Source organism: Aquarana catesbeiana, linkage group LG07, assembly GCF_042186555.1.
Source record: "Aquarana catesbeiana isolate 2022-GZ linkage group LG07, ASM4218655v1, whole genome shotgun sequence".
In the NCBI taxonomy this organism is placed as follows: Eukaryota; Metazoa; Chordata; class Amphibia; order Anura; family Ranidae; genus Aquarana; species Aquarana catesbeiana.
In genome coordinates, this window is record NC_133330.1 from 77,625,970 (window position 1) to 77,770,148 (window position 144,179).

Below are 144,179 nucleotides of genomic sequence, written 5' to 3' on the forward strand. Positions count from 1 at the left end.
GGAGAGAAAAGATGAATGCAGTGCACTTCGAAAGAGCAGGGGAAAGAGAGGGAGGTGTGGGAAGAACCTGGAAGGTGCATTGTGGGGAGAGGAGAAGTCCAACGCCACCTCCTTTTCGTCCACTTGGTCTGGTGGAGTGAGTCCAGAGGAGGCCACTATGGGACAGGGCAGCTGGAAAGGTAGTGTCAAATTCCTGGAGCTAGGTTTCGGTAATGGCAAATAGATAAAGGGATTTGGAGAGGAAAAGGTCATTGACAGAAGCTAGTTTGTTGAAGATTCTTATAACTCAACAACCTTCATACACAGTGAATTTCAATCACTGGGCCCTTATGTTGTCATATATAAAGTGTATCTACAGCCAAAACATTTTATTTTGGTTTTGAATACGAGGTGCAACTAAAAATTTTGGGGAATGGTCCGATATCTCAACGGCAACAAGGACCAGGTGCTGGCGCATGCACATGGCTATCCAGAGACATGTTGAGAAGCACCACCTAGTGTGAAGTACATGTGACTGTCAGGGTATACCCACTGCAAACAGTCTAACGTAGTCAGTGTGAGAGGTAGGGTCACAGTGCAATGGAGTGACGAGTGAACATCAAATTTTTCTACAAATTGTGGAAAATGGCGACAGAGACGCATAAAATGTTGGTGCAAGTGTACGGGATGGAAGCCGTGAGCAGAAAATGTGTTTACGACTGATTCAAATGCTTTCACGTGGGAAAGGAAATGATTCAGGATGAGCCATGTTCAGGTTGGCCGTTAACAAGCAGAACCCCAGACATAATCGAATGAGTGCAACAAATGCTGGCACAAGATTGTGATTCTATGATAGAGCGAGCAGGGGCTTGTTACATTGGTGGCAGCGGTGGGATTTGGTTTCCAGTTACTGGGACACTCCAAATAACCACAGGCAATGATCAGCTATGCAACCTGCAGGAGAGCCATGCTGAAAGACCTACTTGAGAGCCAAGGAGGGACCACTGGGACAAAGAACAAGGCCACTCTGATCAGTGAGCTAGCCGAGATGGATCAGAGGGATGGCAATGCTGGACCCCGGCCAGTTGAAGACTTGTTTTAGCAACAAGTTAAAGAGCGGTTGGCATTATATGGTGCCAACCCATCAGAGATCGTCGTACAGAATGCCATTAGAGACATCCAGCTGCAGATGAGCAACAAGAGAGAGAACTAAAGCGGCAACATGAGTGGAGAATGGCAGAAATACAGGAGCAGCACCTAGAGATACAGCGCCTTTCCGTAAGTTTCCCTTTTTCAGGCATTCAAACAATTTAAGGAAGGACTTGACAACCCTGTGTCCTGGGATTCTCCCTTCGACGTTAGGCAAGAGACTCAGAGTGACCCTACTTTTTTTTTTTTTTTTTTTTTAACAGTAAAGGTTTTTATTTATTTAGAGAATCCGGAGATACAAATAATCAATGACAGAACAATCAATACAGTACTTGCACATTAGAGCATATGACAATAGAATGAAGCTAACATAATTTAAATGAACTCAAGTTTTATACAGGTAGAGATGCAGCCATCATTGTTGTATTATACCCATTACTTTTTGATAAAGCAGAATTAGACATTAAAGATTAAAGAAGAAGGGGGAGTGCAGACATTACCGCCAAGAATTTATTCTAATTCAGTCCTACGTGTCATAACCCGGGAATATGGAAGGAAGGAAAATCCGCAGGGGGGGAGGGGGGGAAAGGAAGGGAGGAGAGGGAGGAATAAGGGGGGGGGAGAGGAGGGGGAGGGGGGGGAAGAAGGGGGGAAAGAGAGGAAGGGGGGAGGAGAGGGGGGTGGGCGGGGAGAAGACTGTCCAGCACTCCCAGTTCTCCAGTGAATAACAAACATACTATATTTACTGTTATATAGTGTAGGAAGTCTCATTTTCAAGCATCAGACCACTGTGACCATATTTTCCCATATTTTTCCGGGTAATTCCTGCTTTCGTATGTAATCTTATATAATGGCAGGACTCTATTAACTGTGCTTCACCATGAGGCAACTGTGGGGAGCTCTGTACCCCTCCATCTCAAGAGGATTTCTCTCCTGGCATAAAAGAGGGCGAAGGTCAGGCATAATTTAGTGTATCTGTCTCCCTCCACATCACCAAGATAACTAAGCAAAAAAATGAGGGGGTCAAGTGATAGAGTGGTCCCACACACTTTTGTTAACACCTCCGCCACCCCCCGCCAGTATGAATTAATCCTATTACAAGACCAAACCATGTGGAAGAAAGAACCCTGTTCAGTGGAGCATCTCGTGCACAATGGGCTAAGAGAGGGGTAGATGTTGGCCAGCCTTTGTGGGGTATAATATGCCCTATGTAAAAATTTTAATTGTATAAAGCGGTCTCTGGAAGCTATCATGGAAGGAATAAATGTAGAAACGCAGTCTTCCCATATTTCTTCGTCTAGGTTGGGGATGTCTTCCCTCCACTTGGCCATCATGTGTATGGTTTTGGTGTCGTGTGCCACTGTGAGGTACATGTGAGGGCGTGTCGGAGCTGCCAGTATCGGAATTGAAAGGAGTTGGGGAGGTTATATGATTGTCTCAGCTCTGAAAATGTTAGGATTTTGCCGTTAGGCATTACGTGTTTGAGGGTAATAATTCCCTTTTTTGCCCACGCCGCTGGATCAGGGATTGTATTCAAGTGGGGTAGAAGGGGATTGCCCCAGAGAGGCGTATGGGGGGATACCTCTGAGGGATCAGCATACACTGCCCGGGCACTCTGCCACACCTGTATAGTGGTCTTCATAGGCACCGTGACAAGCGGGTGTGCCCTGGATCCTCTGAAAACTAGATTAGACAGGGCTGCGTACGAACCAAGGATTGTTGCATCAAGAGTGACCGCAGGGTTCTGCCTGGGTTGAGAGAACCACCAGTGGACTGTGACCAAAACCGCCGCCCAATAATAAATAAGAAAATTTGGTAGGGCCAGGCCGCCTCCAGAGAGGGGGAGGTAGAGGGTTCGTCTAGCCACCCGAGGGGGTCGACCCGCCCAAACAAACGCAGTCACAATGCTATCTAGTTTACGAAAAAAGGCTCCGGGTATATGGACGGGAGTGTGACGAAAAAAGTATAACAGCTTAGGAAGGTACACCATTTTAATCAGGTTACCTCTGCCTACCGGTGTGAAGGGGAGTTTACGCCAAGTGGTACACTGTTTAGTGAGTTTATCCAGCACCGGAAGGACGTTCCGGTCTAGGTAGCCAGCCATAGTGGGGCCCACCCTTATTCCCAAATATGTGAACTCCTCGACCCAACGAAGAGGAGTAGAGGTGTCAATGCGAGGTAATGAGGGGTGAAGTGGGAATAAAATCGACTTGTTCCAGTTGATACGGACTCCTGAATAACAGCTGAACGTATCAAACTGAGTCAAGGCGGCCCTCAGAGACCCGGAGGCGTCCCCTAGATAAAGGAGGGAGTCATCGGCGTAAAGGGACAATTTCTCTTCTAATGGGCCCACCCTTATACCTTTAATATTTTGGTCCCTTCTGATATGAGCAGCCAACGGCTCCAGGGCCAAGGCAAATAATGCCAGGGACAGGGGACATCCCTGTCGGGTCCCCCTCTCCAGGGAGAAGGATTCCAACAGGGATCCTCCAGTGCGTATGCGGGCTTTAGGGTGTGCATACAACATCGTTAGCCATAAAAGGAAACCAGGGCCGAACCCAAATCTGGAGAGGACCCTCCACAGGTAGCCCCACTCGACCGAGTCAAAGGCCTTCTCTGCGTCGAGTGAGGCCACCACACCAGGGCCCTCGAGGCCAGCTAGTGCTATATGTGTATGCAACCTGCGAATGTTTATGTCTGTACCGCGTCTGGGCATAAATCCCGTTTGGTCCGGGTGGACCAGGGCTGTGATGACTTTATTCAGACGGTTGGCGAGGATCTTTGCGAGGACTTTTGCATCTACGTTTAGGAGGGAAATAGGGAGGTAGGACGAGCACAAGGTCTGGTCCTTCCCCGGCTTGGGAATGAGTACTATAACCGCCTCACTCATCGAGGCCGGAAGGACCCCAGTTTTTGAAGCTGAACTCAACACCGATAGTAGTCTAGGAGCAAGTTTGTCAATATAAGTTTTGTAAAACTCCACTGGGAATCCATCCGGGCCCGGAGTTTTACCTGTCTGCATCATCTTAAGGGCCTTTTGCATTTCTTCCAACTGAATTGGGGCATCTAGTAGACTGGCAGAGGCTGGCATGAGGACTGGGATATCAATCTCATCTAGATATTCAGTAAGGTCTTGTTGTTCATATGTGACTCGAGTACTGTAAAGATGTTGGTAGTAGGTGGCAAAACAGCGATTAATATCCTGAGGGGAAGAGTAAAGGGTCCCGTCCTGGTCATGAATCTGTGCTATTGCCGTCACACCTGATTGCTCTCTAGAGAGCCAGGCCAAAAGACGGCCTGTCCTCTCCCCCTGCTCAAATATGCGCTGAGATTGGTGTAGCAGTTTCTTTTGTGTCAGGGAGGTGCGTAATAGAAGAGTCCGTTGGGTAAGGGCTTGGAGAGTTGCATAATCTTGGGGGTCACGGGATCTAACGTATAGGGCTTCTTGTCTAACCACCTCAGTCTCCAACCCAGTGAGTTCTGCTCTACGTTGCTTCCTCACTTTAGCAATAATTGATTGGTATTGACCTCTTGATGAGGCCTTAAAAGCTTCCCACACATTATTGTTAGAAGCAGTTCCCGGGTTAACCGTCTCATGGAACTGAGAATCGACATCCGCGTCGGATATCCAGAATCTGGACAGCCTCCAGAGTCTGTCTGATGGAGTCGTCGTCAGCTCCAGGGACAACAGCAGTGGGGCGTGATCTGAAATCCCCCTAGGTAGGATATTGATGCCCCGGACTCTGGGGAGGACAGGGGCCGCTACATAGGCCAAATCTATACGTGAAAAGGTTCTGTAAGTGGCCAAGTGACAGGTAAAGGCTTTAGTTTGGGGATTCCTCCATCTCCACACATCCACAAGACCGTACGTGTCTGCCCACCCCGCCAATCCTTGACGGGTTGTGCCTCCCACCGTGCTTCTGTCCAAGTCAGAGTCCGGGACTAGGTTAAAATCTCCCATCAATACTACATTATCTGGGGGAAACTGGGCCAGCCTAGCCGAGATCAGGTTAAGGAGTTTGAAAGAAGCAGGGGGGGGGGCCAAGTACAGGCCCACTAGGACCCATGGTAAATCATAAATCAAGGCATGTATTAGCACAAATCTCCCATCAGGATCGAGAATTAAATCAAGGAGTTTAAAAGGGAGGGTCTTCGGGACTAAATTACTAACCCCTCTGGCAAAGTTAGAATAGGTAGAATGGTAGTGATGGCCTACCCATGGTTTCTTGAGACTAAGGGTTTTGCTACCAATCAAATGCGTCTCCTGTAACACACAAACATGGGGATTATGTCTTTTTATAAATTGAAAAACTAAGGATCGTTTAACTGGTGAGTTCAAACCTCGTGTGTTCCAGGAGAGGATATTAAGATTAGCCATATACACATCTCAGTAATAGCGAAATAGAATAAACGTTACAAAAGAGTCTTGTTTCACTACAGACAATCAGCAGAAATGCCAGGAGTGAAGCAGAGTCTGACATCAGTGCAAATACATATAGCAAAGAGAGTACTGTCAAATAGCATATAACAAAAACCTGGGAGCCAGGAACACGGCTCATAACCCCCAAACTCCCCCCCACCCCACCCGACCTCCAACATGAGGGCAGGTTTGTTTCCTAAAACTTGCGTCAGCCTTGGGACTGATCATGAAGGCAACGAACAAGAGGCAGCTAACCTCAGTGGAGCAGATAAATCAAAAGTATCTGTAAGTTCCGGTGAAGAAAAATCAGTGTGGATCACCCAGTGCCCCGGGGGCACAGTACTTGAAATAACTGAATGTTGTATCCCTTAGCCGGGAACGGGGCAAAGATAGAGGGATTACTAGATGGGGGGATTACTAGAGGGGGGGGAGGCGAGGGGGGAGAGAAATCTGATCCCCAGCAGGTAACAGGGAGTGCAAGGCCCACGTTCCACATGTATGATAGCATAAAAGCATCTGTAGAAGTCACCATCCTGTCTCCAGCGGTAAACAATGTTAAGTAAGGGGTTTAGTCAGCAAGGTGGTTCAGGGACCCAGACCAAATAACTCTTCCAGCCCCACCGTGCAATGTAGGAGCAAACATTAGAATTGCAAGTGTACATAATGGTAGTATAGGATTGGTCCATAGCTATAAGGTAATCAAGGTTACAGATTGGTAAAGCTGTTCCAGATAGTGTTAATGCAAAAGGGGACCGCCAAGGAAGACATGGGGCCAAACCTCCCCTCCACAGTGAAAATCCCTCATGTAATCTCCATAGGTATACTCACAAAACCCCGGGCTTGAATCACTTGCGAATAGTGTCAGCCCATGCGGCCGCTTCTCAGGGAGATGTGAAGAAGTGCACTTTCTCTCCGTCCTGCACCCGCAGCCTAGCAGGGAATAACATGCTATATTTAACCCCTTTTTCTCTCAGCATGGCACGGACATGGTCAAAGGACTTGCGTTGTCTCTGTGTCTCCACAGAGTAGTCAGGAAAGATGAGCAGTTTTGCATTTTCATATTTTAGTTCACCTTGCAGGTGAGCGGAACAGAGGACTGTGTCTCTGTCCCTGTAGTGAAGGAGCTTAAAAATAAAGGTGCGCGGCGGAGCCCCCTGTGGGCCTCTGTTAGCAGGCATACGATGGGCACGATCAATGGAGAAATGCGGGGAGAACCTCGCTCTCGGGAGCAGAGTTGGCAGCAACTGTTCCATAAAAGTAACCGGATCGGTCCCTTCTGCGCCTTCCGGGAGACTGAGAACACGGAGGTTATTCCGTCTGTTTCGGTTCTTGGCGTCCTCAGCCCTGGACTCGAGGGCCCTCACCTTGGATTTCAGGATCTGTATGTCCTCGTGGTGTTCTCTCTGCATGTCCTCCGCGCTGGAGATCCGCCGTTCCATCTCCCCCACACGCTCTCTGAAGCCGTCCATGTTGCGGTGGATGAGGGCAGTCTCCTCCTGGACATGGTCAATCTTCATGGTGAGGGTAGACTGACAGATAGAGATAGCCTGCATCAGAGCGTCGAACGCCTGGGAACCAGCCTGGATTACGCCATCCAGCGGAGCAGAAGTCTGCGTCTCCATGTGGCAGGCCTTGGGGGGAGGGGACCCAGGTTTTGGCGGTGTGCAAAGAGGCGCTGAATTCCGGGTCTTCTGTGTCCCTTTTTTATTCCTGCGCATTCCCTGAGTCCCAGGGAGACAATCTACGAGTGTAGCTAGGAATATCTTGCAGATTCCACACCAGGATAAGAGTAGGATGAAAGACTGGAGTGGGAGCTCTAGACGTCCGCTCCCAGCGCCATCTTGGACACACCCCCCAGAGTGACCCTACTTTAGCTGGTTATCGGGACAGGGCAGGCAAGGATCCAGGGGGGTTTGGGGAAGACAGAATAGAGTGGAAGGGGGGTTTCTTTATCATTACACTGAGGGGGTGGGAAGCGACAGGGTCCCCACAACAGCTAGTCATACCTCAGAAATATAGACGGGAGCTATTGCGGTTGGCTCACCCAAAAGCCTCTCTGCAACCCCTGCCGATCATTAGAGAACCCTTTAGCTGGATAGCGGTAGATATTATAGGCCCACTGGCCCGCCCAGTACCACTGGGAAGAAGTATATTCTTACGGTGGTGGATTATGCCACCCGCTACCCGGAGGCCATTCCCTTATCCAATATCCAGGCTGATATACAGTAACCAATGCCTTACTGCAGGTATTCACTAGGGTAGGGTTTCCCTAGGAGATATTGTATGATCAGGGTACCCAGTTCACAGCTGAGCTGACGCAGCAGCTCTGGTGTCTCTGTGGGATTAAACCCCTCCAGAGCGCCCCTACCAACCTCAGAATAACGGGCTGTGTGAGAGATTTAATGGGACCCTGAAGCAGCTGCTTCGGGCCTTTATGGAGAGTAGGAAGGATTGGGAGAAATATCTTCCACATCTACTGTTCGCCTACAGAGAGATACCCCAAGAGTCCGCAGGGTTTTCTCCATTTGAGCTGTTATATGGATGAAGGGTTAGGGGACCCTTAGACTTAGTAAGGGCCCAGTGGGAGGGGGTAGCCTCCCCATCCTTAGTTATGTCTTGGAACTCAGGGAGCGACTGCGGAAACTTACCATTTTGCCAGACAAATGTAATATTGGGATGTCTGAGGTGCAATATCTGGGACATAGAGTGGGATGTGGGAAGCAGAGGCCGGAACCTGCAAAAATCGAGGCCGTCCTAAACTGGCCAGTTCCCAGAACTAAGACCCAGGTACTTGCATTTTTAGGAACAGCGGGGTACTAAAGGAAGTTTGTACCCCACTATGACAGACCTGATCAAAAAGACCCTCCCTAGACAGGTCCTGTGGTCCCCGGAGTGCGAGACAGCGTTTCATTAAAAGCCACCCTAAGGCAAGCTCCCATACTGGCGGCACGCGATCCTAACAAACGCTTTGTCGTCCATACTGACGCCTCCATGTTCGGACTGGGAGCCCTACTAGGTCAAGTTGGGGACGATGGGAAAATGCATCTGGTGGCGTATGCCGTGAAGTTGGATATGCTGCAGTGGAAAAAGAGTGTTTGGCCTTAGTCTGGGCTTTAAAGAAATTTCAGCCCTACGCGTACGCTATTTTACTGTCATGATGGACCACAATCCCTTGATATGGCTAAACCGGGTGGCAGGAGACAACGGCCGATTACTAACGTGGAGCCTGGCTTTGCAACTGTACAATTTCACCATACACTATCGGCCAGGGCCTCAAAACAGGAATGCGGATGGGTTATTCCATCAGATGGACCTGGAACCTTAAGACTACTTTTCCAACATCCTCGAGTTGACTCGTTTGGAATCCCACTGTGGCTGTTGGACTGTTTCCCAGGGGGGGAGTATTGTCATGGTCCTTGGAACACTGAAGTATTTTTCCTTGATTCTATTACACAGTGGTGGGTCCTGTCCTATGCGCCCTGTCTTATGTTTGGATCACCCTGTGTTTGTTTCATTGTTCACCATTTGTCTTAAGGCTAACCCCCTCCAGACAGCTCTGTGGTTTGGAAGGAATTAATTGTTCCGTGTTTGACTGTTTGTTTATGTACTTTAATTACTTCCTGGGACTTCTCTGTCATTACACATATGAGCCCTCCCATTCAAGCTATCGGACCAATCCCTGCTGACCCTGTTTCAAGTCCTCATTTGCATGGCCAAGAGGACCTAAGTGAGGACTAGAGTGTACTTTACAATTGACCAATAGGAAAGTGGTTATTTGGGCGGGGTGTTCAAACTGCGGTGTAAAAAAGTGTGTTGTGTGCATCCAATAAAAGGGAGATTCCTGTTTGAACTTACAAACAGCCTGCCTGGTGTTTGTTCTGAGCTATGACAACTGGATTTGAACGCCACCGAAAATATCAGATGTTGCGATCTGCAATCTGATCCAATAGCTGTAGGGGAAGGGGAGTGTCGGGAGAGTGAAATAGAGCGAGCAGGGGCTCATTACAGGTCACGTTTGCTTGCGTATCAATAGTGGTCTATTAAACCCCTGAAGAAGCCCTAGGCAGCAAAACATGTTGGAAATATGGACTATAAAATGTAAATACACCACTGACCATGTAACAGACATGTGTTGGATTTTAATCTGTTTGATTTTAATCATGTAGAAATAAAGAACGACGTTTTAAATTATGAATGGTCTGTCTACTACCTTTTTGGCACCAATGTTTTCTGCTGTGTGAATTCTATCCAAAACTAGTTTTTGGCTGGCGTTTGCCTTTAATAATAAATCTTCTTAGTCAAGGTTGAGTTTTAACCCAAAACAAGTATTTTACTCGCAGGAGGATTTTTTTTTTTATAATCCAAGACAATTTACAAGTCAAGGATGGGAGTTATCTCTTTGACACAAAAAAGGCTTATTCAATAAAGCAGCTTAACTAACACTGTGAACCTGCAAAGTGCAGCAATCCAAAGAAACCAATTAGAAATAATTTCTTATCTGATCTGACTAAGTAAACTGCAAAGTGCACTTTGCACATTGTAACTGCTATTGGCACTGTTCTACTGTAAAAGATTGAAAAGGTTTATTTTCTTTCTAGACCACCAAAGAAAGGAAGGTGGCTTAGGGTTCCACTGTTTAAGTTCTGCACTAAGACTATAAAGATGAAAGAACCTGGACCTGGAGAAAAAGTAATTTCAAGTTGGCAGTGCTCATTATAATGACTTGAATTAATACTTTACAATTGTATTACATAATAATAGGAATAGATGAAGATATCACTTTCTGTCTATAAAAGCAAAAAAATATCATAGCAGGGATAGTACATCTAGCAGTACAGCAGTGTGTCTGTATAAAAACTCAGTTAGTATAAAAGGTCTCTTCTTTAGCTGATAATTATGTATAATTCCAACGGGCCATTTCCAGTGTCTGCACTGGGTCTCTTTGTTGCCATAGTCCACAGTAGGGATGAGCTGAACACCCCCCAGTTCGGTTCGCACCAGAACCTGCGAACGGACCGAAAATTCGCACGAACGTTAGAACCCCATTGACGTCTATGGGACTCGAACGTTCAAAATCAAAAGTGCTCATTTTAAAGGCTTATTTTCATGGTATTGTCCTAAAAAGGAATTGGGGACCCAGGTCCTGCCCCAGGGGACATGTATCAATGCAAAAAAAAGTGATTTTAATGATGCTTAAATGCTTAATGAGCAGTGATTTTAATGATGCTTAAAGTAAAAAAAAGTGAAATATTCCTTTAAATATCGTACCTGGGGGGGGTGTCTATAGTATGCCTGTAAAGTGGCGCGTGTTTCCCGTGCTTAGAACAGTCCCTGCACAAAATGTCTTTTTTAAAGGAAAAAAGTCATTTAAAACTGCTTGCGGCTTTAATGTAATGTCGGGTCCTGGCAATATGGATGAAAATCAGTGAGACAAACGGCATGGGTACCCCCCAGTCCATTACCAGGCCCTTTGGGTTTTGTATGGATATTAAGGGGAACCCCACACCCAAATTAAAAAAAGGAAAGGTGTGGGGCCCCCAGGCCCTATATACTCTGAACAGCAGTATACAGGCGGTGCAAACAAGACAGGGACTGTAGGTTTGTTGTTAAGTAGAATCTGTTTGTAATTTTGAACGGGTACATTTTAAACGTGTTTAGCTCCAGCCAAAAAATCTTTTTTAAGCTTTTTGGAAAACATCACCCCTGTGACATTTGTTTTGCTGTCTGTGCTCCTCTTCAGAAGATTGAACCTCACTTTTTGTCCCAATGCCAAATGTTTTTTGAAAATTTGGGTTTTTTTGTGAAACAAGGATTGGTGATAAAGCATCAGTGGAAAGGAGAAATGATTTTCCCATATTAACTCTTACAGGAGAGAATTTTCCTTCCTAGGGGTAGATTTCATCTCACTTCCTGTTGTCTCCTTCCGTTTGCAAGTAGGAGTCGTTTGTAAGTTGGATGTTTGAAAGTAGGGGCCTGCCCTATATACTCAGCAGAAATTTGGGCCTTAGGTGTTGTTGTGGCCACAACACTGTAAGCCCTCACAGGGCCCTGCTGTGAAATATTAGATCAAGAATTGTAATTACATGCCCCTGTTGAACAGGGGCAGAAAAATTGGGCCTTAGGCACTGGTGCTGGCGCCACAACACTGCAACCCCCTCACAGATACTCTAGTTGGAACGCAGGAACGAGCCCTGCTCAAAAATTGTAATTACACTCCCCTGTTAAACAGTGGCTGAAAAATTATGCCTTAGGCACTGGTGCTTGTGCCACAACACTGCAACCCCTCACAGATATTCTAGTTGGAACGCAGGAACGAGCCCTGCTGCAAAGTATTGCATCGAAAATTGTAATTACACGCCCCTGTTACACAGGGGCTGAAAAATTGGGCCTTAGGCACTGGTGCCACAACACTGCAACCCCTCACAGAAACTCTAGTTGGAATGCAGGAACGAGCCCTGCTGCAAAGTATTGCATCAAAAATTGTAATTACACGCCCCTGTTAAACAGGGGCTGAAAAATTGGGCCTTAGGCACTGGTGGCAGCGCCCAGAACCAAAAATGTTCTTACAAGCTATCAGCGTGATCATTGAGGAGGAAGAGGATAATTACTCAGGATAGTCACTCAGCATCAGCATAGGCAGTCTTCGAAGAGATCTGAGATTTCAAAAAAAATTATTCGGTTACATCAGCATCAGGTGCTTGGTAGCTGGTGGTGATCCAAGACCGATTCATCTTTATGAAGGTCAGTCGATCAACCGAGTCGGTGGACAGACGCATCCTGTGATCGGTTACAAAGCCTCCAGCAGCACTGAATGTGCATTCCGAAAGAACGCTGGATGCAGGACAGGCCAGCAGCTCAATTGCATACTGTGCAAGCTCTGGCCAGTGATCCATCCTCAAGACCCAGTAACCCAGAGGATTTTCGGTGGGAAAGGTGTCCAAAGCAGATCTTGCCCCTAGGTATTCCTGCACCATGTAAAACAGATGCTGGCGATGGTTCCTGGAACCGATCATACCTTGGGGCTGCGGACTAGAAAATTGTCTGAACGCATCGGTCAGGCGGCCACCTTTTCCACCGCTCCTTCTTTGACTGACCAAAGCCTCAGCAACACGTTGTCCAGAAACAGGAGTTTGTAACCTCCCAGTCTCTGGGAACGAGTTGCACAGACCTTTCTGCAAGGCCTCCTGAAGATGTTTCATCCTCTGCTCCCTCTGAGACGGCAAGATAAGGTCCGCAACCTTACCCTTGTAACGTGGATCAAGGAGGGTTGCCAGCCAGTATTGGTCCTTCTCCTTGATACCACGAATACGAGGATCCTTACGCAGGCTTTGCAGGCTCAGGGAGACCATGCAGCATAGGTTTGCTGAGGCATTCGGTCCGGAGTTCGAGTCTGAACCGACTCTTCCTGCCTCTGTTCTGGCTCAAGTGCCCTGTCCATTATTCCACGCAGCGTGTGCTCCAACAGGTGGACAAGGGGGACAGTGTCACTGATGCATGCACTGTCACTGCTCACCATCCTCGTGACCTCCTCAAATGGTGACAGGACAGTGCATGCATCCCTGATCATGGCACTGGGGAAAAAAAAACAAGCTCCCCTGACCCTGTCCTGGTGCCATAGTCGAAGAGGTACTCATTGATGGCCCTCTGCTGCGTGTGCAGCCGCTGCAGCATGGCCAACATTGAGTTCCACCTGGTGGGCATGTCACAGATTAGGCAGTTCTTGGGCAGGTTAAACTCCTTTTGGAGGTCTGCCAGCCAAGCACTGGCATTATATGACCGGTGGAAATGCACGCAGACTGCCCAAGAACCGCTGCACCACGAAGTTAAGGACGTGAGCCAAACAGGGCACATGGGTCATTTGTCCCTGTTGGAGGGCAGAGGGGAGTTTGGTGCCATTGTCGCAAACCACCATTCCTGCCTTAAGATGGTGTGGCGTCAACCACCTCTGAACCTGCCCCTGCAGAGCTGACAGAACCTCTGCCCCAGTGTGGCTCCTGTCCCCCAAGCACACCAGCTCAAGTACCGCATGGCATCTTTTGGCCTGCGTACTTGCGTAGCCCCTTGAACGCCTATGGAGCACCGCTGGTTCCTAGGACAAATCACAGGAAGAGGCTATAGAGGAAGAAGAAGAGGAGGGAGTTGAGGAGAGAGGTGTGTCACAATCATTAGTAGTGGCATTTTGGAGGCGTGGTGGCGCAACAACCTCCAACACTACTGCACCTTGTCCTGCATCCTTCCCAGCTGCCAGCAGAGTCACCCAATGCGCGGTGAAACTTAGGTAACGTCCCTGTCCATGCCTGCTGGACCATGAGTCAGCAGTAATATGCACCTTACCACTGACTGCCCTGTTCAGCGTGGCCAAGACATTGCCTTCCACATGCCGGTAGAGAGCCGGAATCGCCTTCCGTGAGAAAAAGTGGTGTTTGGGTACCTGCCACTGAGGAACTGCACATTCCACAAACTCACGGAAGGGGGCAGAGTCTACCAACTGAAAAGGCAGCAGTTGAAGTGCTAGCAATTTTGCCAAGCTATCATTCAACCGCTGGGCATGTGGATGGCTGGGAGCGAACTTCTTTCGGCGGTGCAGCAGCTGGGGCAAGGAAATTTGCCTGGTACAATCTGACGTTGGTGTACTGAAAGCAGATTGCCCACAAGTACTTGGCTGTGACACACCAAATTCTACACCTTCATTCCTCTCAGTGCAGGTCTCAGAGAGGACTGAAGGTATAGTAGGGTTGGAGATCTCAGCTGATGAGGAGCAAGGAGAGGTCCTCTTTGTTCTTTGGTGTGGGTCTTTTAGATACGCTTGCTAACGAACTGTATGGCAGGTCAACATATGTCTGGTCAAGCATGTGGTGCCCAAGTGGGAGATGTTGTGGCCACGCGAGATACGCTTGAGACATATGTTGCAAATAGCAGCGGTGCGATCTGATGCACTCGTCTCAAAAAGGCCCACACCAAAGAACTTTTGGAATAACGCGCAGAGACTGCAGCGCCCTGCACATGCGGAGCTTTGGGGTGTGATGCAGTCAGTGTGCTGCCCTTAGGCTGGCCCCTGGAGGGCATCCTGCCTCGTTGGTGATGTGTCTCCTCCTCCTCCTCTCTCCTATCAGGCACCCACGTTGAGTCAGTGACCTCATCATCCCCTCCCTCCTCATCACTGGAGCAAACCTGGCAGTATGCTGCAGCAGGGGGAGCATGACTGCCAGATTGCTGTCCTTTTTGGGCACCCCCTCTGTCCGTGCTCATGTTACTGCCTTCATCTAGCTCAGTATCATCATCAGGGCCTTCCAAACGCTGGGCATCCTCCTGGAGCATGTACCCAACACTGTGGTCAAAGAGTTCGAGGGACTCCTCAGGAGGACATGGTGGGGCTAGGGAAAGAGTCACTGATGACATTGAGCCGAGGGAAGAGGCCGCTGCTTTGCCAAAGTACCCTGAGCATGGGTGAGAGAGGATGAGGAGGATGAGGACGGCTTGGTCATCCACTCGACCAAGTCTTCTGCATGTTGCGGCTCAACACGGCCAGCTGCCAAAAAAAAGGCCAAGCGTATCCCACGGCCACGTGCTGATGAGGATGCACCGCCTCCACGACCAGCACTGTTGCCTCTAGACACAGAGCCTGCTTGCCCTCTTTTATTGGCTTGTGACTGTCTGCCTCTCCTTGTTGGCCTTCCAGGCATACTAATGGCCTGTAGTTACACTAAGCTTGGATATATATATATATATATATATATATATATATATATATATATATATATATATATATATATACTGATACTGCAGCTAGCAAAATCAACTGCCTGCCTGTAGTATGAGAACACCACCAACCTTATACAGGTAGCTTTAGCTGAACACTGTGCAGAGCTCGCCAAAAAATAACTTGTAGCTTATTTAGCTGCCTGCGGTAGTGATAGGATCAGGAAAACACCACCAACCTTCTACAGGTAGCTTTAGGTGAACACTGTACAGAGCTCGCACTACACTAACTTGTACCTTATTTAGCTGCCTGCAGTAGTAATAGGATCAGGAAAACACCACCAACCTTCTACAGGTAGCTTTAGGTGAACACTGTGCAGAGGTCACCAAAAAATAACTTGTAGATTATTTAGCTGCCGGCGGTAGTGATAGGATCAGGAAAACACCACCAACCTTCTACAGGTAGCTTTAGGTGAACACTGTGCAGAGCTAGCACTACACTAACTTGTAGCTTATTTAGCTGCCTGCGGTAGTAATAGGATCAGGAAAACACCACCAACCTTCTACAGGTAGCTTTAGGTGAACACTGTGCAGAGCTCGCACTACACTAACCTGTAGCTTATTTAGCTGCCTGCGGTAGTGATAGGATCAGGAAAACACCACCAACCTTCTACAGGTAGCTTTAGGTGAACACTGTGCAGAGCTCGCCAAAAAATAACTTGTAGCTTATTTAGCTGCCTGCGGTAGTGATAGGATCTGGAAAACACCACCAACCTTCTACAGGTAGCTTTAGCTGAACACTGTGCAGAGCTCGCAAAAAAATAACTTGTAGGTTTAGCTGAACACTATGAGGAGGACGCACTACACTAACTTGAAGCTTTAGCTGAACACTGTGCAGAGGTCGCACTACTCTAACTTGTAGTTTTCGCTGAACACTGTGAGGAGGACACACTACACCACCTTGTAGCTTTAGCTGAACACTGTGAGGATGCACTACCCTAACTTGTAGCTTTAGCTGAACACTGTGCAGAGATCACACTAAACTAACTTGTAGCTGTAGCTGAACACTTTGAGGAGGACGCACTACACTAACTTGTAGCTTTAGCTGAACACTGTGAGGAGGACACACTACACTAACTTGTAGTTTTAGCTGAACACTGTGAGGACGACGCACTACACTAACTTGTAGCTTTAGCTGAACACTGTGCAGAGGTCGCACTACGCTAACTTGTAATTTTTGCTGAACACTGTGAGGAGGACACACTAAACCAACTTGTAGCTTTAGCTGAACACTGTGAGGAGGACGCACTACACTAACTTGTAGCTTTAGAGGAGGACGCACTACACTACTTGTAGCTTTAGCTGAACACTGTGCAGAGGTTGCACTACACTAACTTGTAGTTTTCGCTGAACACTGTGAGGAGGACACACTACACCAACTTGTAGCTTTAGCTGAACACTGTGAGGACGACGCACTACCCTAACTTGTAGCTTTAGCTGAACACTGTGCAGAGGTCACACTAAACTAACTTGTAGCTTTAGCTAAACACTGTGAGGAGGACGAACTACACTAACTTGTAGCTTTAGCTGAACACTGTTCAAAGGTCTCACTACACTAACTTGTAATTTTAGCTGAACACTGTGAGGAGAACGCACTACACTAACTTGTAGCTTTAGCTGAACACTGTGCAGAGGTTGCACTACACTAACTTGTAGTTTTAGCTGAACACTGTGAGCAGGACGCACTACACTAACTTGTAGTTTTAGCTGAACACGGTGCAGAGGTCTCACTTCACTAACTTGTAGTTTTAGCTGAACACTGTGAGGAGGACGCACTACACTATCTTGTAGCTTTAGCTGAACACTGTGCAGAGGTCTCACTACACTAACTTGTAGCTTTAGCTGAACACTGTGCAGAGGTCTCACTACACTAACTTGTAGCTTTAGCAGAACACTGTGCAGAGGTCACACTAAACTAACTTGTAGCTTTAGCTGAACACTGTGCAGAGGTCTAACTACACTAACTTGTAGCTTTAGCTAAACACTGTGCAGAGGTCTCACTACACTAACTTGTAGTTTTAGCTGAACACTGTGAGGAGGACGCACTACACTAACTTGTAGCTTTAGCTGAACACTGTGCAGAGGTCGCACTACACTAACATGTAGTTTTAGCTGAACACTGTGAGCAGGATGCACTACACTAACTTGAAGCTTTAGCTGAACACTGTGCAGAGGTCTCACTACACTAACTTGTAGTTTTAGCTGAACACTGTGAGCAGGACGCACTACACTAACTTGTAGCTTTAGCTGAACACCGTGCAGAGGTCTAACTACACTAACTTGTAATTTTAGCTGAACACTGTGAGGAGGACGCACTACACTAACTTGTAGCTTTAGCTGAACACTGTGCAGAAGTCACACTACACTAACTTGTAGTTTTAGCTGAACACAGTGAGGAGGATGCACTACCCTAACTTGTAACTTTAGCTGAACACTGTGCAGAGGTCACACTAAACTAACTTGTAGCTTTAGCTGAACACTGTGAGGAGGACGCACTACCCTAACTTGGAGCTTTAGCTGAACACTGTGCACTACACTAACTTGTAGTTTTAGCTGAACACTGTGCAGAGGTTGCACTAAACTAACTTGTAGTTTTTGCTGAACACTGTAAGGAGGACACACTACACCAACTTGTAGCTTTAGCTGAACACTGTGAGGAGGACTACCCTAACTTGTAGCTTTAGCTAAACAATGTGCAGAGGTTTCACTACACTAACTTGTAGCTTTAGCTGAACACTGTGCAGAGGTCTCACTACACTAACTTGTAGTTTTTGCTGAACACTGCAAGGAGGACACACTACACCAACTTATAGCTTTAGCTGAACACTGAGGAGGACGCACTACTCTAACTTGTAGCTTTAGCTGAACACTATGCAGAGGTCACATGAAACTAACTTGTAGCTTTAGCTGAACACTGTGAGGAGGATGCACTACACTAACTTGTAGCTTTAGCTGAACACTGTGCAGAGGTCTCACTACACTAACTTGTAGTTTTAGCTGAACACTGTGAGAAGGACGCACTACACTAACTTGTAGCTTTAGCGGAACACTGTGCAGAGATCGCACTACACTAACTTGTAGTTTTAGCTGAACTCTGTGAGGAGGACACACTACACAAACTTGTGGCTTTAGCTGAACACTGTGAGGAGGACGCACTAGACTAACTTGTAGCTTTAGAGGAGGATGCACTACACTAACTTGTAGCTTTAGCTGAACACTGTGCAGAGGTCGCACTACACTAACTTGTAGTTTTCGCTAAACACTGTGAGGAGGATGCACTACACTAACTTGTACAGTAGCTTTAACTGAACACTGTGCAGAGGTCGCACTACACTAACTTGTAGTTTTAGCTGAACACTGTGAGGAGGACGCACTACCCTAACTTGTAGCTTTAGCTGAACACTGTGCACTACACTAACTTGTAGCTTTAGCTGAACACTGTGCAGAGGTCGCACTACACTAACTTGTAGCTTTAGTTGAACACCGTGCAGAGGTCGCACTACACTAACTTGTAGCTTTAGCTGAACACTGTGCAGAGGTCTCACTACACTAACTTGTAGTTTTATCTGAACACTGTGAGGAGGACGCACTACACTAACTTGTAGCTTTAGCTGAACACTGTGCAGAGGTCGCACTACACTAACTTGTAGTTTTCGCTGAACACTGTGAGGAGGACACACTACACCAACTTGTAGCTTTAGCTGAACACTGTGAGGAGGACGCACAACCCTAACTTGTAGCTTTAGCTGAACACTGTGCAGAGGTCACACTAAACTAACTTGTAGCTTTAGCTGAACACTGTGAGGAGGATGCACTACACTAACTTGTAGCTTTAGCTGAACACTGTGCAAAGGTCTCACTACACTAACTTGTAGTTTTAGCTGAACACTGAGAGGAGGACGCACTACACTAACTTGTAGCTTTAGCTGAACACTGTGCAGAGGTCGCACTACACTAACTTGTAGTTTTAACTGAACACTGAGAGGAGGACACACTACACTAACTTGTATCTTTAGCTGAACACTGTGCAGAGGTCTCACTACACTAACTTGTAGCTTTAGCTGAACACTGGGAGCATGACGCACGACACTAACTTGTAGCTTTAGCTGAACACTGTGCAGAGGTCTCACTACACTAACTTGTAGTTTTAGCTGAACACTGTGAGGAGGACGCACTACACTAACTTGTAGCTTTAGCTGAACACTGTGCAGAGGTCTCACTACACTAACTTGTAGTTTTAGCTGTACAATGTGAGGAGGACGCAGTACACTAACTTGTAGTTTTAGCTGAACACTGTGCACAGGTAGCACTACACTAACTTGTAGTTTTTGCTGAACACTGTGAGGAGGACACACTACACCAACTTGTAGCTTTAGCTGAACACTGTGAGGAGGACGCACTACCCTAACTTGTAGTTTTAGCTGAACACTGTGTAGAGGTCACACTAAACTAACTTGTAGCTTTAGCTGAACACTGTGAGGAGGACGCACTACACTAACTTGTAGATTTAGCTGAACACTGTGCAGAGGTCTCACTACACTTACTTGTAGTTTTAGCTGAACACTGTGAGGAGGACGCACTACCCTAACTTGTAGCTTTAGCTGAACACTGTGCAGAGGTCACACTAAACTAACTTGTAGCTTGAGCTGAACACTGTGAGGAGGACGCACTACCCTAACTTCTAGCTTTAGCTGAACACTGTGCACTACACTAAGTTGTAGCTTTAGCTGAACACTGTGAGGAGGACGCACTACACTAACTTGTAGCTTTAGAGGAGGACGCACTACACTAACTTGTAGCTTTAGCTGAACACTGTGCAGAGGTCGCACTACACTAACTTGTAGTTTTCGCTCAACACTGTGAGGAGGACACACTACACCAACTTGTAGCTTTAGCTGAACACTGTGAGGACGACGCACTACCCTAACTTGTAGCTTTAGCTGAACACTGTGCAGAGGTTGCACTACACTAACTTGTAGTTTTAGCTGAACACTGTGAGGAGGACGCACTACCCTAACTTGTAGCTTTAGCTGAACACTGTGCAGAGGTCACACTAAACTAACTTGTAGCTTGAGCTGAACACTGTGAGGAGGACGCACTACCCTAACTTCTAGCTTTAGCTGAACACTGTGAACTACACTAAGTTGTAGCTTTAGCTGAACACAGTGAGAAGGACACACTACACTAACTTGTAGCTTTAGAGGAGGACGCATTACACTAACTTGTAGCTTTAGCTGAACACTGTGCAGAGGTCACAGTAAACTAACTTGTAGCTTTAGCTGAACACTGTGAGGAGGACGAACTACACTAACTTGTAGCTTTAGCTGAACACTGTGCAAAGGTCTCACTGCACTAACTTGTAGCTTTAACTGAACATTGTGCAGAGGTCGTACTACACTAACTTGTAGTTTTAGCTGAACACTGTGCAGAGGTCTCACTTCACTAACTTGTAGTTTTAGCTGAACACTGTGAGGAGGACGCACTAAACTATCTTGTAGCTTTAGCTGAACACTGTGCAGAGGTCTCACTACACTAACTTGTAGCTTTAGCTGAACACTGTGCAGAGGTCTCACTACACTAACTTGTGGCTTTAGCAGAACACTGTGCAGAGGTCTCACTACACTAACTTGTAGTTTTAGCTGAACACTGTGAGCAGAACACACTACACTAACTTGTAGCTTTAGCTGAACACTGTGCAGAGGTCTCACTACACTAACTTGTAGTTTTAGCTGAACACTGTGAGGAGGACGCACTACACTAACTTGTAGCTTTAGATGAACACTGTGCAGAGGTCGCACTAAACTTGTAGTTTTAGCTGAACACTGTGAGGAGGACGCACTACCCTAACTTGTAGCTTTAGCTGAACACACTAAACTAATTTGTAGCTTTAGCTGAACACTGTGGGGAGGACGCACTACCCTAACTTCTAGCTTTAGCTGAACACTGTGCACTACACTAACTTTTAGCTTTAGCTGAACACTGTGAGGATGACGCACTACACTAACTTGTAGCTTTAGAGGAGGACGCAATACACTAACTTGTAGCTTTAGCTGAACACTGTGCAGAGGTCGCACTACACTAACTTGTAGTTTTCGCTGAACACTGTGAGGAGGACGCACTACACTAACTTGTAGCTTTAGATGAACACTGTGCAGAGGTCGCACCACACTAACTTGTAGTTTTAGCTGAACACTGTGAGGAGGACGCACTACCCTAACTTGTAGCTTTAGCTGAACACACTAAAGTAACTTGTAGCTTTAGCTGAACACTGTGCACTACACTAACTTGTAGCTTTAGCTGAACACTGTGTAGAGGTCGCACTACACTAACTTGAAGTTTTTGCTGAACACTGCGAGGAGGACACACTACACCAACTTGTAGCTTTAGCTGAACACTGCGAGGAGGACACACTACACCAACTTGTAGCTTTAGCTGAACACTGTGCACTACACTAACTTGTAGCTTTAGCTGAACACTGTGAGGAGGACTACCCTAACTTGTAGATTTAGCTGAACACTGTGCAGAGGTTTCACTACACTAACTTGTAGCTTTAGCTGAACACTGTGCAGAGGTCTCACTACACTAACTTGTAGTTTTTGCTGAACACTGCAAGGAGGACACACTACACCAACTTATAGCTTTAGCTGAACACTGAGGAGGACGTACTACTCTAACTTGTAGCTTTAGCTGAACACTATGCAGAGGTCACATGAAACTAACTTGTAGCTTTAGCTGAACACTGTGAGGAGGATGCACTACACTAACTTGTAGCTTTAGCTGAACACTGTGCAGAGGTCTCACTACACTAACTTGTAGTTTTAGCTGAACACTGTGAGAAGGACGCACTACACTAACTTGTAGCTTTAGCGGAACACTGTGCAGAGATCGCACTACACTAACTTGTAGTTTTAGCTGAACTCTGTGAGGAGGACACACTACACCAACTTGTGGCTTTAGCTGAACACTGTGAGGAGGACGCACTAGACTAACTTGTAGCTTTAGAGGAGGATGCACTACACTAACTTGTAGCTTTAGCTGAACACTGTGCAGAGGTCGCACTACACTAACTTGTAGTTTTCGCTAAACACTGTGAGGAGGACACACTACACCAACTTGTAGCTTTAGCTGAAGACTGTGAGGAGGACGCACTACCCTAACTTGTAGCTTTAGCTGAACACTGTGCAAAGGTCTCACTACACTAACTTGTAGTTTTAGCTGAACACTGTGAGCAGGACGCACTACACTAACTTGTAGCTTTAGCTGAACACTGTGCAGAGGTCTCCCTACACTAACTTGTAGTTTTAGCTAAACACTGTGAGGAGGATGCACTACACTAACTTGTACAGTAGCTTTAACTGAACACTGTGCAGAGGTCGCACTACACTAACTTGTAGTTTTAGCTGAACACTGTGAGGAGGACGCACTACCCTAACTTGTAGCTTTAGCTGAACACTGTGCACTACACTAACTTGTAGCTTTAGCTGAACACTGTGCAGAGGTCACACTAAACTAACTTGTAGCTTTAGCTGAACACTACACTAACTTGTAGCTTTAGCTGAACACTGTGCAGAGGTCTCACTACACTAACTTGTAGCTTTAGCTGAATACTGTGTAGAGGTCGCACTACACTAACTTGTAGCTTTAGCTGAATACTGTGTAGAGGTCGCACTACACTAACTTGTAGTTTTAGCTGAACACTGTCAGCAGGACGCACTACACTAACTTCTAGCTTTAGCTGAACACTGTGCACTACACTAACTTGTAGCTTTAGCTGAACATTGTGAGGATGACGCACAACACTAACTTGTAGCTTTAGAGGAGGTCGCACTACACTAACTTTTAGTTTTAGCTGAACACTGTGAGGAGGACACACTACACTAACTTGTAGCTTTAACCGAACACTGTGCAGAGGTCGCACTACACTAACTTGTAGTTTTTGATGAACACTGCGAGGAGGAAAAACTACACCAACTTGTAGCTTTAGCTGAACACTGTGAGGAGGACGCACTACCCTAACTTGTAGCTTTGGCTGAACACTGTGCAGCGGTCACACTAAACTAACTTGTAGCTTTAGCTGAACACTGTGAGAACGACGCACTACACTAACTTGTAGCTTAAGCTGAACACTGTGCAGAGGTCTCACTACACTAACTTGTAGCTTTAGCTGAACACTGTGAGGAGGATGCACTACCCTAACTTCTAGCTTTAGCTGAACACTGTGCACTACACTAACTTGTAGCTTTAGCTGAACACTGTGCAGAGGTCGCACTACACTAACTTGAAGTTTTTGCTGAACACTGCGAGGAGGACACACTACACCAACTTGTAGCTTTAGCTGAACACTGCGAGGAGGACACACTACACCAACTTGTAGCTTTAGCTGAACACTGTGAGGAGGACGCACTACCCTAACTTGTAGCTTTGGCTGAACACTGTGCAGAGGTCACACTAAACTAACTTGTAGCTTTAGCTGAACACTGTGAGGAGGACACACTACACTAACTTGTAGCTTTAGCTGAACACTGTGCAGAGGTCTCACTACACTAACTTGTAGCTTTAGCTGAATACTGTGCAGAGGTCGCACTACACTAACTTGTAGTTTTAGCTAAACACTGTGAGCAGGACGCACTACACTAACTTGTAGCTTTAGCTGAACACTGTGCAGAGGTCTCACTACACTAACTTGTAGCTTTAGCTGAACACTGTGAGGAGGACGCACTACACTAACTTGTAGCTTTAGCTGAACATTGTGCAGAGGTCGCACTACACTAACTTGCAGTTTTCGCTTAACACTGTGAGGAGGACACACTACACCAACTTGTAGCTTTAGCTGAACACTGTGAGGAGGACGCACAACCCTAACTTGTAGCTTTAGCTGAATACTGTGCAGAGGTCGCACTACACTAACTTGTAGTTTTAGCTGAACACTGTAAGCAGGACGCACTACACTAACTTGTAGCTTTAGCTTAACACTGTGCAGAGGTCTCACTACACTAACTTGTAGCTTTAGTTGAACACTGTGCAGAGGTCGCACTACACTAACTTGTAGTTTTAGCTGAACACTATGAGCAGGACGCACTACACTAACTTTTAGCTTTAGCTGAACACTGTGCAGAGGTCTCACTACACTAACTTGTAGTTTTAGCTGAACACTGTGAGGAGGACGCACTACACTAACTTGTAGCTTTAGCTGAACATTGTGCACAGGTCGCACTACACTAACTTGTGGTTTTCGCTGAACACTGTGAGGAGGACACACTACACCAACTTGTAGCTTTAGCTGAACACTGTGAAGAGGACGCACAACCCTAACTTGTAGCTTTAGCTGAACACTGTGCAGATGTCACACTAAACTAACTTGTAGCTTTAGCTGAAGACTGTGAGGAGGACGCACTACACTAACTTGTAGCTTTAGCTGAACACTGTGCAAAGGTCTCACTACACTAACTTGTAGTTTTAGCTGAACACTGAGAGGAGGACGCACTACACTAACTTGTAGCTTTAGCTGAACACTGCGCAGAGGTCACACTACACTAACTTGTAGTTTTAACTGAACACTGAGAGGAGGACGCACTACACTAACTTGTATCTTTAGCTGAACACTGTGCAGAGGTCTCACTACACTAACTTGTAGCTTTAGCGGAACGCTGTGAGCGGGACGCACTACACTAACTTGTAGCTTTAGCTGAACACTGTGCAGAGGTCTCACTACACTAACTTGTAGTTTTAGCTGAACACTGTGAGCAGGACGCACTACACTAACTTGTAGCTTTAGCTGAACACTGTGAGGAGGACGCACTACCCTAACTTGGAGCTTTAGCTGAACACTGTGCACTACACTAACTTGTAGTTTTAGCTGAACACTGTGCAGAGGTTGCACTAAACTAACTTGTAGTTTTTGCTGAACACTGTAAGGAGGACACACTACACCAACTTGTAGCTTTAGCTGAACACTGTGAGGAGGACTACCCTAACTTGTAGCTTTAGCTGAACACTGTGCAGAGGTTTCACTACACTAACTTGTAGCTTTAGCTGAACACTGTGCAGAGGTCTCACTACACTAAATTGTAGTTTTTGCTGAACACTGCAAGGAGGACACAGTACACCAACTTATAGCTTTAGCTGAACACTGAGGAGGACGCACTACTCTAACTTGTAGCTTTAGCTGAACACTATGCAGAGGTCACATGAAACTAACTTGTAGCTTTAGCTGAACACTGTGAGGAGGATGCACTACACTAACTTGTAGCTTTAGCTGAACACTGTGCAGAGGTCTCACTACACTGTAGTTTTAGCTGAACACTGTGAGGAGGACGCAGTACACTAACTTGTAGTTTTAGCTGAACACTGTGCAGAGGTCGCACTACACTAACTTGTAGTTTTTGCTGAACACTGTGAGGAGGACACACTACACTAACTTGTAGCTTTAGCTGAACACTGTGAGGAGGACGCAGTACCCTAACTTGTAGTTTTAGCTGAACACTGTGCAGAGGTCACACTAAACTAACTTGTAGCTTTAGCTGAACACTGTGAGGAGGACGCACTACACTAACTTGTAGCTTTAGCTGAACACTGTGCAGAGGTCTCACTACACTAACTTGTAGTTTTAGCTGAACACTGTGAGGAGGACGCACTACACTAACTTGTAGCTTTAGCTGAACACTGTGCAGAGGTTGCACTACACTAACTTGTAGTTTTAGCTGAGCACTGTGAGGAGGACGCATTATCCTAACTTGTAGCTTTAGCTGAACACTGTGCAGAGGTCACACTAAACTAACCTGTAGCTTTAGCTGAACACTGTGAGGAGGACGCACTACACTAACTTGTAGCTTTAGCTGAACACTGTGCAGAGGTCACACTAAACTAACTTGTAGCTTTAGCTGAACACTGTGAGGAGGACGCACTACCCTAACTTCTAGCTTTAGCTGAACACTGTGCACTACACTAACTTGTAGCTTTAGCTGAACACTGTGAGGAGGATGCACTACACTAACTTGTAGCTTTAGCTGAACACTGTGCAAAGGTCTCACTACACTAAATTGTAGTTTAAGCTGAACACTGTGAGGAGGACGCACTACACTAACTTGTAGCTTTAGCTGAACACTGTGCAGAGGTCGCACTACACTAACTTGTAGTTTAAGCTGAACACTGTGAGGAGGACGCACTACACTAACTTGTAGCTTTAGCTGAACACTGTGCAGAGGTCGCACTTCACTAACTTGTAGTTTTAGCTGAACACTGTGAGCAGGTCGCACTACACTAACTTGTAGTTTTTGCTGAACACTGTGAGGAGGACACACTACACCAAATTGTAGCTTTAGCTGAACACTGTGAGGAGGACGCACTACCCTAACTTGTAGTTTTAGCTGAACACTGTGCAAAGGTCACACTAAACTAACTTGTAGCTTTAGCTGAACACTGTGAGGAGGACGCACTACACTAACTTGTAGCTTTAGCTGAACACTGTGCAGAGGTCTCACTACACTAACTTGTAGTTTTAGCTGAACACTGTGAGGAGGACGCACTACACTAACTTGTAGCTTTAGCTGAACACTGTGCAGAGGTCTCACTACACTTACTTGTAGTTTTAGCTGAACACTGTGAGAAGGACGCACTACCCTAACTTGTAGCTTTAGCTGAACACTGTGCAGAGGTCACACTAAACTAACTTGTAGTTTGAGCTGAACACTGTGAGGAGGACGCACTACCCTAACTTCTAGCTTTAGCTGAACACTGTGCACTACACTAAGTTGTAGCTTTAGCTGAACACTGTGAGGAGGACGCACTACACTAACTTGTAGCTTTAGAGGAAGACGCACTACACTAACTTGTAGCTTTAGCTGAACACTGTGCAGAGGTCGCACTACACTAACTTGTAGTTTTCGCTCAACACTGTGAGGAGGACACACTACACCAACTTGTAGCTTTAGCTGAACACTGTGAGGATGACGCACTACACTAACTTGTAGCTTTAGAGGAGGTCGCACTACACTAACTTTTAGTTTTAGCTGAACACTGTGAGGAGGACACACAACACTAACTTGTAGCTTTAACCAAACACTGTGCAGAGGTCGCACTACACTAACTTGTAGTTTTAGCTGAACACTATGAGGAGGACGCACTACCATAACTTGTAGGTTTAGCTGAACACTGTGCAGAGGTCACACTAAACTAACTTGTAGCTTTAGCTGAACACTGTGAGGAGGACGCACTACCCTAACTTGTAGCTTTAGCTGAACACTGTACACTACACTAACTTGTAGCTTTAGCTGAACACTGTGCAGAGGTCGCACTACACTAACTTGTAGTTTTTGATGAACACTGCGAGGAGGACAAACTCCACCAACTTATAGCTTTAGCTGAACACTGTGAGGAGGACGCACTACCCTAACTTGTAGCTTTGGCTGAACACTGTGCAGAGGTCACACTAAACTAACTTGTAGCCTTAGCTGAACACTGTGAGGACGACGCACTACACTAACTTGTAGCTTAAGCTGAACACTGTGCAGAGGTCTCACTACACTAACTTGTAGCTTTAGCTGAACTCTGTGAGGAGGACGCACTACCCTAACTTCTAGCTTTAGCTGAACACTGTGCACTACACTAACTTGTAGCTTTAGCTGAACACTGTGCAGAGGTCGCACTACACTAACTTGAAGTTTTTGCTGAACACTGTGAGGAGGACACACTACACCAACTTGTAGCTTTAGCTGAACACTGCGAGGAGGACACACTACACCAACTTGTAGCTTTAGCTGAACACTGTGAGGAGGACGCACTACCCTAACTTGTAGCTTTGGCTGAACACTGTGCAGAGGTCACACTAAACTAACTTGTAGCTTTAGCTGAACACTGCGAGGAGGACGCACTACACTAATTTGTAGCTTTAGCTGAACACTGTGCAGAGGTCTCAATACACTAACTTGTAGCTTTAGCTGAATACTGTGTAGAGGTCGCACTACACTAACTTGTAGTTTTAGCTGAACACTGTCAGCAGGACGCACTACACTAACTTGTAGCTTTAGCTGAACACTGTGCAGAGGTCTCACTACACTAACTTGTAGCTTTAGTTGAACACTGTGAGGAGGACGCAATACCCTAACTTGTAGCTTTGGCTGAACACTGTGCAGAGGTCACACTAAACTAACTTGTAGCTTTAGCTGAACACTGTGAGGAGGACGCACTACACTAACTTGTAGCTTTAGCTGAACACTGTGCAGAGGTCTCACTACACTAACTTGTAGCTTTAGCTGAATACTGTGCAGAGGTCGCACTACACTAACTTGTAGTTTTAGCTGAACACTGTGAGCAGGACGCACTACACTAACTTGTAGCTTTAGCTGAACACTGTGCAGAGGTCTCACTACACTAACTTGTAGCTTTAGCTGAACACTGTGAGGAGGACGCACTACACTAACTTGTAGCTTTAGCTGAACATTGTGCAGAGGTCGCACTACACTAACTTGTAATTTTCGCTGAACACTGTGAGGAGGACACACTACACCAACTTGTAGCTTTAGCTGAACACTGTGAGGAGGACGCACAACCCTAACTTGTAGCTTTAGCTGAATACTGTGCAGAGGTTGCACTACACTAACTTGTAGTTTTAGCTGAACACTGTGAGCAGGACGCACTACACTAACTTGTAGCTTTAACTTAACACTGTGCAGAGGTCTCACTACACTAACTTGTAGCTTTAGCTGAACACTGTGCAGAGGTCACACTAAACTAACTTGTATCTTTAGCTGAACACTGTGAGGAGGACGCACTACACTAACTTGTAGCTTTAGCTGAACACTGTGCAAAGGTCTCACTACACTAACTTGTAGTTTTAGCTGAACACTGTGAGGAGGACGCACTACACTAACTTGTAGCTTTAGCTGAACACTGCGCAGAGGTCACACTACACTAACTTGTAGTTTTAACTGAACACTGAGAGGAGGACGCACTACACTAACTTGTATCTTTAGCTGAACACTGTGCAGAGGTCTCACTACACTAACTTGTAGCTTTAGCTGAACGCTGTGAGCGGGACGCACTACACTAACTTGTAGCTTTAGCTGAACACTTTGCAGAGGTCTCACTACACTAACTTGTAGTTTTAGCTGAACACTGTGAGCAGGACGCACTACACTAACTTGTAGCTTTAGCTGAACACTGTGCAGAGGTCTCACTACACTAACTTGTAGTTTTAGCTGAACACTGTGAGGAGGACGCAGTACACTAACTTGTAGTTTTAGCTGAACACTGTGCAGAGGTCGCACTACACTAACTTGTAGCTTTAGCTGAACACTGTGAGGACGCAGTACCCTAACTTGTAGTTTTAGCTGAACACTGTGCAGAGGTCACACTAAACTAACTTGTAGCTTTAGCTGAACACTGTGAGGAGGACGCACTACACTAACTTGTAGCTTTAGCTGAACACTGTGCAGAGGTCTCACTACACTAACTTGTAGTTTTAGCTGAACATTGTGAGCAGAACACACTACACTAACTTGTAGCTTTAGCTGAACACTGTGCATAGGTCTCACTACACTAACTTGTAGTTTTAGCTGAACACTGTGAGGAGGACGCACTACACTAACTTGTAGCTTTAGCTGAACACTGTGCAGAGGTCGCACTACACTAACTTGTAGTTTTAGCTTAGCACTGTGAGGAGGACGCATTATCCTAACTTGTAGCTTTAGCTGAACACTGTGCAGAGGTCACACTAAACTAACTTGTAGCTTTAGCTGAACACTGTGAGGAGGACGCACTACACTAACTTGTAGCTTTAGCTGAACACTGTGCAGAGGTCACACTAAACTAACTTGTAGCTTTAGCTGAACACTGTGAGGAGGACGCACTACCCTAACTTCTAGCTTTAGCTGAACACTGTGCACTACACTAACTTGTAGCTTTAGCTGAACACTGTGAGGAGGATGCACTACACTAACTTGTAGCTTTAGCTGAACACTGTGCAAAGGTCTCACTACACTAAATTGTAGTTTAAGCTGAACACTGTGAGGAGGACGCACTACACTAACTTGTAGCTTTAGCTGAACACTGTGCAGAGGTCGCACTACACTAACTTGTAGTTTAAGCTGAACACTGTGAGCAGGAAGCACTACACTAACTTGTAGCTTTAGCTGAACACTGTGCAGAGGTCTCACTACACTAACTTGTAGCTTTAGCTGAATACTGTGCAGAGGTCGCACTACACTAACTTGTAGTTTTAGCTGAACACTGTGAGCAGGACGCACTACACTAACTTGTAGCTTTAGCTGAACACTGTGCAGAGGTCTCACTACACTAACTTGTAGCTTTAGCTGAACACTGTGAGGAGGACGCACTACACTAACTTGTAGCTTTAGCTGAACATTGTGCAGAGGTCGCACTACACTAACTTGTAATTTTCGCTGAACACTGTGAGGAGGACACACTACACCAACTTGTAGCTTTAGCTGAACACTGTGAGGAGGACGCACAACCCTAACTTGTAGCTTTAGCTGAATACTGTGCAGAGGTTGCACTACACTAACTTGTAGTTTTAGCTGAACACTGTGAGCAGGACGCACTACACTAACTTGTAGCTTTAACTTAACACTGTGCAGAGGTCTCACTACACTAACTTGTAGCTTTAGCTGAACACTGTGCAGAGGTCACACTAAACTAACTTGTATCTTTAGCTGAACACTGTGAGGAGGACGCACTACACTAACTTGTAGCTTTAGCTGAACACTGCGCAGAGGTCACACTACACTAACTTGTAGTTTTAACTGAACACTGAGAGGAGGACGCACTACACTAACTTGTATCTTTAGCTGAACACTGTGCAGAGGTCTCACTACACTAACTTGTAGCTTTAGCTGAACGCTGTGAGCGGGACGCACTACACTAACTTGTAGCTTTAGCTGAACACTTTGCAGAGGTCTCACTACACTAACTTGTAGTTTTAGCTGAACACTGTGAGCAGGACGCACTACACTAACTTGTAGCTTTAGCTGAACACTGTGCAGAGGTCTCACTACACTAACTTGTAGTTTTAGCTGAACACTGTGAGGAGGACGCAGTACACTAACTTGTAGTTTTAGCTGAACACTGTGCAGAGGTCGCACTACACTAACTTGTAGCTTTAGCTGAACACTGTGAGGACGCAGTACCCTAACTTGTAGTTTTAGCTGAACACTGTGCAGAGGTCACACTAAACTAACTTGTAGCTTTAGCTGAACACTGTGAGGAGGACGCACTACACTAACTTGTAGCTTTAGCTGAACACTGTGCAGAGGTCTCACTACACTAACTTGTAGTTTTAGCTGAACATTGTGAGCAGAACACACTACACTAACTTGTAGCTTTAGCTGAACACTGTGCATAGGTCTCACTACACTAACTTGTAGTTTTAGCTGAACACTGTGAGGAGGACGCACTACACTAACTTGTAGCTTTAGCTGAACACTGTGCAGAGGTCGCACTACACTAACTTGTAGTTTTAGCTGAGCACTGTGAGGAGGACGCATTATCCTAACTTGTAGCTTTAGCTGAACACTGTGCAGAGGTCACACTAAACTAACTTGTAGCTTTAGCTGAACACTGTGAGGAGGACGCACTACACTAACTTGTAGCTTTAGCTGAACACTGTGCAGAGGTCACACTAAACTAACTTGTAGCTTTAGCTGAACACTGTGAGGAGGACGCACTACCCTAACTTCTAGCTTTAGCTGAACACTGTGCACTACACTAACTTGTAGCTTTAGCTGAACACTGTGAGGAGGATGCACTACACTAACTTGTAGCTTTAGCTGAACACTGTGCAAAGGTCTCACTACACTAAATTGTAGTTTAAGCTGAACACTGTGAGGAGGACGCACTACACTAACTTGTAGCTTTAGCTGAACACTGTGCAGAGGTCGCACTACACTAACTTGTAGTTTAAGCTGAACACTGTGAGCAGGAAGCACTACACTAACTTGTAGCTTTAGCTGAACACTGTGCAGAGGTCTCACTACACTAACTTGTAGCTTTAGCTGAATACTGTGCAGAGGTCGCACTACACTAACTTGTAGTTTTAGCTGAACACTGTGAGCAGGACGCACTACACTAACTTGTAGCTTTAGCTGAACACTGTGCAGAGGTCTCACTACACTAACTTGTAGCTTTAGCTGAACACTGTGAGGAGGACGCACTACACTAACTTGTAGCTTTAGCTGAACATTGTGCAGAGGTCGCACTACACTAACTTGTAATTTTCGCTGAACACTGTGAGGAGGACACACTACACCAACTTGTAGCTTTAGCTGAACACTGTGAGGAGGACGCACAACCCTAACTTGTAGCTTTAGCTGAATACTGTGCAGAGGTTGCACTACACTAACTTGTAGTTTTAGCTGAACACTGTGAGCAGGACGCACTACACTAACTTGTAGCTTTAACTTAACACTGTGCAGAGGTCTCACTACACTAACTTGTAGCTTTAGCTGAACACTGTGCAGAGGTCACACTAAACTAACTTGTATCTTTAGCTGAACACTGTGAGGAGGACGCACTACACTAACTTGTAGCTTTAGCTGAACACTGTGCAAAGGTCTCACTACACTAACTTGTAGTTTTAGCTGAACACTGTGAGGAGGACGCACTACACTAACTTGTAGCTTTAGCTGAACACTGCGCAGAGGTCACACTACACTAACTTGTAGTTTTAACTGAACACTGAGAGGAGGACGCACTACACTAACTTGTATCTTTAGCTGAACACTGTGCAGAGGTCTCACTACACTAACTTGTAGCTTTAGCTGAACGCTGTGAGCGGGACGCACTACACTAACTTGTAGCTTTAGCTGAACACTTTGCAGAGGTCTCACTACACTAACTTGTAGTTTTAGCTGAACACTGTGAGCAGGACGCACTACACTAACTTGTAGCTTTAGCTGAACACTGTGCAGAGGTCTCACTACACTAACTTGTAGTTTTAGCTGAACACTGTGAGGAGGACGCAGTACACTAACTTGTAGTTTTAGCTGAACACTGTGCAGAGGTCGCACTACACTAACTTGTAGCTTTAGCTGAACACTGTGAGGACGCAGTACCCTAACTTGTAGTTTTAGCTGAACACTGTGCAGAGGTCACACTAAACTAACTTGTAGCTTTAGCTGAACACTGTGAGGAGGACGCACTACACTAACTTGTAGCTTTAGCTGAACACTGTGCAGAGGTCTCACTACACTAACTTGTAGTTTTAGCTGAACATTGTGAGCAGAACACACTACACTAACTTGTAGCTTTAGCTGAACACTGTGCATAGGTCTCACTACACTAACTTGTAGTTTTAGCTGAACACTGTGAGGAGGACGCACTACACTAACTTGTAGCTTTAGCTGAACACTGTGCAGAGGTCGCACTACACTAACTTGTAGTTTTAGCTGAGCACTGTGAGGAGGACGCATTATCCTAACTTGTAGCTTTAGCTGAACACTGTGCAGAGGTCACACTAAACTAACTTGTAGCTATAGCTGAACACTGTGAGGAGGACGCACTACACTAACTTGTAGCTTTAGCTGAACACTGTGCAGAGGTCACACTAAACTAACTTGTAGCTTTAGCTGAACACTGTGAGGAGGACGCACTACCCTAACTTCTAGCTTTAGCTGAACACTGTGCACTACACTAACTTGTAGCTTTAGCTGAACACTGTGAGGAGGATGCACTACACTAACTTGTAGCTTTAGCTGAACACTGTGCAAAGGTCTCACTACACTAAATTGTAGTTTAAGCTGAACACTGTGAGGAGGACGCACTACACTAACTTGTAGCTTTAGCTGAACACTGTGCAGAGGTCGCACTACACTAACTTGTAGTTTAAGCTGAACACTGTGAGCAGGAAGCACTACACTAACTTGTAGCTTTAGCTGAACACTGTGCAGAGGTCTCACTACACTAACTTGTAGCTTTAGCTGAATACTGTGCAGAGGTCGCACTACACTAACTTGTAGTTTTAGCTGAACACTGTGAGCAGGACGCACTACACTAACTTGTAGCTTTAGCTGAACACTGTGCAGAGGTCTCACTACACTAACTTGTAGCTTTAGCTGAACACTGTGAGGAGGACGCACTACACTAACTTGTAGCTTTAGCTGAACATTGTGCAGAGGTCGCACTACACTAACTTGTAATTTTCGCTGAACACTGTGAGGAGGACACACTACACCAACTTGTAGCTTTAGCTGAACACTGTGAGGAGGACGCACAACCCTAACTTGTAGCTTTAGCTGAATACTGTGCAGAGGTTGCACTACACTAACTTGTAGTTTTAGCTGAACACTGTGAGCAGGACGCACTACACTAACTTGTAGCTTTAACTTAACACTGTGCAGAGGTCTCACTACACTAACTTGTAGCTTTAGCTGAACACTGTGCAGAGGTCACACTAAACTAACTTGTATCTTTAGCTGAACACTGTGAGGAGGACGCACTACACTAACTTGTAGCTTTAGCTGAACACTGTGCAAAGGTCTCACTACACTAACTTGTAGTTTTAGCTGAACACTGTGAGGAGGACGCACTACACTAACTTGTAGCTTTAGCTGAACACTGCGCAGAGGTCACACTACACTAACTTGTAGTTTTAACTGAACACTGAGAGGAGGACGCACTACACTAACTTGTATCTTTAGCTGAACACTGTGCAGAGGTCTCACTACACTAACTTGTAGCTTTAGCTGAACGCTGTGAGCGGGACGCACTACACTAACTTGTAGCTTTAGCTGAACACTTTGCAGAGGTCTCACTACACTAACTTGTAGTTTTAGCTGAACACTGTGAGCAGGACGCACTACACTAACTTGTAGCTTTAGCTGAACACTGTGCAGAGGTCTCACTACACTAACTTGTAGTTTTAGCTGAACACTGTGAGGAGGACGCAGTACACTAACTTGTAGTTTTAGCTGAACACTGTGCAGAGGTCGCACTACACTAACTTGTAGCTTTAGCTGAACACTGTGAGGACGCAGTACCCTAACTTGTAGTTTTAGCTGAACACTGTGCAGAGGTCACACTAAACTAACTTGTAGCTTTAGCTGAACACTGTGAGGAGGACGCACTACACTAACTTGTAGCTTTAGCTGAACACTGTGCAGAGGTCTCACTACACTAACTTGTAGTTTTAGCTGAACATTGTGAGCAGAACACACTACACTAACTTGTAGCTTTAGCTGAACATTGTGCATAGGTCTCACTACACTAACTTGTAGTTTTAGCTGAACACTGTGAGGAGGACGCACTACACTAACTTGTAGCTTTAGCTGAACACTGTGCAGAGGTCGCACTACACTAACTTGTAGTTTTAGCTGAGCACTGTGAGGAGGACGCATTATCCTAACTTGTAGCTTTAGCTGAACACTGTGCAGAGGTCACACTAAACTAACTTGTAGCTTTAGCTGAACACTGTGAGGAGGACGCACTACACTAACTTGTAGCTTTAGCTGAACACTGTGCAGAGGTCACACTAAACTAACTTGTAGCTTTAGCTGAACACTGTGAGGAGGACGCACTACCCTAACTTCTAGCTTTAGCTGAACACTGTGCACTACACTAACTTGTAGCTTTAGCTGAACACTGTGAGGAGGATGCACTACACTAACTTGTAGCTTTAGCTGAACACTGTGCAAAGGTCTCACTACACTAAATTGTAGTTTAAGCTGAACACTGTGAGGAGGACGCACTACACTAACTTGTAGCTTTAGCTGAACACTGTGCAGAGGTCGCACTACACTAACTTGTAGTTTAAGCTGAACACTGTGAGCAGGAAGCACTACACTAACTTGTAGCTTTAGCTAAACACTGTGCAGAGGTCTCACTACACTAACATGTAGTTTTAGCTGAACACTGTGAAAAGGACGCACTACCCTAACTTGTTGCTTTAGCTGAACACTGTGCAGAGGTCACACTAAACTAACTTGTAGCTTTAGCTGAACACTGTGAGGAGGACGCACTACCCTACCTTGTAGCTTTAGAGGAGGACGCACTACACTAACTTGTGGTTTTCACTGAACACTGTGAGGAGGACACACTCCACCAACTTGTAGCTTTAGCTGAACACTGTGAGGAGGACGCACTACCCTAACTTGTAGCTTTAGCTGAACACTGTGCAGAGGTCACACTAAACTAACTTGTACCTTTAGCTGAACAGTGTGAGGAGGATGCACTACCCTAACTTGAAGCTTTAGCTGAACACTGTGCACTACACTAACTTGTAGTTTTTGCCGAACACTGTGAGGAGGACACACTACACCAACTTGTAGCTTTAGCTGAAGACTGTGCAGAGGTCTCACTACACTAACTTGTAGCTTTAGCTAAACACTGTGCACTACACTAACTTGTAGCTCTAGCTGAACACTGTGAGGAGGATGCACTACACTAACTTGTAGCTTTAGCTGAACACTGTGCAAAGGTCTCACTACACTAACTTGTAGTTTTAGCTGAACACTGTGAGGAGGACGCACTACGCTAACTTGTAGCTTTAGCTGAACACTGTGCAGAGGTCGCACTACACTAACTTGTAGTTTTAGCTGAACACTGTGAGCAGGACGCACTACACTAACTTGTAGCTTTAGCTGAACACTGTGCAGAGGTCTCACTACACTAACTTGTAGCTTTAGCTGAACACTGTGCAGAGGTCGCACTACACTAACTTGTAGTTTTAGCTGAACACTGTCAGCAGGACGCACTACACTAACTTGTAGCTTTAGCTGAACACTGTGCAGAGGTCTCACTACACTAACTTGTAGGTTGCACTACACTAACTTGTAGCTTTAGCTGAACACTATGCAGAGGTCTCCCTACACCAACTTGTAGTTTTAGCTGAACACTGTGAGGAGGACGCACTACACTAACTTGTAGCTTTAGCTGAACACTGTGCAGAGGTTGCACTACACTAACTTGTAGTTTTTGCTGAACACTGTGAGGAGGACACACTACACCAACTCGTAGCTTTAGCTGAACACTGTGCAGAGGTCACACTAAACTAACTTGTAGCTTTAGCTGAACACTGTGAGAAGGACGCACTCCCCTAACTTCTAGATTTAGCTGAACACTGTGCAGAGGTCTCACTAAACTAACTTGTAGTTTTAGCTGAACACTGTGAGGAGGACGCACTGCACTAACTTGTAGCTTTAGCTGAACACTGTGCAGAGGTCGCACTACACTAACTTGTAGTTTTTGCTGAACACTGTGAGGAGGACGCACTACCCTAACTTGTAGCTTTAGCTGAACACTGTGCAGAGGTCACACTAAACTAACTTGTAGCTTTAGCTGAACACTGTGAGGAGGATGCACTACCCTAACTTGAAGCTTTAGCTGAACACTGTGCACTACACTAACTTGTAATTTTAGCTGAACACTGTGAGGAGGACGCACTACACTAACTTGTAGCTTTAGCTGAACACTGTGAGGAGGACGCACTACCCTAACTTCTAGATTTAGCTGAACACTGTGCAGAGGTCTCACTAAACTAACTTGTAGTTTTAGCTGAACACTGTGAGGAGGATGCACTACACTAACTTGTAGCTTTAGCTGAACACTGTGCAGAGGTCACACTACACTAACTTGTAGTTTTAGCTGAACACTGTGAGGAGGACGCACTACCCTAACTTGTAGCTTTAGCTGAACACTGTGCAGAGGTCACACTAAACTAACTTGTAGCTTTAGCTGAACAATGTGAGGAGGATGCACTACCCTAACTTGAAGCTTTAGCTGAACACTGTGCACTACACTAACTTGTAGTTTTAGCTGAACACTGTGAGGAGGATGCACTACACTAACTTGTAGCATTAGCTGAACACTGTGCAGAGGTCTCACTACACTAACTTGTAGCTTTAGCTGAACACTGTGCAGAGGTCGCACTACACTAACTTGTAGTTTTAGCTGAACACTGTGAGCAGGACGCACTAAACTAACTTGTAGCTTTAGCTGAACACTGTGCAGAGGTCTCACTACACTAACTTGTAGCTTTAGCTGAACCCTGTGAGGAGGACGCACTACACTGACTTGTAGCTTTAGCTGAACACTGTGCAGAGGTCACACTAAGCTAACTTGTAGCTTTGGCTGAAAACTGTGAGGAGGATGCACTACCCTAACTTGTAGCTTTAGCTGAACACTGTGCAGAGGTCGCACTACACTAACTTGAAGTTTTAGCTGAACACTGTGAGGAGGACGTGCTACCCTAACTTGTAGCTTTAGCTGAACACTGTGCAGAGGTCACACTAAACTAACTTGTAGCTTTGGCTGAACACTGTGAGGAGGATGCACTACCCTAACTCGTAGCTTTAGCTGAACACTGTGCACTACACTAACTTGTAGTTTTAGCTGAGCACTGTGAGGAGGACGCATTATCCTAACTTGTAGCTTTAGCTGAACACTGTGCAGAGGTCACACTAAACTAACTTGTAGCTTTAGCTGAACACTGTGAGGAGGACGCACTACACTAACTTGTAGCTTTAGCTGAACACTGTGCAGAGGTCGCACTACACTAACTTGTAGTTTTAGCTGAACACTGTGAGCAGGACGCACTACACTAACTTGTAGCTTTAGCTGAACACTGTGCAGAGGTCTCACTACACTATCTTGTAGCTTTAGCTGAACACTGTGCAGAGGTCGCACTACACTAACTTGTAGTTTTAGCTGAACACTGTGAGCAGGATGCACTACACTAACTTGTAGCTTTAGCTGAACACTGTGCAGAGGTCTCACTACACTAACTTGTAGGATGCACTACACTAATTTGTAGCTTTAGCTGAACACTGTGCAGAGGTCTCACTACACTAACTTGTAGTTTTAGCTGAACACTGTGAGGAGGACGCACTACACTAACTTGTAGCTTTAGCTGAACACTGTGCAGAGGTTGCACTACACTAACTTGTAGTTTTTGCTGAACACTGTGAGGAGGACACACTACACCAACTCGTAGCTTTAGCTGAACACTGTGAGGAGGACGCACTACCCTAACTTGTAGCTTTAGCTGAACACTGTGCAGAGGTCACACTAAACTAACTTGTAGCTTTAGCTGAACACTGTGAGGAGGACGCACTACACTAACTTGTAGCTTTAGCTGAACACTGTGCAGAGGTCTCACTACACTAACTTGTAATTTTAGCTGAACATTGTGAAGAGGACGCACTACACTATCTTGTAGTTTTAGCTGAACACTGTGAGCAGGATGCACTACACTAACTTGTAGCTTTAGCTGAACACTGTGCAGAGGTCTCACTACACTAACTTGTAGCTTTCGCTGAACACTGTGCAGAGGTCGCACTACACTAACTTGTAGTTTTAGCTGAACACTGTGAGCAGGACGCACTACACTAACTTGTAGCTTTAGCTGAACACTGTGCAGAGGTCTCACTACACTAACTTGTAGTTTTAGCTGAACACTGTGCAGAGGTCACACTACACTAACTTGTAGTTTTTGCTGAAAACTGTGAGGAGGACACACTACACCAACTTGTAGCTTTAGCTGAACACTGTGCAGAGGTCTCACTACACTAACTTGTAGTTTTAGCTGAACACTGTGAGGAGGACAGACTACACTAACTTGTAGCTTTAGCTGAACACTGTGCAGAGGTCGCACTACACTAACTTGTAGTTTTAGCTGAACATTGTGAGGAGGACGCACTACCCTAACTTGTAGCTTTAGCTGAACATTGTGCAGAGGTCACACTAAACTAACTTGTAGCTTTGGCTGAACACTGTGAGGAGGATGCACTACCCTAACTTGTAGCTTTAGCTGAACACTGTACATTACACTAACTTGTAGTTTTAGCTGAACACTGTGCAGAGGTCGCACTACACTAAGACAACACTCTAAGCACGCCGGAACACACTACACAGGGCCCCCGTGCAGGCGGCCTTATATAGTGTGGGGCGTGTTCTAAACCCCCTGAGCCATAATTGGCCAAAGCCACCTTGGCTTTGGCCAATTACAGCTCTCTCTACCGACGGCGCTGTGATTGGCCAAGCATGCGGGTCATAGTGCATGCTTGGCCAATCATCAGCCAGCAATGCACTGCGATACCGCAGTGAATTATGGGCCGTGACGCGCCACGTGAATTTGGCGTGAACGGCCTATATCGTTCGCAATTCGACGAACGATCGAACAGCTGATGTTCGAATCGAACATGGGTTTGATTCGAACACGAAGCTCATCTCTAGTCCACAGCTGTATCACAATATAATTATCAGTCATGAACCTTGCACATAGCAACCTTAAAAGTGAATTTTCGCAGTACTTAATGTATAACATTTTTTCAAGGAATAAAATAGGAATTCCGAGTTTCCATTACACAGGAGGCTACAGGAGTTTAAAGGAAAAAAATGGCTTAGTCACATTAAATTCTCCCTGGATAGAGACTTTCTACCTTTCCTTGACCCAATTTATTTAATCAATTTCTTGAAATTAATGGAGCATAATACATTTCCAGAGTAGGAAAAGATTTAATGGTAACCTTGTGCTTTGTTAGATTCATTTAGATTCTCTATTCTATATTGGTAACTATATATATATATAGAGAGAGAGAGAGCGAGAGAAAGAGAGAGAGAGAGAGAGAGAGAGAGAGAGAGAGAAAGAGAGACAGGATAGAAAAATAGAGACTACTATAAAAGAATATGGTATAAAATAAAAATATATTTAAAAAATGTAATTTAATCATTTCACTACATTTTTAAAGTGTCACTCAGTTGCGGACTTTGTAGATAACATCAGTAATATAGACTACTTTTTCTTAATTAATTGAAATGCCAGAGAGTGAAAATGATATATCTTTAAAGGTTTCATTTTCCAGTTCACTTAGCAGCAGATGAGCTCTGTGTGAACCAATTAGAGGCAGGGTATTATGTTTGATGTCAACAAAGTACTGCCTTATAAATCAGTCTGTGAATGAAGAAAACATGTCAAATCCTCATCGTCTTGATGAACAATTGCTTTCTCTACGCAATTCAGTGTTTCTACCTCTAGGACACAAATTGTAAACAGCAGGATGCATCCAAACAGACTGTTCAATACAATGCTACCCCTGCAATAACCTGAAAATTACATTTTTAGATCTTTCATTACACATAGATGGAAAGGTGCATGGAACCTATTATTTATCTGCTTGGGAAGTGTTTTTTTATTGCTGCCTCTAAATTTATAAGACAATAAATGCATTCACTAACATTTATAAAATGACCTGTGCTTGCCCTATGTAGTTGGTAATATCAATGTAATTATTAGGCTTTGTTCAAATACCATTGTACATAAAGATGCTAATTAGTGTCACTGAATCCATGAACTGGTGAGCAGAGTTGCCCAGTAGAGCAGAACTTAAAAGAGACCGAAACCCTGAGAAACAGCAATTCTATTAAATGCTGATCTCCAAGTATATGTAATGTTACAGTACTGTGCCAACATTTTAAGCAGGTGTAAAGATTGGCTGTAATATAAGAATGCTTTCAACAATATATATTTTGTTTGTTTATTTTTTATCAATTTACAAAATGCAAAGTGAGCAAACAGAAGAAAAATCTAAATCAAATCAATATTTGCTGTGACCACCCTTGGGCTTCAAACCTTCCTTTGGAAGGAACTCGGCAGGTAGGTTGTTCCAAACATCTTGGATAACTATCCACAGATCTTCTGTGGATGTGGATAGATGGTTTGGCCCCCACAGAGCCCTGATTTCAACATTGAGTCTCTCTGGGATTACATTAAGAGACAGAAGGAGTTGAGGCAGCCTACATCCACAAAAGATCTGTGGTTAGTTTTCCAAGATGTGTGGAACAACCCACTTGTCAAGTTCCTTCAAATACTGTGTGCAAGTATACCTAGAAGAATTGATGCTGTTTTGAAGGAAAAGGGTAGTCACACCAAATATTGATTTATTTGGATAACTCTTCTGTTCATTTACTTTCCATTTTGCTAGTTGATAAAAATAAACTATTAACACTTCTTTTTCTGAAAGCATTCTTAATTTACATTATTTTTTCACACCTGCCTAAAACCTTTGCACACTACTGTATATTTAATATACTGTATATATATATATATATATATATATATGTATAGTATCTCGCAAAAGTGACAACACTGAAGAAATTGCACTTTGCTACAATGTAAAGTAGTGAGTGTACAGCTTGTGTAGCAGTGTAAATTTGCTGCCCCCTCAAAATAACTTAACACACAGCTATTAATGTCTAAACCGCTGGCAACAAAAGTGAGTGCACCCCTAAGTGAAAATGTCTAAATTGGGCCCAATTAGCCATTTTCCTTACCCGGTGTCATGTGACTCATTAGTGTAAGGTCTCTGGTGTGAATGGGGAACAGGTGTTATAAATTTGGTGTTATCGCTCTCACTCTCTTTTACTTGTCTCTGGAAGTTCAACATGGCACTTCATGGCAAAGAACTCTCTGAGGATCTGAAAAAAATCATGTCTCCAGACCTAAACCCTATTGAGCATCTGTGGGGAATCCTCAAATGAAAGGGGGAAAAGTGCAAGGTCTCTAACATCCACTAGCTCCGTGATGTCGTCATAGAGGAGTGGAAGAGGACTCCAGTGGCATCCTGTGAAGCTTTGGTGAACTCCATGCCCAAGAAGGTTAAGGCAGTGCTGGAAAATAATGGTGGCCACACAAAATATTTAAACACAAAGAGAGCAGCGCCATCTAAGTGCAGCAATAGGTAAATATTTATTCCAAAACATGCAAATGGAAACCCAGAAGATCAAAGAGATGTCAGCGCATGCCTGATGAAGGAGCACGCATGCTCCGAACGCATGCTCCTCCCCACTCTCTTACTGTATATATATATATATATATATATATATATATATATATATATATATATATATATATATAGAGAGAGAGAGAGAGAGAGAGAGAGAGAGAGAAAGAGAGAGAGAGAGAGAGAGAGAGAGAGAGAGAGATTTTTTAATACAATTATATATTCCTTAAAACTGTACAGTACACTCAAGCCGAGTAAGGGAAGGACTAATTGGAGCTTAGTACAGGAACATTTTTGCAGGAGGAGGGAGCAGAGTGATGGTCTCTTTAATGTGCTGTTTTTTTGTATAAGTTTTTATTGAGAAAAAGTGGCATTCGTACAATCTCATAGAGGCAACAGCAGCCAAGTATAAATCAACAATTGTGGCTGCAATTGCAAGCGATTTAGCTTAGAATTTGAGGTCAATGTTAATGAGGGAAATTGGGTGGTAGCTAGAGCATTGGTGGATAGGGTCCTTCTGATCTTTAGGAATTAGAGTGATATGTGCTTCTTAAGATTGACACGGGACGGGGAATGAGTCCGAAATAAAAATAATTAGAATTAAATGTAGATTTCAAAACAGAGGCTAGACTATCTCGAAATTGCTTATAAAAGGCTTTGGAGAATCCATCGGGCCCCAGGATTTTTCTTAAGGGGATTGATTTGATTGTCAGAAGAATTTATTTAGTGGTGAAAGGTTCATTTAAGGTTTCCACCATTGTCTGATCGATAGACGGTAAGGCCATTTGGGAAATGTATTGAGACAATTGAGTAAGGCCGAAGGAATTTGAGGGGGCGGCAAGTGGATTTGGAATGTTGTACAGAGTTGGGTGGCAAGGAGATTTGAAATGTTGAACAGATTTTAATAGTAGTCATGGAACGCCACAGCATTCACATCCGAGGAGGTTACCATACCCCGCTTAGGGAAACGTACACTATATTACCAAAAGTATTGGGCCACCTGCCTTTACACACACATGAACTTAAATGGCATCCCAGTCTTAGTTCGTAGGTTTCAATATTGAGTTGGCCCACCCTTTGCAGCTATAACAGCTTCAACTCTTCTAGGAAGGCTGTCCACAAGGTTTAGGAGTGTGTCTATGGAAATGTTTGATCATTCTTCCCGAAGCGCATTTGTGGGGTCAGACACTCTAATTCATTTTCATTCGTCCTCTTAAGGCATCAGCATACCAAGACATTTTAGACAATTTCATGCTCCCAACTTTGTGGGAACAATTTGGGGATGGTCCCTTCCTGACTGAACATAACTGCGCACCAGTGCACAAAACAAGGTCCATAAAGACATGGATGAGCAAGTTTGGGGTGGAGAAACTTGACTGCCCTGCACAGAGTCCTGACCTCAACCTGATAGAACACCTTTGGAATGAATTAGAATGGAGACTGCTGCCATGGTTATGCAGTAATCTTTCTCTGTCAGCTTACCTTCTCCTCATGTGTTCAGACTAAGAGGCCAGCCACTCACACTTGGTTGGTTTGATAACCTCTCCTCTAAGCATGGCCCCACCCCAGGCCCTATCAGGGAACCCTATATTAACCTGTGCACTGCAAGCCAGCAGTGCTGATCAACCATTGTGTGTTAGCTTTCATGTGTACTTGCTGTGTTTCCTACGTCTGATTCCAGTTACCGACTTTGGCCTGTTCTCGACTTTTCCTGTCTGCTTGTGACCCTGACCCTTGGTGTGTTATGTTTATCCTTGTCTGCTAGTCCCAATGACATTTGGCTTAACCCTTACTTTCCTTGTTGTTCCAGCCTGCTGTCTCCTTCCTCTTCTCCTGTAGTCTACTGTCAGCGTGAGCTGTGAGACCCTGGGGGCCGCGACCTGGAGCCAGACTGCAGCTCAGTCCATCCTCACCACTAGAGGCTCTGGTGAACACCTGCTGGCTCTTAGACTCTGCGCCCTGGGGAATCTATGCTCTAGCTCCCAGTGGGATCTGTATTAGTGATCCAGTAGACCTGCTTCCTGAACCTCCCAGGCTTCAATCCGCAGCAGTCAGTCCTGGAGTCCACTACCTAGCGGTGCACTTCCGACTCCTACAGAGTGCATCTGTCACCTGGTCTCAGGTGACCTGACAACTGCGAGCCAGGCCTTCTCCTCCACATCAGTGCCTGACCTCACAAATGCACTTCTGGAAGAAAGGTCAAACATTCCCATAGACACACTCCTAAACCTTGTGGATAGCCTACCCAGAAGAGTTGAAGCTGTTATAGCTGCAAAGGGTGGGCCAACTCTATATTGAACCCTACAGACTAAGACTGGAATGCCATTAAAGTTCATGTGCGTGTAAAGACAGGTGTCCCAATACTTTTGGTAATATAGTGTACCTTAGGGATGTACGTCTGCCCTAGTTTCATAGGAATTGATCCAGCAAGAGGTTTGCTGACTTTGTTACCAAACTCATACATGGTCCAAGGAATGCACTCTTTATGGCGGTAATAGGAATGGTCGAACAGTTGTCGAAGGTCTTTAAAGTTTGTTTCTAGTTGCTGGAAGGTGTTTGCATCTTGTGCATGTATATGTTGATTTTCCAGTGTGTGGATTTTTTGCAATAATTTTGTGATGTCAGCAGAACATGCTTTTATCAGTAGGGGCACTACGGGGTTATTAGGGGCACCCTCGGCTATAAGGGTGCCCCTAATACCGCACTTCAAGTCCTCCCATTTGATGGGTTCTGCAGTCGTATTGGAGGCATGGTCCGTAAGATATTGAAATACAATTTACATAACTGCCACTGCTGGAGCGTCTTTAAGTAAAGCTTCATTAAACCTCCAGGGTGCAAACGGCTTAGAAGATTGTGGCATAGTACGCAAAAAAAAAAGATTGGAAAATGGTCCGACCAGATTGATTACCAATGGACACACAAGGCTGCCAATTCAGCAGAAAAAGGGAGACTTAAAAAAGATCTGTCTATAGATAGAGTGAGTAAGGGAGTCACATCTATAGTCCTGTTCGGTGGGATGTAACACCCGAACGTCTACTAGTTGATAGTCACGTAAATTACGTTTAAACCTGGTAAGCTGAGCGAGGCAGAGATGGGGGAGAGCGATGTGATGTCCATAGACTGGTTAAGCATAACATTCAAATCCCCCCTGAAGACCACTCTACCCTTGCAAAGAGGGCCAAGCTATCTCAAGAGAGTTAATAGCATGGGAATCTGACTCTGGTTGGGTACATAAGCTTTAATCAATGGTTTGTTGTAGATTTTACACTGGAGGATCAAAAATCTTCCTCCTGGATTCATTACCTCTCGAACGTATCAAGACTGGGAGCGAGGAGTGGAATCCTATAGCTACTCCCTTGGATTTGCCAGTAGGGGTATTACACAGGTGCCATTTTACGTAGTGATGAGTAGGCATGGCTGTAGCGGAAGCCACCTTAAAGTGCATTTCCTGTAGAAAGAGGACATGCACACGTTGTTTATGTATACTATATAAGACTTGTGAATGTTTTTGTGGGATATTAAGGCCTCTAACATTGAGGGAGCCAAACGTGACCGTGATCATGGTGGTTGAAGGAGAAATGTTAAAAGCAGCCTCAGGTGGAGCCCCCTCCGCCAGACAGAGAAAAGGGTGTAAGCATGAGAAACAAAAGAGACAAAAGAAGAGAGACTGCTAAGAGAGGAATAGAAAAAGGATATGAAACAAGGCACCCGCACTGGGCAGTAAATTTAGATTGCTGAGGAGGGAAAAGGGTAAGGGAGGGATAAACAGGGTGTGGAAGGGGGGGCAGAAAAGAGAGGGAGTAAAAGGTTTAGTGTATAGTCACTAGCACATGTGCCATCTAGGTATACCCTAGGCAGGTACCTATGGGCGGAAGAGGCCTGCCACGGTTCTTGAGCCCACACCTACTCGCCATGAAAAAACATGAGATACAGAGGCCTCTTTGTGAAGCAAATTAAGACCATGTAAATTATTGGAAAGAGATATACATATAACAATGGAAAATAGGTTACATTTAGAGTAATTCAATTAAGCATAAGTGAGAACAGCAGTCATAAACCTCAGAGATAGCGATTATGGGAATGACATGTGACCATGCCAAACAGGGACAAGGCTGCTCACCCCAGGGGCCGGGACCCCAATCAAGGCACGCCAGACCCAGGCACAGGTCCAGGCCCGCTCCTGTCCACCCAAATGGTGGGAGCGGTACACTAGACAAAAAAGTAAACATGTAACAAAAGAACAGGATGTCTCAACCCATGTTGTACGTGCAGAACAGACGGTATTAAGTATACTGTGTGGGAGGCTAGTAACTATCCAAAACGTGAAGAGTCTCCGTAGGGGAGGTGGGGGGGCCCAGAGTTAGGATATGTGAAATGCTCAAGGTCGGCACCCTCAGAGCAAAGCACAAAAGGGAAGATCCCAAGGACAAGGTAAATCACCCAATGTGAAACAATCTTACTTCCCCCTGTGGAGGTCCCCAAGATACCCAAAGTTGAGCAACTCCAATAGCCAAGGCTCCAGGAAGCTTAACTACCAAAATGCCAGGGATAACATGAGCTATGTGACTGATTTGCCTGTCTCCAGGAACTGGTCCCCAGAAGAAGGGAACCCCACCCCCAAAGCAATGGCGGACCCCCAACTACTGGGCAAAGAAGAGAAAAGAATGGGACTCATGACAATTATACCATACACATATGATCTCAAATGTGAACGAAAGGGGATAGCCATTAGTAAAGATAGACAAAACCATTGAGGGGGTCTCAGGACAGTCATCCTCCTAATACCTAGAGCCCAGGAATCCACAACCCACTTCAGGTAGGCTAAAAAAGTACAGCCCCAAAACATAGAGGACGAAAGGGATCACAGCTCCATTCCAATGTCTCTCCAAAGACAATCAGAAAACCTCTTTGAGTCAAGAGGAGGTGACTACATGGAGACGGAGACCTGCAACTGAAGGTGAACGTTACATATACATTCATTGTGAGCACCGGGTCCGGGGCCGAGCACCCCAGGAGGGATGGTCGACCCCAGGGATGGATGGGAGCCCCACATCAGTAACTTTCAAGTGTTTATAAACCTAAAATTAAAAAAAAAAAAGAGAGAAATCCTGTTCCCTTACAGGGATTCTAACCTGCCCCTCTATAAACTGAAAAGAGCCTGGCTGATCCTGCCTGTTTCTGCCCTCCCCCTGTAAACTGACTACGATTTATCATGACTGCTGAGCTTTGACACCGTAGTCAGTTTACGTGCCTCCGTCAGCTTTCTTGTCCTCCTCTCCTCCTCCTCTCCCCCTTCCCTCCCTGCCTGCCTGTCAGCTCTGTGTCTGTGTGAGCTCTGGTTGCATATGGTATCATACTTTGTATACATTTTTTTAGGTAATCATTTTCACTTTCACTGTATATCCCTTTAGTAAATCAACCACCATGTGTGTGTAATAAGGGATATGAAGTACATAATTGTTTCAAAGTTAGCTATAACATGCAACCACTTGATAGCTTTATCTCAACCTTTATTAAATATAATTTTTTGTTTGATGGTTTTAATAGTAGGTGACTTCTTTCAGATTTATCACTTAATTGTATTTAGCTTTCTAGATTTAAAGAAGAGGTGCCACAAGACTGTATACTCAAACAGCACAAAAAAAATCTTCAGCTTCCTTAAAATTACATACCGTCACACATGGTAATTTAGCCTATTAATCTGTCTTTAGAACATCTCCCCATGCCTAACAATCAGGCTAATAGCCAAGCCCGTGAGAGCAGCAGCTGGAGTACATCTCAAGCCTAGAAGCAGCTGGGTTCTAAAACACAAACACCAAAAAAAAATGCTTATTTCAAACTAATCTTTTTTCCTGTGTAGAACACTTTTGAACTGAGGACTCCAAAGCAATTACAGTATTTTCTGATAATGTTCTTTTCCAGTAGGTGTCTGACAAAACTCAATTTTTTCATTTATGTCATCTGTGGCAGGCTGAGGTTTCAGGAAACACTGTGTTCTCCTTGTTGCTCTGATCTCTATGAATAAATAACATGATTCTAATACTCTTGTAGGATACAATTGAACAAGGTTGGATCATGGCTGCATAGTCTATACAGGTGCTTTTACTTCCATGTCATATTTTAATTCTGCAGATTTGGTTATTTATAAATGAAGAATTGGTGGTAGTATTTATGCATAAAAGGTAGTTCACCTATACAGCTAAATAATAAAACATAGCAATCGCTTTACCTGTTTAATGCAATATTTATAATCTTGTGATCTTCTGATCTGCTTCACCCTTAGCTGCATAATATATTAAAGTTGACAACACTTTTTATAGTCTGCAGAGAAGGCACCTCCACTATAAGACCGATTTCATCTTTCAGCTATAGTGTAAGAGTTTTGTAGAAAGACAAATTTCAGGTATGTACACCACATCCACACAAGTAATGGTTTCATTACTTTTACAGGAATACAGACAGTAAAGAAGCTTAATATTATTCTTATATATTCACCCCAATAGTTTTTTCCGAGTCTGCTTTTTCTTGTTGGATTCACTGTTTAGAAGAAAAAGTGCAGCAGTATACAGTAGTTTTAGTCTAATATAATATATAAAGACAAAAATGAATGCAGTTCTGTATACTTTAATGTACAAATATTGTTATGGATGGTTCCGATTTTTTTGTTCAGCCAGCATGTCGAGTAAAAAAAAATAAACAGATTCCTCCACTCACACAAGCAAGGTGGATTGAGGAATCCCCCCTTCCCTGCTGGGACATTGTATTCTAAAAGTGAGACACTCCACTGTCAAAATTATTATTATTATTAACCACTTGCCTACTGGGCACTTAAACCTCTTTCCTGCCCAGGCCAATTTTCAGCTTTCAGCGCTCTCACACTTTAAATGACAATTGCGCGGTCATGCAACAGTGTACCCAAATGAAATTTTTTCATTTTTTCACACAAATAAAGCTTTCTTTTGGTAGTATTTAATCACTGCTGTGTTTTTTATTTTTTGCTAAAACAAATGAAAAAAAGCCAGCAAAGTTTAAAAAAAAAAAACTGTTGTTTGTTATAAAGCTTTGAAAACAGGTAATTTTTCTCCTTCATTGATGTGCACTGATGAGACTGCACTGATGTGCACTGATGAGGTTGCACTGATGGGCACTGATAGGCGGCACTGATAGGCTGCACTGATAAGCACTGATAGGTGGCACTGATGGGTGGCACTGATGGGCTCTGATGTGATGGGCAGCACTGAAGGGCACTGATAGGTGGCACTGATAGGTGGCAATGATAAGCAGCACTGATGGGAATTGGTAGGCACTGGTAGGTGACACTGATAGGCAGCACTGATCGGTGGCACTGATGAGGCACTGATCTGCATTGATTGGCAGCACTGTTGGGCATTGAAGGGTGGCACTGGTGGGCAAAGGTAGGTGGCACTGTGGGCACTGGTAGGTGGCACTGTGGGCACTGGTAGGTTGCACTGGTGGCTACTGATAGGTGGCACTGGTGGGCCTTGATTAGGCAGCCATGGCTCTCTATGTGAGGGTCCAATGTCTCTCTGACAGAAGCCGGTGATCGGCTTTTTTTTTTCCTCGCGCTGCCAGCGTGAGGGAAAAAAAATACAGATTCCTGATCTTCTGTATACATCACATGATCAGCTGTCATTTGCTGACAGCTGAGCACGTGGAAAGGGGCCAGGATCGGCCCCTTACTCCAATCTGTGATCAGCCGAGTGTCATAGACTCGATGACCACAGAGCGCGCCGTGCGTGACACGCAGGGACGTGCAGGCAGCTCATGCACGGGAGGACGTCCATGGATGCTCTCCCAGCAATTAAGGCCCATGCTGTAGCCATCTTTCGGCTATAGTGTGGGCAGCAAGTAGTTAATATTATTATACAGAATTTATATAGTGCCAACAGTTTGCGCAGTGCTTTACAACATGAGGGCAGACAGTACACTTACAATGCAATTCAATACAGGAGGAATCAGAGGGCCCTGCTCGTTAGAACTTACAATCTAGGAGGGAGGGCCAAACGATACAAAAGGTAAAGTTGTGGGAAATGAGCTGATGGAGAAAATCAAAGTACAGTTGTTGTGCGGGTAGGATAAGCTTCTTTGAAGAGGAGGATTTTCAGGGATCTTCTAAAAGCAAACATAGTAGGAGATAATTGGACAGATTGGGGTAGAGAGTTTAATATAATGGGAGAGGCTCTGAAAAAGTCCTGGAGGCAAGCATGGGAGGAGGTGACAAGGGAGCTTGAGAGCAGGACGTCTTGGGAGAAACATAGAGAATGATTAGGTTGGAATTTTGAGACTAGGCTAGTGATGTAGGTGGGGGCCAAGTTGTGGGTGGCTTTGTAAGTTGTTGTTGGAGGAGGGTATTCCGGGATCATCTAAAAGCAAACAGAGTAGGACATAATCGGACAGATTGGGGTAGGGAGTTCCATAGAATAGGAAAGACTCTGGAAAAGTCCTGGAGGTGAGCATGGGAAGAGGTGACGAGGGAGCTAGAGAGCAGGAGGTCTTGGGAGGAACAAAGAGAAGTTGTTTTTAGAATTTAAAATTTAATTTGTTGAATGAGCAGAAGCCAGTGGAGGGATTGGCAGAGAGGAGTAGCAGACACGGATCAGTTGGTAAGGTGGATGAGCCTGGCAGTAGCACTCATGATGGACTGAAGGGGGGATAGCATATGTAGAGGAAAGCCAATGAGAAGGGAGTTGCAGTAGTCAAGGCGAGAGATGACCAGGGAGTGAATTAGGAGCTTTGTAATGTCATTGGTTAGAAATGAGTTTTATATTGGAGATGTTGCGGAGGTTGAGGCAATAAGATTTGGATAGTGATTGGATGTGGGGCCTAAAGAATAGATCAGAGTCCAGGATTACACCTAGAACCTTGGCAATGGGCTAATACTTGTGCCATCAATCCTGACTGAGAGATCAGGGGCAGAGGCATGTGGGGGAGGAAATATTATGAGCTCAGTTTTGGATAGATTGAGTTTCAGGAAGTGGTGTGACATCCAGACTGATGTGTCTGTTAGTAAATCAGTGATACATGAGGAGACTGAAGGAGTGAACTGAGGGGAAGAGAGTTAAATTTGGGTGTTGTTGGCATAGATATGATAATCAAAGCCATGAGAGGCTATCAGCTGACCCAGAGAGGAGGTGTAGATCGAGAATAGGAGAGGTCTAAGAACAGAACCTTGGGGGACCCCAAAAGAGAAAGGAAGAAGAGAGGAAGAAGTAAAATTGTAAGTAATGCTAAAGGTGTGGTTGGATAAGTAGGAAGAAAACCCAGTGAAGAGTACAGTCACGGAAACCAAAGGCGTGGAGTTTTTTGAGGAGGAGGGGGTGGTTAACCATATCAAAGGCATCAGAAAGGTCCAGGAGTAGGCGTACAGAACAGTGTCCATTAGTTTTGGCTGTTAGTAGATCGTTTGTTAGTTTTAGGAGGGCAGTTTCTGTGGAGTGTTGAGGGTGAAATCCAGACATAAGGGGACCAAGAAGGGTATTCTCTGCGAGGTGGTCGCTCAGTTGGTTGTAAACCAGACGTTCAAGGAGTTTGGATAAAAAGGAAAGCAAAGAGATGGGGCGCAGGTTGTTAGGATTGGAGTCCAGTGAGGGATTTTTAAGTATGGGGGTGACTAGTACATGTTTTAGAGAGTTGGGGAAGATGCCAGAAGAGAGGGAGAGATTGAAGATGTGAGTTAGAGAGTGTAGAATAGAGCCAGAGGGTAAACATAGCATTTGTGAGAGAACAGGGTCCAGGGGACAGGTGGTTAGCTGGACGTTAGCAAGAAGTTTTGCAACCTTGTCTATAGTGGTGGGGTTAAATGAGGGCAGTAAGGATTGTACCTGTGCACATGGAGTGTTAAGTGGAGAGGGTATCTGTACAGGGAAGATCTCCTTACGAATCTTATCAATCTTATGTTTGAAGTGTCTGGCGATCTCCTGGGCAGTGAGTGAGTTAGATGGGTGGAGGCAGTGGAGGGTGAAGAAGAGAGTTGACTGGAATGGGATGATAAGTTGTTAATGAGAGTGATAAAATAGGTCTGCTTGGCAGTGAGGAGGCAGGAATTGTATTTTTAGAGGGCACATTTTTATTGGTTGAAATCTTTCTGAGACTTAGTCTTATGCCACAGGTGCTAAAGAGCTATGTTTTTTCAGACTTCAGGTGTCATCTGTTTGCCAAGGTTGTAGGGGTCAGGGCCAGATTCCGTGTGTAGTGAGGGGGCCAGTGTGTTCAGGGATGATGACAGTGAAGCTTTGTAGATGGAAGTAGCTAAGTTGGGGCAGGACAGGGGTGAGATTCTGTCGTAGAGGTGGTCAGTAACAGAGTAGAGAAGAGAAGGGTTGAGATGGTGAAGGTTTCTACAGGTAGCTGTTAGGTGATTGGAGAGAGAGGAGGTGGAGGAGAGGGAGGGAGTGAAACTAATAAGGTAGTGATCAGAGAGAAGGAAAGGATTGTTGGAGAGGTTGCACGGAGTGCATAGCTGGTAGAAAACAAGGTCAAGGGTAATGCCTTCAGAATGAGTAGAAGCACAGTTTCACATTGCTTCAGGTCAAAGGAGGAGATTAAACTGAGATGTTTGGAAGCAGCAGGAGTGTGGTAATATTAACAGTTATGTTGAAGCCCCCAAGAATGATTGTGGGGATTTCAGAAGAGATAAAGTAAAGTAGCCAGGCAGAGAAGTTATCAAGAAAGGTTGATACTGGTCCATGGGGCTGGTAGATCACAGCTAGCCTTGGAGAAACTGGAGTGAAAAGACAAATGCAGTGTGCCTCAAATGAGGAGAGTGACAGAGAGGGAGGTGGGGGATGTACCTGAAAGGTGCTATGTGGGGATAGAAGGATTTCCACTCCCCCTTTGCATCCACTGGGTCTGGGGGAGTGAGTCCAGAGAAGACCACCATGGGAAAGGGCAGCAGAAGACACAGTGTCAGATTCATGAAATCAGGTTTTAGTAATGGCGAGTGGATTAAATGAGTTAGCGATAAAGAGGTCTTTAGTAAGAGGTGAGTTTGTTACAGACAGAGCGGGCATTCCAAAGGGCACAAGAGAAGGAGAATCTGGTTTCGGGAAAAAGAGGAATGGGAACTAAATTGTGTGGATTGCAGCTGCTGCCAGAGGGTGCCGGGTAATGGGCGCATTGGGTACAGTTAAATGATGGAGGCCCACGGTTTGGGGATATATATCCAGAGGTTAGGAGAAGCAGTAGGGTGAGGGAGGTAATATGGGAGTGCTATTTATATGAAGGGACATGTCCTAGTGTCCTGGAGATTTTATTGGTATGTTGATTTAGAATTAGCAGGAGTTGGTGAGTGCAGTAATGAGGAGAGGACAAAAAGGGAGGGGGATATATATAAGCTGTGGGGTGGAGAAGAGGGGTGAAGGAAAGAGAGTTTAAGGAGGGAGGACACAACTGTCAGAAGGAGTGGTAGATAGCGCATGTTACAGAGTGGATGGAGAGCTGAAGGAGTAAACAATGTCACCGGTGGTCTGTGTGTTTTTTTTTTTTAAAGTATTTTTCTGTGTACCTGCGCTTTGTGAATTCGCTTCGTACAGAGTATGAAGTGCTCCCAGCTGCAGTAGCAGGAACATACTTGTGGAGGTACAGAGACAAAACCTTCAGAAGAGACATTCAGATGATGCAGAGTCAGAAGAGCTTCTACTTATAGAAATATCCCCACTTATAGAAAGAGCCCCAGCAACAAATGTGCCTTCCCCCATAAAAATGCTTCAGTTTTATACTGTTAGGGGTGGGGTGGTTGCTTTCCAATTAACTTATCAGGAGTTAATAAAGGATGGCTGGCTAAACAGAGCATGATTTTCGCTTGAGAAACAGACTAACAAGAGGGCACTAAAGATACAAACAGGCCGTCATTTTAGGTAAAACAAAAGGGGGAAGATAAAGTATTGCAATGTGGACAGCTCTACAGATGGTTAAGAAAAATTAACATACCAGAGTTATACACAAACGTAAGCAAAGCAGTTTTCAATATTGCAGTTATGGGTTGAGTTGCAGTAGCAGGAACATAACAGAGTTATACACAAACATAAGCAAAGCAGTTTTCAATATTGCAGTTATGGGTGGAGTTGTAGTAGCAGGAACATACCAAAGTTATACACAAACATAAGCAAAGCAGTTTTCAATATTGCAGTTTTGGGTGGAGTTGCAGAAGCAGGGACATACCTGTAGAGGGACAGAGAAGAAACCTTTAGAAGAGACATTCAGATGATGCAGAATCGGAAGTGCTCCCACTTATAGAAATGTCCCCACTTCTAGAAAGAGTCCCAGCAGCAAATGTGCCCCCTACAAACGTGCCCATACACTGACAAATGTTTTCCAGCTTGTCCATTTGACAGAAAAGGATCTAATTACCAGCTTCTGTTGAACACGGATGGCCATACTGTACATGGATTGAAATTCAGCTGGTTCCCACTGAACCCACACAATTTTGATCCGTCTATGAACAGTTTAAGCGTAGTCAAAATAAAAAAGACAAAAATCAGCACAAGGGACATGACCTACTACAATGCCTTTACAAAAAAGGCAGAGTGATAACTAGTAAAGAAAGTGAAGCTTGATTCCCGACTTTATTAATATTGGGGCAATTAATTAGAATGAGAATTGTCACTAGCTGATACTGAAGAAGTTTTAGTAACCAATAAAGCTGAGCCGATTTCTCAGGAAAATAATTGTAGTTTGGTTAAACTTTTTGAAAATTCACAAACCTCCAAAATTTGGAATTTCTGAACTAAAAGTCCCATCGAGGTCAATGGAAATCCATACCATGCTACAAAAAGTCTTGCAGACTTTTGCTGCAAAATTGTGCAGAGTGTTTAGGAAACTCCTGGAACTCCTGTCTGATGAGATGAGGTAGGCAAAAAATTGAGAAATTGGTACATAGCCTAAGGAAGTTACAAAAACCAGCAGCAATTCCTATCAGCTCTGATATCCCTTACATATTAACTTTTCTTTATAAAAAAAATTGGATTTCTAAGGGCTTCAGGGGAGGTGGCAGTTTTGATATGCTCGGGCAGCAGCAGTCAGAATATGGCTAGAAGCAGTGAGGATGTAAAGAAAAACCAGAGCCGTTTATTCTAAAAATTCTCCCAGGGATACTAAGATATTGCTCAGACATTGGGCATGGCAGATGTCAGAAATCTTAGGATGTCAAGGTTTGTCACCATATGCCAGGCTCATCCTGTTTGAGCCTTGCATATGGTGACAAACTCTCTCTAAATTGCCCTCCCCATTCAACGATAATGAAGAGTAAAGAAGAGAGGAGGAAGCTTCCTTTCATATCAGAGGGTAAAAAACCTTTGTCAACATATCTGATTGGTCCTTTGGAGGTCACGTGGATCCTGGTAATCTTTTTGGAAACCAAACAATCAAATAAAACAATGAAATTCCAGTTCAGCTAGGGACCTTTGAGTTAAGGAAATATTGTCTAAATTTATAACACATATAAGAGGATCAACTCCAGTCTGGTTCTGCAGGTCCCAGATTTGGTCTGTACTGTGACTTTCCAGTGGAAAATCAGGAACATCCCATCACACATCCACTCTCCTTTTTTTAAATTGGAGGTCTTTAAATTTTAAGGGCTAGTCTACCTAATGCCGCATACACACGATCGGACATTCCGACAAAAATCCTGGGATTTATTTCCAACGGATGTTGGCTCAAATTTGTCTTGCATACACACGGTTGTACAAATGTTGTGGGAAATTCCGATGGTCAAGAACGCGCTGACATACAGCACGTACGACGGCACTATAAAGAGGAAGTTCAACAGCCAGTGCGCCACCCTTTGGGCTCCTTCTGCTAATCTCGTGTTTATCTCATGTTAGTAGAAGTTTGGTGAGAGACAATTCGTGCTTTTCAGCCTCGTGCTTTTCAGATCGTTACTGCTCTTCAGTTTCTGCTTGTGGGTTCGTATCTGGTTTTCAGTGCGTGTAGTCAGTTCGCATCTAGTTTTCAGTGCGTATTTTTATAGTACGTATTTGATTCTCAGTGCGTTCTTCTCCGCTCGTTTCTGATTTTCAGCTCGCTCTTCTCAGGCCTTTCTGATTTTCAGTGCGTTCTGTTAGTTTGTTCTGACCAGCCGACCGTTTTGAAGCCATGTTGCAGGTACGTTCTCATCGTAGAGTTCGTACTGTGCAGGGGCTTGGTGTTGGGGTTCTTACTTTGACCCAAGCCCAGTCCATGAACAGGACGGGGAGGAGTTCATGGATGAAGAATTGGTTGCTCCAGCGTGACTAATTCTCTCACATGCCTTTGTAGCGGGAGATCCGTGAGAATAATCCTAATGATTTCAGGAATTATCTCTGGATGACGGACCACGTTTTTCACTGTTTGTTGGCTTTGCTGTCCCCTTATATTACGAAACAGGACACCTGCATGCGGCAAGCCATCACTCCCGAACAGAGGCTAGTCACCAAGTTGCGGTACTTGGCGATGGGGAGAAGTCTGCAGGACATCAAGTTCTCGACTGGCATCTCCCCCCAGGCTCTGGGGATCATTATTCCAGAGACCTGTTCTGCCATCATACAGGTCCTGCAGAAGGACTATATTAAGGTAAGATTTCTCCTTTAACATCACATTATATGTATTTAATGCTTGCTAATGTATTGTATTTCTTTCATCATTCCCTAATTACAATGATTGTAATATGCTGCGAATGTCCTTTTTATCCTTATGCATGCTGGAAGTTTTTAAAGTTCCTTTTTTGTCCTTCATGCATATTTGCCTTCACTAACCTCCCCAGCATGCTATCCTGGGCCCATACACATCTAGCCTAGTCACTTAACATTGTATTTTGTCAGCTCCATTGTAGTGCTTACCCTAAACGGCCCCTAAAATGGATCTTGGCCTTTCTCACATTTGGGTTTGGGTACGGTCCATACTTCCCATCATTGTCAGCCCTCTTCAAGATGTCCACCATCTCCACCATCTCTACAAAGGACATATTTGAGGCCTTAAATCTCCTCCGGGATTGGGATGTTCGTGTTTCCGGGCTTTCGTCGTTGCTGCTGTCTTCATGTACTTGTTCTTTCTCTATATAAAGAAAAGTGCAGCGCTAACAACTATAAACATAATCAATATCCATATTCATATCTTGCAATAAATGGTATAAATTATAATGAACCTTTTAGGTAAAACACATTGAGTCCGTAATGTAAAAAGTGTTGCACAAAGTGTTTGTGATAATAAAAAATAAAAAATAAATAAAATAATCCTTGAAAGGTGAAAGTCTTAGGAGGTATATAACACCAAAAAAGTGAAAAATCTGGTACATGTGTTGATAGAAGATCCACCACCACTTTGAATTGGGGGCTTACCGGAAAGATTGGACTCAGATGGGTGTATACCCACTGAGCCAATCTAGCTTGTAACTGTGGGGATCCAAGTTGGTGTCTGTGTAACATAAACTTTAATCCAGGTGACCCAGGCACTTGTGAGTAATTATGTATAGCAAAGGAAACACGTCCACTCAGGCATCCAGAGTATATATGGAAAAAACGTGAGAGTACATAGCGTAATACTGTATAAAAGGTTTAAAACTCATTTATTAAAAATAAGAACACTCGCATTTCAGAAGAAAAATAGCGCTTTGAAATATAAAGATCTGGCAGTGTTGGTGGTGTCAGCAATTGGTCCTGATGCGTTTCGTCCTAGGGGACATCATCTGGGGTGCTGCACCACCCAAACACTGCCTATTTATATAGTGAGGGACCCCCATGCTGAGCTGTGGCTCCAATCTGCTTTCTCACTCAATTAGAGTGACTTCCGGGTGTAGGCAAGATGGCGCAGACCGCGTGCTCCTCAAGCCTCACTCTCAGGTGGATGGGGTGGAACGCATGAAACACGACCTCATGCACTCCACGACTCATATCCGAGGCGCTGATATGAATCACCTCTTCCTATAGTATAGATAGAAGAGACAGCGTCATGACGTCATAGCGTCATCTCACGTACCTAGTAATGAATGGGAAATGGAAGGAACGCACAAGGGGAGTGACCTACAGCTAACAACAAGAAACTTGCTTAAAATTAAACATTGTGAAATACAGTTAGTATTGTTGGAGAATATATCAATAAAATATATGTAGAGACATACACTCAAAATTAAATATATAGAAAGGTCGACACATAAAGCACGTCCCCTCTATTAACTAGTGAATGGCATATATACAGGTATGCCCCATATATATGCATAATTTATGTAATTCAACCTGCATAATAATGCAAAAAATCCTAGAAAATTACAAGGGGGAAAAATTGATAATGAATAAAGAAAAAGAATAAAAAGAATAAAAATATATTTTCCCAAAAAATGTATTTTAAAAAAATTATCTGAAAAAAATTATTTTCCGAAAAAAATTATTATTTAAAAAAAAAAAAAAAAAATTTTTTTGCGGAACCACAGTTCAACATGAATGTCTAGCATGACAGATATTATAGATCAAAAATGTCCAACAATGATATATAGTCATTAATTTAAGTCATGAATTGGAACAATGACAAAATAACGGAACAATAAATCAGGGACAGATATGAGAAGGCAAAAATATTCTATGATTGGTTAATAAAAGCATTAATGTCCCACTCGACATTGAGTCCCAATGGCGAGTGGGACTGGAGCTCATATATCGAGCAAGTTTCTAATTGTGATACACCACGGGTTAGAGCCCCTCCATGCCACGGGGGAACATATCTATCAATGATAAGAAATTGAGTTCCGGACGGATCTCGGTTGTGATACCGTCTGTAGTGTCTAGGGACAGTATGTTTGATATCTCCCCCAATTATCTTTGCCACATGTTCACCTACCCGAGTGGAAAAGGTCTGAGTGGTACGGCCCACATAATGTTTCCCACAAGGGCAGGTGATGAGGTATACGACATGGTTCGTTGCGCATGTACAGAACATTTTTATCGGGTAGGTTTAATTACTCTCGTTTGATCGGAATTCAAGTGTTTTATGTCTACCATTAGTATTATATCAACATACTGTACATTTTTTGCACGGGAAATAGCCTACTAGTTCATGAAAAAAGGTAGGACGTACAGGAGGGTCAATTATATTTGGGGCAACTTTGTACCGTATAGAAGGAGCCCCCCTGTAAATGATTTTAGGTCTTTCTGGTAGAATGTTGCCTAAAACGTGATCACTTCTCAGTACCTCCCAGTGGCGTTTCATAATGGTTTTGATATCTCTGTGCTGAGTTGAAAAAGAAGTCAGAGAATATTTATAGGTGTCACTGGGTGTACGAGGAGTTCTAGGGTTCAACAGTGTTCTCCTGTCTGTTTCCATGGCATGTTGTATCTCAATTCAAGTGTGACTAAATTATAACCTTTATCCAAGAACCTTTGTTTCAAAGATGATGCTTGTGTTTGAAACACATCAATATTGCTACAATTCCTTCGCAGCCTTAAGAATTGGCTGCGAGGGACTGATCTCAACCAGGACTTATGATGGCAACTGTCCATAGGTATGAAGCTGTTACGATCAGTTGTTTTAAAGTGAGTTTGAAATTTGAACTGTCACAAACTAATCTCTATGCCTAGGTCCAAAAAGTGTACTTTAGTAGAACTATATTCGAGGGTTAGAGAGATTCCCCTATCATTACTGTTAAGAAATGAAAAGAAATCCTCCAAGAATATGAGTCCAGGCCTCTCTATGAGCAGGGTAATAGGACATATGTAGACTCCCCTAGGAGGTTTAACCATCAAAGTACATCATCCACTCATGATTTTCATTATTACAACCGGACCCCCATTAATACTCAAAACAGGTTCGCTCCCCTCTATGATAATCATGACGATTATCGTGACGAATACACAGGAACTTATTATGGCCAGGATCAATACGGCCAAGATTTTTCCAGAAAGAATTTTCAGCAGGCCAGACAAGGACCTCAAAAGCCTATAGACCCAAGAGAGGGTCCAGAGGGGGGAGGAGAATCCAGGGGAAAAAGAAAAAGAGTATAACAGGCCAATGAGTATTTAACTTGAGTACTAAACAATTAACCAAGGATGAGTTAGCCATTCTCGATAAAGGCCTCAAGTTCGCTCCACCTGAAACACTAGACAAATTCAATACGTTTATCGATATTCACAAGTTCGTCAGAAAGATTAACATTCAACGTTATCTTGTTTCTAACACAGCACCTCCTATAGAAAGGGCTGTAACTTCAGGGACAGTACATTCAGGTCTAGCGTACTCTTCTTTGTTCAATCCTCCTGTACCAACTGCTCCTGCGGTTACCATCTTTAAAGACTTGATATTTAAGGATTTAGCTAAATTGCCTATCAAAAAACATTATAATCAGTCTATGAACATAAAGGGTTTTAAATCACTATGTGATCGTAAAGATCTGATTGTCAGCCCGGCGGACAGAGGGGGGGGAATTATTGTAATGGATAAGTCTGACTACACTGCAGAAATGTACAGGATCCTGAGTGATCAGGATACATATACAGAATTACCCCTGAACCCTACCAATCGTTACAAGAAAGATTTAGTTGCATTGGTTAACAAGGGATATGACAGACAGATATTAAACAAGAAAGAGAAGGCATATCTGATACTCACAGCACCTAGGATCCCCATAATCTATCATTTACCAAAAATTCATAAGGACCCCCTGCATCCACCAGGAAGACCTATTGTAAGTGGTATCAACTCGGTAACATCCCGTATTGGCCGTTATGTTGATTCTTACTTACAACCACTAGTTAAAAAAACACCATCATATTTAAGGGATACAACAGATACTATCAGACAGTTGGAGGGCATTCAATTAAAGGGGGATTATCTACTGGCCACAGCAGACGTGGCATCACTCTATACGTGTATTCCACATAATCGGGGTATTGAGGCAGTCACGTACTTTCTGAATAAGGAGTTATCACTTGCCGACACTCAGACAATATATTGTGGAGTTACTAGAGTTTGCCACGACACACAATTATTTTTGGTTTAATGATAAGGTTTTTTTTGCAACATAAGGGCGTAATAATGGGACATAATGGAGAATAAGGAGAATAAGGAGAATATTTTTGCCTTCTCATATCTGTCCCTGATTTATTGTTCCGTTGATTTGTCATTGTTCCAATTCATGACTTAAATTAATGACTATATATCATTGTTGGACATTTTTGATCTATAATATCTGTCATGCTAGACATTCATGTTGAACTGTGGTTCCGCAAAAAAGTTTTTGTTTTTTTTTTAATAATAATTTTTTTCGGAAAATAATTTTTTTAAGATAATTTTTTTTAAATAAATTTTTTGGGAAAATATATTTTTATTCTTTTTATTCTTTTTCTTTATTCATTATCGAAAACAAAATAAAAAATAAGTACAGCGCTGCGTTAAGCCAAAGAAAGGTAGAATAGCAGCTGACACACCTATAGACTCAAGGCAAAAAAAATCAAAAGAAATAAAAGTGTAGCGCTATATTCCACAACCATATGTATCATATTACATAAGTGCATATATAAAGTGAATGCTGACAAAATATATATGACCATAAATATGGATGATACTAAGTAATTACACTGTGTTGATCACAAAAAATTTAAAGAAAACAGTAAGTGTACTTTGTTATCAAATATACCAGTGACTAGTAATGAAAAACCCGTGACGGCTTCATGAACCAAACACATCAAAAATAAAAATAAAAAATCATAAAGCATAACAGTCCATATTGAGTATGTACAAATTAGTGAGAAAAAATAGTGAAAAAAAACGTCACCAAAGGTCTATGGGAGTAGTATATGGCCAATGATGGAAAAAAAAACTTTCAAGTTCACAAATGGATGTTTTCACCAAATCTGGCAAATGGATAGACAGTAGAAGAACCACAAGTGTACAAGTGTCCTCAGTGTCCAGCTGGCTGTATAATCACTTCTCCATTACTTCCTGGACACTAGGGATGAGCTTCGAGTTCGAGTCGAACTCATGTTCGACTCGAACATTGGCTGTTCGCAAGTTCGCCGAACAGTGAACAATTTGGGGTGTTCGCGGCAAATTCGAATGCCGCGGAACACCCTTTAAAAGTCTATGGGAGAAATCAAAAGTGTTAATTTTAAAGGCTAATATGCAAGTTATTGTCATAAAAAGTGTTTGGGGACCTGGGTCCTGCCCCAGGGGACATGGATCAATGCAAAAAAAAGTTTTAAAAACGGCCGTTTTTTCAGGAGCAGTGATTTTAATAATGCTTAAAGTCAATCAATAAAAGTGTAATATCCCTTTAAATTTCGTACCTGGGGGGTGTCTATAGTATGCCTGTAAAGGGGCGCATGTTTCCTGTGTTTAGAACAGTCTGACAGCAAAATGACATTTTGAAGGAAAAAACTCATTTAAAACTACCGCGGCTATTGCATTGCCGACAATACACATAGAAGTTCATTGATAAAAACGGCATGGGAATTCCCCAAAGGGGAACCCCGAACCAAAATTTTAAAAAAAAATGACGTGGGGGTCCCCCTAAATTCCATACCAGGCCCTTCAGGTCTGATATGGATATTAAGGGGAACCCCGGCCAAAATTTAAAAAAAAAATGACGTGGGGTTCCCCCTAAATTCCATACCAGACCCTTCAGGTCTGGTATGGATTTTAAGGGGAACCCCGCACCAAAAAAAAAAAAAAAAAACGGAGTGGGGTCCCCCCAAAAATCCATACCAGACCCTTATCCGAGCACGCAACCTGGCAGGCCGCAGGAAAAGAGGGGGGGACGAGAGTGCGGCCCCCCTCCCTCCTGAACCGTACCAGGCCACATGCCCTCAACATTGGGAGGGTGCTTTGCGGTAACCCCCCAAAACACCTTGTCCCCATGTTGATGAGGACAAGGGCCTCATCCCCACAACCCTGGCCGGTGGTTGTGGGGGTCTGCGGGCGGGGGGCTTATCGGAATCTGGAAGCCCCCTTTAACAAGGGGACCCCCAGATCCCGCCCCCCCCCTGTGTGAAATGGTAAGGGGGTTCTTACCCCTACCATTTCACTAAAAAACTGTCAAAAATGTTAAAAATGACAAGAGACAGTTTTTGACAATTCCTTTATTTAAATGCTTCTTCTTTCTTCTATCTTCCTTCATCTTCTGGTTCTTCTGGCTCTTCTGGTTCTTCCTCCGGCGTTCTCGTCCAGCATCTCGTCCGCAGCGTCTTCTATCTTCTTCTCCTCGGGCCGCTCCGCACCCATGGCATGGGGGGGAGGCTCCCGCTCTTCTCTTCATCTTCTTCATCTTCTTCTCTTCTTCATTTTCTTCTCCGGGCCGCTCCGCAACCCATGCTGGCATGGAGGGAGGCTCCCGCTGTGTGACGGCGCTCCTCGTCTGACAGTTCTTAAATAATGGGGGGCGGGGCCACCCGGTGACCCCGCCCCCTCTGACGCACGGGACATGACGGGACTTCCCTGTGGCATTCCCCGTGACGTCATAGGGAAGTCCCGTCAAGTCACCGTGCGTCAGAGGGGGCGGGGTCACCGGGTGGCCCCCCCCCCTTATTTAAGAACTGTCAGACGAGGAGCGCCGTCACACAGCGGGAGCCTCCCTCCATGCCAGCATGGATTGCGGAGCGGCCCGGAGAAGAAAATGAAGAAGAGAAGAAAAGAAGAAGAGAAGAGCGGGAGCCTCCCCCCATGCCATGGGTGCGGAGCGGCCCGAGGAGAAGAAGATAGAAGACGCCGCGGACGAGATGCTGGACGAGAACGCCGGAGGAAGAACCAGAAGAGCCAGAAGAACCAGAAGAACCAGAAGATGAAGGAAGATAGAAGAAAGAAGAAGCATTTAAATAAAGGAATTGTCAAAAACTGTCTCTTGTAATTTTTAACATTTTTGACACTTTTTTCGTGAAATGGTAGGGGTAAGAACCCCCTTACCATTTCACACAGGGAGGGGGCCGGGATCTGGGGGTCACCTTGTTAAAGGGGGCTTCCAGATTCCGATAAGCCCCCCGCCCGCAGACCCCCACAACCACCGGCCAGGGTTGTGGGGATGAGGCCCTTGTCCTCATCAACATGGGGACAAGGTGTTTTGGGGGGCTACCCCAAAGCACCCTCCCAATGTTGAGGGCATGTGGCCTGGTACGGTTCAGGAGGGAGGGGGGGCCGCATTCTCGTCCCCCCCTCTTTTCCTGCGGCCTGCCAGGTTGCGTGCTCGGATAAGGGTCTGGTATGGATTTTTGGGGGGACCCCACGCCGTTTTTTTTTTTTTTTTTTGGTGCGGGGTTCCCCTTAAAATCCATACCAGACCTGAAGGGTCTGGTATGGAATTTAGGGGGAACCCCACGTCATTTTTTTTTTTTAATTTTGGCCGGGGTTCCCCTTAATATCCATACCAGACCTGAAGGGCCTGGTATGGAATTTAGGAGGACTCCCACGTCATTTTTTTTTTTTTAATTTTGGTTCGGGGTTCCCCTTTGGGGAATTCCCATGCCGTTTTTATCAATGAACTTCTATGTGTATTGTCGGCAATGCAATAGCCGCGGGTAGTTTTAAATGAGTTTTTTCCTTCAAAATGTCATTTTGCTGTCAGACTGTTCTAAACACGGGAAACATGCGCCCCTTTACAGGCATACTATAGACACCCCCCAGGTACGAAATTTAAAGGGATATTACACTTTTATTGTTTGACTTTAAGCATTATTAAAATCACTGCTCCTGAAAAAACGGCCGTTTTTAAAACTTTTTTTTGCATTGATCCATGTCCCCTGGGGCAGGACCCAGGTCCCCAAACACTTTTTATGACAATAACTTGCATATTAGCCTTTAAAATTAGCACTTTTGATTATTCATGTTCGTGTCCCATAGACTTTAACGGTGTTCGCGTGTTCGAACGAACATTTTTCCTGTTCGCATGTTCTGGTGCGAACCGAACAGGGGGGTGTTCGGCTCATCCCTACTGGACACACCTTGGGATGTGACACACCCTGCATCATCTGGCTGATGGTGTCCTGTTCTGCAGATTGATGTGGAGCTCCTCTGATGAATCTTCTATGGTTGGGGTCCTCTCAGATGATCTCTCTTGGCTCCTCTGATGAGTCTTCTATGGTTGAGGTCCTCTCAGATGGTCCCTCTTGGCTCCTCTGATGAGTCTTCTATGGTTGAGGTCCTCTCGGATGGTCCCTCTTGGCTCCTCTGATGAGTCTTCTATGGTTGGGGTCCTCTCGGATTGTCCCTCTTGGCTCCTCTGATGAGTCTTCTATGGTTGAGGTCCTCTCGGATGGTCCCTCTTGGCTCCTCTGATGAGTCTTCTATGGTCGGGTGACTTCTGAATCTTCCCAGCACGGTGACTGGACATGAAGGGGGAAATCTCTCCCAAATCTCGGCTTCTCTTCCTCCTGCTGACAAGTGTCCACAATCAGGGGAAAGTTCTTCTCTGTTTCCCCGATGGAAGATGGAGGCTTCTTGTCCTGGCTGAGAGGTGTGAGGGACGATCTGTGTCTGCACTATGGATGTGGGAAGACTCCAATCACATTGTGGGCCAGCTTCCTCACAGACACCCTGGGGCCACTCTGACTACAAACACAGTGTGGGGGAGGAGGATCATACTAATAGACTCTCATTCCATATTGGTCATTTGAAGAAGGTTTGTTGGATGTTTTCTTTTAATTTTTTGTGATCAACACAGTGTAATTACTTAGTATCATCCATATTTATGGTCATATATATTTTGTCAGCATTCACTTTATATATGCACTTATGTAATGTGATACATATGGTTGTGGAATATAGCGCTACACTTTTATTTCTCTTTATTCATTATCAATTTTTTTCCCCTTGTAATTTTCTAGGATTTTTTGCATTATTATGCAGGTTGAATTACATAAATTATGCATATATATGGGGCATACCTGTATATATGCCATTCACTAGTTAATAGAGGGGACGTGCTTTATGTGTCGACCTTTCTATATATTTAATTTTGAGTGTACATCTCTACATATATTTTATTTTATTGATATATTCTCCAACAATACTAACTGTATTTCACAATGCTTAATTTTAAGCAAGTTTCTCGTTGTTAGCTGTAGGTCACTCCCCTTGTGCGTTCCTTCCATTTCCCATTCATTACTAGGTATGTGAGACGACGCTGTGACGTCATGACGCTGTCTCCTCTATCTATACTATAGGAAGAGGCGATTCATACCAGCGCCTCGGATATGTGTCGTGGAGCGCATGAGGTCGTGTTTCATGCTTTCCACCCCATCCACCTGAGAGTGAGGCTTGAGGCGCACGCGGTCGGCGCCATCTTGCCTACACCCGGAAGTCACTCTAATTGAGTGAGAAAGCGGATTGGAGCCACAGCTCAGCATGGGGGTCCCTCACTATATAAATAGGCAGTGTTTGGGGTGGTGCAGCACCCTAGATGATGTCCCCTAGGACGAAACGCGTCGGGACCAATTGCTGACACCACCAACACTGCCAGATCTTTATGCAGGGCCCTCTGATCCCTCCTGTATTGATTTGTATTGTAAGTGTACTGTCTGCCCCATGTTTTAAAGCGCTGCGCAAACTGTTGGCGCTATATAAATCCTGTATAATAATAATAATATTTCAAAGCGCTGTTTTTCTTCTGAAATGTGAGTGTTCTTATTTTTAATAAATGAGTTTTAAATCTTTCATACGGTATTATGCTATGTACTCTCACATTTTTTCCATATATACTCTGGATGCCTGAGTGGATGTGCTTCCTTTGCCATACATAATTACTCACAAGTGCCTGGGTCACCTGGATTAAAGTCTACGTTACACAGAAAACAAATGTGAATCCCCACAGTTACAAGCTAGATTGGCTCAGTGGGTATACACCCATCTGAGTCCAATCTTTCCGGTAACCCCCAATTCAAAGTGGTGGTGAATCTTCTATCAACACATGTACCAGTTTTTTCACTTTTTTGGTGTTATATACCTCCTAAGACTTTCACCTTTCAAGGATTATTTTATTTATTTTTTATATTTTATTATAAGTTTATCACAAACACTTTGTGCAACACTTTTTACATTACGGACTCAATGTGTTTTACCTAAAAGGTTCATTATATAATTTATACCATTTATTGCAAGATATGAATATGGATATTGATTATGTTTATAGTTGTTAGCGCTGCACTTTTCTTTATATGTTGTATTCACAGGATTAGATCACTTGTATGTGCTAGCTGCTTGCACACGGTTGTTTTTTGACAGAGCGATATTTCTATATATATAAACTTGTTCTTTCTCTGCCATGTGCTCTCGAACTCCGCTGAAAGAGAAGGGGTGGGGAATATACTAGATAGGTCAGGGGTGGGCGGAGTTTCATGCATGCGCAGTGTATGTAAAGCGTAATGCGTGCGTTGTACGTACGATCTGGGGAGGAAGGAGTAGCGGAAACGCCGATCGTGATAACGAAGGTACAATTTTAACTTGGGCCTATACTGTTTATAGATTAAGGCCTATATTGGGACAAGATAAGGAGAGTTTAGCCTGACATTAGGGTTTTTGTCTTGTGCTGTGTCTTCCAGAGAAAATGGATCTATTGAATGATCAGGACTTTATCCCCATATTCATTGATATGTACAGGGAGCTGCCCTGTCTGTGGCAGGTAAACCACCCCTTTTATACCAATCAAAGAAAGAGGAAGGCAGCGGTGGATCAATTGTTGGAATTAGTCAAGCCGCAGATCCCCACAGCAACCATCAACTATTTGAAGGCCACAATTGGTGGCATGAGGAGCACTTATAATAGGGAGTGCAAGAAGGTCCAGGATTCCCAGAGATCAGGAGCAGCAGCAGATGACATTTATGTTCCCAGGCTCTGGTACTATGACAGACTGCATTTTCTGGCAGACCAGAGGGAACCCAGGCCAGCACTCTCCAGTGTTCCTTCAACACTTCCTTCCACCCCAGCTGAGGCTTCCGACGTCCAACCTGGGCCTTCCAGCCAGGAAGATGTGGAGGAGCCCAGCTTGAGCCAGGTATAGCATTGTTCAACATATTTCTTGTCAAAAAATTAATGATGTTAACCAGATGTTATTATTGATCACGAATTTCTGATTTAACAAAGTGTTTTACATATCAATAGACAGTAGTGGCCACAAATGATTGGGACAAGAATGAAAAATGCTGGGGTCAGAATGATAGTCTTTTCTATTTATTAACATTCAATTTGCAACAGTCATGAGCTGAAAATTGTGTGTTATTGATGAACCAAAAACTAAAACTATGTCCCTTTTTCATACACAGGAAAACCTCAGCCAGGAGGAGGCTGTGGAAAGTGGCGGCCAGGAGGTGGTGGGGGTAAGTGGCAGCCAGGAGGTGGCCGGGCCCAGTAGCCTGACCAAATCCCAGGTCCCTCCCCTCTGCCTTCAGAAAAAAAGCCCAGGAAGGGGAGGAACCTGGATTTCCAAGCAGTGTAGGAACTCAAGGGACTGATATGGCCAATCAGTCCCTTGAGTTCCTACACTGCTTGGAAATCCAACAGCTTAGCAAATAACCCTTTTAGGGGGACTAACCCTTTATGAAAATTCATCATAAATCTACAGTATCAACGACTGCACTTCTAATTCTCCTTTATATATTGCTTTTTTAATTTTAACAGCAGCACATTCACAACTTCTAATATATGTAAAATGCAATTATATTCCTGCTCCTAATCTTACTGCTTTCTTTTAATTGATTCCAAAGGTTGATGTGAATTTGGATAGAGATTTGTTTTAATCTATTGCTTTTTAATTTCTCTTTCAGCTTTCTGTTCATATCTCTTAGAATATCCTGGTGAAAACTTCAAAAGACAATACTCCTAAATCTGCATTTTTCATTTATTTTGAAGCATCAGATGTAAAAGCGGACACAACTTACGGCAAAAAATTGATGAAGTGAGCCTTGTTTCCTTTTATTGTATTTCCATACAATTTCTTTGCAATAAGCACTTTATTATTATTAAAACATTGTTATATTATCAGTATTGTTATGCGTTATAGAAGTGTTTGATTATTGAAGCAGAACCAACCTCCCCCATCCTCAAAATGCAAAGTTGGTGTGGGAGCCAATATCTGGACAGGTAGTGTAAATGTTAACACTATTTGTGTATTTTGAGCTGCCTTTCCAGAAGGAAACAATAGCAGAAAGATGATTTTTGCCTTGAGCCCTGTAAGAGGCTTCTTACAGCAATGCGTGGCTGTAACTTGCAGTCAAACACGCATGTTACTGCAGTGCACAGTAAATACATCAAGCACAGTATGAGTGCTTAGTGCATCAAGCACAGTGCAGTGCCAATTATTTTGAATAGTATCCTAATACATCCTACACAAAAAAATTGCAACACACTTGCATTTTAATGCATCACACAACAGAGATGTTTACTGTCTGTGCTATAGTGTGCTGCATTTAGCAAAATGTACTGGAGAGGGATGCACCATACCAGTTTTTTAAGACTAAAGCCTCGTACACACGATCAGATTTTCCAACGGGAATTATTGTGTGATGACAGGCTGTTGGCAGAAAATCCAATCACTTGTACGTTCCATCGGACAATTGATGTCGGATTTTCAGCGGACAAATGTTGGATGGCAGGCTTTAACATTTTCTACGGACAACGCTCTGTTGTCAGATTTTCCGATCGCGTGTACACAAGTCCGTCATACAAAAGTCGAAAGTACAAACACGCACGCTCGGAAGCAAGGACGAGCTGGAAGTGGTCGGTCTGATAAACTAGCGTTCGTAATGGAGAATTAATATTCGTGACGTGGCAAATTATGAAATCTCGAAATGCAGAGCACATTCTCTTCTTTAATGGGATAATAATGAAGCTGCTTTGCTGGTGATACTGATGGAGTTATGGCAAACAAATTTTCAAAGGCTTTTTTTTTTCTAGTGATATCAAGAATAATATTATTATGCTTGTTATTTTTTTTTTTAAACTATATAAATATGCTGCGCTGTCAAAAAAATATATAGCATAAAGTGCTAAATGTGCAATCCATGCAATATTGCAATTAAAGTGATAATGTGCATACACGTGAACAACTTTGTGATAACAATAATATATAAGTATATAATCAAAGACCTTGAAAAAATTGCAGAAAAAATAAATATCTATATATATATCTATATATAGATATATATATATCTATATATATCTATATACAAAAATGAAAAATGTATATAACAGTGAAATATGCTAAAAATTAAAATATAAAGTGCTGCAGTGGTGTGCAGTATTCAAAATAGTCCATAAGTGTTCCAAAAATCCATGCAATTCAGTAAAATGCCAGAGGTAAGGTGCTGTGTCCACACACAGGTGCCCCCCCCCCCCCCAGGTGATAGCTGCTCACCTTAGGGCGTGTGACCTTGCTGCTAGGCTTGGTCAAAACACGCCTTTGAACCACTAAAGGGTTCAGTGTTGCATCCTGGATCCTGGGTTGATCTAATGTCACTGTACATCAATGGAGAGCCACTCTTACCAGTCCACGATAGCACCAAAAGATCCGTCGGTCATCTCCGGGATCTGCCTCCACAGCACTTCGATTACCATGTCCACACTCCTCCTGTCATTCCAAGTAGATTCCTAGCTTGATAGCTGGAGCAGCACAGTAGGTCACATGGCTGTTGTCTGGATCAAAGCATCAATCTCTGTGGTGGTGAAGTCACGCTGACGCGTTTCACTCATCAGGCGAGTTTCTTCAGAGCGAGGCTGTATGCCTCTAAAATTTCCTATGCCCCAGAGGACCTGACCATGTTCTTGGAGGACTGTTCCTTTCCACCCTTCCAGGTGGAAGGGAACAGTCCTCCAAGAATGTGGTGGAGGACTGTTCCTTTCCACCCTTCCACCCTTCCAGGTGGAAAGGAACAGTCCTGCAAGAACGTGGTCAGGTCCTCTGGGGCATAGGAAGTTTTAGAGGCATACAGCCTCGTTCTGAAGAACCCGGCTAATTCAATATAAAAAAATTGGTTTTGGAGACCCTTATGGTCTGTTAGTGGTGGCTCACAGGACGCTGTTTCATATATTTTTTTTTTGGTGCAAGTTACCACAACACCATTATGCCGTAGTTTTTAAGATCAAAGATACAACTATGTTGGTGTCCCTTGTTAATTTTATATTGTATTTTTTAAAATGTAACTGCCTACAACCCAAATTGTCATTTGAAGTAAAACACATAGCCAAGTATTATTCTACACGATTTTTTTATTGTGAAATAAAAAAAGAAAACAAATAAAATTAGACATGCTATCTGCCAATAGAACTTAACCAAAAAGTGCATTCTGTGCATTCAAAAATATAGAAAATATCCCAAATCAAATCATTATTCAAACAAAAAATAAAAGCCTCATGCATGTGTCCTGCTTCTTAATATAGGGGTCAACAATGCCAAGAGTTGGTGAAAGCAGGGGTCCGTCATCTGGAGATAATTCCAAAAATCATCTGGATTATTCTCCTGGAGCTCCCGTAGCAAAGGCATATGACATAATTGGTCACGATTAATAAAGCAACCAATTTTTTGGTCCAAGAAATCCTCCTCCTCCTGTTCCTGGACTGGACGCGGGTCAAAGCAATAACTCCAAGGCCAATAATAAATAACACGTTATCTCCTCCAATTCCGCAACATGGCTGGTTGACAAACTGCCGTTCAGAAACAAACTGAAAGCGTGAAATGAAAATCACAAATCACACTCACCAAACTTCTACTAACATGAAAATTAGCAGCAGGAGCCCAAAGGGTGGCACTAAAGAGCTGAAGAACCACGTAGTACGTCACTACGTTCGTGTTTGTTGGCCGACAATTCCTTGCCATTTGTATGCAAGACAAGTTCCTGGCCAATGCCCTTCGGACAAAAGTCCAAGGTTTTGTATGCGGAAAATCCAATCGTGTGTACGAGGCTTAAGTACAAGTATGGATACTTTTTTTAAGTACTAGCCCATACCAATTACTGCTACCTATTTTTAGTGTCACCAGGGCCGTCTTTAACGCGGGGAAAAGGGGCAGCTGCCCAGGGCCCTGTCATTGTTGGGAGGCCCTGCGCTGCCCACCCTTTGAGCCCCACGCTGCCCACCGGAGTTCGGCCACCTCCGATGCTGGTCGCATGCTGGCTGCTCGCTAATGTCACTTGGAAATACAGAAGTGCTCCTCTCCTGGCGGCCGCTCTGATCATTCTGGTATACACACGATCTATAAGAGCAGAGGAGGAAGGGGGCGAGGAATCTGCACAGAGGAAGCTGCCTCTGGAACTAGCATGCTTCACGGACATCAGAGGACAACATGCTGGGAGCATTTGGGACAGAGAAAAACTCTGTACTTGAATGGGGGGGCTTTGTGGGAGGAGAGTCTGGCCATGTTCTGTACTGGAATCTGGGGGGAGGAGAGCCGTGCACGCCTGCACTCTGCACCCACCTCACCCACCTCATCTCTGCACCTAGTGCATCCCTGCACCCCTTAACCCTGCACTCTGTACATAACTCACCCCTGAACCCAGCACTTTGTATGTAGCACACCCATGAACCATGCACTCTGCACATAGTGTATCCCTCAACCCTGCACTCTGCACATAGCATACCCCTCAACCCCAAACTCTGCACATAGCGCACCCCTCAACCTTGCACTCTGCACTTAGCACACCCCCCATCCCTGCACTCTGTACCTAGCATACTCCTGAACGCTGCATTCTGTACATAGTGCACCCTTGAACCCTGTATGTAGCACACCTTTTAACTGTGCACTCTTTATGTAGTGCACCTCTCAACCCTGCACTCGGTACATAATGCACCCCTCAGTGCTAGTGCAGTTTGGCCACACCCACAATTTGAAGCAGAGGTTATGATGTGCAGTAACCTCTAGAAACCAATTAGTGAGCAGTAATCATGTTTTGTAACCTCTAGCAACCAATAAGCAAGCGGAAATGATGTGCTGTAGCCTCTAGCTGCCAATCACAATCGCTACCTGATCTGCTGCAGTAAACTCATTTTGAATCTACCTGAGGGGGCCAATAAAATGTTTGCCCAGGGTCCGGCCTGGAATGTCACGTGACAGTTTTTTAGGCATCATTCACACCATACATCCATGAAAACTAATAGGAAAATCACACAGAGTTCACTTGTAGAGACATGTTTCACTTCAGTTTTCATGGGGGTTTCAGTGAGCTATTACAGCCTGTTCACATATGTGCAGTGCAAATTAAAAAAGAGTCCTGTGCGATTTCAATCCGGTTCAGATGAGATTTCTAATCTCATACACTACAATTCGCATTACATAGTTACATAGTAGGTGAGGTTGAAAAAAAGACACAAGTCCAACCTATGTGATTATATGTCAGTATTACATTGTATATCCCTGTATTTTGTGGTTGTTCAGGTGTTTATCTAACGTTCGATGCCCCCAGCTGAGACCACCACCTGTGGAAGGGAATTCCACATCCTTGCTGCTCTTACAGTAAAAAACCCTCTACATAGTTTAAGGTTAAACCTCTTTTCTTCTAATTTTACTGAGTGGCCACGTGTCTTGTTAAATTCCCTACTGTGGGGTCACCAGTACGGTATTTGTAAATTGAAATCATATCTCCTCTCAAGTGTCTCTTGTCCAGAGAGAATAAGTTCAGTGCTCGCAACCTTACCTCATAACTAATATCCTCCAGACCCTTTATTAGCTTTATTGCCCTTCTTTTTACTCACTCCATTTCCAGCACATCCTTCCTGAGGACTGGTGCCCAGAACTGGACAGCATACTCTAGGTGCGGCCGGACAAGAGTCCTGTACAGCGGGAGAATTATCACTTTAATTCTGGAGTGGATTCCCTTTTTAATGCATGCCAATATTCTGTTTGCTTTGTTGGCAGCAGCTTGGCATTGCATGCCATTGCTGAGCCTATCATCTACTAGGACCCCCAGGTCCTTTTCCATCCTAGCTTTAAAATTGCTCCTGAACCGCCGAATGAAATCGCACCTGACCGGGCTTTGAAATCACACTGCAAACTGGCCCACACATACAGTATGTGAACCGAATCTGAAGGTATCGGTTTTAGCAATGGAGCATTTGCACAGGTATGGTATTGGCATCCCTGCAACGCTACCGGAGAGGTAAGTATTATGTGGCCAGGGGTTGGTTTACACAGACCCTGTCACTTTGTCCTAAATGAGGTCACATGTGGTCTTTTTTTTAAGTAATTAAAAAGCCACATGTGACTGAGAAAATAATTTCTCAAGAGTTGGAGAAGTCTTCTCCTATTGGGTTATATTGGTTATCGGGTAAAGTTGGTACTTTGCTTGTCATGTAAGACAGTTGACTGGGAGAGAGAGCACATGTGTTAGTTAAAAGACAAGTACAACAAGACCATGTTTACTGTCAGAGTGCTCCTATTTGGACTGGATAACCACTTGCTTACTGGGCACCTAAACCCCCTCCTGCCCAGACCAATTTTCAGCCTTCAGCGCTCTCACTCTTTGAATGACAATTGCACGGTCATGTAACACTATGCCCAAATGAAATTTTTATAATTTTTTTCCCCACAAATAAAGCTTTCTTTTGGTGGTATTTGTTCACCTCTGGGTTTTTCATTTTTTGTTAAGAAAATGAAAAAAAGACAGAAAATTTTGAAAACTAAAACAAAACGGTTTTATATTTTGTTATAAAATTTAGCAAACAGGTACTTTTTCTCCTTCATTGATGTACGCTGATGAGGCTGCACTGATGGGCACTAATATGCGGCACTGATGGCCACTAATATGCGGCACTGATGGGCACTGATAAGGTGGCACTGGTGGACACTGATGAGGCGGCACTGGTGGACACTGATGAGGCGGCACTGGTGGGCACTGAGAGGTGGCACTGGTGGGCATTGAGATGTGGCACAGATGGGTGGCACTGATGGGCGGCACTGAAGGGCATTGATAGGTGGCACTGAAGGGCACTAATGGGTGGCACTGATGGGTGGCACTGATGGGTGGCAGTAATGGGCACTGGTAGGTGACACTGATAGGCAGCACTGCAAGATGGCACTGATTGGCATCACTGGTGGGCATTGATAGGAAGCACTGATTGGTGGCACTGATATTCGCTGGTGGGCATGATTAATGACACTGTGGGAACTGGCAGGTGGCACTGGCAGGTGGTACTGGTTGGCACAGATGAGGCGGCTATGCCTCTTCCTCTTCGGGACCGATGTCCCTTCAACAGAAGTCGGTGATCTGCTTTTTTTCTTACAGTGTGAGGAGAAAAAAAAAAACGATTACCGAGCTTCTGTTTACATCAAGTGATCAGCTGTCACTGGCTGACAGCTGATCACAAGGTAAGGGGTCGGGATCGGTCCCTTACTCTCATTGACTCGGTGATCACAGAGCGCGCGCCGTGCGTGCAAAGGGGAGGCCGTCTACTGGGTTTTACAGTATGTGTAGATCAGTGTATGACTGTTTCAGTGATTTAATGATGCTTGAATGGATTCCTCCATAGCAATGCCACACATCCACCCTCAGTAATGTGGCAGTCAAAGCTACAGTCAGAGTAGCAGTAAAGATTTACACATCAAAATGTATTTGTGAGACATTCCATGCAGGAGGGCACTGATAACAGCAGTAAGTGTGTAAAAAAGTGTATACTGTATATATACTGTGTATACAATGTACAAACAAATGGCCACTGCCCACACCTCTAACTGGCCATTGGAGCAAGGAGCACATGGAAGGGTGATGCATGTCAAATAAACCTAAAAAGTCCTATTATAAGATTTCTGTTTATTAAGATACTTAGCAATTGGGATATTGGTACATGCTCAGTGGAAGGCAACTCATAAATACCATAATTATTTAGATCCCTAATTAAATAGAACTTAAAAATAGAAAAATGCATAGTCAATTTGTTAGAGTCAAAAAGAAAAAAAGGGAACAAACGCTAGCTTGTTTTCTTTGTTTCCTCTGCCAGACTGTCAGCACTGAATTCACTGTAAAGTGTTCCTTTGTTGACCTGACCTGAGTGACAGCTTGTACAGGGATGTTTGTCAGAATCTTAAAGCGACGAAAACATGATGGGAAAGGTATTAATATTGCTGCTGGAAAAAAATGAGCAGATCAGCTCAGTGCACGTGACAATGCCGTTAGCCTCTCCTTTTACCCTTCACTATCTACAACTTGCAAGACCCCAAGTACGTTTGCTCACCTCCAGTTGCTAGGCAACATGCCTATTCTATGGATGGGCTTCTTTCTGCTACGCTGATAGAGAAAGGAGACTGGAAGGGCAATTATATGGTAACCATCAACTTATATTCTTTTCCCATAATCTAAATTTCAATCAAAATATTTCAGTTAAAATGCTGTATACGGGCATTTACTAAATGTCCTGTAATATGACATCGAATGAACGAGAGTGGCCTAAACAGTCACTGCAGTAAACACTGGATTTCTTATGTTGGCAATTTAGAGTGCAACAGAATTTTCTTGCAAAAAAAGGAGGAGAAAAAACAACAACATATAAATTAATTAAATAAAGAGAGAGCTAGAGAGCTAAATATATAGTATAGATTTAAACCTGCACTCTGGTAAAAAGTAAAAATTGACTCTTGCAGTGGAGCTCACACTGTAGAGCAAAGTGTTAAATGTTCCTTTTGTTTAGGGGAATAGGAAAAGAAAATATACTTACCATATTCCACGCTCCCGCAAGCTATCTCCAGCTGCACATCCAGTTCCCCAAAGCCAGTTTTCTTTACCGCTCCATCAGTCACAGGCACTCTGACATCATCATGCAAGTACACTAATGCCCCGAACACACGTTCGGACTTTCCAACAACAAAACCGTTGTTTTTTGTTCGATGGATGTTGGCTCCAACTTGTCTTGCATACACATGGTCGCACAAATGTTGGCCAACAATTACGAATGTGGGAACGCGGTGACGTACAAGACGTATGACGAGCCGAGAAAAGGGAAGTTCAATAGCCAGTGCGGCTCCTTCTGCTTGATTCCGAGCATGCGTGGTCTTTTGTACGTCGGAATTGTGTACACACGATTGGAAATTCCGACAACAAAGATTTGTTGGCAGAAAATTTGAGAACCTGCTAGCCAACATTTGTTGGCGGAAAGACCAACAACAAATGTTCGATGGAGCATACACATGGTCGGACTTCCAGCCAACAAGCTCACATTCAACATTTGTTGTCGGAAAATCCAATCGTGTGTAGGGGGCATGAGGGCCTGCCCACAACTTAGAGCATTGGAGAATGGAGTTGATGGCAAGCTGCCAGAGGAGCAAGGGATAAGGTAAGTATAACCACTCTTTTTATTCTCCCTAAACAAAGATGAGCATTTATCCCTTGCAGTGTATAGGAACTCAAGAAGCCCCACCGTCATGGCTTAATTTTTATTTTACTAAGAGTTTCCACTTTAAACATATGTGTCAGATGCTTAGCACTTGTGGCATGAGGGAGATGTGTTTTATGTAGATATACAACAAACAATTCCTAGGTACTGTTTTGATGGTATGTTAGTTTTTAGTGCTGATGTGCTGGCTTAAGCCCCATACACACAGGCCGAACTTAGGGCAACATCGCCCAGTTCAATAACAACCGGCCAACATTCAGACTCTGTGTATGGTAGCTGGTCCGACAGCAGGCAGCCAAACTTTTTCTGGCTTCTGTCGGAAGAGCATGCTGGAAAATCAGCAGCTGACCAGCTCCAGATCAGCGCTCTCAGCCAATGGCGGAGATCATTGATCAGAGTGTTCTGGCGGGGGGGGGGGGGGAGCGTCCTCCTTTCAGAACACATCAGCTCAGTGGGGGAGATTGCTGTACTAATGTCGGATCGTTAGTATAGCAGCTCTGACTGGAGCAGACAGGTTTTTTCATTCAACCCTCCGGGTTTAACGTAAAAAAAACTCATAGTGTATACCAGGCTTTAGTAAGCTTGGTATAGAGTTTACAGTACCAGAAAATATTAAAGAGTACCTAACCTTAAATTATCCTTAATTGCAAAGCATACTGGTAGTTCAAGCATAGGGATGAGCAAATTCCCCCAGATTCGATACACTGAGGGTTTGGCAAATCCTGTTTGAGATTCAAAGATCTCAAAATCCAAGTCTAAGAGGAAGTGACTCATGTTGCTGAATTCTGGCAATTTTTAGGGCTACCCTAACCTACTGTAAAAAAACAAAAAACAGAAAAAAACATAGGAAGCAGGGCATTAACATGTACCAATGCAGAAAAAAACGTGAATAAAAATACCATACGGCAGGGAAAGTCCTTTCATGTGACTTTTAGGGGGCAACATTTAAAATATGCAAATCCTAAAAAAAAAACATGCTTAGGGAATGACTTCAGGCTTCAGACATAAAATGTGAACAGCATATCCCTCTATAGTGTCTCAATTCAGAGCACTAAGTGTCATTTCTGTCTGCTGCCCCATTCCTCTGCTATCTACATGAGTAATTTCTGAAAAGTTTTCCTGAGAAAAAAAGTGACATGGAAAGGATCTTTAGCACACAGCCTGTAAATCACAGCCTTAGCTCTGTTCCTGGACGCTGTGTGAAGGGAGGGGTGTGTCCCTTACCTCCAATTAGCTCTCAGAGCTCTCCTCGCTGTGCTCTGCAGTGGGACATTTTAGCTTTCCTACCACCTGTTTTCTGACAGCTCAGACAAACTTTATAAATGCTGCTATTTTAACGGATGTAGAGAGGATACTACTGCAGATAAACAGGTACAACTTATGTAGGAGGATTTGTTTAATCTCTGTGTATCACTGGAGGCCAGCCACTTCACTGGATATGGGTAAGGGTTTACAACCACTTGCCGACCACCGCACACCGATATACGTCAGCACAATAGCAGAGGTGGGCAAATGGACGTACCTGTACGTCCCCTTTAATTGGTGTGGCTAGCATGTGCGCGCGCATGCCGGCCACGTACAGCGCGACCATGCCTGCGGAATTAGCGGATTCCGGTCTCCCAGCGATCGCGTCATGGAGCCTCAGAACGGGGAAGTGCCTATGTAAACAAGGCATTTCCCTGTTCTGCCTAGTGTCATAACAGAGATCACAGCTCCCTGTCATCAGGAGCAGTGATCGCTGTCATGTGAGTTGAAGCCCACCCCCCCACAGTTAGAATCACTCCCTAGGACACACTTAACCCCTTCATCACCCCCTAGTGGTTAACCCCTTCCCTGCCAGTGTCATTTACACAGCAAGCAGTGCATTTTTATAGCACTGATCGCTGTATAAATGACAATGGTCCCAGAAAAGTGTCCAATGTGTCCGCCATAATGTTGCAGTCATGACAAGTGTCACAGATGCCTGCCATTACTAATAAAAAAAAATAATAATAAAAATGCCATAAAACTATCCCCTATTTTGAAGACGCTATAACTTTTGCTCAAACCAATCAATATACGCTTATTGCAATTTTTTTTACCAAAAATATGTAAAAGAATACATATCAGCCTAAAACTGAGGAAAAACTTTTTTTAATATATTTTTGAGGGATATTTACTATAGCAAAAAGTAAAACGTTTTTTCAAACTGAAATGAAACTGATTGGGGTGATGCTGCTGTATGTAAGCCAATCTAATTGTTATAATAAAATAAAAAAATCAATTCTGCAGCCTAATATTTGCTGCCATTTGTGCACTGTGGCTCTGAGACTGTCTGCAAAAATCATACTGTTCTATAAAACCACATGCAGCTTTAACCGCTTTAGCCCCGGAAGATTTTACCCCCTTCCTGACCAGAGCACTTTTTGCGATTCGGCACTGCGTTGCTATAACTGACAATTGCGCGGTTGTGCGACGTTGCACCCAGACAAAATTGATGTCCTTTTTTTCCCACAAATAGAGCTTTATTTTGGTTGTATTTGATCACCTCTGCGGTTTTTATTTTTTGCGCTATAAACAAAAAAAGAGTGACAATTTTTTTAAAAACGCAATTTTAGTGAGTTTTAGTAGAGACACATGCTTTTTCATCAAACGGTAATATGCCCGGCTGGCAGATAGAATTTTTCTATTGGTTCACCGTGGGTGTCTCTGTTCTCTTGGAAAAAAAAACAGTCCCGCCGCTAGACAATTTGAAACTTTCAAATCAAACTATCATTAGCAATTAAGAGACTGTAGATGGCAAAACATTGGGGGTTATTTACTACAACTGGAGAGTACAAAATATGGTTCAGTTCTACATAGAAACCAATCAGCTTCCAGTTTTTTTTGCCAAAGCTTAACTTAACAAGTTGAAGTTAGAAGCTGATTGGCTACCATGCACAGCTGCACCAGATTCTGAGTGCACCAGTTTTAGTAAATCTCCTCCATTGGCATATTGGTCACTAGCAGGACTTTAATAATTAGGGCTAGGCCCAAATTTACTACAAGAGACAAAATCACACAGGCAGGGTTTTACTACTAGAATACAGCAATGTAAAACTGACCATTAGCAGGACAGTTTTTTTTTTCCAAATATTAATTTTATTAATTTTTCAAAAATAGGGCAAGACCCACAGATTACAATAGGAGCCATCCACAGCGAAGGTCGCAGCCTCTTTTATAACATGGCACAGTAAATAGTAACATACATCAGAACAGTCAGTGTTCATTTTGGAAATTTTGCAAGTAATATCTACTTTCTTCCTGTAACTCCATGACTCTAGTATTGTTAAATACATACACATGTGTACTAAAAATAGCGGACAGCCCGTATTCTAGTTTCTAAACAATTATAGACAAGTAATAGTAAGTAAGGAGAAAGAATGAAAAGGGGGAAAGATAGGGAGAGGTACTAGGGGAGGGAGGGGGAGGAGTGGGGTGTGGATAGGTTGGCGTTTGACTCAATTTGTATTTCTGGCTCAGGTCAGTCCTAATCTCCAATTTTTCATCTAATATTCCTTTACTGAGGTCTCGTAGAGGGCTTTACCCTCCTCTGAGACTATGAACATGTTCCAAAGATCCCAGGTGTTCTTGAAAGTTTCATGTCTATCTTGTGCTGATAATATCAGATCCTCCATCTTTTTAATCTCTTCCACCCTCCGCAGCCAAAGTGCCGTGGATGGTGGGTTTTGCTGTTTCCAGAGTAAGGGAACGCATGATTTTGCTGCATTCATCAGATGACATAGAATTGACTTTTTATAGACTTTGGGAGATATAGTTGATATGTGGAGTAGAAAAAATGCCGGGTCGTTCGGAATCTGGAATTCTGTGAATTTTTGAGAGATGGTGCGGACCGCAGTCCAGAAAGCTGTCAGTCTAGGGCATGTCCAAAATATGTGCAGCAATGTTCCCCTGCCCTCATTGCAACGCCAAAACTGTTCAGAAGTGTCAGGGAAAATCTTATGTAAGTGACTAGGTGTCAAATACCACCTTGTCAGGATCTTATAGTTGGTCTCCTGCATTTTAGTGCAAAGGGAGGACTTGAGAGAGAAACAGACCATATTCTGTTTTTGAGATGTAGTGAGAGTACGGTTGAGGTTTGTTTCCCATTTCGTAATGCAAGGCAGGCACGGCTGTTGTGTGGAGGGGGCATTTAGAAGGGAATACATTTTGGAGAGGACGTGTAGGAGCGGTTCTGTTTCCGAGCAGTACTCTTCGAAAGCATTCAACGGTCTGTTGTAATCTTGGGAATTTGGGATAGTCTAAAGAAAATGATGTAACTGTGCCGCATTCCAGAACGTGAGCTGGAAAGGGTCTGTGGTGTCCATCAATTCCGTGATCGTGGGCCATCTGTCTCCTGTCACAAACTGAGAGGCGGTAACACAATCAGTGTTCCTCAATGATTGGAATTGCGAGGATGAGAGACCCGGAGGAAACCTGGGGTTATCTATAATCGGAGTGAGTGGTAATGTCTTAATCGTTAGGGAAGTTTGTAGGGTAGGGTGGGAACATTGTCGTAGGGTGTTCCCTATCAAAGGGTGTGATTTCACTTCTGGGGGTAAGGAGTCTCCGCTCCACATTGCATTCTTTAGAGGAATTTCGGTTTGGTGTTGCTAAATTTGTGCCCATAGTTTAAATCTATGATGGTGTCTCCAGTCAATAACCCTGCCTAGATGTATGGCCTGATAGTATCGCCTGATGTCAGACAATGCCAGACCTCCACAGTGTTTGGGGAGAGAGAGTTGAGTGCGGGGGATGCGTGTTTTTTTATGTGCCCAAACAAAGCGAGTAAAGAGAGCTTGGACTTGTTTGAAATACGTAAGGGGTATCTTAATCGGGAGGGCCTGGAAGAGATATAGAAATTTCGGTAGTATAAACATTTTCAATAAATTACATCTCCCGAACCATGAATGTAGACCTTTATGCCATTTATCTAATAGCATCTTGGTCTTTGCTAATAACTGGGGGAATTTACTCTCATATATGCGGGAAAGGTCAGGTAGGATATTGGTGCCTAAGTAAGTCAATGTAGAGAATGTCCACTTAAACCGGAAATTTGATTGTATCGTTGGGAGGATATGTGATGACAACGCTATCCCCATCGCTTCCGATTTGGAAAAATGTATCTTTAGATTAGATAATTTCTCATAGGTTTCGAATCCTTTAAGGAGATTCAGTAGGGATATCACTGGGAAAGTTAGTGAAAAAAGCAGGTCATCTGCATAGGCTGAAATTTTGTGTTGTATCTGCCCCACTTTTATTCCCTGTATGTCTGGATTTAATCTTACCGTGGATAGAAAGGGTTCTAGTCAGAGGGCAAACGAGGGGGGACAGAGGGCATCCCTGTCTCGTTCCGTTTGTTATGGGGAAAGGGTCAGAGAGGACTCCATTTACTTTTACCCGGGCAGCTGGGTTGGAGTATATGCTGGCTATTTGACTAATCATTACCTCCCCTAATCTGATACCTCTGAGTACTGCGAACATAAAGGTTCAGTTTACCCGGTCGAATGCCTTTTCGGCATCTGTGTTCAGAAATATACATGGGGTGTTCGTGGACCGTACAACATGTAACAGATACAAACTTTAGTGGTACTGTCTCTAGCTTCCCTTGACGGGATAAAGCCAACTTGATCTAAATGTACAAGCTGTGTAAGATGTTGTGCTAACTGGGTGGCCAGGATCTTAGTGTAAAGCTTAAGGTACATAGTTACATAGTTACATAGTAGGCGAGGTTGAAAAAAGACACAAGTCCATCAAGTCCAACCTATGTGTGATTATGTGTCAGTATTACATTGTATATCCCTGTATGTTGCGTTCCTTTAGGTGCTTATCTAATAGTTTCTTGAAACTATCGATGCTCCCCGCTGAGACCACCGCCTGTGGAAGGGAATTCCACATCCTTGCCGGTCTTACAGTAAAGAACCCTCTACGTAGTTTAAGGTTAAACCTCTTTTCTTCTAATTTTAATGAGTGGCCACGAGTCTTGTTAAACTCTCTTCTGCGAAAAAGTTTTATTTCTATTGTAGGGTCACCAGTACGGTATTTGTATATTGAAATCATATCCTCTCTCAAGCGTCTCTTCTCCAGAGAGAATAAGTTCAGTGCTCGCAACCTTTCCTCATAACTAAGATCCTCCAGACCCTTTATTAGCTTTGTTGCCCTTTGTACTCGCTTCATTTCCAGTAATCCATCCTGAGGACTGGTGTCCAGAACTGGACAGCATACTCTAGGTGCGGCCGGACCAGAGTCTTGTAGAGTGGGAGAATTATCGTTTTATCTCTGGAGTTGATCCCTTTTTAATGCATGCCAATATTCTGTTTGCTTTATTTGCAGCAGCTTGGCATTGCATGCCATTGCTGAGCCTATCATCTACTAGGACCCCCAGGTCCTTTTCCATCCTAGATTCCCCCAGTGTATAGATTGCATTCATATTTTTGCCACCCAAATGCATTATTTTACATTTTTCTACATTGAACCTCATCTGCCATGTAGTTGCCCACCCCATTAATTTGTTCAGATCTTTTTGCAAGGTTTCCACATCCTGCGGAGAAGTTATTGCCCTGCTTAGTTTAGTACTGTCTGCAAATACAGAGATTGAACTGTTTATCCCATCCTCCAGGTTGTTTATGAACAAATTAAATAGGATTGGTCCCTGCACAGAACCCTGGGGAACCCCACTACCCACCCCTGACCATTCCGAGTACTCCCCATTTATCACCACCCTCTGAACTCGCCCTTGTAGCCAGTTTTCAATCCATGTACTCACTCTATGGTCCATGCCAACGGACCTTATTTTGTACAGTAAACGTTTATGGGGAACTGTGTCAAATGTTTTTGCAAAATCCAGATACACCACGTCTACGGGCCTTCCTTTATCTAGATGGCAACTCACCTCCTCATAGAAGGTTAGTAGATTGGTTTGGCAAGAATGATTCTTCATGAATCCATGCTGATCCAGGCCACATTCAAAAGCGATATGGGCCTATAACTGCTGCATGCCGTTGGGTCTTTTCCTTCCTTGTGAATCACTGTGATATGCGCTCCCAAGGTATCCCTTGCAAATGTTTTACCAGTGTCAACTGCATTAAATAACATGATCATATGTGGACCTAGTGTATTGAGTCCTTTCGCGTTGAGCGACATCACTTTAATACTGTCCAACGCCATGCCGTGATAATAGGGAAAAGAGGGGAGGAGGGAGGGAGGGTTTGGAAGGTAAGGTTGAGAAGGAAAAGGTAGTTCAGTGGGGGGGAAAGGGGATGTGGAGGAAGAAAAGAAGAAAATCAGAAAGTAAGAATTGAGATTAAGAGAGCAGGGCCTAATACCCTGTGTTCCTATTCAAGTAATTAAACCGCATATAACTCTCGGGAGGCAGTAAGTACCCTCCAAGAGGATATGCTTTCCTATTTGGGAGAGGGGTAGGATCAGGCTCAAGAGGTTAGCCCCTAACCATCCCACCCACCCACCCCAACAGCTTCTTAACAGTATACAACTATACATCAACTCGAAGAAAAATAAAATTGTAAATTTCAACCTTATGTGTATGGGGATGCTGATCTCCAAGTCCCCAGTCACACACTTCTCCCTCTCTAGTCGGTTCGTGGCCCCTCTTCTGGTAACCATTGAATCGGCTATCTTGCAAACCGATGATATCTGTCTGTGAGTGGAGACCCGTCACATCAACACCTCCCCTATTGAGACAAACAGGTTATCACGGTATAAAGAATGCTTATCATTATTATTATTATAACATATAACTGGTATCAAAAGTGTATCCTGAGAGAACCCCACAAGTGTTTCCCTCTCCGTTTCATTCATCCTCCCACTCACTCTGCAGGATAGCAATGTCGGGCCCCCTCTGATGAGCCGACATGTCCACCCCCAGAGCAGGGGAAGGCAAACAGCTCCACTGTATGACCCCCTGGGTGTCATTTATGATTGGTTTGATGCATCTGAGGCTCAATTGCCGAGAGTCCTTGCATCACATATGTTGAGTTCAATATCCCTGAGAATGAGGGGGAGGGGGGACTATCACCCCTGTACTATGCTGCAGTCTTACAGATGAGCTCCTGGGATGGACGGCATAGCCACCATGAAGCACCATCAGTAGTGTCTCTCCTTGTTCAACAAAACATTGCATGGGTGGTATGGTGAGCATGTCTTTGAGCGCTCCTGCTTTCCAGGTCCCTCTATAAAAATTAAGACACCAGAATGTCTGTGCTGATTGTATGGGGAAGGGAGCTTCATGCACTGGCATATATGGTGGGTAAGCTGACTCATAGTGACATTGGATAAGAGACAAAAGCTTTCAGGTCTCTTTCCGGGGTAGCAGACAGCCCCGGGTTCAATAGGAAGTCATTCTGGAGTTTGTGGTTAAAGGCTCAACAGTCCGCCCAGGGGAATTATTAAATGGAGCCGGGCACTGCTCTATATGAGGGGAGAGGTGCGGGGAGGGGGGATAGGTAATGGTGCGGCGGGGTATTCAAGTTAAGTGATGATTCAATGGGTTCAACTTATGGTACAAGTGAGCAAGAGGGGGCAGCTGTACAAAATGAAAGGGTTTCAAGACTCACGTGTACCCTCCAGAGATGGCGCTCTGGGACGGCAGCGGGCTCGCTGCTGTCTAGCCGGGAGGTCTCCCCTCTGCATGGCCGGATTTCCACTGCCCGAGGGTCTTGGTAGGAGCGATAGCCAGTTTGGAACCTCAATCGGCTCCGTTCCGAGGAAGGTTAAGAGGGCTTGCAGGGATTCCGGTGTGCGGAGGGTGAAGGATCTCTGGTCTTTACGGAACGTGACCGACAGCAGATATCCCCATTGATAGGTAGGATCTCTTCATCGGGTGAGATCTAGCAGCGGCCTGAGCATGGCCCGTCGTTTCAGGGTAGCACGTGAGAGGTCTGGAAGTATCTTGACAGCTACCCCATCGAACTCCGTCTCTCCTGCCTCCCAAGCTTTACGGATGATGTGATCTTTGTGGACGTAGTGGTGTAGTCTGCAGATTACATCGTGGGGTCAGTTGATTTGGGGCCCAGCGCTCTGTGTATCCTACCTAGCACCACTCTGTCCGGCAGTTCGATTCCCTCTATACTCCGGAAGATGGCAATAGCGGTGTCTGCTAGATCCTCAGCTCCTGTTGCTTCTGGGATGCCTCGGAGCTGCAAATTGTTTCTGCGGCTCCAGTCCTCCATATCTTCGAGATGTAACTGCTGATTGACCAAGGCCTCTGCGTGCTTCCAGAGTCGAGACCCGTTGCTCCAGTGGGTAGGGAGGATTCCCCCGACGTGATTCTGGTGGTGAGTGCTTTTACCTCCGATTTCACTGCGTTTAGTTCTTTTCAGTGGGCGGCCTCTACTGTCCCAATCAGTGCCACAATGTCCGCCTTAGTTGGTAGCGCCTGTATCAGGGAACAGAGTTTCGTGTCAGCCCTATATGTCTGTGAGAAGGGCTGTAATGGTTCTCCAGGATCGGGGTGGAAGTCCATGGGGATGCCCAAAAATGCATCAGATCCGGATGCCTCTGTGTGGGGGGCGGAGAGCTGTCTGGAGTCTCTACTCCGTCGCCATGTGTAGCCGCCATCTTGAGCTCTGATGAGGTCAGTTGTGATAGCTTGAATAATCTTCTTATTTCACCCAGTGGCGGGGCCGCGGGTGGGGATTTTGTAGGCTTGGTACTCTTTTTTGCCATTCTCTTCTTCGAGGAGTACACAATTTGTTAAATCAGGCTGAGATGCTGGGGTAGATGAGAGATGGCCAGGAGCTCTGTTGAAACACGTCTCCATCCAGCCATGTCCAGACCACGCCCCCAACAGCAGGACAGTTTTGACCATTTCACTGTGACCACTGTACATCTAATGGCAGTGGCAGTAGGAGTTTACACAGACTCCCAGCTACCACAGTGTGTGTGCACTTCACAGGCCAAATGTTGGCTTTTTGATGACTGTGACCCCCAAAATTTTTGTCCCCTATGTGATAAAAAAATGTGAGTAAACAAAAAAAAGTGTCAAAATATAAAACTACACCCAAGCAATTGGAAACCTATCCAAATAATTTTCAGCCTGCCCCCATGTACGTGCACAGGCGAATGTAAACACACCCATTAGGGGGGGCGCCTACATATGAAAATGTAGGCGCTTGTACTATGCATGTTACATATAGCCACTAGGGATGAGCTTCGTGTTCGAGTCGAACCCATGTTCGACTCGAACATCGGCTGTTCGATCGTTCGCCGAATTGCGAACGATATGGGTCGTTCGCGCCAAATTCGTGTGGCGCGTCACGGCCCATAATTCACTGCGGCATCGCAGTGCATTGCTTGCTGATGATTGGCCAAGCATGCACTATGACCCGCATGCTTGGCCAATCACAGCGCCGCCTTAACAGAGAGCCATAATTGGCCAAAGCCAAGGAGGCTTTGGCCAATTATGGCTCAGGGGATTTAGTACACGCCCCACACTATATAAGGCCGCCTGCACGGCGGCCCTGTGCAGTGTGTTCCGGTGTGCTTAGAGAGAGAGAGAGAGACAGTGTCATTTCATTTGAGTTAGCTAGATTAGGCAGGACAGTCAGTCAGTTAGCTGCACTTAAAGTGTATTGTGTATATATATGCATCCCAGGTGTTGCATATATATATATATATATATATATATATATATATATACACTGTATTCAGTTTAGCTAGATCCGTTCCTGTTATCTTCTAGACTATTTACATTTAGTGCAGTGCGTCCTGCTCACAGTGTTCAGCTAGATCCGTTCCTGTTATATTCCTACTGACAGGCAGGCTTGTCTTGTTACAGTATTTTGAAGAAAATTACTGGTGTTCTTTTGATCCTATTAGTACCACAGTCAGGCAGCTAGACTATTTACAGTTAGTGCAGTGCGCCCTGCCCACAGTGTTCTGCTAAACCTACAAGTAAGTGGGGTGCGTCCTGCTCACAGTGTTCAGCTAGATCCGTTCCTGTTATCTTCTTACTGACAGGCAGGCTTGTCTTGTTACAGTATTTTAAAGAAAATTACTGATGTTCTTTTGATCCTATTAGTACCACAGTCAGACAGCTAGACTATTTACAGTTAGTGCAGTGCGTCCTGCTCACAGTGTTCTGCTAAACCTACAAGTTAGTGGGGTGCGTCCTGCTCACAGTGTTCAGCTAAACCTACAAGTTAGTGGGGTGCGTCCACCTCACAGTGTTCAGCTAAACCTACAAGCTAGTGGGGTGCGTCCTGCTCACAGTGTTCAGCTAGATCCGTTTCTGTTATCTTCTTACTGACAGGCAGGCTTGTCTTGTTACAGTAAATACAGCTACCTGAAGAAAATTGCTGGTGTTCTTTTGATCCTATTAGTACCACAGTCAGGCAGCTAGACTATTTACAGTTAGTGCAGTGCGTCCTGCTCACAGTGTTCTGCTAAACCTACAAGTTAGTGGGGTGCGTCCACCTCACAGTGTTCAGCTAAAGCTACCTGTAGAAGGTTGGTGGTGTTCTCATACTACAGGCAGGCAGTTGATTTTGCTAGCTGCAGTATCAGTACATATATATATATATATATATATATATATATCCCAGCTTAGTGCAGCTACAGGCCATTAGTATGTCTGGAAGGCCAAGAAGGAGAGGCAGACAGTCACAAGCCAATAAGAGAGGGCAAGCAGGCTCTGTGTCTAGTGCTGGTCGTGGAGACGGTGCATCCTCATCAGCACGTGGCCATGGGACACGCTTGGCCTTTTTTTCGGCAGCTGGCCATGTTGAGCCGCAACATGCAGAAGACTTGGTCGAGTGGATGACCAAGCCGTCCTCATCCTCCTCATCCTCTCTCACCCATGCCCAGGGTACTTTGTCTGGCAAAGCAGCAGCCTCTTCCCTCGGCTCAATGTCATCAGTGACTCCTTCCCTAGCCCCACCATGTCCTCCTGAGGAGTCCCTCGAACTGTTTGACCACAGTGTTGGGTACATGCTCCAGGAGGATGCCCAGTGTTTGGAAGGCTCTGATGATGATACTGAGCTCGATGAAGGCAGTAACACGAGCACGGACAGAGGGGGTGCCCAAGAAGGACAGCAATCTGGCAGTCATGCTCCCCCTGCTGCAGCATACTGCCAGGTTTGCTCCAGTGATGAGAAGGGAGGGGATGATGAGGTCACTGACTCAACGTGGGTGCCTGATAGGAGAGAGGAGGAGGAGGAGGAGGAGGAGGAGGCGGCACATCACCAACGAGGCAGGATGCCCTCCAGGGGCCAGCCTAAGGGCAGCACATTGACTGCATCACACCCCAAAGCTCCACATGTGCAGGGCGCTGCAGTCTCTGCGCGTTATTCAAAAAGTTCTTTGGTGTGGGCCTTTTTTGAGACAAGTGCATCAGATCGCACCGCTGCTATTTGCAACATATGTCTCAAGCGTATCTCGCGTGGCCAAAACATCTCCCGCTTGGGTACCACATGCTTGACCAGACATATGTTGACCTGCCATGCAGTTCGTTGGCAAGCGTATCTAAAAGACCCACACCAAAGAACAAAGAGGACCTCTGCTTGCTCCTCATCAGCTGAGATTTCCAACCCCACTAGACCTTCAGTCCTCTCTGAGACCTGCACTGAGAGGAATGAAGGTGTAGAATTAGGTGTGTCACAGCCACGTACTTGTGGGCAATCTGATTTTGGTACACCGACGTCAGATTGTACCAGGCAAATTTCCCTGCCCCAGCTGCTGCACCGCCGAAAGAAGTTTGCTCCCAGCCATCCACATGCCCAACGGTTGAATGCTAGCTTGGCAAAATTGCTAGCACTTCAACTGCTGCCTTTTCAGTTGGTAGACTCTGCCCCCTTCCGTGAGTTTGTGGAATGTGCGGTTCCTCAGTGGCAGGTACCCAAACGCCACTTTTTCTCACGGAAGGCGATTCCGGCTCTCTACCAGCATGTGGAAGGCAATGTCCATGCCTCGCTGGACAGGGCGGTCAGCGGTAAGGTGCATATTACCGCTGACTCATGGTCCAGCAGGCATGGACAGGGACGTTACCTAAGTTTCACGGCGCATTGGGTGACTCTGCTGGCAGCTGGGAAGGATGCAGGACAAGGTGCAGTAGTGTTGGAGGTTGTTCCGCCACCACGCCTCCAAAATGCTAATGATTGTGAAACACCTCTCTCCTCCACCCCCTCCTCTTCTTCTTCCTCCATGGCCTCTTCCTCGGAACCAGCGGTGCTCCGTAGTCGTTCAAGGGGCTACGCAAGTACGCAGGCCAAAAGATGCCATGCGGTGCTTGAGCTGGTGTGCTTGGGGGACAGGAGCCACATTGGGGCAGAGGTTCTGTCAGCTCTGCAGGGGCAGGTTCAGAGGTGGTTGACGCCACGCCAACTTAAGGCAGGAATGGTGGTTTGCGACAATGGCACCAACCTCCTCTCTGCCCTCCGACAGGGACAAATGACCCATGTGCCCTGTTTGGCTCACGTCCTTAACTTGGTGGTGCAGCGGTTCTTGGGCAGGTACCCGGGCTTACAGGATGTCCTGAGGCAGGCCAGGAAAGTCTGTGTGCATTTCCGCCGGTCATATAATGCCAGTGCTCGGCTGACGGACCTCCAAAAGGAGTTTAACCTGCCCAAGAACCGCCTAATCTGTGACATTCCCACCAGGTGGAACTCAACGTTGGCCATGCTGCAGCGGCTGCACACGCAGCAGAAGGCCATCAATGAGTACCTGTGCGACTATGGCACCAGGACAGGGTCAGGGGAGCTTGGTTTTTTTTCCCCACGCCAGTGGGCCATGATCAGGGATGCATGCACTGTCCTGTCACCATTTGAGGAGGCCACGAGGATGGTGAGCAGCGACAGTGCATGCATCAGTGACACTGTCCCCCTTGTCCACCTGTTGGAGCACACGCTGCGTGGAATAATGGACAGGGCACTTGAGGCAGAACAGAGGCAGGAAGAGGAGGACTTCCTTAGCTCTCAAGGCCCCCTTTATCCAGACAGTGTTCCTGCGTGCCCGCCGATCACACAGGAAGAGGACGAGGAGGAAGAGGAGGAGGAGGAGGAGGAAGATTGTGTCAGTATGGAGGTGGAGCCTGGCACTCAGCATCAGCAGCAGTCTTTAAGGGATCAGTCCCAAGAAACACATGGACTTGTACGTGGCTGGGAGGAGGTGGCTGCGGACCATGTCGTCCTTAGTGACCCAGAGGACTCCGGACTGAATGCCTCAGCAAACCTACGCTGCATGGCCTCCCTGATCCTGCAAAGCCTGCGTAAGGATCCTCGTATTCGTGGTATCAAGGAGAAGGACCAATACTGGCTGGCAACCCTCCTTGATCCACGTTACAAGGGTAAGGTTGCGGACCTTATCTTGCCATCGCAGAGGGAGCAGAGGATGAAACATCTTCGGGAGGCCTTGCAGAAAGGTCTGTGCAACGCGTTCCCAGAGACTGGGAGGTTACAAACTCCTGTTTCTGGACAACGTGTTGCTGAGGCTTCGGTCAGTCAAAGAAGGAGCGGTGGAGAAGGTGGCCGTCTGACCGATGCGTTCAGACAATTTTTTGGTCCGCAGCCCCAAGGTATGATCGGTTCCAGCAACCATCGCCAGCGTCTGTTTTACATGGTGCAGGAATACCTAGGGGCAAGATCAGACTTGGACACCTTTCCCACCGAAAATCCTCTGGGTTACTGGGTCTTGAGGATGGATCACTGGCCAGAGCTTGCACAGTATGCAATTGAGCTACTGGCCTGTCCTGCATCCAGCGTTCTTTCGGAACGCACATTCAGTGCTGCTGGAGGCGTGGTAACCGATCACAGGGTGCGTCTGTCCACTGACTCGGTCGATCGACTGACCTTCATAAAAATGAATGAGTCTTGGATCACCACCAGCTACCAAGCACCTGATGCTGATGTAACCGAATAATTTTTTTTGAAATCTCAGATCCCTTCAAAGACTGCCTATGCTGATGCTGAGTGACTATCCCTGAGTAATTATCCTCTTCCTCCTCAATCATCATGCTGATAGCTTGTAAGAACATTTTTGGTTCTGGGTGCCACCACCAGTGCCTAAGGCACAATTTTTCAGCCCCTGTTTAACAGGGGCGTGTAATTACGATTTTTGATGTAATACTTTGCAGCAGGGCTCGTTCCTGCATTCCAACTAGAGTGTCTGTGAGGGGTTGCAGTGTTGTGGCACCAGCACCAGTGCCTAAGGCCCAATTTTTCAGCCCTTGTTTAACAGGGGCGTGTAATTACAATTTTTGATGCAATACTTTGCAGCAGGGCTCGTTCCTGCATTCCAACTAGAGTGTCTGTGAGGGGTTGCAGTGTTGTGGCACCAGCACCAGTGCCTAAGGCCTAATTTTTCAGCTCCTGTTCAACAGGGGCATGTAATTACAATTCTTGATCTAATATTTCACAGCAGAGCCCTGTGAGGGCTTACAGTGTTGTGGCCACAGCAACACCTAAGGCCCAAATTTCTGCTGAGTATATAGGGCAGGACCCTACTTTCAAACAACTAACTTACAAACGACTCCTACTTGCAAACGGAAGGAGACAACAGGAAGTGAGAATAAATCTACCCCTAGGAAGGGAAATTCTCTCCTGTAAGAGTTAATATGGGAAAAACATTTCTCCTTTCCACTGATGCTTTCCAATCCATTGGGACAAAAAGTGAGGTGAAATCTTCTGAAGAGGAGGAAAGACAGCAAAACAAATGTCACAGGGGTGATAACCCTCCCCTATGTTTTCCAAAAAGCTTAAAAAAGATTTTTTGGCTGGAGCTAAACACGTTAAAAATGTACCCGTTCAAAATTACAAAGAGATTCTACTTAACAACAAACCTACAGCCTGTATACTGCTGTTCAGAGTATATAGGGCCTGGTGGCCCCACACCTTTCCTTATTTTAATTTGGGTGCGGGGTTCCCCTTAATATCCATACAAGACCCAAAGGGCCTGGTAATGGACTGGGGGGTACCCATGCCGTTTGTCTCACTGATTTTCATCCATATTGCTACGACCCGACATTACATTAAACCCGCAAGCAGTTTTAAATGAGATTTTTTCCTTTAAAAATGACATTTGGTGCAGGGACTGTTCTAAACACGGGAAACACGCGTCACTTTACAGGCATACTATAGACACCCCTCAGGTACGATATTTAAAGGAATATTTCACTTTTTTTTTTTTTACTTTAAGCATCATTAAAATCACTGCTCCCGAAAAAACGGCCGTTTTTAAAAGTTTTTTTTGCATTAATACATGTCCCCTGGGGTAGGACCCGGGTCCCCAAACCCTTTTTAGGACAATACCATGCAAATTAGCCTTTAAAATGAGCACTTTTGATTTCGAACGTTCGAGTCCCATAGACGTCAATGGGGTTCTAACGTTCGTGCGAACTTTCGGTCCGTTCGCAGGTTCTGGTGCGAACCGAACCGGGGGGTGTTCGGCTCATCCCTAATAGCCACACACACCAGAGTGAGAGCAGAAATTATAGGGCCAATATTCACAGTTAAAGAGGAAGTAAAGTTGTTGATGAATCAAATGGCTGACAGGCAGTGTATTTATGACAGAAGGGACCCTACTGGAGGTCCTTGATGACGCCTTGTGGGAGGGTGAAATGTGTTGACGTAATTTCCGGTGCCGAGTCCAAACAATGTCACTTCCGGTTTCAGGGGAACGCACGCTGGATGCGGCGTTTCCTGGATTTGATCCTTGCATTGTGGAATGCTTGTTTTACTTCTCTGTCTTGTAAGTACTAACCTTACTTTTGCACAATAAACACCTGTCAACTATACTTCACTATTAGTCCCCTTTTTTCTATTTTTGTTGTTATTACCTACATATGACCATCACGTTGGGGGAGATCTCCATTGGACCCTTCTGTGAATTGCCATTTCTGGCCAGTGTTTCAGCTTGAATGACCCCTGGACTGAAAAGCTAGGGGTCCATTTCATTTGGTGAGTGGGGACACAGGAGGGGTGTATGTTACACCTTAAAGTTTGAAGCACTACTGCACTTGTAATGATTGGAGCACATAAGCTCTTTATACATGGGACGTTTTACATATTTTCACATCACTATTTGATTGATTTTTTTCTAATTTTTCACACCATTTTGATCAATAATTATTCATGATGTATACATTTTTGTGAGTGCTGTAGTTATTTTATTTCTATTGGTCTCTTCTGCCATAAATGCATCCTTCTGCCTGTCAGCTGTTATGTTCACTGAGGGGAGTGGCGTCCTCGCAACCTGGCCTATCATATGGCCGAAGGCACAGGACCCGGGAGGAAGAGCGGGTGAAGATGGAAGTGCCGGGGTCCTGCTGGAACGGTCCCAGCGCTGTGCTGGAGGACCCCACATGGAGGACACATATGCTGTGCATAATAGTACATTATGGCATAACCCACCTGGGGGATGTTAAAAAAAAAAAAATTATAGCGGACTTTACTTCCACTTTAACTCTGTGATGTGATGGCTTAGCTGCTTGTAAAGTGTCACCTATGGAAAATATAGGGTACTGAAGTTCATTGTACCATTTTAAAGTTTGACATGTTGGGTATCTATTTATGCGACACAACTTCATCTGTAATATTTTACCAATAATTTGTTAATATATTGGGTATATGTGCCAAATGTGTATTTTTTACTAAAAATGTGCGCTTGATAAACTGTTGTACAAATATTATATACAAAATTAGAGCCACCACTATTTTATTCTCCAGGGTGTTTGTTTTTAACAAATCGTCAGGCCTAAAATCACATGTGTGCAAAAAAACGTAAAAACGGCTCTGGCATTGAAAAGTCTAATCAGGAATAATAGGCCTAACCAGTGTATGCCTAACTTTTCCACTTTTCTTTTTACAATGAGGAGATGAGGTGGGGTGAATGTGAGTGATATAATTTGAAGTGGTTTAGGTGCACATTGATCTTGCACTTATTTTTTTTGCTGTTTCTTTTTAATCTCTTTTCTTTAATTCATGTGGCATGTGCTGCGAACAATAGGCAGCTTCAAGAACAAGTGGTAGGTAACAAATGAATGTTGCACGTTAGGCCCCCAGAAAATTAAAAAAGGCCAAATCAACATAAAACATAAATCATGAAAACTTTTAAAAGAAGTGAAAACCCCAAAATGCCATCCTGAAATAAAAGCCCTCTCCCCCACCTTTTTTTTGAAGGGAAGCAGTGTGTGTGCGTGCGTGTGTGTTTACTGTAGTTAATTAGATGAAAAGCAAGAAGGTTCGTTTTTTTGCCATCATGACATATACCAGGCTTGCTTGATCGCCTTGAGAAATAATGCAGTTGGATGCCGATCGTTTTTTACAGCCACGGGGACTAGTCATGCTTTGTCAAGCATTAAGTGGCATATATTTACAAAACAAATTACTATTACTTCCAGAGATCCCATAACAAGGTTTTACATACACAAAATTAAGAAGATAAGACTAGAACCCTGCTATATACTTGTATTATAAGGAGACCTGTAATATACAAAATGTCATATGTTTTTTCCTTTATGCCCCTATCTGCATAATGGAAAATGCCCAGAGGCATAAAACAAGCAATATCTACTTGGTGAACTAACTTGAACCTCTTAGTGATTCCCACATACAGTTTGTGCCTACTGTTATTTGGAAATGGTAAGGGGGGATGCATGTGGTGTGTTTTATTGTTCTCTTGGAGCATTCCACCTGTGCTGAGAGCAATGCAGAGCATAAGAAAAAACATCAGTGAAACTACTAATTCTAATCAGGAACCATGGCAACAGCACTAAAATTAAAAAAATCGTCTCACTTATATTCACCTGAGCGCGAAATGATACATTAAAAGGACACCAATTTAAAACTTCTGTTGAAATCACTGTTCAGTCTATCGTCCCACTTGGTTAGTGAGTCCAGATATCACATTGAGAGGAAAATAGTAGAGTGGGTATCAGGCATAACTGGGCCAAGTATCCGAGCTCAAATAATATATAACATAATAAAATAAAAGTTATAGTAGATTTTTGTTTTTATGATTCTAGCAAAAATTAAATTAAGAGCCACCAAATATGATTAAAATGTTGCCTACGCGTTTTACAAGATTTAAAGTTTTGATTCACAGATAAAATACATAAAAGAGAGCTATTTTACAAGATAAAAGGATTTTAATTTCTATCTAATACCGAGATTTACAAAGCCCTGCATAGAGCACATCCAGGACAAGGACATAATGTTGTGATAAAGAATTACCCTGAATGACCAATGGTGGCTGACCCCGTCGGTCGGTGGCATACCCCTACCCTGGCACTTACCTCATCGGTTGCAGGCGGGTGGGCTCCTATGGGCGGCGGGCAACGGCCGGGTTTGCGGGCTCTTATGGGCGGGTTGCAGGCTCCTATGGGTGGCCGGTTACGGGCTCTTGTGTCCTGTTTGCATCACGGTGGCTCTTGCCATGCAGCTCCTCCCACCTCCTACAATAGGATCACCTGTCCTTTCAGCCAATCGGGTGACCGATGTCAAAACCAGCTTCCTGATTGGCCGGGAGGAAGATCGGTGTTACAACAGCGAATATTGATTTGTTGTTGTAACACACCTGGGTAGGCTCGTAGCGCACTCTCTGCGACCCAAGCCCACCCTATATTGAAGCCTATTAGAGCCTCTGGCTCTAATCGGTGCTTCAAAAAAACAGCCCCGCCGCATAGGAATCCATGCGCCGGTGTCCTGAAAGGGGCCGGATGCATGGATAGGGGAGGCAGCAATGGACAGGGGGGGGTGATGCCCGTGCGCCCTTAATGGAGGAGCCGCCCCTGCTGCTGACAGTACCTTGCCCCAAGCGTGCTCATCCTCTTTGCTCACTCTGCTCCTGTCCTATCATCATGCTCCTTGTCAGCATATTTGCATGCAGCTCACCTTCTTGGTTCTTAGAGCTTCCTCTCCATGACAAAGTCTGAGTTCTGCTTCATTGATTTTTACAAAGGGTTGCTATCTTAGGTATACAGTAGTAACCTTTTAGGTTGCATGTTATTGATTGTATGCAATTTACATTTGAAACTTCCTGACCAGCTTATGTATATATATATCTTTAGGTGGAAGTGGTTATACCAAGAATATGGTTGTGGCTGCAGCTTTGGCTCTAGTATCAAAATTTGTAGCCGACAATTAATTTTCTTGAAGAAGAGTGAGAGTAATTCTTGCACCTGACCTCCTGTTGAACTGGTAACCTGTAGATGTTTTAAAGTGTTGCTTAACGATAAATTGTACTGTGGTTTGTCACCATTGCACTGGCATGCACAATTTTCAAGCGTGAAATGTTAGGTATCTATTTCCTTGGTTTAAAATTGTCTTTTAAATTTTACCAAAATAATTGGGCATTATATTGTGTTTGTGTGTACTTAAATTTATTAAAGTTTTCCTGATCATTTGTTTTCACATCACTATTTGATTGATTTTTTTCTAATTTTTCACACCATTTTGATCAATAATTATTCATGATGTATACATTTTTGTGAGTGCTGTAGTTATTTTATTTCTATTGGTCTCTTCTGCCATAAATGCATCCTTCTGCCTGTCAGCTGTTATGTTCACTGAGGGGAGTGGCGTCCTCGCAACCTGGCCTATCATATGGCCGAAGGCACAGGACCCGGGAGGAAGAGCGGGTGAAGATGGAAGTGCCGGGGTCCTGCTGGAACGGTCCCAGCGCTGTGCTGGAGGACCCCACATGGAGGACACATATGCTGTGCATAATAGTACATTATGGCATAACCCACCTGGGGGATGTTAAAAAAAAAAAAATTATAGCGGACTTTACTTCCACTTTAACTCTGTGATGTGATGGCTTAGCTGCTTGTAAAGTGTCACCTATGGAAAATATAGGGTACTGAAGTTCATTGTACCATTTTAAAGTTTGACATGTTGGGTATCTATTTATGCGACACAACTTCATCTGTAATATTTTACCAATAATTTGTTAATATATTGGGTATATGTGCCAAATGTGTATTTTTTACTAAAAATGTGCGCTTGATAAACTGTTGTACAAATATTATATACAAAATTAGAGCCACCACTATTTTATTCTCCAGGGTGTTTGTTTTTAACAAATCGTCAGGCCTAAAATCACATGTGTGCAAAAAAACGTAAAAACGGCTCTGGCATTGAAAAGTCTAATCAGGAATAATAGGCCTAACCAGTGTATGCCTAACTTTTCCACTTTTCTTTTTACAATGAGGAGATGAGGTGGGGTGAATGTGAGTGATATAATTTGAAGTGGTTTAGGTGCACATTGATCTTGCACTTATTTTTTTTGCTGTTTCTTTTTAATCTCTTTTCTTTAATTCATGTGGCATGTGCTGCGAACAATAGGCAGCTTCAAGAACAAGTGGTAGGTAACAAATGAATGTTGCACGTTAGGCCCCCAGAAAATTAAAAAAGGCCAAATCAACATAAAACATAAATCATGAAAACTTTTAAAAGAAGTGAAAACCCCAAAATGCCATCCTGAAATAAAAGCCCTCTCCCCCCCCTTTTTTTTGAAGGGAAGCAGTGTGTGTGCGTGCGTGTGTGTTTACTGTAGTTAATTAGATGAAAAGCAAGAAGGTTCGTTTTTTTGCCATCATGACATATACCAGGCTTGCTTGATCGCCTTGAGAAATAATGCAGTTGGATGCCGATCGTTTTTTACAGCCACGGGGACTAGTCATGCTTTGTCAAGCATTAAGTGGCATATATTTACAAAACAAATTACTATTACTTCCAGAGATCCCATAACAAGGTTTTACATACACAAAATTAAGAAGATAAGACTAGAACCCTGCTATATACTTGTATTATAAGGAGACCTGTAATATACAAAATGTCATATGTTTTTTCCTTTATGCCCCTATCTGCATAATGGAAAATGCCCAGAGGCATAAAACAAGCAATATCTACTTGGTGAACTAACTTGAACCTCTTAGTGATTCCCACATACAGTTTGTGCCTACTGTTATTTGGAAATGGTAAGGGGGGATGCATGTGGTGTGTTTTATTGTTCTCTTGGAGCATTCCACCTGTGCTGAGAGCAATGCAGAGCATAAGAAAAAACATCAGTGAAACTACTAATTCTAATCAGGAACCATGGCAACAGCACTAAAATTAAAAAAATCGTCTCACTTATATTCACCTGAGTGCGAAATGATACATTAAAAGGACACCAATTTAAAACTTCTGTTGAAATCACTGTTCAGTCTATCGTCCCACTTGGTTAGTGAGTCCAGATATCACATTGAGAGGAAAATAGTAGAGTGGGTATCAGGCATAACTGGGCCAAGTATCCGAGCTCAAATAATATATAACATAATAAAATAAAAGTTATAGTAGATTTTTGTTTTTATGATTCTAGCAAAAATTAAATTAAGAGCCACCAAATATGATTAAAATGTTGCCTACGCGTTTTACAAGATTTAAAGTTTTGATTCACAGATAAAATACATAAAAGAGAGCTATTTTACAAGATAAAAGGATTTTAATTTCTATCTAATACCGAGATTTACAAAGCCCTGCATAGAGCACATCCAGGACAAGGACATAATGTTGTGATAAAGAATTACCCTGAATGACCAATGGTGGCTGACCCCGTCGGTCGGTGGCGCCCCCCTACCCTGGCACTTACCTCATCGGTTGCAGGCGGGTGGGCTCCTATGGGCGGCGGGCAACGGCCGGGTTTGCGGGCTCTTATGGGCGGGTTGCAGGCTCCTATGGGTGGCCGGTTACGGGCTCTTGTGTCCTGTTTGCATCACGGTGGCTCTTGCCATGCAGCTCCTCCCACCTCCTACAATAGGATCACCTGTCCTTTCAGCCAATCGGGTGACCGATGTCAAAACCAGCTTCCTGATTGGCCGGGAGGAAGATCGGTGTTACAACAGCGAATATTGATTTGTTGTTGTAACACACCTGGGTAGGCTCGTAGCGCACTCTCTGCGACCCAAGCCCACCCTATATTGAAGCCTATTAGAGCCTCTGGCTCTAATCGGTGCTTCAAAAAAACAGCCCCGCCGCATAGGAATCCATGCGCCGGTGTCCTGAAAGGGGCCGGATGCATGGATAGGGGAGGCAGCAATGGACAGGGGGGGGTGATGCCCGTGCGCCCTTAATGGAGGAGCCGCCCCTGCTGCTGACAGTACCTTGCCCCAAGCGTGCTCATCCTCTTTGCTCACTCTGCTCCTGTCCTATCATCATGCTTCTTGTCAGCATATTTGCATGCAGCTCACCTTCTTGGTTCTTAGAGCTTCCTCTCCATGACAAAGTCTGAGTTCTGCTTCATTGATTTTTACAAAGGGTTGCTATCTTAGGTATACAGTAGTAACCTTTTAGGTTGCATGTTATTGATTGTATGCAATTTACATTTGAAACTTCCTGACCAGCTTATGTATATATACATCTTTAGGTGGAAGTGGTTATACCAAGAATATGGTTGTGGCTGCAGCTTTGGCTCTAGTATCAAAATTTGTAGCCGACAATTAATTTTCTTGAAGAAGAGTGAGAGTAATTCTTGCACCTGACCTCCTGTTGAACTGGTAACCTGTAGATGTTTTAAAGTGTTGCTTAACGATAAATTGTACTGTGGTTTGTCACCATTGCACTGGCATGCACAATTTTCAAGCGTGAAATGTTAGGTATCTATTTCCTTGGTTTAAAATTGTCTTTTAAATTTTACCAAAATAATTGGGCATTATATTGTGTTTGTGTGTACTTAAATTTATTAAAGTTTTCCTGATCATTTGTTTTTTAAAGATGGCTGCACAAATATTGTGCAACATAAGAAAATTGCAACAACCACCATTTTATTCTTCAGGGCCTTTGCTTTGAAAAACTATAAAATGTTTGGAGGTTCTAAGTAATTTTCTAGCAAATTTTAACATGTATGTAAGAAACATCAGAATTGGACTGGTAGGCAGGTGGTTAAACATTTTCCTGAAAAAGTTTTGTAAGGAGTAGATTTCCCTCCCTTTAACATTAAAGATTCATAATATTGCTGATTGGGTCCAAGCACAGAACCAGACAGCAGAACATCGCTTCACTTTTCCTGCTCTTTTATTCATCTGTAGGTTTACTGTCGCATGCTGTTGCACAAGAGGAAAATTGTGTTGTTGAGCCTCTCGGCCCCAAGTCTTGGTGTGCCCTGTGTGGCTAGGGTGTCTACCAGACCCTGGAGTAGGAGGGGGTCTTGCAAGACAGTTGGCCTAATTGGGGTGTGGGGAATTTAAATCTGTCCCTATCTGGTTAACCGGGGGGGGGGGTTGGGGATGTTGAGAACCACAGTGCATATGCTATGTTCTTTAAAAGGTAATAAATGATTTACTAGAAGCAAAAGGAGGGTCATACCTGTGTCAAAGGGGAAGCCAGCCTTGCTTGCCCCTTGCCATGCCCGCATGTTCTTCTCATCTCACCCAGCCCAGGGTTGGACTCACCCCAACCCTGCATGATAAACAGTCAGCTCCTTCACACATTGTCCAGGGAACAGAATTTTTCCAATTTTCCTCTATGCACTAATCTCCTCTTCCACAGAATCTGGTAAAGCTATGCATAGTAACCAATCAGCTTCTAACTTCAAATTATTCAATTAAGCTTTGACAGTCGTACCACTTTGGATCCGACTTTTCCCTGCGACTTGAAGTCGGACATGCGTCCGACTTCAATGAACAGGGATCCGACTTTGATCCCCGACAATACCAGGCACTGTGTCTGGTATGAATCTTTAGGGGGAACTCCACACAAAATGTAAAAAAAAAATGGGTTCCCCCTTAAGGAGCATACCAGGCTCTTCAGTCTGGATTTTAAAGTTAACCCCCCCAAATCCATACCAGACCCTTATCCGACCACACAGCAAGGCAGGTCAGGAAAGGGGGTGGGGATTAGCGATCGCCCCCCCTGAAACGTACCAGGCTGCATGCCCTCAACATGGGGGGTGGGTGCTTTTGCGCTCCCCACCCCAAAGCACCTTGTCCCCATTTTGATGAGGACAAGGGCCTCTTCCCGACAACCCTGACCATTGGTTGTCGGGATCTATGGGCGGGGGGTTTATCGGGATCCGGAAGCCCCTTTTCACAAAGGGGGCCCCCAGATTCTGTGAATGAGTGTGGGGTACATTGCACCCCTACCCATTCATCTAAAAAAAATGTCAAAAATAAAACACATTACACAGGTTTTTAAAGTAAATTATTAAGGCAGCTCCGACGTCTCTTCTGATCTCTTCTCCCCTCTCCGGCTCCCTTGCCTCCTCCACTGACGTCTTCTGCCTCTGCCGGTTCTTCTCCCCTCTCCGGGTCTTCTCCGCTCTCTGCTGATGTCTTCTAGCCCTCTCCGTTTCTTCTCTCTCTGTCCGCTGTCTTCTCCGCTGTCCGTGTTTTCCCTGCTATCTTCTCGCTCTTTTGCTGGGTCTTCTCCGCTGTCTTCTCCCTCTGTTCTTCTTCCGATGTTGACTTGACGCTCTATCCTGCTCTAATGCGGGGTGTGCGGTGTGCCACTACTTATATTGGCATGGGACGGGTCACTGGGTGATGTCATCCGGAGGCCGGTCTGGTATGGATTTTCAGGGGAATGGCGTTGGGGTCCCCCCAAAATCCATACCAGACCCTTATCCGAGCACTCAGCCCGGTCAGTAAAGGGGGTGGGGATGAGCGAGTGCCCCTCCTAAACCGTACCAGGCCACATGCCCTCAACATGGGGGGTGGGTGCTTTGGGGCAGGGGGGCACTGCGTTGCTTTAACTGACAATTACACAGTCATGCAACGCTGTACCCAAACAAAATGTATGTCCTTTTTTTCCCACAAATAGAGCTTTCTTTTGGTGGTATTTGATCACCTCTGCGGTTTTTATTTTTTTGCACTATCAACAAAAAAAGACTAACAATTTTGAAAAAAAAACAATATTTTTTACTTTCTGCTATAAAACATAACCAATAAAAAAATCTAATTTCTTCATCAATTTAGGCCAATATGCATTCAGCTACATATTTTTGGTAAAAAAAAATCCCAATAAGCGCATATTGATTGGTTTGCACAAACGTTATCGCGTCTACAAACTATAGGATATTTTTATGGCATTTTTATTTTTACTAGTAATGGCGGCGATCAGCAATTTTTATTGGAACTGCGACAGTGTGGCAGACAAATTGGACACTAAGTGACACTTTTTGGGGACAAGTGACACCAATACAGTGATCAGTGCTAAATAAATGCACGGTCACTGCATAAATGACACTGGCAGGGAAGGGGTTAACATCAGGGGCGATCAGAGGGTTAAGTGTGCTCCTAGGGAGTGATTTCTAACTGTGGGGGATGGTTTAACTGCAGTAAGAGAGAGATATGTGTTCTTGATTAGCAGGCAGACAAGACCTTTCTATTTCTCTCTGACAGAACGGCCGTCTGTTTTGTTTACATAGGCAGACCGCCGTTCTACCTCTCCAGGGAATGATTGGTGGGTCCTGGCGGTCATCACGCCGCAAGACCCGCTGATTGGCTACTGCTGTGTCCAATCAAAGAGGGAGTGGGTCGAGGTGGCGTGCACGTGCACCCCAGGCCCGAGATGGAAACAACGTACAGGTACGTTGTTTCGCACAGCCGGGCCGCCCTGCCGCAGGTAATGTGTGGTGGGCAGTCCGGAAGAAGTTAAAGGGTGTTTGACTTTTTTTTTTTTTTTCAACCTCTATATGTCTCTCTATGTTAGCCTATGCGGCCATGTTGCATTTAGAGGTGTATTAGAAGAAGAGAGTGTAGAGGTAAAAAGAAAATCACTTGCACGTTTGGGAAAGCAGCATTTGAGCAGGAAAAACATGCAATGCTCTTAAATGTCAGTAAATGTATCTAAACACACCTACTGTAAATGCTAGACATGTTTAGCGCTTGAGCTTTCATTCATTTTAAAGACAAAATAAGTTAATATTTTGTCCAATGGAATCAATGAGTGCATAAACACTTTTGCAAAATGGTGCATTTTTTAAGCTGCTTTTCTCCAACCAGGAGAAAAGGCTTTCATAGGAGCAGGACAAACACCCAGTGTGCATAAGGCCTGAAGTAGAAGAAGGAAAGGAGAAGGGCATATTTACAAAGGAAATTTTCGTTTTGCATGGTCATTTTCACTTAGCTTAGAAAATGTGGTAAAAATTTATTTTGAAAAGAATACTCACCTACATGGAAGCAAAAAAAAGAAAATTAGGATTTTTGCTTGCACACAGCTGGATGATTTCAATCAGCAAAGCTTTACTTCCTTTTACTAAGCTAAGGTCAAATTCTCTTGCAAAGTGAAAGTTCAGCCTATACTCCCCTAGTGAACCTATATGCCATTGTCAAGTTAACAGACATATGATGTTAAATTTGATTTGGGCACCAATGACCTCCAGGCACAAAGTGTTAAAAAAATGCTATTTTTTATGGAATGTATTGGGCCTTTGTCCAATTGCTTACTACAATTGGCTCAAGAGACAACTAACTATACTCACCACTGAACACAGCAGGGTCTGTGACTGTAAAATGTTTCCAGGAACAGATTTTCACAGATGGCAAACTGATCAGATTAAGGACATTGGGTCCTCAAATATTTGCTAACTAGTTGGAGCTGGTTATCAGTTGGCACCAACAAAAGCAATCAAACAGATAATCCGCTAAGCTGCCTGCAGCTGATTACGCCTTGTACACACGTTATTAAGTTATTAGTATCCTCAAGAAATTCTGCCAGTCTTGAAATGGCTGTTTCACAGCAGGTGCTGTAAAGCAGTCTTCAATTCTAGCAGCATTATCAGTAACACATACTTACACGCAGCTTCAGGGGCCTAATACAATTTACTCCAGAATTCCAGCTGCTCGTGGTCTCATTATTTTTCTTTATCAACAGTTTAATATGCCTATAATATTAAACTGTTATTTACTAATTAAGTAAGAATTTTACAAGAATCTTAAGAATGTGCATTAGAGTTTTAAGGGGACACCAGCATATTTTTCTTCCCTGTGGTATTTGCTATTTATTTTGCTACAGTGAATTTGTTATTAACAAAATCTCTTTCAAGGTGACAACATGCATTGCAAGTATCTTAGCAAAGATTTTTTTGCAGAATGTACTTGCTTTTTAATGAAACAAAATAACTGTTCCAGGTAAAAAATGCTGGGCTGCAAATGAAAGCATCAGGTGGGGTGCACGCCCTGTCGCTGCTGCAGTAAACATGTAGATAAACGAAAATAGGATGGCAGCACTCCCAATTCAATGCAAAAGAGAAATTTATTAAAGAGTATAAAAACAAGTACAAAGGAGCAAAGACATGGGTAATGGCAGGGAAAAAAAAGGTGCGACTAGCGTGTTTCGTCAAAACCATTAAGAATAGGATCACCAACACATTGATATACAAAAATATCACATAATCACATGACATAATTAACTGCAGTTACACCTGTTTTGAGTTAATTATGTCATGTGATTATGTGATATTTTTGTATATCAATGTGTTGGTGATTGTATTCTTAATGGTTTTGACGAAGCACGCTAGTTGTGTGAAACGCGTCACTTTTTTTCCCCTGCCATTGCCCATGTCATTGACCCTTTGCACTTGTTTTTATACTCCTTAATACATTTCTCTTTTACATCGAATTAGGAGTGCGGCCATCCTATTCTATCCTAAAGTCGTTTCAGCAAACATTAATTTTGCTGTGAAATGATCAAGTTTGCCTTTGGAGAAAGTTTACTCATCAAGCTGCTTAGGCAATATTTGCTCCTAAATAAATATACTCTTTATTTAATTTACTTAATTGGAGGGTGTGTGTTTTTTTGAGGGGGGAGGAGGGGGATTGGGGTAGTTTGGGTGTGGTTTATGTTCTCCATTTTATTTCACTTTCTAGGAAGAAAATATAAAATATTTATAACCACAAACATGTGGCCATTGCTAGAGCAACATATAATGCAGTGCACAGCATAGCCATTTTCCCCAGTCAGATGAATCAGTAATTTTAAAAAATGAATAAATCAGCCTCCTTTCAAAAAATTGTCAGGGTGTAGGTTTTTTTTTTGCACCTTTGGGGCAAGATCACACATTTTTTCAGGTACTTGCATTGAAGTCTATGAAGCAAAAAATGCTCCTATCCACCTCAAAAGAAGCTTCTATACTTTTTGAGTGTCAGGCATCTAGCGGCAAGAGCCTGGGTGCTCAAGTGTGAACAGGCTCAGAAATTTTAATGTTGAACATTTTGTAGCTTCAAGCTACTAAGAACTCAAGTGTAAATGGGGACTATGTCAGCATTAAACAACTACTCCAATAGTAAAAACACCTAGTAAAGGATCACCGATAAAAACAACAACCCAGCAACAACCACAATACCAATCCTAAAGCAGATTCCACTCTCAATCTAAAAATCTGCATTTTTTCCTGCTTGTTTCCTGTTTTTTTCTTAGAGTCCACCCCACCCCATACCTTCAGTCTTGCCTAAGGGGGAATAACTTGAAACTTGCTCCCGCAGTCCCCTTAGATATATACTTCACATTTCCAGAAGGGTTAAGCTGTAGCGTCAGGTGATGCCTTAGCCATCCCCCTGATGGCATTATCAGGGGGCTGGGTGCAAGAACCAGGAAGAGACAGTCGTCTCTCAATGATGTAAGAAAGAAAGTTGGTGGCATAAGGCTGGTAGGGGTGGAAAATCACAACAGAATAATTCATGATTCGCTGGACATGTGAGTATAATCATTGAGGATAAGCTAATGAAAAAAGATAAGAGGGGTTTAAAAAGGGGAGATTGATAGTTACAGCAGAGAAATGATAGGTCCTTTTTAAGGAGATATTGAGGTCTACGAGCCCCAGTGAAGCTGATCAAGCACAGATCATGTTTTATCAGATTCCTCCCAAGAGAGTTTTGCTGGGGAATGACAGCTATGAACCTGGAGGTAACTAAATGCTTGTTGTTTCTGGGTTAATTTATAGGAGGGCACAGTATCTCCCTCTACTCTACTTGCCAACACTTGCCATGCCCATGCCAGACCCCCAGCAATGACAATGGTGCCCAGGATATATGGCGGTGGTAGTCAGGCGAGGAGGGGCCTATTTTCGGGATTGTGTAAGAGTAACTGGGTGCTTTTACAGCCACCCAAATCACTTTTGACTACAATCAATGTTTTTTTTTTTAAAAGGGGAATATACATTTCCCCAATCTGGCTTAACTATCATTACACATTAGTTAACTTAACATACCTCATATGTAACCCCATATGTAACTGTGTTTAGTACCTGGAAACTGGATATGTATGCTCTGTGACTAATTTGAAGCTTAGGCATTAGGTCACCTCTAGTTTCCATTAGGTTAAGCCAGATAGTTAGTTCTGTGTTGTGATATGCATCTTCCCCATCAATCCACCTACCATTATTTGCTTATACAGTAATTACCAGGGCTTAATGCAACAACATTTAGTTAGTATATAGTATAACATAAATACTTTTTTATATTTGTTAAATGTTTTTGTGTTGGTTGACAAATAAAGAAACTTAGAGGAAGCTTTTCACCTAGCAAACTATGCACTAGAATGTGGCAAGAGTTCTGCAACAATCCTTACTAAATAGCAAGACTCTAAACCATTTTCTAAAAAAAAACCTTTATTACCTATATTATAACATATTGTACAGTCCAAAACCAAGCAATAGAAAACTTAAAACAAAGAAAGAAATAGAGCAGAAAATATTCTATGCTGACCTCTAAACAACATGTTTTCTTTTTTTTTTCAATCTTGTTTATTGAGGTTTTACATTAGTGAACTACAGTAATACAATATAGTCAAACGTTACGTTTGCAACATTCAACTGTAGCCTATCCCATAGCGGTAAGTAGCGGTAAGGGATAGATTAGTTATTAAATGAGGTTTATATTCTGTACCCTTATAGGCCTGAGTGGTAAGCCCTCTCATAATCTCTCTAAATGGCTAGAAGGGCTTACAATCTCGGAGAGGTTCAAGGGACAGATTTATCTCCACGGGTAGAATACCAAGGGGCATATTAGGAGATGCTTATGGTGCGTAGAAGAAACTTTCAAGTAAACATTTAAACAAATAGGTGAAACAGATAAAGCAGGGGTACGACATAAGAATTTCAAGTACACATCACAAATATGTTGACTAGGTTGCTTAATAGGGTTAGATGTCAGGGTAAACAACATGTTTTCAAACTACTCACAACAACCAAAGTAGTCAGAATGCACACCACCATTGTTTTTAAATACGTGCAATGGCAAATTCCCCTAGGCAAAACTATGGAGCAGGTTCATAAACCAAAACCACCTATTACAATACATATCTTATTACAAGTAAAAAGGCTCATTAATTGCTCTATCGTGTTACCACAACATCTTCCAGCCGATTCAGCCCAGCAGAAATGTCCCAGTGTACAAATATTGGTGTAGCAGAACAGATTCCTAAAAACATGACCTTTTATCAACTCCAAATTTTGAAAAAGTTTGTGAGCAACAAAAAAAACTTTTGACCATGGTTCCAAGAATGGATCAATTTTGTTTTTCCTGTCTAGCTCTGAGAATCTAATGTCCAAAGAGTAATTATTATATAAGCCAAAACACTTTCATGAAGGATTTGTATTTATTTTCATCAACCAAAAAAAATTAAGATGGGACTTACATTGTACCAGTATAAAAGACACAGGGTTTATACTGTATCTCTAAAAACCTTTTAATTTTTATTTTACAAAAACTCTTAAAAGTACAAGTATAAAACAGTTAGTACATTACATAGTGATACTACTTATGCTATCACCTCCTGGTTTATACCCATCAACCTAATGTTACAGTATTATATTAAATAAAGGTTATCGTACAAGTTATGTTTAAGGTTATCCAGTAAATCAGACAGGCTTGTATTATGGGATATCCAGTTCTGTATGCGATTCTTAGACCAACAGGAGTGTACTCCTTCAGTAGAATTTAAATATACATAAATACATATTATTATGTATGCACCTATACACCATGCTTCCACACAGGGAATATAGAAAATAAGTACTACAACCCACTGTGCAGCAACTATATGAAATCAATAAACTTAATTACATATAACACAAACAATATATGTGCAAGACAATGCTTGCAAAAATAAACATAAATATTATTAATAAATGTGAAATAAAGCAACATAAAATAATAATAATAATAATAATAATAATAATAATAATAATAATAATAAGTGCTCAATCCAATACATTAATAAGTGCTCAGTCCAAAGTAATCTCTTCCAAAATGTCATAAACGGCAGTGTCCATTTTTATAAGAGTGATGAAGGTGCATGTGTCTTGACACCAGAAGAATATCCCCAATAATGCTATGTCACCACATGCTCATATGAAAATCTGTATTCACCAGATTGCCTTGACCTCCTTGTTATACAACAAGAAAGGTCAGCTTTGCTTTTTTGGTCACTAAGGCCCCTTTCACACTGGGGCGGTGGGGGCGTCGGCGGTACAACAGCGCTATTTTTAGCGCTGCTGTACCGTCGTTCTTGCAGCTGTATTAGGCCGCCAGCGGTGCGGTTTTAACCCCCGCTGGTGGCCAAAAAAGGGTTAAAATCACTCGTGCAGCGCGGCTATAGCCGCGGTATTGCCGCGGTATAGCCGCGCTGTCCCATTGATTTCAATGGGCAGGAGCGGTTTAGGAGCGGTGAACACACCGCTCCTTCACCGCTCCAAAGAAGCGGTTTGCAGGACTTTTTTCACCGTCCTGCCAGCGCACCGCTTCAGTGTGAAAGCCCTCGGGCTTTCACACTGAACACACTGAAATCCTCGGGCTTTCACACTGAACAAACAGCAGAGGCTGTTTAGGGGCGGTTTGCAGGCGGTATTTTTAGCGCAATACCGCCTGCAAACCGCCCCAGTGTGAAAGGGGTCTAAAGGATCGGCTGATGCCACTAGGTTGGTGCCTGGGATATCTATCCTCTCCTCTTGGTTAAATCAATCAGTGAACCAATGGCTTAGTTGATGAAGATCTGAAGACACAAAAAAGAGGGATCCTCTCGTAGTGTAAAAATGCTTTAGTATTGATAAAAAACATTTGCTCCCAAACCAGTTAAAAACATGCAAAAGCGTGTAATGGCCAATGTGTCCGGTCAGTTAGAAATCCGCCAGGCTGGGTCTAGGTGGAACGCATGTGAACACCGCATACCTGATGTATTTATGTTTTAAATACTATTGTGCCATGTAAATTATGTATGATGATTTGAAAATGCTTCATGTCTTTTGTTTTACTATTGCAAATTGAATATTTCATGTATCCCAACAAAGCCCTTGGATTGTAATGTACATTGAGGAATACTAAGTTACTATCGAGATAACATGATTAATTTAATGTGTCTTTGAGGGCCAGGGAAGATGGCATTGGAGTAAACATAAAAGTACCACCCTGGTTTCACACAGCCTCCAACCATGTGGCATAACGTCATCTGTGTGTGGACAATGGACCACCCACTGTGTATATATGTCATTAGTTTGACGTTAAATACCGCAGTTATGGCAGCAGCTAGCTGACATAACCTAAGTATTTTTTTATACAGTGATCGATTCTAGAGGCGGCAGGAGATGTACCCCCCCCCACCGCTGCTTCCCTGTCATCTCCGGGCCTACCGGACCTTTGAATGCAAATGTGAGATCTGAGGTCTTTTTGACCGCCAGATCTCACAATAAAGAGGCCATGTTATGCTTATTTCTATTTCAAGGGATGTTTACATTCCTTGTAATAGGAATAAAAGTGATTAAAAAATAATAATTTAAAGGGACAGTGTAAAAATAAAAAATAAAAAGTAAAATAAATAGGAAAAAAAACAATTTAAAGCGCCCCGCTTCTTCTGATTTTAACTTGTAAACAACAAATGTCAGAAATAGGCCTGATCCATAAGTAGTTAACATCATGATGTTACATCAAGTCAAGGGTGTGGCCTCCTGATGCACGCAGACACAAACTGGCACCCAGTGGGGGATCACTGAGATGCTATTTATCAGCACATCTTCTTTTCTGGGGATGGGGGATGGGGTAGGAGACTTGCAGTTGTTGCAGGGGTGGTGGCAATAGTCTACTGTGAAATTAGTGGGTAAATTGACAAATATCATTTTGACGTTTTTGATCTTTTCCAAATAGTTACCAAAAAGGACTGATTAGCAATATTATATACTTCTATATGTTTTTCTGAGAAACCTGCTGAAGACTCCCTCTTTTGGGTGATCTATATCCTCTTCTCTTTAGCATTGGTAAATCTGTTGGATCGCCACTCCAATAGTTAAAGGGGTTGTAAAGTCAGAAGGTTTTTTTTATCTTAAAGTGGATGTAAACCCGAAAAAATAGTTTTTCATTAAGGCTTGCACCTTGTACAGTATAGCATTTCATGTCATCTGTGCCCAGTCTTGCCACGAAGAGTTAATCCAGCTCTGAGCAGTGCTTTTATCTTTTTTCAGTGAGATAAAAACAGACAGAGTCTGTTTCTCCCCCTTGCTGTGAGTGACAGGTGATTTACATATCTCATGCACGAGCCTGAGAGAGACATTCTGTATACTTCAGATCCCCTCCTCCTTTCTTCTCCAGCTCTCCCAGGATTGGCTGCGCCACACCCCAGCATGATTGGACATGATAAAGTCATGTGGTGACTTTTCTGGGTTTTGACTGGATGTTAGTGATCATAACAGAAGTTCAGTGTAAGAAATACACAGGAGAAAATGCATGTTGATAAGGGGAGTATAGAGGTGGGCGGGTAGTCTTTTGACATCACAACTACACCCACGAGCTCCGGACAACAGACCCACCCACAAAATCTACAGTTTATAACAGACTCATAACTGTCTCATAACAGACAGAGTGGAGACATTTGGCAGGTAAGGATACATGCAGGAGGCATGTATATCCTTATAGATAACCACTATGGCAGTAGTTTAGAAAGGATGACATTGGGTTTACATCCACTTTAATGCATTCTATGCATTAAGATAAAAAGCCTTCTGTGTGCAGTAGCCTCCCTCAGCCCCCTTAATGCTTACCTGTGCCCCATCTCTGTCCAGCAATGTCCACGAGTGTCCGGCCATCCGGGTCTCTTCTGATTGGCTGAGACACAGCAGCGGTGCCATTGGCTCCTGCTGCTGTGAATCAAAGTCAGTTAGCCAATCAGGCGAGAGAGCGGGTGGGGCCGAACCGCAGCTCTGTGTCTGAATGGACACACAAAGCTGTGACTTGGCTCGGGTGCCCCTAAAGGAAGCTGCTTGCTGTGGGGGCATTCAACAGGAGGGAGGGACCAGGAGCACAGAACAGGCACCTGAGAGGAGGAAGATGTGGGTTGCTCTGTGCAAATCCAATTCACAGAGCAGGTAAGTATAACATGTGTGTTATTTTTATAGAAAGAAAAACAATACTTTACAATCACTTTAAAGTGGAGTTCCACTTGTTTGCAAGTTTAAAAAAAGTCAGCAGCTACAAAAATTGTAGCTGCTGACTTTTAATAAACAGGCACTCACCTGTCCCACGGTCCAGCAATGCTGCCGCCCGAAGCCTCACTCCCCTCCCCATCTCTCCGTGGCACCAGCATTGCAAGTGTGGGCACCTGTCTGTGTCAGCTTGTGGCTGCGTGAGTCGCGATGCGCTCTCTTAGTGGCCAGGCAATCTTCTGGGACCTGTGACTTGTCCCAGAAAATTGCAGAGAGGAAAGGGGAGAGGAGGAATTACCTAGGGGGAGAGGAGGAGTCGCCTAGGCAGCAAGACAACGAGAACAGGAAGTGGGAGCTGGGTACCTGTCAAAACTAGGTACCCGCCCCCCCCACAAAAAATTACATGCCAAATGTGGCATGTAAGGGGACAAGGCGTGCTTAAAGCGGAATTTCCACTTTTGGGTGGAGCTCCGCTTTAATACTCTACAATATTATATTGTTGTTATTTAGAGGTCCAAATCTTTCAACTTATTTTTCCTTTATCATGACCCCCCTGCAGTCCTTTCTGGCACCTAGAATATTTTTTTCGCCCACAGGGTATGGTTTTTAATAATTCTAGAGTCCTATCATAGAATGTGTTCACGTAATGTAAATTTGTTTGCTATATGGATTCCCTGTGTAAGCCTTGTCGTATTGGTGCACATGTAATAAGGTACTGTATGTTTATGTATATTCTATTTTCATCCTCCTTATTTTCTAAAAAGGTAGTTTGTTGGTCTAAGAAACACATAGCAAGCTTTATATCCCATCATATGGGCCTACTGGATGTATGGATAACATTCATACTATCAATATACAGTATAAACCTTTTTATACTAGTGCTTTTCTAAGGGTTTTTGTAATAAAAAATTTAAGGATTTTTAAAAGGATGCAAGTTCAGTGCATTTGACATTTGATGTATGGTGCCATGAAAGTCCCAGCTTTCTTTTTTGTGGCTAATGTTATTTTGGGATGTTGGTACATTTAGACCCTTTCTATTATGATAATGTTTTATATTAATATTTACTCCAGAAGCTTTGAGTATATGTTATACAAATTAACACCCCTATTAGATAATATATCATGTCTATTAAAAAAAAAAACTTGATAACCCTCTTATCATCATGGAAATAAAGACCACCATTGCTTTATACAAACATGTCAAACACCTAATCCCAAACAAAATAGCACACAATAACCAAGGTCAAAGTTGTACATGTAGCCCTTTTGTGAGAAGATTTTTAATCTGAGCAGAATAGTAAATGACTTAATCAATATTTCAAAGTGAAATGTAATTTGCCTGTTCAAGGTTTGCTTGATAGACTGCTCATGTCTAACTTTCCCATGTTCTTGTTTGTCCAATGTAGGTCCAAGGAAAAGTGGTATGCAAGTTCCTGTTTTGTCTTTGTCTGAGCTTACACGGTGCTACGACCCAGCCATGTGACAATGCGTACACACCCAACGTCGCATCATAAGGAAAGATGAGGGGTCGCATGTTCCCTCATACCTTGAGGTATCAGGTGTTTCACAGATTGATGAATAAGGTTCGAAGGGGATCATGGGGTAATAAATTATTAGCAGTGATTTGGTCCTGAATAGGCAAAGTAAAGGTTTACGTTAGGGTTAAAACACCATCAACTGAACAGCATATGGGCATCTTAATGATTACAGGTAATTTTAAGGATCATGGACCCATCATACTGTGCATAACAAGCATTATATACTGTATATGAATAAAATGATTTAATGCAAATGGTTTATTTTTCCACAGTTTTTCTTAAACTGCTTAGCAAGCTATTGTGTTTCCCAAGTGGGAAACAGAAGTAAAATTCTGTCTTTTATAAAATGGTTACAACCCTCGGGGGCTTCCATCCTGGCTATGGTAAATCTCATTAGCATCGTGATTGCCCATGAGTAGTATAATTGATCACACCTCAGTCATCACGATGACATGGATACTATAGAGAAATACAAAGTCCTATAACATTACTGCTCCAGTGATAAAATTCACTTGCTGTGTAATTTATATTATAATAAAAAAGTTACCAGAATCAATAAAATATTTATAGTGTTATTAAAAACTACAGTTCAAATGCAATACAAATGTACATTTTACCAGGGTTCCTCATAGACATACAAGTGAATATTTGTATTTTATGTAGAACTACTGACTGCATCGAAAAAAATACAATAAAATAAACGCCACATTAACAAACCGGGGACATTAAAGGGAAGATTAAGCTAATGAGAACATTAGTGAGTTCATTGTTTCTGTGCAAGACGAGAACTATTACTTTAGTAGAATTGAAATGGCAGTTGGTCCTCAGACCATGGAGGATCAGATAATTCCACAAACATCTTGGAGTAAAAGAAGTCTCATTGATTTGCTTATATAATGGAAATTGCCAAAGGATAAAGAAATAAAAGAAGGAAAAAGCCAGTGGACTAGGCAAGCAGGAAGGTAGCTGATAAGGAGGTAAATATAATGGGAGATGCAAGAACAATTTACAGCTCCATTCAGTTGCTAGGTCACAGTAAGAATAAAAAGCAAAAAATGGATCTGCTAGGAAGTAACAGTCATTGTGACAAAGTTTAATGACATATTATTATGATTATTTAAATTGTTCTACTTTGAAAATTCAAATATATCTATCTTTTTGTTACTTGAACTGCTTACTGTTATAATGTTTTAAAAGCACACACAAGACTGCTTCTTGCTCTGGCCCTCTGTTCCTTTTTAACCTCTGTTATTTGACTGTTAAAACAAAGGCATATAAAAGAGTTAATCAGCATGACATCTGCTGGAAGGCAATGGTTGATATGTTGCTGGTATGGGATTGATTACTATAGGTTAGGCTAAGGTTAGAGCTAGGGTCAGGCTTGGGTGAGGACTAAGGTTAGGAACTACAGCTAAGTTTGGGTTAGAGTTAGGGTTGAGAAAAGGATTAGGATTTAAACATGTAAAGCTTAATGTACCCTTCAGTAAAACTTTAAGTGCCAACTGGCAGCACAGTCTATTTCTCAGTACTTAACTAACTACTTCCCATCTGGGTGGACATCATATGATGTCCTGGGGTTTAGGTGGCTATATCAGGATGATGCCTGCAAAACCAGGCATCATCTCGGTATCAATTTTTTTGCAGCTGATTGGCTTTTATGTAGAAGTGATTTGAGTGGCTATACAGCCAATCGATCACTTCTACAGGTTGCATAAGAGGGTGCCACTGCCACCGCCTTTCCTGGGCTTTCCTGTCCCATCAGGGAGCCTGGAACTGTTCTGGTCAGTGGTATCACCAGCAGGGACCAGAGATAGAAGAACTGATGTTGTTCCTCCCTCTCTATGAGAACAGAAACTGGAAGCGACAATTTTGTCACTTCCGGTTTCTGTTCTTTGTTTACTGGCCTGTTACCAGCCAATGAAGCAACTGATCAGACTGATCTATGTCTGATTGGCTGCATTGGAGATAAGAAAAAATATATGGGGTCTAATAGATCCCAGATCTCTCCATAAAGAGGATATTGTTCATCCCTCGTGATAGCAATAACGTTGATAAAGAAAATGGTTAAAGGGAAAGTGTAAAAAAAGATTTAAATAAAATAAATACAAACAAAATTAAACATGCCCCTGTGCTTAAGCACAAATGCAAACGCATACGGTACCTAAGCCCCGTGTGCATGTAAAACAAAAAGCAAAAATAAATTGTTCCAAAGTGAGATAAACCCTGGTTGTAAACAAGGTCCCCAGAGAACTAGTGTCTCCATTGAATGATTTTCCCTCTATTACTGTTCTGGGGACAATCTAAAATTTGTGCTTTTCATTCACTTTAAATTTTGGTTATAATAGTAAACAGGACAAATAGAGAGGGTGAATTACCTTAATGGGGGCACATACAGTAATAAAAACAGTGTTCTAATCCCTCTCCAATCTACTCAAAACTAAAAAAAAAAAAAAAAAAAAAGATTAGTTATACTGTAGCCACCCTATGTCAGATTTGTGCGTCTCAAAGCGGTACAATTGTTTTGCATAGAAATTTGGTGTTTTATATTGTAGGCCAGTAATTCTTAGTAATAACACACAAATATGTCCAAACAAGAGTCTAGTAGACATCCCGGGTATGATAAAGTTTGAAACACGAAACCATAAATTATAATATAATGAATAACTATAAATAGTTATAAAAAAATAATAATATAATAATAATAAAATGAATTTCCTCACGATTCATTATCACTCAATTCTGCAAGTGTTCTAATTTACTATCGCTGTTTTCTAGCTAGTCTAAAACCACTTTTGATGTAAAAGGACAATTTTTGGTTGCCATGGACAATCTCAAGTTTCCAGGCAGAAAGAACAGTATATATATATATATATATATATATATATATATATATATATATATATATATATATATATATATATGATATAAAAGTGCATGCAGGGCACTGGACAAAGCACTAGGGACAAAAGGGATGTGAAATGATTTGATACAGTAATGTAATCTGTAATATTACAGTGTACTGTATGTGTTATGTATTATGTATTTTGTACTCTTTGAATTTGCCGCCAGGCTCTGTCCCCATGCATTGCGACGCTCACAGGGAACGGAGCCTGGAACACAGAGCATCAGGCGGAGGACACATCCTGCAGACACAGCGGGGGGGGGGGACATCGCAGATCCTGGTGACAAGGTAAGTGCACTGGACCAGGATTCTGCAATGCAATCCCGAGTGTGGCTCGGGGTTACCGCTAATGGTACTGAAATTTAACCCTGAGCCACACTTGGGATTACCACCAGGGAGGTTTTAAATTTCTGGATACAGGGGGGAAGTATTCAAAGTCCCAAATTCCCCATTTTATTCTTTGAACCAGGGATGGAGACACACTATATATGTGCCTCATTTAAAGTCCCAAATCTCTCCCCCTTTTCCTCCTTTATGCATTAGGGATGGAGGCTAATAGACTGGGTTGACAGTGTTCTCCTGCCACCCACGTCCGGGCTTTGTCCTCGGAGAAACAATTTCCCGTTTCCTGTGCCCACGAGATCATTCAGCACACATGCTTTGTGTTATAAGTGTTAAGGCTAGCCAGGGGCTAGCCTGTATTTGTGGGAGGAGTCTGAGAGTGCTATTTAAGCCTCCTCCTCTGACAGGCCAGGGCTCGTCGGCATTTCTGGGTTGGTTGCACGTCACTTCCGGCTTCCTTACAGAGCGGCAGTCGGCCGCAGCCATGATGTCGCTGCCTCTCTTATAACACCGCCAGGGGACCGCCCGCCTGTCCCCCTTGCCTTCCTTGGGTTCCACCAGCATCATGGGGGCCACCCCGCCCGTCCTCTCCTTCAGCCTATGTTCCACCCAGCATCATGGGGGGGCTGGCTGCCCGCCCGCCCGCTTCTCCCGGCGCTCATTTTGCGGGAGAGGGTGGCCTTAAGACCTCCACGGCCATCCATCCCTTCAGCTGAGATCAATCCCGCCGCCTGCTTCTCTCCCTTATCACTGTGTTTCTGTCAGCGCCGTGGGAGCCGCCCGCCTGCCCGCTTCTTCCAGCGTTCATGCCGGGGGTTGGGGAGCGGGAGGGGCATTCGTCCATCTATCCTCCAGCCACCCACGGCTCCACCTGGCCGGGGTGCCGCCCGCCCGCTTCTCCCGGCGTTCATGCAGGGGGGGGGGGCTGTCCGTCCTTCCATCACCTCAGCCTATCTCAATCCCGGATGGTGGGGCCACCCGGCCGCCCACTTCTCCCTTTCATCAGTGTTTCCTGCCAGCATCGTGGGAGCCGACTACATGCTTCTCCCGGCGCTCATTGAGGGGGGGGGAATAGTGTCCATCCATCCGTCACTCACCCACTTGTCACTCACCCGCCACTTCACCTCCCTGGAACTATGCCAAGCATGAACGGGACGCCCACACACCTCACAGTTCTCATGGGGGAGGGGGTGCTCACCCGCCTGCTCATCTCCCGGTACTCATGTGGGGCATCATGGGGGGGGGATCCCCGCACGCCTCCCGGGCATCCACTACTTCAGTCACATGTTCATATCATGCGTTTCTGCCCCAGGAGTTCTGTCATAGTGTTTTTCTGCCCCAGCGTTTCTGTCCTAGCGTTCTGCTCCGGCATTTCTGTCCTAGCGTTTTCTGCCCCAGCGTTTTTGTCATAGCATTTTCTGCCCCAGGATTTCTGTCATAGCGTTCTGCCCCGGCATTTCTGTCATAGCATTTTCTGCCCCAGCATTTCTGTCATAGCGGTTTTTTCTGCCCCAGAATTTCTGTCGTAGCGTTCTGCCCCAGCTTTCTGTCTCAGCATTTATGTCTACTGCGTTTCTGCCCCAGCATTTCTGTCTTGGCATTCAGTCTCTGCACTGATGTTCACTGAGTTCAGCCCCGGCATTTATTATCACTGCGTTTCTGCCCCAGCTTTTTTGTCATAGCGTTCTGCCCCAGCATTTCTGTCATAGCATTTTCTGCCCCAGGATTTCTGTCATAGCATTTTCTGCCCCAGGATTTCTGTCATAGTGTTTTTTGCCCCAGCATTTCTGCCTTAGCGGTTCTGCCCCAGGGTTTCTGTGATAGCGTTTCTGCCCCAGTTCTGTCATAGCGTTTTTCTGTCCCAGGGTTTCTGTTGTAGCGCTCAGCCCCTGCATTTCTATTGTAGCGTTCGGCCCCAGCTTTCCATAGTAGCATTCTGGCCCAGCATTTCTGTCAGCTTTATGCCCCAGCATTTCTGTCACAGCATACTGCCCCAGCATTTCTGTCTCGGCATTTCTGTCATAGCATTTCTGCCCCAGGGTTTTCCACAGCATTTCTGGCATAGCGTTTCTGCCCCAGGAATTTTGTCATGGCGTTTTTCTGTCATGGCATTTTCTGTCATGGTCTTCTGCCCCACCATTTCCGTCTCGGCGTTCAGTCTCAGCATTTCTTTCATGGCACTTCTGCCCCAGGAGTTCTGTCATTGCAATTCTGTCTCAGCAATCTGTTGTTGCGTTTCTGCCCCAGGATTTCTGTAATGGCTTTCTGCCTCAGTGTTTAAGTCTCAGCGTTTCTGTCATAACGTTTCTGCCCCCAGGATTTCTGTCATTTCATTTCTGCCTCAGCGTTCAGTTTCAGCATTTTCTGTCTTAGCGTTGCTGTCCTTGCGTTTCTGCACCAGGATTTCTGTCATGGCATTTCTGCCTCAGCGTTTCTGCACTAGGATTTCTGTCTTAGCATTGCTGTCCTTGCGTTTCTGCACCAGGATTTCTGTCATGGCATTTCTGTCTCAGCGTTTCTGCACCAGGATTTCTGTCATGGCATTTCTGCCTCAGCATTTCTGCACCAGGATTTCTGTCTTAGCGTTGCTGTCCTTGCGTTTCTGCACCAGGATTTCTGTCATGGCATTTCTGTCTCAGTGTTTCTGCACCAGGATTTCTGTCATGGCATTTCTGCCTCAGCGTTTCTGCACCAGGATTGCTGTCTTAGCGTTGCTGTCCTTGCGTTTCTGCACCAGGATTTCTGTCATGGCATTTCTGCCTCAGCGTTTCTGCCCTGGATTTCTGTCATGGCATTTCTGCCTCAGCGTTTCTGCACCAGGATTTCTGTCTTAGCATTGCTGTCCTTGCATTTCTGCACCAGGATTTCTGTCATGGCATTTCTGCCTCAGCATTTCTACCCCGGATTTCTGTCATGGCAATTCTGCCTCAGCGTTTCTGCCCCGGATTTCTGTCATGGCTTCAGCGTTTAAGTCTCAGCGTTTTTGTCCTTGCGTTTCTGCCCCAGGATTTCTGTCATTGCATTTCTGCCTCAGCGTTCTGTCATTGCATTTCTGCCCCAGGATTTCTGTAATGGCTTTCTGCCTTAGCGTTTAAGTCTCAGCGTTTTTGTTATAGCGTTTCTGCCCCAGGATTTCTCTAATTTCGTTTCTGCCTCAGCGTTCAGTTTCAGCATTTCTGTCATAGCATTGCTGTCCGTGTGTTTTCTGCCCCAGGTTTTCTGTCATAGAGTTTCTGCTTCAGCGTTCAGTCTCAGCATTTCTGTCCGTAAAGCGTTTTCTGTCATACAGTCACTGTCCTTGCGTTTCTGCCCCAGGATTTCTGTCATAACGTTTCTGCCGCAGCGTTCAGTCTCAGCATTTCTGTCATAGCGTTTCAGGCACGGGGTTTCAGCCATCATCGTTTCTCCGAGGGGCGTTGTTGTTCAGTCATAGCATACTCCAGTAGCTGTTTTTATCTTTGTCGTTTGTCATGTCTCATCGTATCTTTGTTCATGTTTGTACCTGGGTCAGTTAGCTAGGGCTCACATGTCAGGATCTGTCACGTCTACAGATCCATACGGGCTGAGGTTTCATTTGTTAATGATTGTTGACCACAATCTTCTCGCCCGTATACCATACGTAATATGATGCACGTTCATTCACCACACCTGTACAATCACCCACCACGGTCTGTGGGTGCACCAGCCCTGCATTTTCAATTTAATTACCTGTCTCTGCGCTGCAGGTTACTCGGGCTCACTTACCATTTACACGAGGGGGGGGATCCATCAGCAGGTTCATTCACGCGCAGTGGTCTTGACATTTCTGCTCATGTTCTCATACTTAGGTAGGCACAGAGGGGCGTTGTTGTTCTCATGTCTTGTTTGTCATTTCTCTTGTTCATGTTCTCAGGTTGGGCTGTGTTGGCATGCATCATCCCCTTGTTGGTCCTTAAGTGGTAGGTTTGGGGCATCGTCATGATTCTGGATTCCACTCTCTGGGCTAGGATGTGGCCTGGAAGACTGCTCAGGGACGTCAGTCCAGTCATCTTTTCTGTTCCCCAGCCGGTTCCAGGTAGGGGGGTTTCAGTCACTTTGGGTATGACTGTTTCATGCCATGGGACTCATTTCCCCGGGGTGGAGTCGGGCCCTCCTTCCTCGGTTCAGGATTCAGACTCGGTTGCCAGGTCAAAGGCTGAAGCACGACAGGATCAAATCTGGTGGGACCAGTATTCCTTGTCTGGCTTGGTTTCGCCATGTTGACAATGCTTATTGCCATAGTGCATGGGCCTCATCCAACTACTCCATCACATCCTTCAGGTATTTAGCATTTTGAACTCCTGCCAGTTGTCTTTTGGCACTCACCCTTGCACTTTCCCATACCAGTATGGGTAGGTCAGGGCTTGGGGGGGGGGGGTTCACTGAGCACTTCTCTGGTGTCCGGTCGCAGTTCCGATCTTCTCGGCTATCATTTTGCAGGGGCTCCTCAGGACAGCCATTGCTCCCCTTTCTCCACGTATCCTCTCATTCACAAGCAGTTCATTCTCATGTCTGGGTCGTCTCAGGCTTCAGGCTCCATCCAATCGTTCACGGGACGTTTAGTTGGGGTCTGGGTAGCTTCACAGGTACTATAGGGGGTTCTGTCTCATCACCAAGTCAGGAGTCGGGGGAAGTTCTCCTGTCATAGTGGATACTTATCGGATATATACTGTTGCCATCCAGGCGCGCGCTTCTCCACTTTATGGATTGTCACCTTCCCTTCTTCACCTAAATTTGTGTCTTTTTGCCCTCTTTTCAGGCATACTGACCAATCAGGCCAAGGCATACCTCAGGCCTTGGTGCTTAGGAGTATCACTTTCTCACTCGAAGACTCTGACTACAAGTGTTAAGGCTAGCCAGAGGCTAGCCTGTATTTGTGGGAGGAGTCTGAGAGTGCTATTTAAGCCTCCTCCTCTGACAGGCCAGGGCTCGTCGGCGTTTCTGGGTTCCCACCCACCAGTGTTGCCAACCCCCCGAAGTGAAATTTACTGGCAGAACGTCAAAATTTACAAACGGTGCCCATTTTTTACTGGCAAAAAAAAACCCATGAAATTTACTGGCAGATCCACATTTTTTACTGATACTGCAAAAAAAGTACCTAAAATTACTGTTTTTAGTGCTAAACATTGCAAATATTAATATTTGAACTATAAACACAAAGCTAGTGCTATTAGCAATGTGTTTAAGTTAAACAAAAGTCAAAAAACATATTTCTCAATTTACATGAAGGTCAGGTTACTATAACCCGGCCAGCAGAGAGTTCTCCCTTACATCAGAGTCTGCAGGATGGTGACCAGAGACCACCTTCCGCAGCGTGAATACACTAAGGTAAGGGGGGGATTACTAATATAGGGGGGGGGAACCTTTATATCAGTGCTCCCTTACATTATTGTATTCACTTCCGCCTTACATCAGTGACCCCCCCAGACTGGCCTGGCGGCACTGTCACTGACCTCCTCTCAGGTGCACCCAGCAGGGCTCAGTCAGATGGCTCCAGCTTGGTGGCTATTCTATAGTCTCCTCTCCACAGTCCACACGTGTCTGTCTCTTCCCGTAACCCCCATCCCGGCAGCACTCCCACTCTTGAATCCTTTCTAGGATCCCCACAAAGACTGCAGACATGATAAGAGACAAGAGATGGTCAGAGACTGCGGACATACTACAGGAGAAGGACAGAGGTTGTGGACATACTACAGGAGGTGGACAGAGGCTGCGGACATACTACAGGAGGTGGACAGAGGCTGCGGACATACTACAGGAGGTGGACAGAGGCTGCGGACATACTACAGGAGGTGGACAGAGGCTGCGGACATACTACAAGAGGTGGACAGAGGTTGCGGACATACTACAGGAGGTGGACAAAGACTGCGGACATACTACAGGAGGGGGACAGAGGCTGCGGACATACTACAGGAGGTGGACAGAGGCTGCGGACATGCTACAGGAGGTGGACAGAGGCTGCGGACATGCTACAAGAGGTGGACAGAGGCTGCAGACATACTACAAGAGGTGGACAGAGGCTGCGGACATACTACAAGAGGTGGACAGAGGTTGCGGGCATACTACAAGAGGTGGACAGAGGTTGTGGGCATACTACAAGAGGTGGACAGAGGCTGCGGGCATACTACAAGAGGTGGACAGAGGCTGCGGACATACTACAGGAGGGGGACAGAGGCTGCGGACATACCACAGGAGGGGGACAGAGGCTGCGGACATACTACAGGAGGGGGACAGAGGCTGCGGACATACTACAGGAGGTGGACAAAGACTGCGGACATACTACAGGAGGGGGACAGAGGCTGCGGACATACCACAGGAGGGGGACAGAGGCTGCGGACATACTACAGGAGGGGGACAGAGGTTGCGGACATACTACAGGAGGTGGACAAAGACTGCGGACAGGACACATCCTCACAGCAGCCTCCTCCCCTGTCCACCATCATATTACTTCTCCAGTCCACATCAGATTCATCAGTGTGCTGTGTCCTCCTCCTGTACCCCTTTCACCTCTGCCCTGACCTGTGGAGAGGTGAAAGGGGTACAGGTGGAGGACACAGCACACTGATGAATCTGATGTGGACTGGAGAAGTAATATGATGGTGAATAGAGTACATCAGTCTCTGTCCCCTGCATATGCCATGCAGCCAGGGCCCAGGGACAGAGACTGATGTGCTCTATTCACCATCATATTATTCTCCCGGCTCCAGTCCCAGTAATGTCCTCCTTTAGATCCCAATCCCATCCCCCCCACAGTTTCACTCTCCGTACCTCCTGTGTGTGCAACCAGCCAAGTCATGCACTGCATGACAGGACAGAGTCGCCTCGTCGCCTGGCTCAGCTCAGCTGTCAGCTTGCCTTGCCGCCGTGCTCGATCGATTCGAAAATGGCGCCGGGCGGTGGTATTACGTTACTGCGCATTGCGCTGCCCGGCCGAGCGCGTACAAGCTTTCCCGAGCCCGGCCGGCTTCGGAACGGCGCATGCGCAGTTGCGTGGCCGGCTCGCGGTCATCATTTTTACGGGCACCGGTGCCCGTAACGGGCATTCACGGGCGCCCCGAAAAACGGGTTGTTTTTACGGGCTGCCCGTAAATCTACGGGCGGTTGGCAACACTGCCACCCACCCGTTTCCCCCAAATTTTCATGCATACTCATAATACTTTTCTTACATTAAGGGTATGCCCTCTTTTCAGGCATACTGACCAATCAGGCCAAGGCACACCTCAGGCCTTGGTGCTTAGGAGTATCACTTTCTCACTCGAAGACTCTGACTACAACTATAAGATTGAACTGTGTTTTTTGTATTGTTTTGTATGTCCAGGGCCCTCTCTGTATCTGATGCCCGGGAGCTACGATGTGCTCTGCGTGCCCCCTTCGCATCACGCTTCCTCCCGCCCCTTTTGGGCGGGGGGATGTGTGTGGGGGGGGCGGTTGCTCACAGCACATCGGCGCCACGCATCCTGCTTTACATGTGAGGTCATGCTTTAGCGTCATTACGTGAAGCATGTGATCATCCATTCCAGCCAGCATAGCTGTGGAACATGAGCGTCTTTCGTGGGTGGTGGTTACCGTCGGAGCTCCTCCCCTCTTATGTCGTGCTGACATGACGCTGGTAGGAGTCAGCGTGCACGTGTGCAGGGCAGATATATCTGGCCTCTCTTGACGCAGTTTTTGTTGCTACAAACTTAAGACGCCATAGATCACCACAATACCTTATCTCTGGTACAGGGATACATGTAAGCCACTATAAGGTTATTTTATCCTTTTTCTTGATAGTAACTCACCTTCGTTCATTTATTACTCTGGGGTGAATGTATAATATGACACAACGATATTGTTTTTCAGACTCCTTCTGGCAGTCACCATTGGTCTACTACCCAGTCCCATTATATATACCAGCAACTTGTGTCCTGCGTCCTCGGGAGGTTTTCTGTGTGCGCCCTGCTAGCCTGCAACTCCATTATTACCTCAGCTCCCGGGACATATCACCTGGCCCTGGCTCTATACTTACCATACCTCATCGCAGTGATTTTCTGTAAGTACTCAGGGTAGGCTTAGTTGTCCCTTCCCTGATATGTTTAATTACAACCTTACTAACAGTATCCCATTATACCTTGTAGATATCTTTGAGCATCCGCCCCTGATGAGTGTGATACACACGAAATGCGTCAGACATTTGGGATGCAGATACCTGCCCCCATCAAACCCACATTTTTGGGCACTTGGGATGAAGATATATACCCTGATCTATCACTGTTGAATATCACTTTCTAATTAACCATGGTTTTTATTGTTCTATAATACTTATATCCGCAAGTGTTGTTACATGTACATATATGAACTCATTGGAATGTATTTAGCAATCAATTCAGACCACTATGTGGCGCATGGCTACTATACATCGATGTACCCTAGATGCCTGTATTGCATGCGCAAATATTTATGTGTGTGTGAATATATATGAAATGATATTTATTATAATGTTTTTTCTTCTATGTGGTTTCTGTTATTGACATGTTTTATACAATTTTTTATGATTAATAAACATGTACTTCCATGTAACCTAACCCCACAAGTCTATAGCCTCATTCAAAGTCCCAAATTCCCCATTTTATTCTTTGAACCAGGGATGGAGGCAGACTATATATGTGCCTCATTTAAAGTCCCATATCTCTCCCCCTTTTCCTCCAGTGGGGAAGTATTAGAACCCCTGTTGGATGTTTATTTCTATCCAGGGATCTGTTGGAGAGATTTCCCCGTCCCTTAGGCTCGATTGACATTTCTGCATGTTGGAAATGTGCACAAAATTGTCAGTGAGACAGAAAGTAGGACATATTCTGTGTAATGGAGCTCAGATAGCAGTAAAACAAGAGAAGAGTTCTAACAGTTTCTCACTCAATTCTTTAAATTATTCAAAAGTTTAAAAAATTTATATATTTTAGGGTGGAAATACACTTTAAAGTACACATAACTCCTAACTAATGACAATTATTTTGCAAAAGCCCCATGTATCAAACAATTGTTCAGAATTTTTTTCTTCTTAATACATTGCATACTCTTTGCTGCCTCTTACCTACAGGAAGCCGGAAATTTAAATAAAAAATGCAGCTTTAAATGTTTCTCTCACCCATCAGATTCAGAATTGCCTTTGAAATTCAAATTTGTATGATGATGATGCAGGAGGCAAAGACAAAGATTTTTACACAGCACAAGCCCCAGAAGGAACACTCTTCCTGCTCCCTTACTCGCCCCTTTTATATTAAAATGTGAAAGCATCTGTGTGTCATCGTTGGCTCCCGCCGGCTGGGGTCTCCTCCCATCATCATCTTTAGTAGCAGCATAGCAGCGGATCTTTACACCGCATTCTCTATCTCCATACTTTCATGTGCAGTACATAGTTCTACATCAAATGCAAGCACATTAACACCAAATGTAGGCCCTCAAATGTAGGCCCTCCACTAGCTAGTTTCCCCTCAGAGTCTCTATGACCTACCCCAAAAGGTATCCTCCTTCCCAGGCTACATGCTTACATTGTGTATATCAGGGGTAGCCTTTTCCCATCATTCCCTGAGACCCCTCCCACACCAGATTATATAGGGGTAGAGTACTCCACCCACTGGCTCCATCCAAAGGAGGGACCTTACTAAAAGAGGTACTAGCCCATGCTTACATTTGTAACAACCCCCCCCAAAAAATGTACATAGTTTCCATGAACTTATCCAGCACACAAATAAATATGTTTGATTAGCCATGGTTACTTCTATATAGCTAAACAATTATTTCAAGTACAGTGCCTTGAAATATTCATACCCCTTGAAATTTTCCACATTTTGTCATGTTACAACCATAAACGTAAATGTATTTTATTGGGATTTTATGTCATATAGACCAACACAAAGTGGCACATAATTGTGAACTGGAAGAGAAATAATAAATGGTTTTCCAATTTTTTTACAAATAAATATCTGAAAAGTGTGGCGTGCATTTGTATTCAGCCCCCTTTACTATGATACCCCTAACTAAAATCTAGTGGAATCAATTGCCTTCAGAAGTCACCTAATTAGTAAATAGAGTCCACCTGTGTGCAATTTAATCTCAGTATAAATACAGCTGTTCTACGAAACCCACAGAGGTTATTTTTGAGAACCTTAGTGAACAAACAGCATCATGAAGGCCAAGGAACACACCAGACAGGTCTAGGATAAAGTTTTGAAGAAGTTTAACCACTTAACACCGAGCCTCTTTCTGAGATTTGGTGTTTACAAGTTAAAAACAGTTTTTTTGCTAGAAAATTACTTAGAACCCCAAACATTATATATTTTTTTTCTAACACCCTAGAGAATAAAATGGCGGTTGTTGCAATACTTTCTGTCACACCGTATGTGCACAGCAGTCTTACAAGCGCACTTTTTCTGGAAAAAATACACTTTTTTGAGTTAAAAAATAAGACAACAGTAATATTAGCCCAATTTTTTTATATTGTGAAAGATAATGTTACGCCGAATAAATTGATACCCAACATGTCATGCTTCAAAATTACGACCGCTCATGGAAAGGCGACAAACTTTTACCCTTAAAAATCTCCATAGGCGACGTTTAAAAAAATTCTACAGGTTTCATGTTTAGACTTACAAAAGAGGTCTAGGGCTACAATTATTGCTCTCGCTCTACCAATTGCGGCGATACCTCACATGTGTGGTTTGAACACTGTTTTCATATGCAGGCGCTGCTCACAAAACATTGTGTCACTTTTATTCATATTACAAGAATGTAAACATCCCTTGTAATAGAAAAAAAGCATGACAGGACCTCTTAAATATGAGGTCAAAAAGACCTCAGATCTCATATTTACACTAAAATGCAATTAAAAAAAAAAAAAAAATTGTCATTTGAAAAAAAAATTTTTTAAAAAATGTCCCTTTAAGAGCTATGGGCGGAAGTGAGGTTTTGACGTCGCTTCCGCCTTGCAGTGGTATGAAGACAGGTGGGGGCCATCTTCCCCTCACTCCTGTCCCTGCCAAGCCAGGGAGAGGACACGATTGCCTCCACCGGTGCTGAAGGCTCCGGTAAGCGGCATAGGGCACCTGAGAGTGGCCCCCCCCCCGATAAAAATGATCTTGCGGCAAATCAACTGCAGAGACCCCTTTTATCTTGAAGCGGACCGCCCACTGAAGAAGAGGATACCGGGGTTATGGCAGCTTGCTGCTGTCATAACAACAGAAACCCTCTTCAAAGTAGCGACATAAAACAACGGCGGGCAGTCCGTAAGTGGTTAAAGCAGGGTTAGGTTATAAAAAAATATCCCAAGCTGTGAACATATCATGGAGCACTGTTCAATCCATCATCTGAAAAAGGAAAGAGTATGGCACAACTACAAACCTACCAAGACATGGCCGTCCACCTAAACTGACAGGCTGGACAAAGGGAGCATTTATCAGAAAAGCAGCCAAGAGGCCCATGGTAACTCTGGAGGAGCTGCAGAGATCCACAGCTCAGGTGGGAGAATCTGTCCACAGGACAACTTTTAGTAGTGCATTCCACAAATCTGGCCTTTATGGAAAAGTGGAAAAAAGAAAGCCATTGTTGAAGGAAAGCCATAAGATGTCCCGTTTGCAGTTTGTGAGAAGCCATGTGGGGGGGACAGCAAACATGTGGAAGAAAGTGCTCTAGTCAGAGGAGACCAAAATTAAACTTTTTGGCCTAAAAGCAAAATGCTATGTGTGGTGGAAAACTAACACTGCACATCACCCTGAACACACCATCCCCACCGTGAAACATGGTGGTGTCAGCATCATGTTGTGGGGATGCTTTTCTTCAACAGGGACAGGGAAGCTGATGAGAGTTGATGGGAAGATGGATGGAGCCAAAGACAGGGCAATCTTAAACGAAAACCTGATAGAGTTTGCAAAAGACTTGAGACTGGGACAGAGGATCACCTTCCAGCAGGACAACAACCCTAAACATGCAGCCAGAGCTACAATGGAATGGTTTGGATCAAAGCCAAATCCAATTGAGAATCTGTGGCAAGACTTGAAAGTTGCTGTTCACTTCATCCCATATGACAGAGCTTGAGCTATTTGGCAAAGAAAAATGGGCAAACATTTTACCCTCTAGATGTGCAAAGCTGGTAGAGACATCCCCAAAAAGACTGTAATTGCAGCGAAAAGTGGCTCTACGAAGTATTTACTGGGAGGGCTGAATACAAATGCCCCCAAACGTGCGGGCAAATGCATTGCATTTGTGAACTGTGTTTGGGGTGTCATTAACTTAATATTGACACCTGCTACAGATCACAACTGCAGTGCATTTTACACACAGTGTGAGAAACGTGGGTTTCCCGCTCCGTGTTCTGGTGTGAACAGGTCCTAACAATTGGCCACTTGGCTGGAGCACTGCATCGTGGGAAGAGGTCACATGTTCCCCTGGGGGTTTTTTCCAGTGGTGGCCAAAAAAAAGGAGTGTTGGGGCAATGCTGGAGAGGTGAGTATAAGGTGGTCAGGGGACAGACTATAGAAAGACACTAGGGTAGATTTACTACAACTGGTGCACTCAGAATCTGGTGCAGCTGTGCATAATAGTCAATTCGCTTCTAATTTTAGCTTGTTCAATTAGGCTTTCACAAAGAAACCTGGAAGCTGATTATTCTATTTAGAGCTGAATCCAATTTTGCACTCTCCAGTTTTAATAAATCAACCCCTATGTCTCTTTAAAATAAAAAGACACATCACTAATAACTACATGATACTGTCTAAAACAGACTCTTCACCAAAAAAAGATAAACACAGTAGATTGAAGATTTTAGGACATAAAATAAGCCATTCAAAGACCCACAATTGCTCATTTAAAGCACACATACAGTATGGTATTTGAGCATCTATGAATCTCATTATGTAATATAAGGTCGTCACTCTACATCACATCTCTTTTGCCCTTAGGATGCATCACTGAAGAAAGAGAAATGTCACTATAGAGCAATCTTTAGCTGTTCTCCTATCTGGTTAGCTACTCTAGTTTTTATGCATGGATTAGTTAAAGTGACCTGGTGTAAAGTGTAATTGTAGAAAATTAAAAACTAATATATACATTTTTTGTTACAGAGAAGTTATTTTAAAAGAATAACACAAGCTTATTCATTAAAGTGTTACTAAACCCAGGACCCTGCATTCACTATATCTGGTCTCCCACAGTACACAGAACATAGAAATGCAATTATTTTTGTAAATATAATCTGCTATATACTTTTTCTCATCAGCAGTATATAGCAGCAGGGCTTTTTTTCAGCGGGAACGCGGGGAAACGCAGTTCCGGTACCTTCAGCAATGAATGTATGTAATGGCAAGGGGTGCTGGATTGTGTTAGTGTCTATTGATGCTGGCTGCTGGGGGATCTATTGTTACTGGAGGTGCTATTTTTTGCAGGGGTTTATTGTTGCTGGGGAGGTTTATTGTTGCGGCTGGGGGACATGTTGTGACTGGAAGCAATCTATTTTTGCAGGGGGGGGGGAGGTCTGTTGTTGCTGGTGGTGGATCTATTGTTGTGGTGGGGGATCTAATGTTGCTGGGGGGGGCAGTTGTTGTTGAGGGGATTTACTGTTGAGGGAGGAGTCTATTGTAGCTGGCTGCTGGAGGGTCTATTGATGCTGTCTGTGGGGGGGGGGGGGTCTGTTGTTGCTGCCGGAGGTCTATTGTTGCTGAAGGGGGGTATTTTTTGCAGGTGGTCCATTGTTGCTAGGGTGAGCGAGAAGGGGTCTATTGGTGGCTGCAGGGGATCTTTTTTATACCGCTTTTCTTGTTATCATTAACAAATTTCATACAAATTACTTAGTACCTCAAATGTTACTTGGTTTTGTATTTTCTAAAAGGGGCAGTATTGGGAGGTGGATAGAGGGTAGAGACAAGGGCTAACTCCGAAAGGCAGAGTTCCTGCACCTATTCTCTGAGAAAAAAAGCCCTGTCTTGTGTCCGTCTTGTGACGTCTATCATTGCCCGGCCTAGCACTAGTTATATTCTCCTCTGACTGTCTTATGAGGCTGCATAACCCCTGACCCTCTGTCTGAACAGTGCTGATTGGCCTTGTGCTGATCACATGCACTCTCCCAGGTAAAACAAAAAAAACTCTTTAGCAATACACACCAAATTGAGCATGTGCAGAGTGCCCCCAAGACTCTGTACTATCAGCAGATGGATTGGGGTCTGTGGGCGAAGGGGAGGATCAGAGAAAACAGGATCAAACAGCCTTTTTACCCAATGCAGAGGATTAACTCCTTAGATTCCACAATAAGTATTTCCCTCCCACTATCATATAATGTGTAGGTCCCATTAGTGAATGTTACATATGTATACTTACCATTCCATAGATATGGTCATACACAGTTAGGGCCGAATTTAGCAAATTTTGGCCAAATGTGAGATTTCCAACTCCATCAAAAAATGTTTGTTCCTTTTTTGGCCACAGAGGAGGGGAAAATGTTATTTGACAGGGCTTCCTCAGCTTTTGTATAATCACCAAACTATTCTGTTTTTGGATACATATCTGCATATGGCAAGGACCAGTTATGATACATAGATTAAAGTTATTCTTATTCATAATAATCAACTTAAAATTACCTTCCACTAATCTATCGCTACTGAAAAATGAATGTAAAGATTTGGCATGGGTTAGAGTTACTATTACTGCACTTTGTGTGCTCATCTTATCTCTTGCACTAACTTACGGAATAAAACCGCCATCTTTATTTTCATAGATTACATTACTTGATGATGAGAAGGTGAGCTGCCTTTAAATGCAGTGGAACGGATCTACTGTGCATAAATTATACCAAATATAAAATTGGAATCTAGTGTACAGTACATATCCAATCCATTACCAGTATTTAACTCATTGGATCCTCTTAAATGGCATGGTATATGTACTGTATAGTATACCGATTTTATTGCTCCTTGTCCTCCGCCCCAACCCTATTCTGGCAGCAGAGAATGGTGTGCACAAGTGATGGCATAAGATGCTGGTAATGACTATACTCAACTTAATTGTTATGCATGTGTGTCTTAAGGTATACAAAAAGATAGTATCTTTGATCACGTAAGTTTCATGTTAGTAACAGTAATTAAATTTCTATACAAGCATAAAGTTGCCGCCATCATTTCCAATAGAAGAATTCAGGGTATTTCATGAATAGCATCAACATGTTTAAGGGTCAACACATGTTGATACTCTTGTAGTTCAACAATTTTTATAAATTATAACGATGATAACTTACCTATAATTTCATGTTGCATTTTTTATTAGGCCCATAATGGAGGCTTTCTTGTTGTGAAAACGTATTTTTATCTGATAAAATCGCAAATATTTAAAAAGTCTATAAACAAGTAGTACCTAACTAATTTTCGGATTTTCAATTTGAATCAATATCAAATCAATATTGAATCAATTTGAATACAGATGAAACATTTTAATCAAATACTAAACAAATTACGAAAACTAATCATTCTAACATAATGAATGTAACTAAACAACATTTTTAACTTAAAGTGGTTGTAAAGGCAGAAGGATTTTTATCTTAATGCATTCTGTGCATTAAGATAAAAAAAAACCTTCTGTGTGCAGCAGCCCCTTTCAGCCTCCCTAGTACTTACTGTAGGTCCATCTGGATCCAACAATGTTGCAGGAGTTTCTCAGCTGCCCGGGACTCCCGTCCTCATTGGCTGAGACAGCAGCACGGTGCCATTGGCTCCCGCTGCTGTCAAAGTCAGTCAGCCAATGAGGAAAGAAAGGGGGGGGCCGGGCCGCGAGTCAGTGTCTGAATGGGAGGGGTCAGGAGCACCGAAGAGGGACCCGAGAAAAGGAGGATTTGGGCTGCTCTATGCAAAACCACTGCACAGAGCAGGTAAGTATAACATGTTTGTTATTGTTAACTAAAAAAAAAAAAAAAAAAAAACAATGAGACTTTAGTATCACTTTAACAAATCCATTCAAACCAAACACTTTTTTTTGTTCTGCACATGTCTACTTATAATAATAATAATCAAGATGCTTCTCATTAGTATGCCCATCTCTCTCTCTCTCTATGACCCATTCTATATCTCTCACACAGTTCCTCCCATCCTGTCATTTATATACTGACTAACTCCATCTATTATCAATAGAGTAAGGTTTCCTCTAAAAGGGAACCCAACACCCAATTACATAGTTACCTTTACCACAATATTTTGGGATAGAGCCACCTAGTGGCAGACAAGTTAACTGCACCTGCTAAGAGGAAGGTTTTAGAGTTTGCTAGTAAGAACAATAATTCACTTTAAAACACAAAGCTGCAGCTTTGGTATTCCATACTGTGGCTGAAAAAAAAGAAAGATCACTGTATTATTACTGTATTTGCTTCATTATATATATATATATATATATATATATATATATATATATATATATATATATATATTTTTTTTTTTTTTTTTGTTTTGTTTTTTACTTTTTTTAGTTAAAAAAAATTTGGTTGAACGTGAATGTTGTAACGCATTTCCACACCAGGCACTATAGTGGTCTGCTTCTATCCTATGGGATGGCCAGATGAAAGACAAGAGATTTAAAATTGTTAGTTCACCTTAACCTCCCTGGCGGTATTCCCGAGTGTGGCTCGGGGTTAAAATTCAGTACCATTAGCGGTAACCCCGAGCCACACTCGGGATCGCATTGCAGGATCCTGGGGCGGCCTTACTTACCTTGTCCCTGGGATCCTGCGATGTCACCCGCAGTGTCCGTGGGCTCCGTCCTCCTCCGAAGCCTCTCTGTGCCAGGCTCCGTTCCCTGCGAGCGGCGCGACGCACGGGGGCGGAGCCTGGCGGCAAATTAAAAAAAAAAGTAAAAATCATAATACATACAGTACTGTAATCTTACAGATTACAGTACTGTATGAAATGATTTCACATCCCTTTTGTCCCCAGTGCTTTGTCCCATGCCCTGCATGCAGTTTTACATGATATACACTGTTCTTTCTGCCTGGAAACTGGAGATTGTCCATAGCAACCAAAAAGTGTCCCTTTACGTCAAAAGTGGCTTTAGACCAGCTAGAAAACAGCGATAGTAAATTAGAACACTTGCAGAATTGAGAGATAGTGAATTGTGGGGAAATTTATTTTAGTACTATTTTTTTTTTTTTTTTAATTATTTATTTTTATTTATTATATTATAATTTATATTTTTGTGTTTCAAACTTTATCATACCCGGGATATCTACTAGACTCTGGTTTGGACAGATTTAAGTGTGTTATTGTTAAGATTTACAGACCTACAATATAAAACGCCAAATTTCCATGCAAAATAATTGTACCGCTTTCAGCACCTAAAATCCGAAATAATCATACCGCCAGGGAGGTTAAGGGCTCATTTACACTTGCTTCGACTTCAACGCACATTAAAGTGCCCACTGCTTAAACATGCTTTTTTGATGTCTTTTTTATGCTTCTGTGATACTTCTGTGAGGCTTTGGTGATGCTTTTTTGAAGATTTACTGAAGCTGGGCAGATGCCCTGTGTATATGTTGTTTTTCTATTTGCTTTAAAGGGGCCCAGTAGAACCCTTGCTCAGTGGTACCCCCACTCAGCAGATCCCCAGCTCCTCAGTACCCTTGTTCAGCATTGGTACTCTCATTCAGCAAATCCCCAGCTTATTAGTACCCTTGTTTAGCAGATCCCCTGCTCAGTAGTAACCCCAGCTCTGTTGATGCCCTACTCAGTAGTACCTCCAGCTTTTGTGATTACCCGCTCAGTAGTAACCCCCAGCTCTCCTGATCCCCTGCTCAATAGTAACCCCCGACCCTGCTGATCCCCAACTTAGTAGTACCCTCATCTCTGCTGATCCCCCACTCAGTAGTAACCCCCAGCTCTGCTGATCCTCTGGTTTGCTGATCCTCCTCTATCTCTGGTCTCTGCTCACCTTCTGCTATAGCATTTCCATGTTGCACATCACCTGAAGTGACTGTTGGTGACATCTGTCTGTTTTGCTTGTTGGTCTCCTAGTGCATCCCTGGGTATCTCATACCTGTAATACCTCCAAAACAGCGAAGCTCAATCAAAGCCTCTCAAAAGCTGCAGATGCTGTAAGTGAGCATTGTCATAGACTTCTATGGAGGCTTTGAAGATGCTTTGAAGCACCATGCAAGCAAAATGGGGAATCATTTTTGAAACAAAGCAAAGCAAATGCAATGTGTGAACAGGACTGTAAGCGTAATATTTTATTTAGTGACAGGTGCTTTGATTGGCATTTAGAGCATTTTTTAAAAAGCATGTCCAATGCCACATTTTGAAGAAAGTGTAAACAATCACTTACAGAAAAAATGCAAAGGTGAATTAAGACCGTACACTCCACCCAACCCCCCCACCTCCATCCCCTGATTCACTTACCACTGGGGATGCTGAGCTGTTAACACACATTAACCACTTCAGCCCCGGAAAAATTTACCCCCTTCCTGACCAGGCCATTTTTTGCGATACGGTACTGCGTCGATTTAACTGACAATTGTGCAGTTGTGCGACCTTGTACCCAAACAAAATTTACGTCCTTTTTTTCCCACAAATAGAGCTTTCTTTTGGTGGTATTTGATCACCTTTGCAGTTTTTATTTTTTGCGCTATAAACAAAAGAACAGCGACAATTTTGAAAAAAACACAATATCTTTTACTTTTTGCTATAATAAATATCCCAATTGGAAAAAAAACAATTTTTTCCTCAGTTTAGGCCGATATGTATTCTTCTACATATTTTTGGTAAAAAAAAATGCAATAAGCGTATATAGATTGGTTTGCGCAAACTTTATAGCATCTACAAAATAGGGGATAGATTTATGGCATTTTTAATATTATTATTTTTTTTTACTAGTAATGGCGGCGATCAGCGATTTTTATTGGGACTGGCATATTGTGGTGGACAAATAGGACACTTTTGACACATTTTTGGGACCAGTGACATTAATACAGCGATCGGTGCTATAAAAATGCACTGAATACTGTATAAATGTTACTGGCAAGGAAGGGGTTAACACTAGGGGGCGATGAAGGGGTTAACTGTGTTCCCTAGGTGCGTTCTAACTGTGGGGGGATGGGACTGACTAGGAGAGGAGACTGATCAGTGTTCATACTTAGTATGAACACACGATCGGTCTCCTCTCCCCTGAGAGAACCGGGATTTGTGTGTTTACACACACAGATCCCGGTTCTCGCTCTGTCACGAGCGATCGCGGGTGCCCGGCAGTCATCGCGCCCGCTGGGCACTCCCATCAGCTCCAGGAACACACTTCGGGCACGCCTCCTAACTTGTCTTAAAGAGCCGACGTATAGCTACTACAGTTTGCCCAGGGGAGCCAACCTGCCATAACTGCGTATAAATGCGGCGGCTGGTTGGGAACTGTTTAAGGCACTTACCGATTCAACATGCTTTTTTGATGCTTCTGTGATGCTTTAGTAATGCTTCTGTGATACTTCGATGATGGTCTGGTGATGCTTTTTTGAAGCTTTGATAAAGCTTGGCAAATGCCGTGTGTGTGTGTTGATTTTGAGTTTGTTTTAAAAGGGCTCACTAGAACCCCAAGCTCAATAGTACCTCCACTCAGCAGTTTCCCAGACCATTAGTACCTCTGTTCAGGAGATCCCCAGTTCATTAGTATCCTCGTTCAGCAGATCCCCTGCTCAGTAGTACACCCAGCTCTACTGATGCCCAACTCAGTATTAACCCTCAGTGGTAACCACTAGCTCTGCTGATCCCCCACCCAGTAGTAACCCCTATCTCTGCTGATCCCCCACTCAGTAGTAACCACCAGCTCTGCTGATCCCCACTTAGTAGTAATCCCCATCTCTGCTGATCCCCCACTCATTAGTAACCTCCAGCTCTGCTGATCACCCACTCAGTAGTAACCCCCGGCTCTGCTGATCCCACACTCAGTAGTAACCCACCTCCCACTATATTGCTCTCATGCTGCACACCATGCATGACATTTCTAGTTTCTCCTGCTCTGGTCCCCCAAATCTGCTGATCCTCTGCTGCTCAGTCCTCTCTCTTGAGTCACCACCTACCTTCCACGATAGTGTTCCTATGTTACACACCACGTGTGTCATCTGCTAGTTGCTCCGCTCCAGTCCGGATCCCACTCACCTTCCTCCTGCTCCATTCTGCACACCAGATGTAACTTCTGCACCAGACACTCCCAGAATATATATACAAATTAACTGGAAGTGACTGCTGATGACGTCTTTGCGGTGTGCTTGTTGGCTTAGCAGTGCATCCTGGGATATCTCATACCTTCAATACCTACAAAACAAAGTGAAGCTAAAGGTAAATAAAAGCCTCTCAAAAGCTGTAGGTGTTTTAAGGGAGCTTTGTCATAGACTTCTATGGGGGCTTTGAAGACACTTTGATGCACCAAGAAAGCGACATGGGGTATCATTTTTGAAGTAAAGCAAAGCAAACACAATGTGTAAACAGGACTATAAACTTATCACCATATACCCCCCCTCACTATACATAACTCTGGGGAAACTGAGCTGTTAGTGCCCCTGCAGCCAGTCCAGCGATCTGGGAATTGAAATCCCTGCTTTTCTCCCTCTTCTCTGTGCAATGCTTCCGGGATGGACCACAGAGATTCATTGTGATGACGCTGACTAAACATAATCAATCTGGTGCGACCTGGAAGAGCTGCATGGAGAGAAGTGAGAAAAGCAGGGATTTCAGATCCCCAGATCACTGGATCAGCTGTAGGATCACTGACAGCTCAGTATCCCTGGAGGTAAGTACAGCAGATTGAAGGGGAGTTGGAGGGAGGGTGTATGTTGTTAGTTTGCCTGTTCATTTTGTCTGTAAAGGTGAACTAATCCTTTAAGTCTGATGACAATACTTCCTGCTGGCTAAAAACCAAGGAGGAACGTTGTGTAATAAGGCAAAGCAGTCCACTCTGGGTATATGCTAGGCTTTAATTAAGTAATCCAAAAAGAAAAACTTTACGTTTAACTGAAGGCAACATTTTGGGTTGACACCAGGACAGCTATATAGGGGACACTAGTTCTGGTGACACCCTAGGATTCCCTCACTTTGGTGGGGTTTCCTCTCACTTCCTGTTTTTGCTATGGGACAGGAAGTGAAGGGAAATCTCCCCAATGGAATACAGATGGCAAAAATGTTGATGGGGTTATAACTCTTCCTTACTCTAGCCAAAATAAAATAAAACATGCTTTGCATTTATCTCTACTTTAAAGCGGGGGGTCCACCCACACCGCCAAAAAAAAAAAAAAATTAAAAGCCAGCAGCTACAAATACTGCAGCTGCTGACTTTTAATACATGGCCACTTACCTGTCCCAGGGTCCAGCAATGTCGGCAGGCGACGCCGAGAACCCGCTCGGTTCTCGGCAGCTGCCGCCGCCATCCTAGGTGAGGGAATCAGGAAGTAAAGCGTTGCGGCTTCACTTCCCGGTTCCCTACTGCGCATGCGCGAGTCGCGCTGCGCATCGTAAGTGGTCCCCGCTCTCTCCTGGGAGCTGTGTTTCCCATGAGACAGTGGGGCGGGGACGGGAAGAGGCGTAGACTCCCATGGGAGTCTATGCCGGAAGTGGGTGCAAATACCTGTCTTAGACAGGTATCTGCACCCCCCTCCCCCCTGAAAGGTGCCAAATGTGACACCGGAGGGGGGGGGGGTTCCGAAAAGCGGAAGTTCCATTTTTGTGTGGAACTCCGCTTTAAGCAGTCCTGCCTTGTCTTTGTCACTTTCTAAATTACAAAAAAGCAAGGTAAATATTGAGCATATAGGTGTGTAACCCTGGCTAGCGGTTCATTTAAGCAGTGGGTGACACACAGCCCAGATCATCATCACCATTGTGTTGCATTGTGTTTCAGTGCAGCTTCATTGTGGTGAAAGGCCCTTGGCCACCCTTATTTGTATTGCTATCTTTGGAACTTGCCTGTCATCAGAAAGGTTCTGCCCAGCGTACTTTGAGAATAGTCCATCTATAGTTGAGGATTACAAATAACCTTTGAGAACCTTTCGCTTTGAGGTTGAACTCTTCAATGCGGGCCTCACCGCAAGCACACTGTATTATTATTCCACTGGCCCATGGTTGGACAGGGTCTGCACTCAGTAGTTAGGCTGCACTGTTAAATAAATTATCTTGAGCCATAAAGGTATTTACTTCTGTTACTGTTTTTATTGTTGTGTAATAAAGTCATTCCCTTTTGCTCAACTAGTGCATTTTGGCAGAAGATGTGGGTTGAATGATGCTGATGGAGGACATTTTTGGATTAACACTAAATATTACAGCAGAAGCTGGCATTGGTATTTAATCTTTTAATGGGCTATCCATTTTAATCAGTTATTTTTGGCTGCTGTTCTGCTTTAACTGCTTGCTGACTGTAGAACATACATATACAGTGGCAGATCACATACTAGGTATATGATCCGGCACTTCCAGGTAGGGGGTTGCGCACACGCCAAAGGAGACACGGCTGTACTGTGATTAAACACAGCAGTTGTCGATCAGCGAGTGTTGGTAAATGGATTACCTCCGGCACCCACTGATAAACGGGAATTCACAAAGGACCTGTCCTGTCAGTGGACTTGCTACGCTTGCTTCCCACATTGCTTTTTATACTTTTACTACTTGTGATCACCAGTATTTTTGTACTCATCTATTAAGATGTATCGTACGTTTAGCCAGTTGGCGACAGCCTCACTCAGATATACTGCGGCAGAATGGCACGGGCAGACAGAGTAACGTATGAGTACGTTACTCCCCTCCCACGTGCGGGGGGGGGGGCATCGTTCCATCGGTGCCCGGTGTCATTGATTCATGGCCACCCCCTCGCAATCGCTCCTGGCAAATGAGAAGCTTCCTCTGCTTCTGTAATGTAAACAGAAGCAGAGGAAGTGTTGTCATCGCTCCTCGTTCTGGCTTCCGAGGAGAGAAGACATCCAAGTAAGACTGCACCAACACTACACTAACAGTAGAACACGCAGGCACACAAATCACCCCCCAATCACCCCTGATCACCCCCCGATAACCCCCCCCCCCCCTGCACCCCCTGTCACAGTGACACCAATAGCAGTTTTTATTTTTTTTACTGATTACTGCATTGGTGTCATTTGTGACTGTTATAAGTGGTAGGGCAGTTAGTGGTAGGCCCCTACCCCCCTAATAAAGGTTTAACCCCTTCATCACCCCCAGTTAACCCCTGTCGCCAGTGTCACTAAGCGATCTTTTTTCTGATGGCCGTATTAGTGTCACAGGTGACGCTAGGTAGCCAGGTAAGTATTTAGGTTCACCGTCAGCTTTTTATAGCTACCTAATAAAGGTTTTAACCCCCTAATTGCCCCCTAGTTAACCCTTTCACCAGTGATCACTGTATAACAGTTACAGGTGACGCTGGTTAGTTTTTTATAGTGTCAGGGCACCTGCCGTTTATTACCTAATAAAAGTTTAACCCCCTGATCGCCCGGCAGGTGATATCAGTTAGGTTTTAGGGTCTGCATCGCCCCAGGCAGCGTCAAGTTAGTGCCAGTACCACTAACACCCACGCACGCAGCATACACCTCTCTTAGTGGTATAGTATCTGAACGGATCAATATCTGATCTGATCAGATGTATACTAGCGTTCCCAGCAGTTTAGGGTTCCCAAAAATGCAGTGTTAGCGGGATCAGCCCAGATACCTGCTAGCACCTACGTTTTGCCCCTCAGCCCACCCCAGCTCAGCCCACCCAAGTGCAGTATCGATCGATCACTGTCACTTACAAAACACAACACACATAACTGCAGCATTCGCAGAGTCAGGCCTGATCCCTGCGATCGCTAACAGTTTTTTTTTGTAGCATTTGAATCAGTGTACCACTAAATTTAGAGCCCAAAATGGCAAATCGAAGGTACGCTAGTGAAGAGGCCTACACATTTCTGAGCATGACAGATAGTGAAGAGGAAGTCACTCATCTGTCAGATTCAGGCTCAGAATACAATCCTGTAGACGACAGTGGCTCCGTGACAGATAGCTCTGACGACAGAGTTGTGATCCCTGCCAAGGTCAAGCGTACCAGACCCCGATCTTCTTGTGTCGTTGAGGTGCAAGAACTGCAGGGCTCTCGTATGGAGCAGAGAAGTACTAGTGCCGCTATTCCTTCTGGTGAACTGGCAAGCACCAGTAGCCTAGTACACCCTGGTCATAGTCAAACCAGCACTGCAGTAACACGTGGTGAGTCCCATAAGTGCAGTTCAAGCTGGTGAGGTGGCAAGCACAAGTAGTGTTCCACTGCCACCAAGAAGACAAACACAGGCCCGTCGAGCCCATAGTGCCCTTCCTGCTGCATTTGCCAATCCTAATTGGGAACCCACCATTTCTGCAGCACCCGTACTTCCCCCATTCACTGGCCAACCTGGCATTCAGGTGGAAACAGTTGATTTTACGTCACTTGATTTTTATTCGCTGTTTTTCACCGAAGATCTCTATAAATCTATTGTGGACCAAAGCAATTTGTATGCTGGTCAATACATCGCCACTAATCCCCAGTCCTCCCTTGCCAGAGATTGGAAACCAAATACGGTTTCCGAAATAAGATCTTTCTGGGCCTATCCCTCCTCATGGGCATAACTAAAAAGAGTGAGTTGCGGTCATATTGGTCCACTGACCCAATTCCCCATATCCCCGTGTTCTCTACCTCCATGACCTGGGCACGATACGAGCAGATCTTGCGGTTCATGCATTTCAACAACAATGAACTCTGCCGTCCTTGTGGAGACCCTGGATACGATCGGCTCTACAAAATTCGGTCCCTCGTAAACCACTTCAACCAAGGTTTTGCAGACTTTTTTACTCCCCATCAAGTTCTCTGCGTTGATGAGTCCCTGATTAAGTTTTCTGGCCACTTGTCTTTCAAACAGTATCTTCCCAGCAAGCGTGCCAGATACGGAGTCAAGATGTATAAGCTCTGTGACAGGGCCACAGGCTATACATGTAGTTTTATGGTTTATGAGGGAAAAGATAGACGTAGACGTAGAGCCGCCAAACTGCTCAGATTACATAGGGAGCGCTGGCAAGATTGTGTGGGACTTGGTGTCACCCTTATTCGGAAAGGGGTACCACTTGTACCTGGACAATTATTACACGAGCGTGCCACTTTTTAGTCACTTGTTTGATCATCAGATTGGAGCATGTGGCACCGTGCGACCTAATCGCAGGGGCTTTCCCCAGCGGCTTGTAGATTCCCGTCTTAGGCTGGGGGAGAGAGCCTGCTTCAAGTGTAATAATTTGCTTGCTGTGAAGTGGAGGGATAATAAGAATGTTTTCGTTCTTACCTCCCTTTATGCAGACACGACGGTCCAAATTCCTACGGCGACTGGTGTTATGGAGAAACCCCTCTGTGTCCATGAATATAATCTTAATATGGGATGGGTGGACCTCAACGACCAGTTGTTGGAGCCATACCTAGTTGCCCATAAGGCCAGACGCTGGTATAAAAAAGTGTCTGTATACTTATTTCAGTTGGCTTTGTTGAACGCTCATGTGCTATACAGAGCTTCAGGACGGACTGGATCCTTCCTTAAATTCCAGGAAGAGATTGTCAGAGCCTTTCTGTTTGCAGACGGTGCTCCACCTCACCTTCCCAATCCAAATGCAGTAAGCCGGCTGAATGAGAGGCATTTTCCTTATGTCCTCCCGAGTACCCCTACCCAACGAGCCCCCAAAGAAGATGTTGTGTCTGCAGCAA